Here is a 121,896-nt window from a genome sequence, read left to right as displayed (position 1 = left end):
AAAAACAACTGGAGTCAGATATAAGGGTTAGTGCTGAAAGATCAGAGAAGCAGAGCAGCTACATATTAGTTCTTACCTCTGTGAAATCCTCAGACTGAGCGCTGCCTAAGCTCCTATTTCCTCCTGCCTTATATTCCTTTCTCTGCCCTGCCATATTCTTCCTGTCTCCACCTCCCTCGTGCTGGGATTAAAGGTGTGAGTCACCACTGCCTAGCCAATATGGCTAACTAGTGTGGTTAGCTCTCTACTCTGATCTTCAGGCAAGCTTCATTTGTTAAAGCACAAACAAAATGAATTGGGAACAACTGTTCTACAAAATAGAGCTACTAAAGAATTCCTGTTATTTAAACATACTCTTGGGTGTCAGCAATTTACTGGAATGTGCTGTTTTAATCTCTGATTTCTCTCATACTATTGACAACCAAATTCATGACCTACATAAAAAATAGACAAATAGACAAAACCTCTCAAATTTTGACTGGCAATATGGCTAAGATGGCTTTCCTCCTTCATTGGCCTTCTAATACTATTTCTGTTAGTTAACATAATTGGACCCTATGCCCACCCATCAGATAAACAATTTTAGAATCACTGATGCTTGATAATATTATTAAGACATCCCCTATCAAAGACTTGCCAGGGAAACATAAGTCAAAGGGGGAATTAGGAACCTGCCTGACTCCATTTTGAAAGCAGATGTCATTATGCTATATTGTTAAAAATAAGTTACTTTCTTTCTTTCCTTTTGCCTTTCTTTCTTTCTTTCTTTCTTTCTTTCTTTCTTTTTTATTTTTTTTTGGTTTTTCGAGACAGAGTTTCTCTGTGGTTTTGGAGCCTGTCCTGGAACTAGCTCTTGTAGACCAGGCTGGTCTCGAACTCACAGAGATCCGCCTGCCTCTGCCTCCCGAGTGCTGGGATTAAAGGCGTGCGCCACCACCACCTTTCTTTTTTTTTTGAGAGAGGGTTTCTCTGTGTAGCCTTGGCTGTTTAGCTGTACTGGAACTTACTCTATTAGCCAGACTGGCTTCAAACTTACAGAGATCTGCCTGCCTCTGCCTCTGTGCTGGGATTGAAGGCATGTGTCACCACTGCCCGGCATAAATAAGTTCCTATTTACTGTAAGATCTGAGTTGTTGTTTGACTTTCTTTTCAGGCTTTATTTGGGGTGCCAGCTCCCAATAATGACACAGAGACTTATTATTTAATAATGAAAGGTTGGCCTTAGCTTAGGCTTGATCCCAACTAGCTCTTATAACTTAAATTAACCTGTTTCTATTAATCTTTGTTCTGCTATGTGGATCTTTACCCTCTTCCAGTCTGTATTTCTGACACCAGCTGTGTCTAGATGGCTTCTCCATGGCTAAGTCTGGTCAGTTAGTTGCTGACTCTGTCCTGATTCAAGGTTAACTTTATTAACAGTCTCAGAGTGTCATAGTGTGAACAAATATTCTGCAACACGGAGTCGCTATTTTTAAGTTTGTTTCCTAGAATCTGGCCTCTCCCAATTGTGGTGGTTTGAATGTAATTGGCCCCCATAAGCTCATAGGGAGTGGCACCATTAAGAAGTGTGTGTACCACCATGCCCAATTTCACTTTGAACAGTTTAAACAGAGACAGGAAACTGCAAGTCTGTCCACATGGACAGATGAGAGCTTTAATACTGGAGATTTTCTCTTTTTCTCTCTCTTGTTTTTCCACCATACCTGACTAAATTATTTCTTAAATACACCAATATTATTCTTTTTTAATAGTTGTTACTCAGGTTCATTTTTCCCACGTGGCAGGATTACGCCTTTGTTAATAAGGGCAGACGAGGACTTGATTGTTTTTGTGACTCTGTGCTGCCACCTTTGAGTGTCCTTTAGAATTCTCCTCTGTGCTATGGGGATGAGCCTAATGGCCAACTATAAAGTAATGGCAGTCTCTCTTTGTTATAGGAGTGGAGCCCAACTGAGTCAGTCTTGCTGGATAGACATTAGCATTCATTTTAGCACCTAAATCTCTGCAACAGGCCTGGCTAGTGCGCTATTTATCTATGGGGTATTTTGGACACAGTTCCCTTAATTAAATTTTATTTTGTGTGAGTTAATATCCCCTAAGCAAATATAAATAACCTATAGTACCAATTCTGTCACTTTCATGATGGCAAACCATGTTACTTATATCCCAAAATGGAACATTGCCACATAGTTCCTTTAAGAATACTTATGCATAGATTTTAACTATCAACTGTCAGTGCTAGTAGATTTTGGTTAACATTTTTTACAGGTTTTATAAACTTCAACCATATCCAACAAAATAAACTTATAAATCTTCAAGTACAGAATGTTCACATAAACCAAGTCTAATTTTTTGACTGTTCTGCTTTGCTTTCTTCTCCCTGTCACAAAGTCAGGTGGCTCAGACTGACAGAGGACATAAAGGAAACTTAAATAAGCGTGCCTGGGTCTAGAGAAGGGAGAGCCATAACCCAACTCTAGAGCTAGGTTTCTTAGAAAATAGAACAGCAGAAAACGATTTTAATGTTCACACCAAAAAGACATCTTACCTCCTGCTAACCCAAATCCAGTGACCAGAGAACTCAGAGATAAATTCTGAGCCCCATTCATAAAATCAGGTGTGACCGTGTGGTGCCTGGTGGCTGGCAGAAAGTAAAAATATTGTAACAAACTTACAGACACGGACAGACAACACTTTCCAACAGTGAGCAGAAACAACTTTCATGAGAAACAGACAAAACTTCAGGCAGAACCAGGTGGGCGGGTGACATCTCCCTACATGCCTTAGACAGGAAAATAATGGGTTCACGTTGAACCTCTCCACGTTCCAGACAGGGATCCCACAAACAGAACCTGACTATGACTCACTTGGAGGCCTCTGTGTTTGCTTCCTTCATTTCTCAGCATGTAGTTCACTCCAACAGTCTGTGAAATGAAGGCAGCTCTGGAGCCTGGGAACGTCTGAAGGCATATGCCTCCTGTAGTGGCCTCAGCCTTGGAGTTCTGGAGTCAAGGTTCAGCTTCAGAATCTGTGTGGGTGGTCTGAATCTCACTGGGGCCTCCAGAAAAAGTTACCAATTCAGAATAAGGCCATTACCACAATTTAAAGCCAAATGTGAAGCAAGCTTTAATTAAATAGTGGCCAAGTTGATGGATTCTCTGGACAGCTACATCTTTGGTTTCACAGAAAAATGGCCAACTCAGGGTTTGCAGCAACTTAAGTATTTCTCATTAGGTCCAATTAGGGGCAAGCTTACATCCTGACATATTTCCTGCCTGGGAACCTCCCACCCACATGTGATCAAGCATATCTGGTGCAAACTTGTTTAGAGGAGTGAAAACCTGTGACTTGTTTTCTTCCATAAACATAGCCTTCACCATTTCAGGAACTATCTGTTCTTGGGCAAGGGGCTTGCAGATCAGAGGCATTTTTTTCTTTCATGGATCTCTTAGGCACAGTAATTAAAACTTAAAATGTACCGTTGGCATTCACCCTAGGACTGTTACACAGAGAAATCTTGTCTTGAAAAACGGAGGGAAAAAAAAGCGTCCTTTAGCATAATATACCAATAGAAGTCTTCCAAAAGGGTGTTTAAGAGAATGTAAGGTCTGGGGGGAAATGAACAAGAATCCTTCACTATTTGACCTATATTCCTGACACAAACCTTTTTTCATAATTCAGCATTTGCACTAGGAAGATGGGGATGTTATATGAAAAATGGCTTGGTCTTATGACTTCTTTTACACTTAAAAGACCACCAAGAGTGACTACATTCCTCTGAAGGGTATTGTGAGGCTATGTATTTCATGGCCTTCCTTTAGGATTACTTAAACAATCAAGGTAGTTTAGGTATTTCGTGGCTTCCATCTGCTTTATGGCCTCTCTTACCTGGTCCAAGTTGTCTCCTTGCCCCCCCCCCGCCCCTTATAGACTAGAGTTTTGTATAGCAGTAACTTCTGCAGGGTAAAGGCAAGTTCAGGTCACATTGCTACCCCTACTCAGCCTGGTGAAAAGTTACCTAAATTATTTTTGTGAGCAAGTCAAGTAGAGGAACTGGGCATTCAGGCATATATCGAAAGTTATGACTGAAGCTTTCAGCAAGGTGGCATCCCAGACACTACCGGAAGCTAGGTTAAGGTCTCTCCTAGCCCCCTCATAGTCATATAGTATTACTTACATGTATGACTGTATATGCATGCACGTCACAGCACACATGTGGAAGTCAGAAGACAACTTTCAGAAGTCTGTTCTCTTCTTCTATCGCCCATTCTGGGGACTGATCTTAGGTTGTCAGGCTTGCATGCCAAGTGTTTTTTCCCATGGAAACACCTCATTTCTTAAAATTAGGAGATGGGTGTTTATGACAGAATTAACTATCCCATATTAACTTAATTTGTACCATAGCTCCTGTGGGGACACGGGAGACCATTTAAAATATCTAACCCTTTTTTTTTTCCTTTTTGAGACAGGGTTTCTCTGTTGCAGCCTTGGCTGTCCTGGAACTTGCTCTATAGATCAGGCTGGCTTCAAACTCCGAGGTTCACTTGCCTCTGCCTTCCTGAGTGGTGGGATAAAGGTGTGTGACACCACACCCAGCAACATTTTTTTGAACTCAGCATCTCACTATATAGCCCGAACTGATCTAAAACTCAGAGAGCCTTTGGCCTCCTGAGTGCTAGAATTAAATGCATGCACCACCACACCTAATTGCATCATTTGCTGTGTAAGAGGGGGTTAGATACCCTGGAGCTGGAGTAACAAGTGGTTTTGAGTTGTCTGATACTGGTTCTGGGAGTTGAATTCCAGTCTGCTTACAAAAGCAGCAAGTGTTCTTGACCACCGAGTCATCTTTGCAGCCCAATAGAGGGCAAATGACATCTAAGAGAACGGTTGGATTTCTTCATTTTTCATCAGAAATTCCTCCTTCTAATTGGGTGGTTTGAATAGCAGAGTTAACGTTTTCCAGTTCTTTTAGATTCTTCAGCTTGACTTTGTTTTTGTTTGTATAGTGTATTGTATGTACATGGATGCTTGAATCACATGGAGTGAACAGACAGATCTATCTTGATCATCCTCCATTTTGTGTGTACGACTTTTTGCATGCATCTATGTGTATTATACATGTCTAGTCCCTCAGAGGTCCAAAATACCCTGGAACTGGAGTTATAGATGACTGTGAGCCACCCTGTAGGTGATGTGAACCCAATCCAGGTCTTCTTTAAGAGTGCTCTTTTACTTAGATGCGCCATCTCTCCAGCCCATAAACACATTCTTAGAACACCACCCACCTTTTGTAGTTTTCAGTTTATCATTAGGAACACTTTGGCTGTTAAAACTGGTGTTTATCTTTTTTTTTTTTTGGGTGGGGAAAGACTCTCAAGTTCGGCATCTAGACAGCACCAGTAGGTCAGACAGATAATACTCCAATTTTTATTTTATTTATTTATTTATTTATTCATTCATTCATTCATTCATTCATTCATTCATTTTTTGGTTTTTCAAGACAGGGGTTCTCTGTGTAGCTTTGGGGCCTGTCCTGGAACTCACTCTGTACATCAGGCTGGCCTCAAACTCACCGAGATCTGCTTGCCTCTGTCTCCCGAGTGCTGGGATTAAAGATGTGTCACCGCTGCTTGGCAATACTCCCAATTTTATACAAAGAATCATTCAGAGGCTTTTGATTAACCTCCAATGCTTTATCAAGACTCGGCAATTCAGCAATACCTCACCCCTCCCTTAAGTTTTATGAATAGGTATCTTCTGTACTTTTCAAAGGCCAATCCACAGGCAGCCATTGTACAGTTTTTCCAGCCTGATAAGACTCTTCGCCAGTGCAATAATCCAAATCAGACCAAATCAAACTGAATTAGAAAAAGCCCAGGTCTCATACAGTATATGCACTGTGGGTACAGATTCATTTGCCTCTGGTCTAGAATGATTCAGCTGACATACTAGATGAGTCCTTGGGCTTCAGCTATTATCACAATGTTCAGGAGTGCCTGAATATTAGCCCAAAAGAGGTGCTAGGCAGCTGACATGGAGGCAAACATTTTTAATGTGGGATGAATTATCTTGACATGGGTATTCCTGTTACAATTAAATTGATCAGAAGTAGAATATATATATGTAGATATATCTATACACACGCACACATTGGCGGCACCGTGACAGCTGGGAGAGACCATTCTTTCCAGTTTTCCTCATCTATTCTCCCTGCAGCTGAGCTCGTGGCGGGGGAGCCACTGGCGGATTGTCAGCATTTGCCATTAATTCACATTTGGTTCCAAGCAGGGCAAGATCAGGCTTTTTTGCCTCTAGAAACATGATTTTTTGCATCTGTACTGAGCAGGCTATTTCTTGCAGAACAAGGCTTCTTGGAGGTTTTCTTTCCACTTGTCTTCTGTTTTTCAAAGATGATATATAGGCTCCCTTTCTACTCGCCTTGATTTTTACAGAATCATTCTTGTAATTTTTAAAAGTTTCATTTGTGTGTGTGTGTGCACAGCACAAGCTCGTGCTACAGCATGTATGTGGAGCTCAAAAACCAATAAGGAGGAGTCAGCTGGCTCCACGTGAGTTCAGGAGTCGAGCTCAAGTTGTCAAAATTGGCGCCAAGTGCTTTTATCCACTTCACTGTCTCGCTGGACCCTCTTACAAAATAACTGTTACTGTTACACTGTATAATTTAATGTCTCGTTCACGGAAAATGTTCTCCTGAATTTAAGGCAAACTGAGGTCAAGAAACATCCCAGCAGTTGGAAGGCAGAGGCAGGAGGTTCTTTATATGTTCAAAGCCAGCCTGCTCTACAGACCTGTCCTGTCTTCCAGGACAGCCAGGGCTACACAGAGAAACCCTGTCTTAAAAAAAGGCAAATTTCTTCCTTTTTCTAGTCTTTCATTTTATAAAGAGTTCAGTCCCAAAGGATGCTCCCTGGGCTGAATTGGAGTCGCTCAATGCACAGTAAAAATAGTACTAATTCAGTAACTTATTCTAGCACAAAACCAAAGGGTGGAGTCCAACAATTCTTTATACGTCTCCAAACCGGGTGTCTATCAAATACAGATGGGAAGAGAGCTGGGCATGGTGGTGCACACTGTAATTTCAGCGCTCGGGAGCCTGATGCCAGCCTGGGCGACAGAGCGAGACTGTCTGAAAACAAACCCAGAGAAAATAACAACGAAACACACACCCTCCCCGCAAAAACTCTGCGGCCGCTCGTGTGGTGGCGACTCACCCCACTAGGGAAATGGAAAGGGCATGGAAGGTTCAAGCGCCCCTGCGCCCAAGGTGGGCACTGCCGTCAGGAAGGCGACCCGGCGACGTCCCCAAGGCCAACAACCTCTTGGCAACCACAAGGACACGCCCAAGCTGATTTCCAAGTCCGCCCACTACCTGGAGAAAACTTCCCGAGGAACCTCAGGTAGCCCCTCCCGGCGGCTGCCCGCAAGAACAAAATTATTCCCAGGATCTTGGGCGGGCTCCATTGACGTTACTTCCGGGAAAAGTAACCTTTCTTCGGCGGTTGCAGGGCCGCTGAGCTCTCGCGACATTTGCTCCCGCGAGATGTGCTTGCTCACTCCAGCGATGACATCCTCCTCCTCCCCGTCGCCTTTCGGCAATCTTCGCCAGTCCCAGCCCCGACCAATCTGCACTCAGATAGTATAGATGAGGGTCTCCCCCAGAACTTCGGTCCGCGAGGGGCGTCAGGCGGCAGCGGCGGGGTTCAAGCTGCACGAGGCCGACCGTAGCGGCACTGTGGGTGGACACGGGCTGGCGACTAGCAGTGAGCGTGGGCGGGGCGGGGGTAAGCCGGCCGAGTAGCTGCTCGATTGTTCTGGCCTGGCTATGGCGCCTCTCCTCCCCCCCGCCATGGCTCCCCGTGTCCCTGCTCCGCTCCTCTCAGTGAGTGAAAGTGGCCGCCGCCGCCGCCGGCCCAGCGCCCGCAGCCGCCTCAGCGCCGCCGCCATCTTGGGGTCCCAGGAGCCGCCGAGGGAGCGAGCTAGGAGCGTTCCCGTCCAACGCAGTCACCGTCCCTCGGCCTCAGAGAGCGAACCGCAGCTCCACAGTCGGCGGGGCGACCCCCCCCCTCCGGACCCCGCCCGCACCCCGCCCCCCCTCCGCCGCCGCCGCGGCGGCGGGGCCCCTCGGCCCGAGGTGAGGTTTGAGTAGACGTGGGCGGGTGAACGGAGGGGGTGTAGTGTAGGCCCCTATGCGCCCCTCTCTGCGGGCGACGACTGGGCCGCGTCTTAAAGGGGCCGTCGCCCCCGGCCCTTGGATTTGTTGGGGTTAGTAGAGAGGATGGGTGTGGACACTCCCCATAGGGTTGGGACCTCAGGGACCTGGGGCCTCGGCTTTTTTCTCGTACCTCTGGAGCCCTGGGGTCATGGGTGACCTCAGCTACTCGAGGAAGCCCGTGGAGCACCCACACGTGGGGAGTGTTAGACCAGGTGCACGTGGGACCCGGTGGGGCGGTGTCGGGCTAACACGTGTGTGGGTTTGGAGGTGGGGAGGGGCAGGGCGGAGGCTTGTTGGGCCGGCCTGTGAACCGGGTGAGGGCTCTACCTGTCAATTTAAACGAATGAGATCTGTGGGCTTGATAGTATGAGTATCAGTTTGTGGGGAACGAGCCGCGATACGGGTGAATGGTGCAAGTTGCTGGCTCGTGTTAGGTAGGGACAGGCTAACACGTGCACAGACTTAAGAAATGTGTCTGTGACATCCCCTCTTGACTTTGGAGGCTTTGGATGTGCGGCTAAGCAAGTGTCATCTTATTTTGACAATTCCTTCCTGAGCTTGCTGATGAAAAGTACTACTTCCGTAATCACGGAGGATGGAAGCCCCCTACAGTTTAGAAGTTGGATAGAACCGAAGAAGGCATTTAACTATTTTAGTGAAGAGCCAACTGTGCTCAGGATTCTTTGATTTATGTTTTTGTGCATGTTAGGAATAGGGGAAGGAATTTGGAGGTTGAACTCTAAAACGTCGCTGGTGATGAGCCTAGTTTTTTCAGGTAGTAACTCCTTGATTTACGTTCCTAATTTTCGTTGTGGGACTGATGCTGGTTCCTCCCGCTTCCCTTCCTTCCGGTCTTGTCTGTCCTTTTTTTTTCTTATGTTTGTTTTTGTTTTTGATCCGTGTGGCTTGGATCTTGAGATCTTCCTGCCTCAGCCTCCACGGGACTTAGGTTGTACAACTTCCATACCCCTCCCATAATAATCTTCTTGAGATATGATCGCAGGTTAGGTTAATTAGACACAGTTGAGATATTTGCAATATATGCAGTGTATGTAACTATCACCGCCCTTTAATCGGGTGCTTCAAAAGAAAGGCCTAGGAGCCTCTTAAGTATCACTCCTTGTTTCCTCTTTCCACAGCACAACAATCTGTTTCTGTCTTAGACTTTTTTTTTTCCTTTTTGAGACAGGGTCTTACTATATAGCTCTGGCTGCCCTGCAACTCACAGATACCGGTCTGCCTAAGCCTCCTGTGTGCTGGGGTTAGTGAAGGCATGCAACACTATGCCCAGCAGATTTGCCTATTTTATATAAAGGGATGCTAATGTATGTACCCACTTTTTATTAGCTGCTTTCATGTAATATTTTCAAGGTTCATATATGGTATAGCATGTAAATTTTGCTGCTTTTTTATTGCTGTTAATCTTTTTTTATATGTATATGTGTGTGAGCCTGAGTGTATGTGTATACCCATGTGTGTGCAGGAGCCCATGGAGGTCAATTAGAAGAAAGCATCAGATCCTTTGGAACTGGAGTTACAGGTGGTTGTGAGCCACATATGGGTGCAGGGAACCAAACCTTGGTCCTGTGCAAGAGCTTTAAGCTCCGTAACCTGCTGAGCCCTCTCAACTTTGTGTTCGGGTTGTTTATTTGAGTCGGTCTCACTGTGTAGCCCAGGGTAGTCTTGAACTCACAATCTTCTTGCCTCTGCCTACTGATAAAGGCTTGGACTATCTGGTTTTGTTTTATGCTGGAAATTTCACAAGCTCCATTTTCCTATAAAACAACAATTTGAGATTGTTAAGTTGGCTTCTCTTGGCACTGGCTTCTGCATCATTGTATTTAACAACCTTAGGCTAGCACCTTAAAAAGCAGAACTTGAACTTGCTTTGGACCCAGCGCTGTGATGAATCCAGGATGATGTAGTGTGTAGGTACACGGTGTTGGGGCTGCCTCACCCTCCCTCACAGACCCTGTTGTCTCTCACTGTCATCTCAGCTTGTTCACCTTGATCTGCTTCTGTGCTGTGTAGTTGAGTCTGTGGTAGTCATGCTGTCCTGAGCACAAGCAGAATTTTTCCCTTGTTACCCTTCCCTAAACAGCTGTTCACCTCCTACTTATATGTTACGGTTATACATACCCTACTACGGTGGCTTAAAGTATATGAAAATGTGAATGGGTTATGTTTGGTGTGGGAGAGCGCTGGAACCAGCCCCCAGGATACTGAATACTCACTGTGCAATCATGAGTATTTTGGAACTGCATATAGGACCATGCCTTTGCCACATAGCTCAGGAGTGTAGTAGTTTATACCATTGTGTGCAAATAAGCCTGTGTTTACACGTGACAGCAGAAATAGCTTAAGGTCTCACTTCCCAGAATGTTTCTTTGTCATTATGTGATACCTGTATGTACCTAGTAAAATCTACATATCTTTTAGATTTCGTTTTTCTTTTTTTTTTTGTGGAGGGTGAAACATGGTCTCATACTATTGCAAGCTAGCCTAGCCTTGTTGTGTGGACTGTGGCAGCCTCAAATTTTTAGCAGTCCCAGGAGTGAGCCACCATGGCTGGCTTCTGTCTATATTCTAAAATAAATTTGTTTTTAAGAGATTGAATTCCATTGTTTTAGTTTACTGTGCTCCTTCTTCTACATCGGTGGTTTTCAGCCTTCGTAATACTGCCACCCTTTCATGGGTGACCCCAACCGTAAAACTATTTTCATTGCTTCTTCATAACTGCAGTTTCACTACTATTATGAATCATAATATGAGTATATGTATTTTCCAATGGTCTTTGATGATCCCAAATCACAGATCGAGAACTACTATTCTACATCTTGAAGAATTCAAACCAAGTTTTGTGTGTGTGTGTGTGTATAACTTTGATTTAGTGTGTTTGTGTGCACATGCCACATCACACGTATGGAAGTCATGGAACAATTTGCACAACTTGTGAAGGTCATCCTCACTGCCAATGTGAGTTCCAGAGATCAAACTCAGGTCATCCAGTTTGGAGACAAGTGTCTTCATCCATTTAACCATCTTGCCTGTTCTCAGACTACTTTTTGAACATTTTTTTTTTTAAATAGGGAATGGAATATAACTAGAAAGAATTCTGTGACTGGGCTGTACCTCAGTAGTAGAGTGCATGCTTCGACTTGATCTGATGCACCACCCCCTGCCACAATAGTTGTCATAATAATGACAAAATAATACATGCTTACAATCTATCTATCTATCTATCTATCTATCTATCTATCTATCTATCTATCTATCTATCTATCTATCTATCTATCTATCTATCTATCTGAGCCTGAAGCCAAGAAAATAAAAAACTTTTTAAATGATTTATTTATTCTTATTTAATGTGCATTGGTGTTTTGCCTGCATGTATATCTGTGTGAAGGTGTCAGATCCCCTGGAACTAGAGTTACAAACAGTTGTGGGCTGCCGTGTGGGTGCTGGGAATTGAATCTGGGTCCTCTGGAAGAGCAGTCAGTTCTCTTAACTGCTGAACAATCTCTCCAGTCCTGAGAATTAACTTGAAGTCAGCCTGAGCTACATAGGGAGTTCAGTAAGCACTTATACCCACTGAGCCATCTTTTATCCTGAAGAAAATTGTCGTCCCCCCCGCCCCCACACACAAGGTTTCTCTGTAGCTTTGGTGCCTGTCCTGGAACTAGTTCTTGTATATCAGGCCTTGTACTCACAGAGATCCACCTGCCTCCGCCTCTTGAGTGCTGGGATCAAAGGCGTGCGCCACCACTGCCCAGCTCCGAAGGCAAGATTTAAAGTTGGCTAGTAAGTCTCAGGATTTTGCTGCTAGGATTCAGATGAGAAGAACTTAGGCATTACTATTCAAAACCTGTTGACCAGTTAGTGCTGGGAATGTATGTAGTTTGGAAGGGTGCACAAAACCCTGGGTTTGATCTTCAGCAATCACTGTTCTGGGCATGGTACTACTTGCTGTAAGGTAGCCAGATTGAGTTATTTCCAACCCTGTCTCTAAAATTAAGTAAATGAACTGGGTGTGGTGGCACATCCCTATCATCCAAGCACTTGGGAGGCAGAGGCAGGTAGATGTCTGAGTTTGAGGCCAACTTAGTCTGCAGAGCCAGTCCCAGTATAGCCGGGGCTACACAGAGAAACCCTGTCTCAAAAAAAAAGAGAGAGAGAGAAGTAAATGAATGACTATATGAGCTAGTTAACATGATCAATGCTTTATCTCAATCTTTAGACTTGGTTGGTTTTTAATCTCTGTTTTACAGATGCCAAAATAAAACTCAGTAAAATCAGTTAGCCAGTAAGTGGCAATGTTCTCTTTCATTCCCAGAAATATTTAAAGAGCATTTTTGTTTGTTTGAAGTCAATTTACTTGTAGGCCAGGCTGGCCCTGGAGACTAACCTTGAATTCTTGGTCCTCCTGCCACCACCTCTGAAGAGGTAGGATTACCAACGTGTGCCACCACCCTCAAAACAAACAAAAAAAAGCAGTAAGAACTCACTGAAAACTTTTGGTTTCTTTATAAATACATTTCCATAAACTGGCTGTGGTGGCACACAGCTATAATCCCAGCTCTTGGCAGGTGGAGCGGGAGGAACAGGAATTGAAGGTCATCCTCTACTGAGAACTTGATAGTGTAGTATAGCTAGGGCCTGGTGTTGTATCTAGGTGGTAGAGTGCTTATCTAGCATCCATAAAGTTCTGGATTCAATCCACAGCAACATATAAACTGGGTGTGGTGGTACACACCTGTAATCTCTTCACTTGGGAGGCAGCAGGTGAACTAAAAGTTCAAGGTCATGGTGAGTTCAGGGCCAGCATGCCCCAAAATAAGTAAAAGTTTTTTCACTGGAAGACTTGGGTTTGACAGCTGGGTACAGCAATAAGTACTTGTAATTCCAGCTCCTGGTAAGCTGAAGTAGGTGGGTTGGGCGGGGGTTGCGTAGAGTTGGAGGCTGACTTGGACTACAAAATGAATTCAAGGCCAGTCAGGGTTGCACACTGAAACCTTGTAGAGGTCTCTGGTTCAGATCCCTGTACCCACACGACAGCTCATAGCTGTCTCAGAACTCTAGTTCCAGGGGATCTGACAGCCTCTTCTGGCCTCCACGGCCACCAGTCAGGCATGTGATGCACAGACACATATGCAGGCACCAACATACATGTAAATATAAATCTTAACACAGCAATATTAATTTCAGTACTTGGGAGGTAGTAGGAGGCTCTTCTGTTCCAGGCCATCATTTTTACAGCCAGTTGCGTATTTTCATTTTGATAGCTTGGCTTGGGTTCAGAGTGTGGAGATCTTTTAAATGACGGTATCAAGAATCATCTTGATTAAATTCATTGTGCAAGTTTTACACAAAATTCATCCTGAAAGGGCTTCTGTGGCAGCAGTGGATGTGTGCCTTACTGGTTAAAAGGCAGCTGAATGAGAACTCTGGGATAGATTGATGTTTTATCACTGTAAAAATTGAAAGAAATTTCTACGCTTCGAAAACAAACAAACAAACAAGCAAACCACACAAAGCCGAAACTCAATAACAACAAAACCTGCTGGATAAGATGATGATCCTTATTCCAGGACTGGGGAGGCAGAGGCAGCCTGGTCTATATAGCAAGTTTGGGGCCAGGCAGGATAAGTAAGAAACATTGTCTCAAAAACAAAACAAACAAAAAACAAACATAGGAACAAAACCAACCTTGCAGCAAAATGAAATAGAGAAAGACTTCAGTATGTTCTCATTTACTGAGCAAGTTATTTAACGACTTTGTATATGTGTGACCAAGCCTCATGTTGTAGCCTGTGCGTATTTGCAATCTGAGCATTGCACATTTCCCTCATGAATGCTACTTGGGATTATAAACTGAGATTGCAAATGTATATCACCAAAGGCCAGCCATTATGAACATTTGAGCTTCTAATCTGTAAAATGGGAATTAAATTTCTACTTCTGAAACAAATCATGTGTTCAGTGCTGAGCACATGAGTGAACATTAGTTATTTTGTCTTCATGTAGAAAATAAAGTACGCCAATGGCTGTGCCGGTCAGTTGTGCTCTAGAAGAGAGCTATTGCTTATGTAGGAAGAGGGAACAACTGATACAGCATGGGATTTTCTGAGATATTTAGATCTAGAATGCCTCCCCCTTTCCTCAACGGGATTTCGCTGTATAACAGCCTTGACTGTTCTGGAATTATCTCTGTAGACCAGGCTAGTCTCAGAATCAGAGAACCTCTGCTTCTGCCTTCCCTCCTGAGAGTGCTGGAATTAAAGCCATCTGCCATTACTACCCGGTGAGACAGGGTTTCTTTGTGTAACATTGGCTGCCCTGGAACTAGCTCCATAGACCAAGTTGGCTTTGAACTCGTAGACATCTACCTGCCTCTTCCTAGTGCTGGGATTGAAGTCCTGTGCCACCACTGCCCGCTTTATTTTTTTTTTTATTTCTTTCCCAGATAATATTATTTCCTTTAAAAGAACAAGTGAAGTACCTCCAGTTTTGCATGTGATAGCTCTTCTGCTCAGTAGTTACCGAGTAGAATAAGAATAAAATGTTGATAAATCTTGGAAGTCTATGTGTGGAAACAGAAAATAGATAATAAACATCTGTAGGATTAAAATAAAAGTATAAGCACAGTGATCAGTTTATCCCTAAGAATGTACAGATAGGTTGCCAAAAAGGCCAATAAAAGTAATTTCCTGCCGGGCAGTGGTGGCACACGCTTTTAATCCCACCACTGGGGAGGCAGGTGGATCTCTGTGAGTTTGAGGCTAATCTGGTCTACAAAGTGGGTTCCAGGACAGCCAGGACCTGTTACATGAGAAACCCCGTCTGGGAGAAAAAAGGAATTCCCAAGAAGAGTATGAAAAGAGAAGTAGAGCCCCATGAGATGGCTCAGGAGGTCAAAGTGCTCGCCGTGCAAGTCTGTTAGCTTGAGTTCTAGCTCTAGTCTGCAGTAGAAGGAGAGAACCTACTCCCAAAAGTTCTACTTTCACAACTACGTGTAGATGTGTGCACACACAATAAATAAAATTTAAGGCACACACCTTTAATCCCAGCTCTTGGGAGGCAGAGGCCAATGGAGCTTTGTGAGTTTGAGGCCAGCCTGGTCTACAGAGCATTTCAGGACATGAGTTCAGGTGGAAGGAGAGAACCTGCTTTGAAAGTTGCCCCTTGGCCTTCATACTCTTGCCGTGAGCACAGGAGCATGTACACACACACATGAAATAGATTCCATAAAATTTAAGAAGCTGATAGTCCTTTAAATTTGCTAGAGGAGAAAGTTGCTTAGGCTTAAAAATAGGCCTGATACAGTCTTAGGGATTATAAAGCCAGAGATTTGTTTTGTTTTGGTTTTTTGAGACAGGGTTTTTCTAGCTTTGGAGCTTGTCCTGGAACTTCGCTCTGTAGACCAGGCTGGCCTCTAACTCACAGAGATCCACCTGCCCCTGCCTCCCGAGTGCTGGGATTAAAGGTGTGCGCCATCACCGTCCGGCTAAAGCCAGAGATTTATGATCCAATCCTATTTCAGATCTGGTCAATTAACTACTTATTGATATTTTGTATCTAATGGTTTGTGAAACTGTATTCCATTCACCCAGTATTTACTGTCTGCCTATGAGTATCTTCTGCTTTTCTCAGCAGCAGTTTGTTGAGCACTGCTATACTCAAGGAATACTAATAGTCTGTTGCTAATGTAAGTTAGTCAGTCTAGTTGTATACCTATGCCTCCAGAATGCTGAGGTGACAAGCATGAGCCACTGTGACCAGTGAATGAATGTGTGCAAATAAAGTAAAAAATCAATTTAGGCCATCAAAGGCCCCCATAAAGGACTGCAGATTGATGAGACTCTAGCTGTATAATAAATATATGGAATTGTCTTACTGACAGGAGAGGAGCAGGCTGGAAAGCTGACTCAGTGGGGAAAGTACTTGCTGTGCAGTCATGAGGACCTAAGCTTGGGTCTCCAGCACTTAAGAAAATGTAAGCCAAAAAAGGCATACACACTTAGGAGGCAGAGGCAGGAAGATCTCTGTGAGTTCAAGGCCAGCCTGGTCTACAGAGCTAGCTCCAGGACAGCCAAGGCTACACAAAGAAGCCCTGTCTCGAAAAGCAAAAAGTTGGGTCTAGAGCTGTGCTCTTGAGTGCAGGTGCTGGAGGTGGAGGCAGTTTGATTCTAGAGGCTTGCTGACCTACCAGGCTACTAAATTGGCAAGTTTCAGGTTCAGTGAAAACTTTGTCTATAAAATAGATGGAAGGGCCATTAAAGTGGCTCATTGCATAGAAGCTCTTGTCAATCCAACTTTGATCCATAAACCCATAAAAAAACTGATCTCCACATACCCATGTTACACAGATACCCACACTCACACAGCATGCCCAAACTCACACATACAAAAGATAAAAGATGGAGAGTGATAGAGGAAGGCACTCTGGCCTCTTCATTCACACACTCGTGTGCACACACATTTTCTTAAAGGAGGGGAGAAATGTGCTCATCTAAATAACCTTAAAAAGGAATGAAATACGAAACAACTAAGTGTATATAAACCTATACTCAAACATTTTACTACATTTTGGTTTATTTTTGGTTTGTTCACATGTGTGCCACAGCGTATTGTGGGCGTCAGAGGACAACTCTAAGCATTGGTTCTCTATGTCAATATCTGGATCCTTGCGATTGAACTAAAGCTGTCAGGCGTGGCAGCAGGTGCCTTTACCCATTGACCCATCTTGCAGGTTGTTCTGGGTCACTCATAATTGATAAAGTCATATTCCATATGACTACAGGTTAACAGTTCTGATACTGATGTACATGCATACTACAGGTGGACAGTTAACTAAATGGGTGATTGGAGACAGGTGTCTTATTGTTGAATGGGAATCTTTTCCCTTATCTCCCCACCCCAAGACAGGGTTTCCCTGTGTAGCCCTGGATGTGCTAGAACTTAGTCTGTAAAGGAGGCTGGCCTTGAACTCTGGGATTCACCTGCCCCTGCCTTCTGGGTGCCATGATTAAAGGTGTGTGCCCCCATGCCCAGCTTTGAATGAAAATTTGTAGGTAAGCAAGGAAAGGAGGATTTGAGTATGAACCCAAATTTAGCTTAATATATAAATACAGATTATTTTACTTAGAAACATTAATAAGATACATAGTCTTTCTTGCCAGGTGGTGGTGGAGCTTGACTTTAATCCCAGCACTCAGGAGGCAGAGGCAGGCAGATCTCTGAGTTTGAGATCAGCCTGGTTTTACAGAGTGAGTTCCAGGACAGCCAAGGCTGGTACGCAGGGAAGCCCTGTCTCACAAAAAAACCAACCCCCCCCAAAAAAAACCAACAACAACAAAAAAGACAAAACCCAACCCCACAAACCATACTCTTGTTTTAATATATATATAAAAGAATGTTTTGTTTATATCATGCACACGCTCTCTCACATCCATACTATTAGTTGAGAAAGTTACAGAAGACATTCATGTAGCACACCTAGTGTGTAGATCTTCTTTGTTTCCTGATTTTTTTTGTGTGTCTTTTTTATTTTTCAAGACAGCATTTCTCTGTGTAACAGCCCTAGCTCTCCTGGAACTAGCTCTGTAGACCAGGCTGGGCTCCAACTCACAGAGATCTTCCTGCCTCTGCCCTCCCGGTGCTGGGATTAAAGGCGTGCGCCACCACTGCCTGCCTGTTTTTGTTTTTTAAAGACAGGGTTTCTCTGTATAGCTCTGGCTGCCCTGGAACTCACTCTGTAGACCAGGCTGGTCTTGAACTCAGAGATCCACCTGCCTCTGCCTCCTGAGTGCTGATATTAAAGTTATGTGCCACCACTACCCAGCTATTGCCTAGATCTTTTATCTTCAATAGAAAGAAAAAGGTTTGTGTGGTGTTTTGAATGAGACTGGTCCCCATAGCTTCATTTTCATATTTGAATATTTAGTTCCCAGTTGGTAGACTATTTAGGGAGGATTAGAAGGGTGACCTTGTTTCAGGATGTGTATTACTGGTTGGGCCTTTAAGATTTCAAAAGCTCACTCTAGACCCAGTCTTAATCTCCTTCTGCTCCTGCCTATGGGTCAGATTATAGGTTCTCAGCTACTGCTCTAGCCATATGCTTACTTTCCTCTATGCTCCCTGCTATGATGATCATGGACTAACCTGAAATTGTAAACGCCCAATTAAATGCTTGCTTTTATTAGTTGCTTTGGTCATTGTGTCTCCTTGTAGCAATAGAACAGCAACTAAGACTGCTTGGAGAAATGACTAGTTAGAGAGTTGGCACAGGAAATGTATATAATAAAAGATAAGAGACCCATAGATAAGAAGGGGTAATAGCTATCAACAGTAAGTTGTTCCAGCTTTGGCTATTTTGAACTCTTTCCATTGGTTACTGTGCTCCTTTGATATAAATTTGGACTTGTTGCTGCTGCCCTTTTTAGCTTGTTTTGTTTTTTTCAACAGTGACATTCTTTAATTTTTTTTAAATTAACATTTATTTGTGTGTGGAGTGCATATGTGAAGACAAAAGACAACTGTGGAAGTTGGTTTTTGTCTGCTGAGGATCGAACTCAAACCTCAGGCTTGTGGCAAACTTTTTTTAATCAGCTGAGCCATCTGGCAAGTACTGGGTTTTAGTTTTTTTGTTTTTTGTTTTTTTTTTTGAGGCAGGTTTCCATATACCTTAGCCTAGCCTTTAACTCACTGTGTTGCTGAGTATAGCCTTGAACTTTTTATTTTATTTTATGTACATTGATGTTTTGCCTGCATGTAAGTCTATGTGAAGGTGTCATCCCTTGGAATGGGAATTATGGAATTATAGACAGTTGTGAGCTGCCATGTGGGTGCTGGGAATTGAACCCTGGTCCTTTAGAAGAGCAGCCAGTGCTCGTACCTGCTGAGCCGTCTCTCCAGACCCACCTCTAGAAGAGCAGCGAGTGCTCTTACCTGCTGAGCCGCCTCTCCAGACCCATCCTCTAGAAGAGCAGCCAGTGCTCATACCTGCTGAGCTGTCTCTCCAGACCCATCCTCTAGAAGAGCAGCCAGGGCTCATACCTGCTGAGCCATCTCTCCAGACCCATCCTTTAGAAGAGCAGCCAGTGCTCATACCTGCTGAGCTGTCTCTCCAGACCCATCCTCTAGAAGAGCAGCCAGGGCTCATACCTGCTGAGCCATCTCTCCAGACCCATCCTTTAGAAGAGCAGCCAGTGCTCATACCTGCTGAGCCGTCTCTCCAGACCCACCCTTGCACTTCTTTTTTTTTTCTTTGAGACAGGGTTTCTCTCTGGTTTTGGAGCCTGTCCTGGGACTAGCTCTTATAGACCAGGCTGGCCTCGAACTCACAGAGATCCGCCTGCCTCTGCCTCCCAAGTGCTGGGATTAAAGGCGTGCGCCACCACCGCCCGGCTCACCCTTGGCTTCTGAGTCTCCTTTTTCTACTTTTCAGGTTCTGGGACTACAGGCATACGGTACTGTTCTTAGTTTTATGCAGTGCTGGGGACTGAGTAGAATTTGTATGTGCAAGGCAAACATGTACCTCCTGAGTATCTCAACTGCGATGCTGGTGGTTTTAATGCTATTCCTTTCAGGCATGCCTGATGCTCATGGTTCATTTTGAAGATTCATCCAAATTAAAAAGTACTTGGAAAAGTTATGTCCCTTGTAGATATTTTTCTTGTTATATACTTCTTAAACAATGCAGTGTGCAAATATTTGTGTAGCATTTGTAGTATGTTATGTTAGATAAGTAACTGAGAGATTCACAGTAAACAGGATATATGAGGATCATAAACAGATTATGTGCCATTTTAATGTGAGTTCATCCGTAGCTATGGTTTTTGCAGGGCTTCTAAAATCAATATCCTGTGTACCATTAGGACTGACTATATTTCATTTTGAGAAATAGCATGCAGGTTTCATTAAGGAAGAAAAAGGATTAAGGAAATATAATCACAATATACTTATGGGGTGGCAGTATATTCTTTTCTTTGCCACTTTAGCAATTTTTGGAAGGGATGATCTTTTTTAGCCAAGACTTCCTTCAGTTCACTTTTAAAATGCAGGTATTATTTTTTAATCTCAGTAACATTATGCTCTGAATAGACTTACCTTGTTAAATTGCTAGACTGTTTCCATGTTATAGTGCCCCCTTAGGCTGAGCAAAGTGTTTCTGGCCCTCATGGTTGAGTGCTCTACCTACTTTTTTTTACTAGGGCAAGCTAGTTTTTCTCCTTGTGCTTGCTCCTTAGTTTGGTGTGTGGTACGTAATTATCTCTTCCTAATCAAGTGCTTTGTGACTTTATTTACCAGGATAAGGTAGCCAAATAATTTACAGTTCAAACCTGAATGCTTTGGAAAATGAAGAGAGAAGACATAAATTAGTGAGAGATAGGTGAGCCTAATGGTGGGACGTGTTGTTTTTGCTGTTTTGTAGCAGGGGCTAGAAGTAAAGAACTGGGGCTTTAGAGTCACTGATGAGATCCAAATTCTGTTTAACTTAGCTGTTTTAAACTAAAGTGAAAGTAACTTTCTTTAGTTTTGTTTTTAGAGACAGGTTTCTCTGTAGACTTCGCTGTCCTGGGACTTGATCTGTAGACCAGGCTGGCCTTGAACTCACAGAGCTCTGTCTGCCTCTGCCTCTACCTCTGTATGCCACACTGTCTGGCTGAGAGTAACATTTTTTGTTGTTGTTGGAATGTTTGAGTGTTAGGTTTCCTCTAGCCTCCACTATGACATTGAACTAGCAATATACCCGAGTTTGACCTTGAATTTTTGACCCTCCTTCCTGTACCTCCCTTCACGTGCTTTGCTGGGATTATAGGTATGCACTACTGTGAAATGACAGAATTTGTATTATTATACAGATTTAATGAGCTAGTTTTTTAAAATATTTGTTTATTTATTTATTTATTTATTTATTTATTTATTTATTATGTATACAATATTCTGTCTGTATGCCTGAAGGCCAGATGAGGGTGCCAGATGTCCTTACAGATGGTTGTGAGCCACCATGTGGTTGCTGGGAATTGAACTCAGGACCTTGGGAAGAGCAGGCAGTGCTTTCAACCACTGAGCCATCTCTCCAGCCCCTAATGAGCTAGTTTGTTTTGTTTATTTTAAATTAAGGTGTGTGTGTGTGTGTGTTTGTGTGTGTGTGTGTGTGTGTGTGTGTGTGTGTGTGTATGTCCACATGTATATACACCACATGTGCCATAAGGCGCTTGTGGAGTTACTTACAGACAGTTGTAACTGGTGCTGGAAATTGAACCCAGGTCCTCTGTAAGAGCAGCCAGTGCTCTTAAGTGCTGAGCTGTCTCCAGCCCATTTTATTTTTCAAGTTTTTGATACTGGGTTCTAACCTAGGGCCTCTCACAGGCCGAGAAAGGTCTGTAACTCTGAACTAGCAATGGACCTACTATATAAAAATTCACACAGAAGTAGACTTTTCTAAGTATGTATGTGTGCAATGCACATAAGTAGACTTAACATGGACATGGACTATTATGAGAAGCTGAAGTATAGTCATAGTATAACCAGGATTATATAGAGCCTCAGAACAGTCCTGTCAATGGTAAATTGCTCTGTCAGTGTATTAATAGTTTTTCCATCCTTAGAAATGGCCATGTAAGTCAATATAAACGCTGAAGAGCTCTTCACTTTAAGATTGGAATGGATTTGATGGGATTTTAAGAAGGTATTCCTCCTTGGAGTCTTTCCACTTCTGGGAAGTTTACACTTTTCTTTAATCTGTGACCCCCTTCTTAAAAAGAAAAATGGCTGGGCATTGATTCCTGCTCTAAAGAGGTAGAGGCAGGTGGACCTACTTGAGTTGGAGGAGAGATTTTGTAGCAAATTCTAATAGTATATATACTCCCCTGGCAGTTAGGATACCTCATACATATGAGTGACTATTAGTATAAAAAGAAGGTGATGTAGAAAACATATACTGTGCTCTGCAAGGTCCTCACAAGTCAGCTCCCCATTTGGATACTTGGAATTCATTCTTGTAATTACTAATGGAGGGGAAACAGGGAGTGTACATCTAAGGATTGTTTGAGAAAGTGTTTATAAATTGTATTGCAGTTGATGATAGTGTTTCTACACTTCACCTTTGCACTAGAAGGCAGTGTCTAATAAACTTTCTATAATTTGTTGTGGTCTCCGGGTCTTGTGTTCAAGAGAGCTTGATTTCTGTTTATGGAAGGCAAGGGCAAGGAAGCAGAAGGAGAAGAGGAATAGTCTTTCAATTTTTTTCTTTTTATTTTTTTTACATATCTTCATTCTGCAGCTGTGCAGTCGGAGGTCCTCGTGCATGAAGACAGATTTGTTCTATGGCCTCGGAGTTGGGTGCCGGGGACGATGGCAGCTGCACTGAGCTGGCAAAGCCCCTCTATCTTCAGTACCTGGAGAGGGCCTTGCGGTTGGACCATTTTCTGCGACAAACATCGGCCATCTTCAACAGGAATATCTCTAGGTTTGCTATTTTATCTTAGTGCTTTATTACATTTCTGATTACTGTCTCTTAACATTTAAGGTTAAACTATATATGATTTTTATTTTTAGTATTTTCTTTCTCTTTCAAATAAAACGGTCAACTTTTTCAAGACTATTTGTTTAAGTGTTCATTTATAATAACCTTAATTTAATCAGTTAGTCTTCCTTCAGTCTGTCCGTCCATCCATCCTTTCAGATCCCAGGCGGACCTAGAACTCACAGATCTCTCTGCCTCTACTGCTGGAGCATTAGCTTTAAAGGTGTGTGTACCAGCTTTCCTGACCACTTAGCTCTCTCACACACATAACATACACATATACACGAGTGTGTGTGTGTGTGTGTATATATTTGAGATAGGGTCTCACCTAGCCCACACTGGTCTCAAATGACCTTGAACTCCTGATCCTCCTGACTCCACCAGGTTCTAGGTTTATAGACATGTGCTACCACACTTGGCTCAAAATATGTTTTGTTGGATAATCTTTAATTAGAGACTTATTATTCTCCAATTTTTAGTGATGACAGTGAAGATGGATTGGATGACAGTAATCCCTTATTGCCTGAGTCTGGGGATCCCTTAATACAAGTGAAAGAAGAACCTCCAAATTCATTGCTTGGTGAAACTTCTGGGGCAAGCAATTCTGGATTATTGAACCCATACTCACTGAATGGAGTTCTGCAGTCAGGTCAGTGTGGAGTGGGATTCTTCTGGACCTTGAGTTCTCTTGGGGGCAGTCATCCTTTCATTTTTTTTTTTTTATTCTTTATGTTTCTTTATCCAGAATCAAAATCTGACAAGGGGAATTTATATAACTTCTCTAAGTTGAAGAAAAGCAGAAAGTGGCTAAAGGTAAGAGATAAGACAGAATATTTCCAGTCCAAATAACCTACTAAGATTACAACTGTAAGGGAAGTCACCGGTCCCTTTGGGAATTTTAAATAATTCTATTTAAAAGGTTTTTTAGTTAGCATATGCAAACATTTACGTTAAAAAAAATCTCTAATTGATCTGCTATTTCTTACTTTTGCTATGAGCTCAAAATGATGTAAATCCTTAAATATCACCACCATGTCCTTTAGCAGATGTTTTCAGAGACAGTTTTTTTTATATTGGAATTTGTTTTGTGAAGAGAACTTGGTGAAAAAATTTTAGTAGACTTTTATTAAATATGAAACACTGAGGAAAGAAAAGAAACTGATGAGAAAACTACTCCCTTCGTTGACTCAACTTGTAATTAGGAATGTCAGTTTACTTTTTGTGAATTTTTGAGTAGTTCATCATAATGTCCTGAGTGCATCCATGTGCCAAGTACATATGACGAGTCTCTTGCTCTGTGACATTTACATTCTATGTGAGGAAGGTAGTAAGTAAGAATGCAAACAAGTAAATAACTATAAATTCTTTAAAAGATAGCATTTCAGCAGAATTCTGACTAATCAGAGTGAGCCATGAGAATGTCTAAGGTAAGAGCCATTGATCATATGAGACGTACACAAGAATCTTTCACAAAGAAGCATTTGGTGTTTCTGGAGAAAGAGGCTAGTGTGGCTGGTGCACAGTGAATGGGATAGTGGAAGTGAGATTAGAACCTGCTGTGTTTGGACTGCATTCCGTTGTTAGTGATGCTGCACTTACTCAGGTCACAGTCATAAGCAGTTAGAATGGCATAGTATTTATACCACTACTGGGAATGGCCAGAGTGAACAGAGGGCAGTAATTCTATTTAAGTAAAAAAAAAAAACCTAATTGATCTACGATTCCTTACTTTTGCTATGAGTTCAAAATGATGTAAATCCTTTAATATCACCACCATGTCCTTTAAAACTCAGGTGTATAAAGTCTGACCTACTTTCTATCAGAAAGATTTTAGGAAGTTAGAAATACAGAAACCTTCATACTTAACTATCACATTTTAAAGAACTGAGATATGACTCTGGAGTAATGGTTCAGAATGCTTGTTGCTCTTGCTGAGGACCTGGGTTCTGTCCCAGCATATATATGGTGTTTCACTACCATCTATAACTCAAGTTGCCGGGAATCTGATCCCTTCTGACCTCTGCAGGCACCAAGTATGCATAGAGTTCGTATAAGTGCATGCAGACAAAACACATACACATAAATAAATACATAAAATAGATAAAAATTGAGGTATAAGTCACTGACCATAAAATCTAAGCTTTTAAACTATGAGACTTAGTAACTTTTAATATGTTCACAGACTTCTTGGCAATTACCGTTGTCTAGTTTCAGAACATTTCATCATTATGTGAAGACACTCTTTGCTCATTAGCAGCTATTCCCATCCTCAGTCCCTGCTGGCTGCTAATCTTTTTCTTTCTCTGTTGATTTGCCCATTCTGGGCTTTTGTAGCTAGCTTTTTTTACTTTGTGTAAGAAAACTTTGAAGGTTTATTATGTGGTGGTACATATAGTAATTTATGGTATGTTTTATTACTTTGTTTCTTCTTATGCCTCATCATCTGAATGTACCACATTTTGTTTATCCATTCATGAACTACTGGATATTTGAGTTGTTTCTCCCCTCCTATCACACCTTGTTTTGTCCTTGTTGCCTTAAGTGCTATATTCCTTTTCTTTATTTCTATACCCTAAAATCTTTTGTTTGCCTTGGTATATGCAACATTTACATGATTTATTTTGTTTTCCTTTTTTGTCAGATTGATAAAGAGTAGTGTAAGAATTCGAAATGACTATATTCTGGCTGTTTTGGCCATTGTTCTAGCTTCTGGGAAAAATGATTGGATTGTTTAAGAAATTGCTTCCAGCAAAAGTTATATTCAATTTTCACCCCTTTTCTAGAGCATTCTTTTAAGTGATGAGTCCAGTGAGGCAGATTCTCAGAGTGAAGACAATGATGATGAAGAAGAAGAACTCAATCTCAGCAGAGAAGAACTTCACAACATGCTTCGATTACACAAATATAAGAAACTTCACCAAAATAAATATAGTAAAGATAAGGAGGTGAGAGTTTCAAGAGAACACTCACACCATATTAATTTATATGAAATAATAATTGTTATTAGCTTTATTGTGATAGGATTCACATAACAAAAATTTAGCTATTGAGTGTCTTTGGAATTTACTTAGAGTGTTGTTTCCATCCTCAGTGTCTCAGGTCTATGCCACTTTTCTCACTTTAGAAGGAACCCTTTACCTCTTAGCTTCTGTTCTTCCTTGGTGCCAGGCAGCCACCAGTCTACCTTCTTTTTTGATACCTATTTGAACTTTGTTTGTTTACATACATATATTTTATGTATATTTATATTTATTGAGACTTGCTTAGAAGGGTGACCTTGAACTTCCATCTCCACCTTCCAAGTGGTGGCATGTGGCACTACATACAACTGTGGTGTTTTATTTTTGGTTCATGTTAGAGATTGAATCCAGGGCCTCATACACGCATGTTCTTTGTAAATGTGTCCATTCTAGATGTTTCATACAAATGGAATTAAATCAGATAACATGGTACTTTTTATCCAGCGTCTCACTTGGTGTAATGCTTACAAGGTTTGTTTATATTTGTACCATGTATCACTACCTCATTCATTTTTATTGCCAAATAGTTTTACTTATTTATAGAACATGGTGTTTTTGTTTTTCACTTGATGAGCTAATTTTTCCCATTTTGGGTTCTTTTGTATACTGCTATGAAGGTTTTGTGTGGGTATATTTTTTAATTTCTCTTGGTTATATTCTTAGAATAGGTGTTGTTTGGTCATGTGATAACTATGCTTAACTTTGTAAGATTATTAGTGTTTCTTTACCAATATAATTACTTGTTGATGTTTTCTGTCTGGATAAAACTATATTACTGTGATGATAGTTTCCACTCTACCCCAACCCCAGAACACAGTGTAGGAACTTGCTCTATAGACCATGCTGGCCTTATACTTAGAGATTGGCCTGCCTCTGCTTCCCAAGTGCTGGGATTAAAGGTTTACACCACCACCACCACCACCTGGCTCATGATTTGGGGGTGGGGGGCTTCTTGAGACAGGGTTTCTCTGTGTAGTTTTTAGAACCTAGCCTAGATCTTGCTCTGTAGACCAGAGCAAACTCACAGAAATCCACCTGCCTCTGCCTCCCAAGTGCTGGGCTTAAAGGTGTGCGCCACCACCACCTGGCTGATGATGGTTTTAGTGACAACTATTTGACAACTATTACCAAAACATTGTGATTTTTGCCAAAAATATAGCCTATTGTACATAGTGAACACTAGTGTATTTGGAGACCTAATGATTTTCCAACAATATTAAGGTAATACACATATACCTACAAACCACAAACCTATGTGCATGATAAGCAGTGGAACATCTTAACTTTTTTGTTGTTTTTGTTTTGAGATTGGGTTTCTCTGTGTAGCCCTGGCTATCCTGGAATCTCACTGTAGACCAGGCTGACGTTGTATTCACAGAGATCCTCCTGGCTCTGCCTCCTGAGTATGCCACTACTGCCCAGCAATATCTAACATTTTTTTTATAGTTTTTTTTGAGACGGGGTTTTCTCTGTAGTTTTGGAGCCTGCCCTGGAACTAGCTCTTATAGACCAGGCTGGCCTCGAACTTGCAAAGATCCGCCTGCCTCTGCCTCCTGAGTGCTGGGATTATAGGCATGTGCCACCACCGCCCAGCAATATCTAACAATTTTGATTCTGACACCTGATGCCATAACGTGGTGTACTCCATATTTTCATTCATTTCTCTTTTTCCTTTTTTGAGACAGGTTTCACTCAATAGTCCAAATGGGCCTTGGGAGTCTGCCTCAGCCATAGGTGTTGAGATTACAGTCATGATCTGCTTTGATTTTTTTTTAATTGAAATAAAAAATATATACATAGGATTATAAGTGTACAGTTTGATGCATGTGCACTTAATTTTGACAGTTGACAGAGGGCTTTATTTTAGTCCTCCATGTTCTATCATTTATAATCTCAAAGTGATTCAACAGATCTTAATTTATATGGGAATGAAGATTTGAGAGATAGTTGAAATGAGATGTTTGGAAGCATTTACTACTACATGAATGAAAAAAAATGAGATGAGATCATTCATGTTAATTGTAAAATAATAGGTACTGTCTTTAATAATAAACTCTTGGTGAAAGAGAGGGGAGCTTAAAAGGTGAAAGAGCCGAGATGACAAGTTGGGGACTATTTGTCGAGCCTAACATGGTCACATATGCCTTTAATTTCCAGCACATGCAACCAGCACAGAGGCAGGAGGGTCATCTGCAGGTGTGAGGCCAGTAAGTCTACAAGATGTATTTTAGGCAGCCAGGACTACATTGTGAGACCTTGTTACCATAAACAAAAATAGTTCAAAACCAAGCAAACATTTGTAGCAAATCTAAGGGTAAAATCCTGAATAGTTAATATCAGGAACCTAGTATGTCTGGGGACCTGTTGGTAGTGGAAATATGGCTGATTTCTTAGTGATAAATTTCTGTTGTTTTGTTTTTACATTTCCTTATTTAGTTTGTGTGTGGGCATGTGTATGCCAGAGCACATGTGTGATTGATGTCAGAGGACAGCATCACAGTGTCTTCCACCCTTAGTTTTCCAGGGATTGGGCAAATGCCTTCATCGCTATCATCTTTCCAGCCCTTGATGAATTTCTTTTTCTTTTTTTTCCTTAATGAATTTCTAAAGAGAAACAACTCTTTTTGCTTTGCTTTCATTTTTTGTTGTTATTACTGTATTTTTGCTTTGTTTTCTGTTTTATTTAAGACAGAGTCTTGTGTAGTTCAGGCTGGCCTGGAGTTCCTGATCTCCTTGCCTCTACTTTCCTTTTCTTTTTAAGCCAGTTTTGGAATTACTAGCTTAAAGAGGAATGCCTTTGTATCACATGTGTCTGTGCATAGTGGCACACATTTGCAGGTACAGTGTTGGAATCAGGAGTTCAAAGCTAGGCTGGGCTACCTGAGCTCCTGTTGAAGAAAGTAAAAAATAAAATGTGATAGAAATTCACTTTCCTGAAGGCTTTCCTTCCCAAATTCTTTCCGAGTCTGTCTTATGCATAGCACTTGAACCTGTTTGGCTTCTAAGTTAAAATCTCTTTGATGTACTAATTTCTTATTGGTCTCTGTGGGAAACTATTTAGGAGCTATGATTTCCTCTGGCTTAGCTTTCTTTAATTAAGATGACTTCAAGGCTGTGCAGTGGAATGCAGGCAGGTCCGTCACAGTGTTTGCCTGCTTCAGTTGCAGCAGTACCAGTACTACAGTGCAGGCCTGCTCTCTACATATGACCCTTTCTATGAGCAACAGCGTCATTTACTTGGGCCCAAGAAAAAGAAATTCAAGGAAGACAAGAAGCTTAAAGGTAAGCATTTGTCCCATATTTATTCTTTATTTAATTTCAAAATTGTGTATGGTGCATTTAAATTTTAAATGTAGTAGAAGATTACTTTATCTGAAAAACTGTAGTCTTTTTTTTCTGATTAGTGGCATTAGTAACCTTATTTCACATTTGTTCTATTGTCTTTTCTAGAAGTAGAAAGACTTGAGAGCTGTAGATTTTAAATACATGCCAGTAATCCTAGCACTTGGTGGGTAGAATTGGGAGAGTTGGGAGACCAAAATTGTTGTTGGCTGCATAGAGTCTGGGTCCAGCTGGGGGTACCTGGGACTTTGTGTTGCAACCTCCTCCTTCCCTTCCAACCCAAGAAAGAAAGACTACATCTATAGGTTGTTAGTCAAAGGTTTAGGCAAAATGTTTTCTTTTTTTCTATAAACTCTGCCATTGTTGGGAGTATTCTGGGGTGAGAAAAAGTTGGTTATGCATAGGGAAGTGAGAGGAGTAAGAGAAACGTGGCTTCACCTCCTGATGGGCCTCTGTAGCATTTGCATGTTTGTCGGGAAATGTCTTCTCCTACTGACGTGCAGTTGGACAGCAGGAAGGACATAGGAAGAGAGTTTGAAAGTATCTGTAAGGCAGATTTGTTTCTCTGAAGATAGGAATTCTGCTCAAAGAACATATTTCTAGTCTTCCCCTCTTTTTACCACCCTCCTTTTCTTATCCTCTACTCTCCCAATATAAATTATTTGAGCCATTTATGATTTTTTTTCTCAAAAAAAATTATTGTTCTATTGATGCATTTTTTTTCCTGCTATTTTCTTCAGTTGTCTTGCATTTCAACCAAATGCTGTGACTATCACTTGTGGCTAGTGATGCTTTATAAACCCTCCACAGTGCGGAGTGCAGTAGTCATTTGGCTTCTGAGTTTTAGTCTATTTTTCATGTGAACAGAGGCAATGTCCAGTGTTCTTTTTGATTAGTGAGATCTTCCTCTTGGAGTATTTATTGACTTGACAAAAGGAAGAAACATGCCAGCCTCTGGTAGAATGAAGAGAACTCCTGAGGTGTTTAGAGTGACGACAGTGTTCTTGGTTCTGTGCTGTGGGAGGAGAGAAGTGCAGCCTTGTAAGAAGTTCTTTACTTTACAGCCAAGTTGAAAAAAGTAAAGAAAAAAAGACGAAGAGATGAAGAGCTTTCCTCTGAAGAATCCCCACGTCACCACCATCACCAGACCAAAGTCTTTGCTAAGTTTTCTCATGATGCACCTCCCCCTGGCACCAAGAAGAAACACTTATCCATTGAGCAGCTTAACGCTCGCCGCAGGAAAGTATGGCTCAGCATTGTGAAGAAGGAACTACCAAAGGTAAGTGAGTGAAAGTGAAAGGGAGGGATGGGAGTGAGGTAGCAGGGGCAGGGGGATAGTTTTTTTTTTGGTGTAGGACCAACTTTTGGACATTTTAGTGATGTTTGTGATACTTCTTATAACCCCCAAAAGTAAACAAAGTAAATAAAACTGACAAATATGGGGGCTGGAGAGATGATTCAGTAGTTAAAGGAATTGGCTACTCTTCAGAGGACCTGTGTTCCCAGCAGTCACATGGCAGCTCACTACTGTCTGTAGGTCCAGTTCCAAGGAATCGAACATCCTTTACAGACATACTTGCTAGCAAAATGCAGTGTACATGAAATAAAAACAAAAAATTGTCAAAAAGTTTAAAAAGAACCCACTGACCAATATGTGGGTGAATATTAGTGATGAGAGGAAGAGGGTCAAATGTAACAGGAACAAGTCAAGCAGATGTCTTTACCATGTTATAAATAACACACACACACATATCTAGGGGTGGAGGCTAAGCGTGTGTCTCCATGATTTTACTCAAGGAATATGTAGTAAAAAAAAACATGCATTATGTAAAGCTAAAGACAGAAAGAAGTGTACAGAGCTGGTGAGTGGCTCAGTGAGTAAGGCTCTCACCACCAAGTCTGTCAACCTCAGCTTGATATCTGGAGTAGTAGAAGAGGCCGATTCCTGCACATTGTCCTCTGACCTCCACATGTGCACCTTGGTATGTGTGTTATACGAGCTGCAGGCCTCTTCCCACAGCCCGGCTCCCGGCTGCTTGGCTAGCTTATGCCCCGAAATAACAACAGACAAATTGTATTCTTTTAATCACTGCTTGGCCCATTATATCTAGCCTCTTCTCTGCTAACTCTCGCATCTGGACTAGCCCATTTCTAATAATGTGTGTAGCACCCCAAGGTGCGCTTACCGGGAAGATTCTAGCCTACGTCCATCCTGGGTCGGAGCTTCATCACGTCTGTCCGGGAGAGGGGAGCATGGCGTCTTAGCTCACTTCCTCTTCCTCCCAGCATTCTGTTCTGTTTACTCCACCCACCTATGTTCTAACCCATCAGGGCCAAGCAGTTTCTTTATTAATTAACCAATGACCTTCCTCCATCATATGTGTGTACATGCACAGACACAAATGTTAGATATAGTTTTAAAAAATCTAACCAAAGAGTGGAGTTGACAATGTCATGTGGATAGTGAGCAAATTAACAATTTTAAAATTCCATGTGTATACTATCCTTCAGTAGTCGAAGAAACCATATTACAGATGAGAGCTGCTTTCTCACTGTCAGGGAGTGACGTTATAAATAAGGAAAAGAGAAAACTGTGAAAGCTGACTAGAATTAGAGATTTTTGTATGAATTCATAGACTCACATAGCTAACTGCAGAAGTAGAAGTGATTGTGATTGCATAAAAAAGCTGACAGGAAGAGCCTTCCCTAAGCATTCAAATAAATATCACTAATGTTTTTGTTTTGGTTCTGGGAATTAAAACTTAGGGTCTTATATTAGCTAAGTATAACTGCTCTGTCACTGAACTATATGCCAAAGCTTCTTTTTGTTTGTTGGGGTTTTGTTGTTGTTTGGTTGGTTTTTTGTTTTGTTTTGTTTTTGTGACAGCATTTCTCTGTGTGGTCCTGGAACTTGGTTTGTAGACCAGGCTAGCCTTGAACTCAGAAATCTGCCTGCCTCTGCCTCCTAAGTGCTGGGGTCAAAGACGTGCGCTACCACCTGGCTTCTTGTTTTCTTGACCTCCCTTCCTAGTTGGTTTAGTTTTTTTCTAGAAAGATTCCGTCTGTATAAGCACGGTGCAGTCATGGCATAGGATCTCTGCCAGGCAGGCTGACAATTCTGCTTTGTAGTCCATTGTAACATTTCATCAGTTTTCTCCTGATTCAAGTCAGGATCCAATTTGGGGACTACATGTTGTATTTAGTTGTTAAATCTTTCATCGGAGTTTTTGAACCTTTGTCTTTTGTGACATTGTTGTTTTTGAAGAGGATAGGCCTGGGCCGGTGTTTGTGCATGGGTAGATTTGGGTTAAGCATTTGCGTGACTGTCACAGTAGCAATGTAACATTTCAGGTTACACACACATTTCTGTCCACTGCCGGTAATAATAGTTTTGAATTTGTCTTAACTACTTACTGTTACTACTCATTTGCTTATTTTGGTTTTTCAAAACAGAGTTTCTTTGTGTAACCCTGTCTGTCTTGAAACTTGATTTGTAGACCAGGCTGGCTGGCCTGGAACTCAGAGATCTGCCTGCCTCTGTCTTTCAAGTACTGGCATTAAAGAGGTGTGCCACCACTACCCAGCTAAGTTAACTGGTTTTTCATGTAGCAGTTCCTAAGTTTCTTGAGAGATATTTGCGTGTGCTGTTCTTGATAGGAAAGTTAAGGGAAAATATGATTTAGTGTTTGAGGAAGTTTCAGATGATGCCCTTCTGATGATAAATTAATTTTCAGTAGGAGTAATTGAGATTGTTGGCTTTGAAGAAAAAAATGCAACGTGAGTTAGTAAGAGGAATTTACTGATAAAAGACTGAAAAAGTTTATGAAGTGGAACTACTTTAATACTGGCTTTCTGCCTCTGCGGTGGTGCACGCCTTTAATCCTAGCACTTCGCGGGCAGAAGCAGGTTGATCTCTTAGTTGGAGGTCAGTCTAGTCTATAAAATGAGTTCTAGAAGAGCCAGGACTACATAGAGAAATCCTGTCTCAAACCCCCCCCCAAAAAAAAACCAAATTTGGCTTTCTTTCAGGCATTCAAACCCCTTATTCATCTTGGAAGATGCAGTAGGCAGAGAGCTGCCTCTTCTTTTCCTTAATTAAATGGACATGATTGAAAGTCAAGTTGACTTTACTTTTTTTGAGACATGGTTTTACTATACAGTCCTTGCTGGCCTGGAATTTGCTGTTACCAGGGTGACCTTGAAGTCACAGGATTGATTCATTTACTTCCTAAATGATGAGATTAAAGGCAGGTACCCTGATATCTTGTGAAGCATTATTGTTCAATGGGAGAGGAAGACTTGGAACTGGAGTTGTGGGCTGCTTATTAGCTTTGCCTTGTAATTTTTTTTTATTGAATATGAGGCTTGGGTGATGGCAAAAATCTGAGTAATAGTGGAAGAAGTTTTCTATTGTTGGAGGTAGAGATAGTATGTTCTTTATAATGATTCTTCTATCTCAATGTCCTACTACCTCAGCTTTACAAATTGGCTCTAGAAAGCAACGTGTGTGAATCAGGGTAGAGTTGAGGTTTGCATTTATTACAGTCCCCTAGTCCATTCCTTATAAATCCTTATAAAGTATACAAATTTTATCAAGGGCAAGAGAAATGGCTCAGTGGGTAAATGCTTGCTGCAGTAGTATAAGAACCTGAGATATAGTCCCATGTCAAAAGCAAGCATCATGGCATATGCCTATAATCCTAACATATGAGTGACTGAGACAGGTAGCTTGTTGACAGTCTAGCTGAAACTGTGAGTTCCAGGTTCACTGAGAGACCCTGTCTCAAAAAATACGTAGCAGGATGATAGAGGAAAGCACCCACCATCTACTGCTGGTTTCTATGTACATGTGCAGACATGTGCTCATTCATACACATGCATATGCCATGTATATACAAACTAACGGCAAGGCAGCTGCAACAGTAGCTTCTTCCTGCAGTTTTAATAGTTTCATGTTAGCCAGTGTCTGTGGATGACTTTTGGAAGTAATTTGTCTTGTATGTATTTCATATCTTATTTTTCATTCCTTCAGGAATTAAATAAAGGCTACATACAGTCTTACTAGAAATGAATCTTAAGTATTACTTTCAAATGTTCTAGGCCAACAAGCAGAAGTCTTCAGCTCGAAACCTGTTTCTCACCAATAGCCGAAAGGTAACATTTTCTGTTTTCTATTTTGCCTAGCATGTGTTCTCCTTTGGGTCTATTCTTATTCTTACTGTGTGTTATCTATTGATCAGGAATCAGGTAGCAAATAAGAAAATTTCTAGGTAGTCTCATTCTGTTTAATAAGTAAAATTGCTCTTGGTCATATTTCTGATTCTCTGAACTTTTTGTGTTAAATCAGTCTCTGGTTCTTGGGCAGATCATAGAATCTTTAAGATCTGTCTTTCTATTTAAGCAATGATGGGGCCTGAGAGATGGTTCGGTGGGTAAAAGTACTTGCTGCCAACTCTGGCAGCCTGAGCTCAGTCCCTGGACCATTCATTGGTGGAAGGAAAGAGCTGACTGCCCACAGTTGTCCTGGGAAGGCCACACATGTGCATCAATACACACCCATCACATACACAATAATGTAGCGAAAAAACTGAGAGAAAAATAACAGTTTAATGGAAGAATCAGAAAAAGTAACGTTTTTAGTCTTGATTTCTCTGTACTAGGCTCTCAGCCCTCATCTATAAATAGAGATATGGCAACCCTGACTGCTTTCATAGGGTGTTCATGAATAAAGGATGCATTAGTGCCTCAACGTAAGATATACCATGTGAAAAAAAAGCAGTGATGGCTATTATTATTATTACTATGGTAATAACACTTTGTAACTTCTCAGTAAAATTCAGGTCCTTGCCATTGTTGTATTTCTTTTCCTGGGGATTATGTGAAGAAATATGTTTGAGCACCAAGGACAAGTTGACCATTTAGCTTGATTGGAGTTATTTATAGGTACATGGACAATTTACAGGCAGGACACAATGAAGAGCCACACCCTATGCTTACCCCACCCCTGAATGCTGCCTCGGTAGCCAGCTCAGTAGCTGCTTCTTCCCCAATTCATGTGCTGTCTTGTAATTTCTCCCCACCTTTCACATGGGAACATTAATTAGCAGATCCACTCTTATGAGAGTCTCCAGCCAATAAATACATCAAGGGCCATTTCATGCCCAAATTATAGTGTTCCACATTAGTAAGTATATTTTGTTTCATTTAAAGTGGTAGATGTGAATAGGTTTCTTAATTAGGAGATTTAACCTCAGGGGTCTGGACCTTAGTTATGCTTGAATAATCTTTTCTTTTCTCTTAATTTTTCACTCCCTTCTCTTTTTTCCTTCTTTTGCATTTATAATTTTTATGTTTATGTGTTGTTCGTTAGCAATATATACCTTTTTAAAAGTAAAAACATTTTAAAAGAATTAGACACAGGCTTATATAAAATATTTGATAAATTCTGCTGACTACAAATAATTAATAATGATTAGTTCAGGGGCATTATCTCTTTAGCGGGACTGTAGATATTAAAAAATATGGGGAGCATTAGCTTAAAATCCAGGCCGAACTGTTGCTGGAATTAGGTCCCTGTTATAATAACGGTACTGTTGGCAGCTCGCCCACCAGTGCATGAAGGAGGTGCGTCGAGCTGCCTTGCAAGCACAGAAGAACTGTAAGGAGACTTTGCCCCGTGCTCGCCGCCTAACCAAGGAGATGCTTCTTTACTGGAAGAAGTATGAGAAGGTGGAGAAAGAGCACCGCAAGCGAGCAGAGAAGGAAGCTTTGGAGCAACGGAAGTTGGATGAGGAAATGCGGGAGGTAAGGCAAAAGCAAATTCTAAAATCCTTCTTACTACCAAAGCACTAAGAATTGTGTGTGTTGCTTTGTACCTTTGAGACAGTGCTCTAACATTCTTGGAACTGGCAATGTAAACCACACCGTCCTCAAACTCTCACAAATAGACTTGCCTCTGACTTCTGAATGTCTGGCCCTTTTCTCTGTTTTTCATTTGTTGGGTTTAATTTCTTCATCATTATCATCATCATCAGTCATCACTTTGGTCTTTCTTTTTTTTTTTTTTGGAACCCCGTCGGGGAATCGAACACTTTGGTCTTTCAAGACAGGGTTTCTTTGTGTAGCCCTGGTTGTCCTGGAACTCACACTACTGACCTGGTTCGTCTTGAACTCAGAGATCCCCTGCCTCTGCCTCCCAAGTGCTGGGATCAAAGGCATGCACTAACATCTCCTAGCTTATTTTGATTTCTTAAAAAAAAAATTTCATTTTGTGTTAGTAGGTGTTTTGCCTTCATGGATCTGCACACCACACATATGCATGCTGAGGCCAGAAAAGGGCTTTAGATCCCCTGGAACTGGAATTATAGAATGCATTCATAGAAACAGTGAAAAGTGACCAACCTAATTTTCTGAGACCCATCCATTTTTCCAGCTACCATTTTAAACTTTAGCCACTACTATTTCTAAATGTGATATCTCTCAACTAGTTTAGACTTTGTATATATAGGAATAAATAGGAAATGAGGAATTGTACTGTCATTGATAAAGCAGTTGGAATGAATAGAAGAAAAGTTAGGGTCCAGAAAACATGAGAATCAGAGGATTGGATGATGTTTTCTCAGGTGTGGCTCCTAGTCTTTCTCAGAGTGGAGCTTTGGAGCCTTTTCTGAATCCTTGCTCATGCTTTTCATTTTTCACTCCCTCCCTTTTTCTCTCTCCTCTTCCTTCTTCATATTTATATTTTTTTGTGTGCTTATGTATTTTTCATCAGCGAAAAGTAAAAACCTTTTAAAATAATTATACGCATACTTTTATAAACACTTGATAAATTCTATTGACTACATATAATTAAATGTTTTACTGTTCCCCCCGACACGCACTTTAGGCCAAGAGGCAGCAGCGAAAACTCAACTTCCTAATCACTCAGACAGAGTTGTATGCTCATTTCATGAGTCGAAAACGTGATATGGGTCATGATGGAATCCAGGAAGAAATTCTAAGGAAACTGGAAGATAGTTCTACCCAGAGACAAATTGACATTGGTGGTGGAGTAATGGTTAACATCACCCAGGAAGATTATGGTGAGTCCTGAGTCACGAGGTAGGGAAGCAGATAGCCTGCATTTTTCATATCAAGGTTGCATGTTGCAATTCTTAAAAGTTTTGTTCTGATTCATAGATAATACTGATCAGAAAGGGGAAATTTATTTAGGAGGACGTATGTGTGTTTTTGCAAAGGAACCCTATAAAATAACTTACGAGTTTTCAATAGAGGCTTGGAGAGGTAGAATGTTGTCTAGCCTTCATGAATCCCTGGGTTCAGTACCCGGCACCACATAAACCAGGCATGGCAGTGCAATCATGTGATCTCAGCACTTTGGAGGGTTAGGCAGGAAGATCAGAAGTTTGAGATCATCTTCAGTTCTATAGTAAAAGGATTTTCACAGTATAGTGGTAGAGATCATGTTGACTAGAAATGTGGGAGAAGGGAAGTATCTCAAAGTACCTTGAGTGTTAGCACGTGTACAGATAGATTCAACTGCTTAAGCTGTTTCATTTGAATCTGCACGATTTTTGCTTGTCCTAGTGATTGGTGTCAATTTATAAAAGAAAACACTAGGCTTGAGAGATGTTCGATCTTAACTTGCAGGTGGGTTTTATGTACGGGCTTTCCCTGTTGGAGACCAGGAACATCCACAACTACTTTATACTTCTAGATTCTTTTGATTGTTTGTTTTCTTCTAGCTTTTTCGAGACAGGGACTCACTATATAGCTTTGGCTATCCTTGAACTCACTATGTAGACCAGGCTGGCCTGGAAACTACAGAGATCTGCCTGCCTCTGCCTCTGCTGGGATTGAAGGTGTTCCCCATTAAGCCTGACTCGCTTCAAGGTTCTTATCTCTGGAAAAGACTTTAGACTTTCCCCCTCTTAGTCCTCTGTTAGCCTTGGGATAATATAATGAAGAACTGGGGATCCACTTATGTGTGGCATAAATTGTGTCTTTGAGGGAGATAAAGTGTGGTAATGTACATGTTTTCTCTTTTCAGACAGTAACCATTTCAAAGCCCAGGCCCTGAAGAATGCTGAAAATGCTTATCATATTCACCAAGCTCGAGTAAGTCTTTTAGTGAGAAGGCAGACTGGGCATGGTAACCTTGTGATCCCAGCACTCAGGAGGTAGAGTCAGGTTGATCTTTATGAGTTTGAGGCTAGCTTGTTGTATAACATCAGTTCCACACCAAGCAAGAATACAGAGTGAAACCCTGTCTCAAAAAAAAGGAAAGAATGAAAAGGCCCAGGCAATGCCCCACAGTTTTTCTTTTTCATGTTCTTCCTTCCTTATTTTATTCTTTAGTTCATTGTTTTCAGTTAAACAAATTGGTTAGCACTCATGCCTGGGCCTGGTGTGTGTATGTGTTTCTGTGTGACTCTTGATTACATGTAGGGTAAAGTCTTTCTTTCCTTCAAAAACAGATGGTTACCATTTGGGTACTGATAATTGAACTAGGTCCTCTGAAGAACAGCCAGTACTGTTAACCACTGAGCTGTCCCTCAGTCCCATCTCTGCTTCAGAATAGTACTAATACTTGGGGTGGCAGAATAACAAATACTTAGTTGTATAGAATTTTTATTATTAAAGTTGAAAGGGTTACAGTTAAGCTACAAACTCTGTTTTGTTGTTTTGTCTCCTCTTCAGTAATCTTGGGTTGTTTAATGAAAAAGACTATCACGAGTCTTATGCCTTGAGAAAACCAAGTCACTGGTTTCTTTCACTCAAGTACTAATTTGTTCTTTTATTATTCCTGAGCTAGTCTTTTTTAAAAAAGATTTGTTCTTCCGCTGGGCGGTGGTGGCGCACGCCTTTAATCCCAGCACTCGGGAGGCAGAGGCAGGTGGATCTCTGTGAGTTCGAGACCAGCCTGGTCTACAAGAGCTAGTTCCAGGACAGGCTCCAAAACCACAGAGAAACCCTGTCTCGAAAAACCAAAAAAAAAAAAAAAAACTTAAAAAAGATTTGTTCTTATGTGTATGACTGTTTTGCTTGCATGTATATGTATGTGTGTTGTGTGTGTGTGTGTGCGCGTACTGCGTGCATGCCCGGTGTCCACAGAGGCCAGAAGAGAGTAGCAGGTCTACTGGAACTGGAGTAAGGATGGTTGTAAGCCTCCATGTGGGTTCTGGGAACTGAACCCAGGTCCTCTGCAAAACAGCCAGTCCTCTCTGAGTCATCTCTCCAGCCCTTTAGGACCTAGTGATCTTTTTTTTTTAAATATTTATTTATTTGTTTATTTATTTATTCATTATGTATACAATAATCTGTCTGCATGTATGTCTGCAGGCCAGAAGAGGGCACCAGACCTCATTACAGATGGTTGTGAGCCACCATGTGGTTGCCGGGAATTGAACTCAGGACCTTTGGAAGAGCAGGCAATGCTCTTAACCACTGAGCCATCTCTCCAGCCCCTTAGGGCCTAGTGATCTTTTTAATAGAATTAGTAAGAAACTATATTTGTGTTGAAATAAGTAAAGAAAATGCAGTTTAGTATGCTGCAGCGAGCCTTTTGGTTACTTTGCTGGGGTTAAGAATAGACACAAGTGCTGGGTGTGGTAGTGCACATCTTGAATTCCATAACTCCGAGGCAGAGGTGTAAGGATCTCTGAGTTTGAAGCCAGCCTGGTCTATGTGGTAAGTTCCAGGACAGCCAGTGCTATGTGGAGAGACTCTGTCTCTAAAAGATCAAACAAAAAAAGAATAAATACATACCACCTCACACAATTAACCCAATTAAACTTTGTATTGAAGCATGTTTTGCTTTTTATTTTTTATTTGATATGTTCGTTGTATAAAGTGATAAATTTCATGATATTTTTATTCAAGTATATCTTGAACTTTATCATCATCAGCATACTCTCCTATGCGCTCAATCCCCACATCAAAACTTTAAAAAAGTTGGGTGATTTTGGTGTATAGTTCAAGTCCTAGCTCCGGGAGGGAGAGGCAGGTGGATCTCTGTGAGTTCAAGGCCAGCCTAGCTTGGGCTACAGAGGAAGTTCCAGGACAGCCAGGGCTACACAGAGAAACCTTGTCTCGAAAAACAAAACAACAAACTTTTAACAGAATCTTTGAATTAGCAAGTAACTTAATATAGATTAGTATACTAATAAAAACATTTTAATATAAATGTTTCATTAACTTAGTAAGATATTAGAAAGTTTATTCTATTTTTAGTATAAAATATGTTAATGAATTTTTTTTAATTATTTTTATTTTATGTGCATTGGTGTTTTGCTGTGGGTGTCTGGTTCCATGGATCTGGAGTTGCAGACAGTTGTGAGCTGCATGTGGGTGCTGGGAATTGATCTGGGGTTTTCTGGAAGAGTCGTCAGTGCTCTTAACCCCTCAGCTATTTCTCCAGCTTGTGTTTAAATTTTATTCTTACATTTTCTTGACTTTTTATTTTTCAGACAAGGTCATTTGATGAAGATGCAAAAGAAAGTCGGGCAGCTGCCCTCAGGGCAGCAGACAAGTCTGGCTCTGGGTTTGGGGAGAGTTACAGCCTTGCAAATCCATCCATCCGGGCTGGTGAAGATATTCCACAACCCACTATTTTCAATGGCAAATTGAAAGGTTACCAGCTGAAAGGCATGAACTGGTTAGCCAATCTCTATGAACAGGTAAATTTTAGAAACATGACAAACCTATTTAGTTTTCTTTTGATTAATGTAATTATGAAGTGAATTCACCTTTAGGGTTTTTTGTTTTGTTTGTTTAGATTTACCTGTTTATATTTTGTGTGTATAAATATTTACCTTTATTGTATGTAAGTACAGCACAGGCATGCAGTGCCTATGGAGGTCAAAAGAGGGAATCCAATCCCCTAGAATTGGGTGTGAGCCACGTGGGTGATCGAAACTGAAGTTGAGTCCTCTCCAAGAGCAGCAAGTGCTCTTAAGCACTGAGCCATCTCTCCAGTCCCAAAACTTCAACTTTATGCAATAGTCTGAAGGGTTTCTCTGTTTTTCTGGCTTGGAGATTGTGTTTGTATCCTGTATATAGCATGCCTTAGGTAGTCTTGGTAAGCCTCATTTTTTGCTTGATGTGGGCTAGATTAGGTAAAGACCTGGCCTTAGTATTTTTCTCATATATCATGAGTCACACATATAAATGTAATGTTGGCAAAAGAAACCATTGCAGTACTGATTCAGAGTCTTGGTACTGAGTATCTCCAGTCAATCTTGGTTGATCTGGTCCACCATCTTTGTTAGATCTTTTGGCACTGAATAGAATGAATCCTATGCACTGCGATCAGGTGATGACAGTCTATCTCTCTCTCCGTGTCTCCCAGGGTATTAATGGAATTCTTGCTGATGAAATGGGTCTCGGTAAAACTGTACAGAGCATTGCCCTCTTGGCCCATCTCGCTGAGGTGAGTAGATGGAATTGTCAGTAATCTTCCTCTCCTGAATTTGGGTTCATTTTCTGTCAGCAGTGAGCCACTTAAAAGCAGTGTTATGCTTTGTAGCATATCAAAATAACAGAACTTGTTGCTATACCTGAAGGCTTTTGTAACAGACAGAATGGAATAACATTAGTTCCCAATGGGGCCAGGATGGTGTTTGAGCAAGTATAACTAGAATTCTTGTCTCTCACTTCCTTTTAAGAACTACCAGTGTAGTGGCAAAGACGTTATTGTTAGCTTGCAAGAACTGGTACTGGATTCCCATCTCAACACTGCTCTTTCTAGCAATGTCATAGGCACCCACTTAACCTCTTTTGAAGTGATTTCACTTTAAATCTCTGAGACCTCGTTTTCTACCTTTATTGAATCACAGGTTATATATACCATATAGGAATCTTATAAAAATTAAATGGGAAATGTGTAATAACATACATTGAAAAAGATTAATACTCTTCTAACTAACTAACAGTAATATTATGCTAACATAGTAGAAAATAATAAAAGCTAGTCCGTATGTCATACATGTTTTATGAAAAAAAAATACAGCCTAGAAATCACAAGAGAGTCATTGCTTAGTACTTTATCTCTTTGTGCTCTTATTATACTAATGCTTCTTCTTTTCCATTTTCTTATTTATTTGTGTATTTATTTCGGTTTCTTAAGACTGGGTTTTCCAGTGTAACCCTGTCTGTCTTGGAAATAACTCTGTAGGTCAGGCTGGCCTCAACTAACACTGCTTCTTATTGAATAAGTTTGTGTGGACACTTGGGAGATAGGCACAATTTCTCTTGTTACTATGTTTCCTGTTTTTAAATTTCTCATGTCACTGATTGTTTGGGTTTGAATATCTTCGGTTTTCCTACAGCTGGCTGACCCAGTTTTCTTTTGCAGAGAGAAAACATTTGGGGACCTTTCTTAATAATTTCACCTGCTTCTACACTTAATAATTGGCACCAGGAGTTTACAAGATTTGTTCCTAAATTTAAGGTAAAGAAGCTCTTGTTCTTTAAGATAAGGTTTCTGACTCTTCTTTTGCTGCCTTACTAATTGTTTTTGGTTCTGTTGTTGTAATAAACACTGTGACTAAAGCAGCAAAGGGAGAAAAGGGTTTATTTTAGCTCGCAGCTTATATTCCTTCATTCAAGAAATTCTGAGCAGGAACTCAAGTAGGCAGGAACCTGAAGGCAGGAGCTGAAACAGGCATTGAAAAAGTGCTGCTTGCTCCACATGACTGTCTTGCTCCCCATGACTTATTCAGCTTCCTTTCATGCAGTACCACCTGCCCAGGTGTGGCACCACTCCTGTGGGATGGGACCTCCTACATCAATCAAGACAATGCCTTACAGACTTGCTTACAATCCAACTTTTTTATTTTTTGAAACAGAGTCTCTATATGTAGCCTTGGCTGTAATGGATCTCTCTGTGTAGACCAGGTTGACTTTGAACTCACAGAGATCCACTGCTCCCTGCCTCTGTAATGCTGGGATTAAAGGTGTGTGCTGCCATACCTGGTCTCCTGGCCAATCTTATGGAGCCATTTTTCTCACATGTGGTTCCCTCTTTGCCTCCTGATTGTTAGCATTAAAGGTGTATGCCAGTGCTCCTGGCTCTTTTATTTTTTCTTTTTAAACTGTCATAGCTCTGTGGGTATGTGCAAAGAAATGTGTTGGATCTTCTAGAGCTGGAATTACAGGTGCTTATGAACTGCCTTATTATGTGCTGAGAATCAAACTTAGGAGCCATCTTTTTAGCCCTTTTATGTTTGTTTTGATACAGTCTTATGTGTCACACACTGTCCTCGAACTTGTTATATATCCATTATTTTATAAGTGTATGCCACCATACCAGGTTTATGAAGTGTTGGAATCAGTAACATGCTAGACAGTCCTTCCGAATTGAAATACCGCCCCAGTCCTTTGTATCTGTATTTGTTGGTTTTATATGTTTTATTAATGGTTTTCTTTTGTCTTTTAGAGACAGAGTCATACTCTACCCTCAGTACTTCAGGCTGTCTTTTTAAGTCCCGCTATGTAGTCCAGGCTGGCTTTGAATTTGTGGTAGGCAGTTAGCATGCCCCAGTTCCTAGCTGCTGGGATTATAGGCGTACCTTCACACCTGGCTTATTCTTTTGGTTTTGTTAAGATATGGTCTGGTGTAACTGGACTGACTTTGATCTTGCTGTGTCGCTGTGGATGACTTTGAACTCCTGATCTTCTTGCCTTAACCTCCCAGGTCCTACGAGTGTGAGTCTTTATCCCCAGCTTCCTTATGTTCATTTCTTAGAAATGTGATTTAGGAAAGTAACAAGCTTATAAACCTTTATACTAAATAGGCGAGAAATTCAGTCTAATATAAGTTATTTGTGCCACTTTTTTATATTAATTGATGGTCTGTTAAGATGATAGAAAATATCTATCTTGTTTCAAAGTAGATTTTGACAAATTTTATATTGTATTGTAGTCTATAATAATTCATATTTCTTAATAACTCTAAAGTTAGTCTTGATCCAGCTTGTAATATCTAAAGTAGATAATATGAATATTGATTTAAGTAACTCAGAGAGGAAAAATTGAGATTGACTGAGCCAGGGATGTTGTTCAGTTGGTATAATGCTTGGTTCCTCTAATGAAGCCACAGATTGGATCCACAGCGTTGCATGAAACTGGTGCTGGTGTCCCTGGGCAGTGGTGGCGCACGCCCTTAATCCCAGCACTCGGGAGGCAGAGGCAGGTGGATCTCTGTGAGTTCGAGGTCAGTCTGGTCTACAAGAGCTAGTTCCAGGACAGGTTCCAAAGCTACAGAGAAACCCTGTCTCGAAAAACCAAACTGGTGGTAGTGGTAGCCAAACCAGTGATCTCAGTATATGGGAGGTAGGAGCAGAAGGATTAAAGCAAATCATCCTCAGATATAGAGCCGGGTTTAAGCCAGCATGAAACTGTTTAAGAAAATCAAGAGGTTGTTACAACAGGTTAGTGTGACATAGACGCAGTGTAAATAGGTTTTGTCCTGGACATGGTGGCTCAGACCTCTAATTTCGTGTGAATAATACATGTGAGGCATAGTAGGAAGATCAAGAATTCAAGGCTGGCCTTGGCTGCATAGAGAACTTATGACTAACCTGGGCCACATGAGACCCTTTATCAAAACCCCTCTCCCCAAAGTAAAAAACAAAACTGTGTGGTGTGTGTAATATGGTAGGAATATAGAAAAAATGAGCAAGATTAGTTGTGTTATTTGTAGTTTGAATGGGCGGGTAATGAAATAGCTGTGTTCTGTGTCTAAAGGGATGCATGGACATGAAGTTGCATAGTAATAAGGACTTTTATGGATTATGAATAAACAAATAATATCTCTGATTTGAGTTCTTCATTATTTTGATGGGCTCTGTACATTACTTCAGGGAGAAGGATGGAGATAAGTGACAAATATTTTTCTGTCTTTAGGCTTTGTAAGATAGATGAACATAACTGGGATTTCTTACCACGAGCAGTTTATGGCTATGGTCCTTGCTACTGAATTGATGTAGAAAGTGGGTTTTTTTGTTTTGTTTTGTTTTTTATTTTCAAGACAGGTTTTTTTGTGTGCGTGTGTAACCTTGGCTGTCCTGGAATTAGCTTTGTGGGTAGACCGAGATGACCTCGAACTCACAGAGTTATCTCCCTCCCAAGTACTGGGATCAAAGGTGTGTGCAATTCCACCATCTGGCATGTAAAAAGTGTTTTAAAAGGATATCAGGCCTGGAGAAGATGATTCAGTGGCTAAAAGCACTGGGTGCTCTGCCAGAGAACCCAGAATTGTTTATATGGAAGTTCACAATTGTCTTAAATCCATTCTCATGAGATCTAACACCCTCTTGAGGACTCTGCAGGCACTGCCTGCATGTGGTCCATGGATACATATGCATTAAATACCCACATACAAAATCCAAAATAGAAGATATGAACATGAGATTGACTTGATTGAAATTTTTTCATGAATTGTTGGACATATGAAAAATGGAAATGAGTTTTTGACTTGTCTTCTTTTAAATTTATGGCTAGAGACATATTGAATACAATGTCAAAAAGTCTTTAATTTCTACCCAGACACTGGGGTTTTGTGCAGCTCCTCCTCTGGCCAAGAGATGGCAATGTGGGATTACTTTAAATCTTCATATCTTTCTTTTGCTTTAATATATAGAACTAAGCTTTCATGTGCATATTCAGTTTCCATCTTGTTTGTTTATTGAAATTTGGGGGGAAGATTGCTACAGGGTTCTCTGTAGCCCTGAAACTTGCTCTATAGACCAGGCTGACCTTGAACTCAGACCACTGCTTCCAAGGCTTGCATCACCACTGTCCAACTTGAATTTAATTTTAGCACTAATGTAGGGGTGGTAAAATGGAATCTGTGGGCCATGTATTAAGTGTCCTCTGTTGGGTGTTCGATTCCATTTTTTTGTATTATAAAATACATACCAAAGACAATTATCACATGTACTCACTCATAGGTGGGTTTTAAACCAAAAGCAAAGAAACTTTGCTACAAACCAGCCTACAGACCACAATGCCAGAGAACTTAGACAACAATGAAGACACTAAGAGAGACTTACATAGATCTAATCTATATGACAAGTAGAAGACAAGATCTTCTGAGTAAATTGGGAGCATGAGGACCAAAGGGGAAGAGAGAGGCAGAGAGGGGAACAGAGAAAAATGTAGAGCTCAATAAAAATCGATAAAAGAAAAATACATACCATAAAAATTTACCATTTTACCAAGAGAGTGGTATGTATTTATCCTCTCAGTACTCAGGAGGTTGAGGCAGAAGGATTGCCATAAATTCAAAGCCACTCTGGTCATAGTTTCACATTCCTGGCCAGCCAGGACTACATAGCAAGACTCAGTCTGAAAAAGTCAAACAATCATACAAAAAGTGCCTTGTTCAGGGTAGGTAGGATGGCTCAAGCAGTGGAGGCACTGCTACCAAAATGGAGACCTAAATACAGTCACCAGTACCAGATGGCAGGGGAGAGCACCAAATTCTGCATGTTGTTCTTTGACTTCTGCCTGTGTTCTGTGATACATGAGTATGTACACATGCACATATGCATGTTCACATACATGTTAAATAAGTATAATATTTAAAAGTACAGTCAGTGTTGTGTGGCTATCCCTTTTCTCATCCCTACTCTCTTCACCCTACCCTTAAACTATATGTTCATGGTGAGAAGTAGTGTTGGACACCTTTAATCCCAGCACTCAGGACGCAAAGACAGGTGGATCTCTTGAGTTTGAGGCCAGACTGGTCTACAGAGTGAGTTTTAGGATAGCTAGGGTTACACAGAGAAACCCTGTCTTCAAAAATCAAAAAAGGGGCTGGAGAGATGGCTCAGTGGTTAAGAACATTGCCTGCTCTTCCAATGGTCCTGAGTTCAATTCCCAGCAACCACATAGTGGCTCACAACCATCTGTAATGAGATCTGGCGCCCTCTTCTGGCATGTGGTCATACACGGAGACAGAATATTGTATACATAATAAATAAAATCTTTAAAAAAAAACAAAAAAGGCAGGGTAAACCACCCCAAAACCGTTATGTACATGAAGTAGTAATTCTCTGTTCCCCTTTATCACCAGCCGCTGGAAAACACAACCTCCATTTATTTATTTATTTAGTCTTCATTGGTGTTTTCCCTGTATGTATGTCTGTGTGGGGGTGCCAGAAGCCCAGGGATTGGGGTTACAGACAGATTAGAGCTATTGGGGTCCTGGGAATTGAACCAGGGTCCTCTGGAAGATCAGTCAGTGCGTTTAACCACTGAGCCATGTCTTCAGCCCCCAAATCTGCTTTCTATAGAAAATATTTGCCAAATACTTCATATAACTCAGCCATACAAAATATGCCGTTACATTTTGGCTCTTGCTCATCTGGTGATGGATTTTAGGGTGGTTTTCACTTTTTAGCTGTTCTCAGCCCCAGTGCTGTAAACATTTATGTACACTTTTGTTTGAACATGTGTCTCGTTTTCATTATTTAAGGCATATGCCTGAAACAAATTACTGGGTTATACTATAGTTCTAGTTATTTAGAAACCCATTTTTATGTGACATGTGAGCTAAGATTAGATTGAACAGGGTTAGATTATTGATTAAAAAATACTTGATAATATAGGACATGGAATTCATATATGTATCTTTTGGAAGCCAACCACACTGCTTATGTATTATTTATGAATTTGTTTATACTCTCAAACAGCATAGTTGTTTTGACAGACCATTTGGGCTCAAAGCTTAGAATTATACAAGAATTGCTGGCCCTAGTAGCAGTCATTGTTTTTATTGCCATTTCCCCTTAGATTGTTGAAAACATGTTTACTTCTCTGTTAGATAGAGGTTCTACTCAAGTTTATGCCTAGATTATGTGAAATCCATAGATCCGTGATGTTGACATCTGGAAACTCAGTATATTTGGTGTAGGTGTCTGCAAATGTTTGGTCAGTGGTGACATACACCTTTAATCCCATTACTTGGGAAGCAGAGACAGGTGGATCTCAGTGAATTCAAGGCCAGCCAGGGCTACACAGAGAAACCCTGTCTTCAAAAAGCGAAAGTATGGAAAAGCTCTTACTAGGATGTGGGTGATGGAAATTGAACCTAAGTTCTCCACAATAGTAACAAGTGCTCTTAACCGTGGAACTGTCTCTAGCTCCTCTCCATTTCTTTTGTAAAATCTCTGCTAAGCTTTTTATTCTCAGAGCTGGAACTTTTGGAGAGTATCAGTTCTACAAAACGAAAGCACCACGTGCTGCTAGGCTTTACCACTCTTTCTGCTCCTTGGCTCTGTAATTTTCCGTTGCTTCAGTATCTCTTAATACTTTAAAAAAAGATATATTGTATATGTTTGTCTATTTGGTTAGCAGGAGAATGAATCAAAAATGCCCCTTTTATTAATTTTTTTAGTCATTTAGAATAACCTTATTGATAACGTTTACAGTTTATTCTCCAAGAAAATTATATATATATATACACACACACACACATATATATATTGATCCCTCTTCCAGGTGCTACCATATTGGGGAAATCCTCATGATAGAAAAGTCATCCGGAGATTCTGGAGTCAGGTAACTTCTGTTTTACACAATACACATACTCTGACTCTTTCCCTCCCTTTCTCTCCCCCCCCCCCATTTTTTCTTTTCTCTCAAATCTCTTTAATTTGAGTAAGTCCTCATATATATAAGATCTATAATACATTTCTGGATATGTGGCAAATATATTTTCTTTATATACATTGTTTTTCCTATACAGGCCATCATTTTTTCTTCTAGTCTAGTATGAAAAGAGATGTTTTTTCAATATTTACTTTTTAAAAGTTTTATGTGTACATGTGTGACTATATGTGTACTACATACATGCAGGATCCCAAAGAGGCCAGAAGAGAAGCCATCAGGTCATATGTCCTGGAACTGGAGTTCTAGGTAGTTATAAGTCACTGTGCAAGATGAGCAAGGGTTTTCAGCACTGAGCCATCCCTTCAGTCCCATGCTCCCTTTTCTTTCATGAACTGAATATTTGCTGTTACTTTGATTATAATAAAGAAAATGCTTTAAAACCTCACTGCACATCCTCCAGTCACAGAGATGGAAGAACATCAATTCTTCATTTTGTTTTTTTAATGCACTGTTAATACTTTATTACCTTTTTAAAGACAATATCTCACTATGTGGCCCTAGCTGGCCCAGAACTTGCTATGTAGACCATGCTGACCTCAGAATCAGAGATGTGTCTGTCTCTGCCTCTAAGTGCTGGGATTAAAGGTTGCAGATGTACACCATGCTTCCTTCATTACCTGATTGAGAATTGTAATGTGGACTGGAGAGATGACTCAGGAGGTGCTGAACAATCTTGATAATGTGTGTTCAGTCCCTTGACCCAACAGTGGAAGGAAAGAGCCAACTCTGGAAAATTGTCCTTTGAGCTCAGCATATATATGTGCTTACTCATATTTATGCACACACATACACTAAAAATATTTGTTTGAAAGCTTTTACATATCACTTTTCATATTTCCCCTCTTACATTTGTAGAAGACCTTGTACACTCAGGATGCCCCCTTCCATGTGGTCATCACTAGCTACCAGCTGGTAGTACAGGATGTCAAGTATTTTCAACGGGTCAAGTGGCAATACATGGTACTGGATGAAGCTCAGGCGCTGAAGAGTAGTTCCAGGTAACCTGCCTATTAGAAACTAGCCTTCATGGGTGGGAGTCTACATACAGAATCAGCAAGGCCAGAAATTTTAGGATATAGCATAGTGTGGTCTATGCCTCAGTAGTTTGCCTGACCAGAATGCAGAAATTCTTATTTATATATTTTTCCCTGAGACTCAGATATTATGCTTAGATTATGTAAATTTTTTTCAACCTTAATCTTCTCAGTTAGTTGTGACTTTTGTTGCTAAGGAAAATTCTGTAGGAGAAGGGATCTTGGTCTTTTCTCTGAGGGATTATTTTATATGAGAATTTCAAGCTGCAAGCAGAATATTACTCCAGGGGGATGGGAGGTTCTCTCTCTCTCTCTCTCTCTCTCTTTAAATCACTTTCCCCATCCTTGCATGGTCATTAGACTTCAAAGAGCTTTTTTATTATAAGTTACATAGGTAAAGTGATTCCCAAACTGAAATAGAACAGTGCTTAGCTATATAATTTTACTTGGTGCCATTTAGCATTGGATTTTCTGATTCTCTTGGTGCACCTATAGAACTTTCTCTTAGAGATCCAAGTAACAGACAAGTGGTAAGTCCCAGCCTGTGGAGGGCATTTGTTTATATAGTCTCTGAAGGAGGTCCTGCCTGTGGCCAAGAAGAGTAAAGACTTGAGTTATATCTAGCCCTTCTTCCATTGCTTTGCCAGCTGAGCTGGAAAGGCACAGACTAATACTTTTGACATCCTATGTTTCAGATAAGCGGTTTCTAAGTAGATGGCTTAGGTATTTTTTTTTAATATATACTCAAAAACAACAGGAAACAATAAAGATAGAAAGGTCACCCACTTTACCTTTTGTTTGTTTGTTTGTTTTTTGAGACTGGGTTTCTCTGTGTAACAGTTCTGACTGTCCTGGAACTCGCTCTGTAGACCAGACTGGTCTCAAACTTTCAGAGATCTTCGTGACTCTGCCTCCTAAGTGCTGGGATTAAAGGCCTATGACACCACGGCCCAGCTGGGATTTTTTTTTTCTTTCTAAGCATTAATACCATTGGTATTGTGAGTCTCAGTTCTACTAGGATTTTTATCTTCATCTTTGTTAAGATATATTTTTGTTGTGTGCATGATATAGTATATTATTGTTAAGTACTGTTTGGAAATCATTTTTTAGAACTATTGGATCTTAGGATAATTACAGAAAGACTTATTGCCAACTTGGAATTTGTAACTCATTTTCTTGAACAGTGTTCGTTGGAAGATTCTCTTACAGTTCCAGTGTCGGAATCGGCTTTTGTTAACTGGAACCCCCATTCAGAATACCATGGCAGAGGTAGGCACTAGTCAGCGTCACGGTTTATGTCTTCTTAATACATCTGTACCCATGTTGAACTTCTACTGTTTTTTTACAAATTATCTTCACCATCATACAAGACTTGATTGTAGCTTCCTAACTGTCTGTAGGCACCATTCTTCTTTTCTTACTATTTATCGATTACAGTGTCCCTTTTTGTTTCCTTACTAAATATTACCCATCTTATACAGGTAAATTTTTACTCTAGAATTAAAAGCTAATGATCTCTAACACTGAAGGGCTTGGTTCTTCCTTTAGAATTCATCATAGTTTACATTTTGTAGGCAATACATTGACTCTTAACAACTGCTTTTTTTTTGCCTATGCAAAATGGAAGCAGTCATAAATAGGGGAGAAATGAATGACTGTGGCTATGTTCCCTTAAATTTTTTTTTCATGAAAATACATAGTCAACCAGTTAACCTCACAGGCTGTAATTGTCTGGCTCCTTCTCTAGGGTTATTTACAGTGAGCACACTGCATTCAAAACTGTCAATTGTGGAATCATCTTTAAAACTCATCTATGGCCGGGCAGCTGTGGCGCGTGCCTTTAATCCCAGCACTCGGGAGGCAGAGGCAGGCGGATCTCTGTGGGTTTGAGGCCAGCCTGGTCTACAAGAGCTGTTCCAGGACAGGCTCCAAAACCACAGAGAAACCCTGTCTTGAAAAACAAAATAAACAAACAAGCAAACAAAAAAACCTATCATCTATATCACTACAAAAACTAAGCAATGTTTGTATTATGAACCTTTTAGTTTTTGATTAATTGAAAAAAATCATAACGTGGGGGCTGGAGAGGTGGCTCAGAGGTTAAGAACACTGACTGTTCTTCTAGATGTCCTGAGTTCAATTCCCAACAACCACATGGTGGCTCACAACCATCTGTAATGAGGTCTGGTGCCCTCTTCTGGCCTGCAGGCATAAACACAGACAGAATATTGTATACATAATAAATAAATAAATATTTTTTAAAAAATCATAACGTTTTGTTGCAACACCTAATTGTAATTGAATGGCATCATTGAGCAAGCATTTAGAGTCATTTATTTCTCTGCCTCACGCACATGCATTCGTTTGTTACTTCGCTCTCCAAACTTAATGTAGCGTCACATAGTGTCATTTTATGACACCGTATCTTTTAATATTATTTTTCTTTGTTTCAAGCTCTGGGCTCTGCTACATTTCATTATGCCAACATTATTTGATTCACATGAAGAATTTAATGAATGGTTTTCCAAGGACATTGAAAGTCATGCTGAAAACAAATCTGCTATTGATGAGAGTAAGTACCTTTTCTCGTTTTTGTGAGGAGTTTTAAGACTAACCCAGGTTTCACGCTACAGCCTAGACTGGTCTGGAATTTGCTATGTAGTCTGGCCTCAAACTTAGACATTTCCTGTTTCAGTTTCCTGATTCTGGGATTACAGGTATGAGCCACCACACCTGGCTCTGAACTTTGTTTTCAGTCTATTAGCATGGGCAACTATGTACTTAGAATTAATTTTGTCTTTTAATTTTACTTATTAGTAGGTGGGAGGGTGCATGCCACAGTGAGTTTGTGGAGGTCAGAGGTGACTGTAGAGTGGTTCTCTTCTTTGTTTCCTTTGTATGGGTTCTGAGGTTCAAACTCAGGTCATCAGGTTTGTTTGGCAATCATCTTCACCCACAGAGCCATTTTATGAGCCCCAGGATTTGCTTCTATTGCAAACATTGTATCCTTGTTTATCAATAGTTTTTTACTATTTTCCTAATATTAAAAAATGCCAAGTTGCTTATTATGAAGATGTAACTTGACATCTACTAATTGTAAGAAAAATTCAGTAGGGTCTAGAGAGATGGCTCAGTGTTGAAGAGCACTGACTGCTTTTCCAGGATTCAGGTTTAATTTCCATAACCTGCGTACATGGCAGCTTCCAGCTATATGCAATTCTAGCCACTTGGGATATGACACCTTCTCCTAACCACATTAAGCACTGTGTATGCACATGGTGATTAGACTTGCATACAATAAAATAAATTCTTTAAGTGATTTTTAAAGAGTTGTTAATTTTTTTTTTTATTTCTTTAAAGATACTTTTGGGGAAACACTAGGTCCTAGTTTGCTTTCTGTTGCAGTTTGGGGAGGAAAGTTTTATTTGGGTTACACATCCCAGTCTTAGACCATCATAGAACAGGAGCAGAAGCAGGAAGCTTGAAGCAGGAACTGAAGCAGAGACCGTGGAAGAAAACTGCTTTCTGGATTGCTTCCATGCATTGTTCAGCCTGCTTTTCTGTATTACCCAGGACCATCTGCCCAGGGATGGCATGCCCACAGTTGGCTGGGTCCTCCTGGGGCCGGCCTGGTCTATAGCACCAGTTCCAGGACAGCCAGGGCTACATAGTGAGACCCAGTCTTGGAAGAATAAAAAGCTCAAACACACACTCACAAAGAAAGGAAAAAAAAAGAAACGAAAATGCCTCCCCCCCCCCCCTTCCTTGCCCACAGTCATGTTTGATGGGAAAGAATTCCTCAGTTGACAGCCTCTCTTTGTTGTGTCAAGTTGACAAAAAACAACTAGTACACACTGGGAGCCCTTCTGACTTTCATTAGGTCTTGTGAAGATATTGTTATTGACACAGTTTTCCAGATTACGTTGAAAGTTGTTTCTAATGGAAATAGAGTCTCTGCAACGTGGTTGTTTTTCTACTTTGGAAGTTTGGTTCTTTCAAAAAATCATTGAGCCCAATGGCATTTTGGAGGGTTTGGTGGGAGGAACATGATGTTTATTTTGACTGTCTTAAATCAGTGTACAGTGCTTTATTTGTGGACTTCCTGTTTCAGATCAACTCTCTCGCTTACACATGATCTTGAAACCATTTATGCTGAGAAGAATCAAAAAAGATGTAGAAAATGAATTGTCTGACAAGGTAAGAAATAAAATCTTATTTTTAATGAGTTTGAACCTCAGGTACCAATTTGGGGTTCTTGGCAAGAAATTTCCTTGGTATATATTTAGTTAAAGATAATCAGTTTGATTGAGATCTTTGAATTTGAATGGGATAGAAGACCTAAGCAAGGCAAGTGACATTCTTTTCCTTTTGTTAACACCCATCCCCAAATTGGGTTTGTTTTGTTTTGTTTTGTTTTTATACAGGTTCTTACACTGTAAGCTAGGCTAGTCTGGAACTCATGTAGTACTTCAAACTCTGAACTTCTGCCATACCCTTTTGGTTGCCTGTAGAGATTATATGTGTTAACCATCATGTCTGGTTACACTTTTATCAATAGAGTGTTTGAAACATTACAAAAATAGAATAATGTCATGATCCACTTGTGCCCTTGGTACAGCATCAGTAGTGATCAGCTCGTGGTCATTCCTAACCTTTGGTATATGTTAAAACACAAGTATCACAATTATTTTATTTAAAAATAGTTTCATGCAGGCTGTGATGGCTCAGCAGTTAAGAGCACTGGCTACTCTTGCAGAGGACCTCAGTTCAATTCCCGGCACTCACATGGCAGCTCACAACCGTCTAACTCTCACAGTGAATCTGACGTCTCACAGATTATAGACAGGGAAAACACCAGTGCACATTAAATAAATAGATCTCTTTTTAAAAAATCCATGCATATCTCTCAGTGATTTTATTTTCCTTTATTTTCACTGTACACCAGACTGAGGCTTAAATTGTGCACCACCAAGCCTTGTGGAGTTGGTCTTTTTAAGACGGGTATTATTATCTTTAGGCAACTGCATGAATAATAATAACTGTTAGCCAATTTAGTGATTCGAAGAAGAGATCACATTCCCCTTGATATACCATGTATGTGTTTGGTGTAGACTGAGTAGTCTTTTGACAATCGGTACTCGAAAATATGGATATGGATGTAGGTATTTGGAAGTACGTTTTCGTAGATTACAGTGAAGGGTGGTAAGTGGCGCTGTTAGAAGTGGAAAAGGATTCAGAGAGGACATCTAGTGTGTGTGACAGGAGAGGTGGGGCATGGAAACATTTAAGGTTATACTGGTTTTTTTTTTTACCTGATAGTTACAAATATGAATGTTTTTGTTGATTTTTTTTTCTTTAGATTGAAATTCTGATGTACTGCCAGTTGACTAGCCGACAAAAGCTCTTATATCAGGCACTAAAGAATAAAATTTCCATTGAAGACTTACTGCAGTCTTCTATGGGCTCTACTCAGCAAGCACAGAACACCACCAGCAGCCTCATGAATCTAGTCATGCAGTTCAGGAAGGTAAGGCTTAGGTCATTTGCTTTGTTGTTTTTCTTAACATACTTCAATGGAGAGGGTCCTAGGCTTGATGCCAGATAGGCCTCGAGCTGAAAATGGGAAGGCAATATCCATGAAGTTCAGCAATCAGCAGTGATGTCTGCAAATGACAATGTTGTCCTACCATTTCCCTTCATCTTAGGTGTGTAATCACCCAGAGTTATTTGAACGGCAAGAAACTTGGTCTCCATTTCATATTTCCCTAAAGCCATATGAAATTTCAAAATTTATCTATCGTCATGGACAGATCAGGGTCTTCAACCATTCACGAGATAGGTGAGCAAATACTGATTTCTATTGATGCTGAGTGCTTTTATAATTTGGCTCTATGGCCACATTTATTATTCAGTAGTGCTGGGGATTGACTCCAAGGCCTCATGCTTATTAAGTGGATGATCTACTCTAGAGCTATATCCTTAGTGGAGTAGATAAATTTAGTGTTGAATATGTGAGTTTCCAGTAAAGAGATATTTAACAAATGGTGAACAATATTGAGGGCACTTAGGGTGGGAGTTGGAGTGCTACAAAGGCTTCCATTAGATGGCCTTAAATGCCTTAGCTGTTTCTATTAACTTTCTAATCAGGAATGCATACCTGTGTTCAAATGTGTATTTGCACCAAAAATCAACAGTAAATTTACTTAAATGTACTTAAGTTATGTTAAAATGACTTGAAGTCACACTTACTGTAGAACTGAGTTTATTGGTTTTTAATTAAATTTATTCTCTTGATAAGAGTCTACAGTAATAAATTTGGTAAAGTTGAATTAGTCGTTAAACTAATATGCTAGAGACCAGTTCATTCAGAAAATTGGTGTGTGGTCCATTTTATACCTCTAAGTTAGGATAATTCTGAATTCCAGACTGTTTATTGTACTCTTAAATGGATATCTGTGTGCCAGCAGTTGAGAGCTATGGACATTGTTAAAGCTTTGTTATAAAATATTTACCACCGTGACCTAATTAAACTAAAATTGAAGGTTTTTTGTTTTTTTGTTTTTTAACAGATTTGAGCAAGAGAAAAGGACCAGAGTTGTACTTTTTGTTTAGGCTAGAATTGATAGTCCGTGAAGTGAGGAGAGATTTACATTAGTGTAACAGTTTTGTATTTTCTGACATTTGTGTCTCGAGTTGTGTAGTCATATGATAAGAAACTTCTTACATGTAGAAATAGTCTTAAATTTTGATTTTCCCTGATTTGGAGCTTCCAGTTTAGTTAACTTCTCAGTGTTTGTACTTCCCTTCAGATTTATTTTAATTACTTGTTTCGCAGGTGGTTAAAGGTTCTACTTTCTCCATTTGCACCAGACTATATCCAGCAGTCTCTCTTCCACAGAAAAGGTAGGAGTTTTGATCATTGGAAGAAGAGTGGGGGTTTTACCAGAATGTTCTTTGTTTTGCTTGTGACTGTAGTGGTTTTGGCTTTTATTTTCTAATGTCTTAATAAATTGGTAAATTAGTGGCCAGAAAGGTAGTTATACTATGTAGCATTTGCCACACTAGTGTGAGGACTAGAGTTTAGATCCCTAGAAGCCAGGTAAATGCTAGATAGGTGTGGTAGCCCTGCTGTAATCCTAGCATACAGATGGGAGAGACAGGATCCCTAAAGCAACTAGTCGAATCATTGAGTACCGTGTTCAGCCAGAGACCTTGTCTCAGTAAATAGAAAGGGACCAAGAAAGATGCCAGCGTTTGCCCACACCCACATGACCTTGTCTACACACATTTACATACAGTTCACAAACAAATGAAAGGCAAAAAAAAAAATTTACCAGTTAGTCGTCTTCATCTATAATTTTTGTAATTTTTATTTTATTTTATTGGTTTTTCAAGACAGCTTTTCTATATAGCTCTGACTGTCCTGGAACTCACTACGTAGAAGAGGCAGCCTTTATCTCAGTAATCAGCCTGCCTCTGCCTTCTGTGTGTTGTTGATCAGAGGCATGTGTCATTATGCAGGCCTAGTTTCTATCATTTGTAGACAGAGCAGGAAGCAATACAAAATATTCATAGTGACTTCTGTCTACATTTTGTTTGTTTGCTTGGTTTGTTTTTCTAGACAGGGTTTCTCTGAGTCTTGGAACTAGTTCTTGTATGCCAGGCTGGCCTTGAACTCATAGAGATCCACCTGCCTCTGCCTCCTAAGTGCTGGGATTAAAGGCGTTTGTTACCATCACCCAACTTTCTGTCTACAGTTTATATCTACCTATCTCTTAGGAATTCTTCATCCTTAAAGCCAGGTTCAGCATCTCACCCCTATAATCTCAGTACTCAGGAGACCAAATCCATGAATCTGAAGCTCGTCTGGCCTACTATGAGAACTTCTTCCAAAGAAAGAAAGAAAGAGTTGGGCTGGGCATGGTAGAGTTCTTGCCTAACATACACCAGGCCCTTGGTTCAATCCTTAGCACCTAATAAACAAGGCTTGGTGGCACATACCTATAAGCTCTTCTTTCAGGAGGAGTCAGAAAGATCAGAAGTTCAAAGTCATCCTTGAATATATACCAAGTTTGAAACAACTCTGGGCTACATGAGAGCTTGTCTTAAAACAAAGAGTTTCTTCCGCTTGAAATTTGACATTAATGCTTTTATTAATGAGAATTCCATTCTTCCTTCTTATCCTAAGCTGCTTGACCTTGAACATTGTCCAAAATATTAAGATGAACCTTTCTCTTTTGTCCTTTCCTTTTTGTTCATATCATAGAAATTAACCAAAGGCCAAAACCCCCAAAGTTGGCTGATGAGCCATCTTCACTCTGTCTCGTATGTGCTGCACTTCACAGTGCGGCTTCTGTCTGTGCCTGTAGTATACAAATAATGACACCCTGGCTAGATCAGAATCTTCACAATGTGGTTTTAGGAACTAAACAGGTCAGCAGGCTAAGTTGAATATTGTCTTTTGGTTTGCTATCGGGCTTAGCATTGTTCTTTGATTTTCCAGGTATTAATGAAGGAAGCTGTTTTTCTTTCCTTCGATTTATTGATGTCTCGCCAGCAGAAATGGCAAACCTCATGCTTCAGGGACTTTTGGCCAGGTGAGAAGTTTGCTTACTGTTTGATAGAAGAGCAACTGGGAATAGGCAGGCACAAAAGTGCAATACTGTGACATTAAATATTTAATATTACACCTTGAGCCTCTATTTTTTTCCCCTATCAATAATTTTTTTATGAGCTAGGAATGGTGATAGTACATGCCTGTAATCCCAGCACGTGGCTGGCTGAAGCAGGGGGATCAGGTGTTGGAAGCAGCCTGTGTTATATGAAACCTTCTCCCATCTTCTAGCAAAAAAGAAATATTACACTTTTTTCTGTTTTCTTTTTCTTTCATATATATGTGTGTGTGTGTTCATATAGTTATGCTTACTATTACTTAAAGCATTCTGGGAAATTTAGCTTTGTGTTTTTATTCTTTGTAAAATGGTTTTTACTGATTTATATTATGTTTTTTTTATTGTATTTAATTTTTTTTATGTTCATTGGTGTTTTGCCTGCGTGTATGCCTGTGTGAGAGTGGGTCTGAAGTTACAGATAGGTGTGAACTGCCATGTGGTTACTAGGAACTGAACCCAGGTCCTGGAACAGCAGCCAGTGCTTCTAACTGCTGAGCCATCTCTCTAGCCCCTTTTATGTTGTTTTTAATGTAATAGAGAAATTAGAAATGACTATCTTCCTGATAAGATGATTTTTTTATGGTAAGAGTTTTTTAAGTAGAGATAAATGTTTCTGAGTATTTTTCGTATTTCTTTGCTTTTTATTATAGCTATATAGAGCATTTTACTTTAAAAAAGCAAATCATGTCAAGGAATCTATAGAGCAAAAGTATGCAATGGCTTTATCTGAAGGTAAGAAAGAATCGCTTCCAAATGCTCAAGATTTACAAACGGTGTGTGATAATGAGATAGGTCCTCATTGTGAACTACCAAATTTCATAGGAACATTGAGTAAGCACATCTCTGTGGTTTGTTTCAGGTGGTTAGCTCTTTTCCTGTCTCTGAAAGCCTCCTACAGGCTCCATCAGCTGCGTTCTTGGGGAGATCCAGACAGGGAGAGCCATCAGAGATATCTGAGAAATAAGGATTTTCTTCTTGGAGTCGATTTTCCACTTTCCTTCCCTAACCTTTGCAGCTGCCCTTTGTTAAAGGTAAGCCGTTATCTGCATAAGTTGTCTACTTAGTACCTTCAGCTTCCTTTTCTTTGCATTAGTAAAATTAATGTTAAATGGTGTCCTCAAGAACCCTAATGCTTACCCAGGCAGTGGTGGCTGTAGAGGTAAAGGCTGGCAGATCTCTACAGGAGGAGTTCCAGGACAACCTTGTCTCTGAAAACAAAGAGCAAACAAACAAGAACCCCAGTGTTTTGAGGGGTTTGTACAATGTATTGAGTTACACTTATATTGTGTGTTTATTTTTCATGTGTAAATGTTTCATATATAACTTTGTTGTGGTGAAGAGCTGCTTGGCTTTTGCTCTCTTTTAATTTTTCCTTTATGCTTTATTTTATGTATATGGGAATTTTGCCTACATGTACATCTGTGCAGTGTGGGAGGCTGAGACAAAAGGATTATAAGTTCAGAGCTCCAAATAAAAAGTAAAAACAGGCCTGTTTTAGTGGCGTACTAATGAGAACTTTTGGGTTCAGTCGCAAGACCCTCTTCAGTGTTCAGATTGGATACTACAGCAAGTGAAAGGGGTTTTTTCCTAGGGTATTTGAGGGGAACAAATGAGCTCTCCCATTCCATGCTTTTTCGAATCAGTCTCTCTATTGTTTTGCTTTTATTCTAATTCTCCTGTCCTAATTTTTAATTTCTCCTGGCTTCTTCTTTCTGGCCTCAAAACGTTTTTCTTACAGGAGCCTTATAGCAATAAAAAAAAAAATTTTTTTTAAGAGTTACCTCTTTAGTCTGAAGCATATTCCTAGGGTAAGCGATAGGGAGCTGAGCCATTGCCATGGTAACACAAGGTTCCAAGGTTACAGGAGTAAGACTGACCAGACTAGGGGGTGGGGGAGGCGAGACGCATACTGCCCAGTGACAGACTTTGAGACATAGGTCTGTTGGCAGACTGACAAGAAAGAAGAATTGGCATGCCTTCTTTTTTGGGTGCTTTGTGTTGCAACTGGGCATCTGTGACTCTGACTGTGTATAGCTATAGTTTTAAACTTATGGTCTATTTACAAAAAGTCTTTATTGTAGCGTGAGACTTCCTCTGAGGTGGAAGTGAGCTAATTGTGTGCAGTTAGTCTGACGGAAAAGGAACAAAGCAGAACTTTAAGTGTCTACAGTCATTGTGGGACAGATACATCTAGTATGAAATATGTCCTAATATATTTTCTATGTATCAAATGAAAGTCATCTTCCTGACATTCCACAGATATATGCCCATAAGATTGAGGTGAAATCGTTAGATTACATATACACATCACATGGAAATGGCATGGTAATGATGAGATATCATAGCTGTTATTGCTCAAGTGAAATTACAGATGAAAGAAAAAGTTTGCATAGTCAGTGACCCACAGACCCTGTCTGTCAGGTTTCCTCCATCTGAGAATTCTCTGGTGGGTTGACATCTGAATTATCAATTGCAAGTAGCTGTAATTGCATCATGGCCCACAATAGCCTTTTATAAACGCTCCTGAGAGCATACCATTTGCCCAGTTTTCTTTTTGCGTAGGAATTACTTGTTTGTGTTCCAGGTATAACGGTTAATAAAAATGTATGAAGCACATTCTATCTGAGGGTTTTAAAATTTGGTCATGACTGGCAAGAATGTGCTAGCTGTTCATGATGGCGCATGTCAATAATCCCAATACTTTGCATGCAAATAGAGACAGAAATTCAAGTTTGTCCTTTGCTACATAGTTAATGAGGCCAGCCTGTGCAACTTAAGACCCTTTCTCAACAAAGAAAAAAAAGTTATAAAAGTGTCTGATAAATATATACGTATATAGCAAAATTTTCATGTCCAAACTCATTATACCTTTATATATAGTTTGCCTTTATTTCCTTTTTGTCATCTTCTCCCACTCCACTTGCTCCCTTTTTTTCCATTTTCTTCAGATATATTTGTGAGGCAGATCCAGATTCAGTGGAGATGTTGTAACACAGGGCCAGCTGTTGGCCCAGTAGAAAAGGTACTTGCCACAAACCACTGGGAACCTGAGTTTAATCCAAAGAACCTGAGTGTAATCTGCAGGATACACATGATGGAAAGGAAGAACTAAGTCCAGCTAGTTGTCCAATACTCACACAGAAAAATAACATTTAATTGCAAAAAACAAGATGGAGGACCAGTTGTGGAGTGTCAGGCTCTGGCATATACACATTCACACATATATACCAATAGATAGATAGGTAAATAGACAGACACACACACATATGCACCAAACATGCAGATAGGTAGGTAGGTAGGTAGGTAGGTAGGTAGGTAGGTAGGTAGGTAGATAAAAAAATAATAGAATAGTACTTTCTTGGCCTCTGTAAGTCAGAATTCAGATACATATTCAATGTAGGTAAAAATGAGTTTTCCTGTTAGACTTGGTGGGGAGAAGCAGAGGAAGAAACTTCCCACTGTCCATATTTAGTCATACCTATTGGAAAAATGGAAAAACAAAAAGGTTGGCTTCAACTATCAACTGTGCGTTCTGAGATTACTTCCCCAAATCTGTTTATTAGGTAGTGATATGTACTGAGAGTATAAATCTTGTACATCGGGGTCTTAAAAAAAATCTTTTGCTTAAAGATTAAACTTAGAGCTATAGGAAATAATTGTTTTGAGGTAAAACCTTTTTTAAAGCTATATCCAGTTGAAGACCTTGTCAGAAATGATGACTTTCAGAATGCAAGAATCATTATTAACTTTTGTTAATTTTGTCCTTGTGAACAGATATCATAGTAATCTACTTAGCCATAGTATATGTTCAAAGTTTGTTTTGTTTTTGTTTGAAACTAGGTTTCTCTGTATAGCCTTGACTTGTGTGCTGTCATACTCCTGAATGAACCGTGCTTTGGTGTGGAGGCTATAGTGGCACTGAGGCCTGCTATTTCAGAATATCCCATATTATAATATCCATTGGAGGATTGGGAACTAAAAGCTTAGCAAGACTGGAAAGCTTGTTAGGATATGTTTTTTAATATCACCTTCCAATGCCTTCACTTCCTTCCTTACCTTAAAATGTATAGGTTTGAGAATAGTTGATGACTGTAGCTTCTAATTTTTGTATGTGCTTTCACACCTGAATTTAAAATACTTTCCCCCTTAATCCAGGGGAAAACCTGAGTAGGTTTTATCTTAACCAAAGCCCTTAACTGGAAGAATATGGCAGAAAGGTTCATGTGAAAGAGACCCTTGACAATTAGGCAGGGAAAGTCCACAAGCCAAGGAATGAAGACAACCTCATAAAATACTTTTTTTTCTTTTTCTTATTTGGTTTTTCAAGACAAAGTTTCTCTGTGTTACAGCTTTGGCTGTCCTACAATTCACTTTGTGTACCAGGCTGTCCTCACACAGAGGACACAGAGATCTGCCTGCCTCTGCCTCCCGAGTTCTAGAATTAAAGGCATGCACCACCACTGCCCAGCCAGTTTTTTGATATAATAAAGAAATTTTTCTTTGGAATGGAACCCAGGACCTTATTTGTGGTAGGCAAGCACTCAAACTTTGCACTTTAGTCCCTGATACTGTAAGTGAAGAATTTACATTATTTTGAAATGTAGTTCAGGTTAGCCTAGAATTATGTAGCCAAGAATAGTATGACACTGCCTCAAAAAGAACCAGCTTTGCTTGAATTACACAACACCATTAGCACCTGCTTCTACAGTGTCTTAAGGGGAAATTTAGAAGAAACTAGCCTTAATCATTGTGGTTTGAGTTTGCATCCATAGTCATAAAAACCAACTATCCACCTAGCACAAATGTCTCTTGTGGAAGTGGAATTAGAAATGTTACTTGGTTTTGTATACTAAGAAAACCACAGTTTGAAATTAACATGGGCCTCAACCATACACTACATATTTGGTTCTGATTAATGTTTATTTAGAATTAATAGTATTGGCCCGGAAAAAAGTTTATTAATTTGAATATTCAACATGTGACGTGTTTTCTGCTTTGCTTCATTAACACCTATTTTTGTTTTGTTTTGTTTTAAGTCTCTTGTTTTCAGCAGCCACTGTAAAGCAGTGAGTGGCTACTCCGACCAGGTCGTCCATCAACGGAGATCAGCTACCTCCTCACTTCGTTGCTGCCTGCTCACTGAGCTGCCATCTTTTTTATGTGTGGCCAGTCCACGAGTAAGTCCTACAGGAGGGAAGAAATAAAATGGATAATGCTGTTTAAAAAAAAAAAAAAAAAGAACTATTACTTGGGGTAGTTGTTCGGTTCTTGAAAAACTTACCAGTCCTGGTTTGTTAAAAGAAGGGAGCTGGCTGGCATGGCTATCTATTTGTGATCCCAGGACATTGCGGGGCGGGGGGCGGGGAGGCCACAGGGACATGGGACACACTTATGGGTTCAAGGCAAAACTGAATTACATAGTAGACCTATTTCAAAAGAAAATTTAAAATCATGGAGAGCATCCATGATTCTGTCCTTGAAATGTATAGAATTTAGAGTTAAGGTGTGTTGGGTGGTGGTTGCTACTTTTGATTAAGTCAGAGGCTATAAACTGTAATAGAACAAACCCATCTGTCAGAAAGATCAGCATCCAATAGCAGGGCCAGGAGAAAAGGAAGCCGTTTGTCACCTGCTTTGAGTTTGTTTTAAGGTTGTCATAGGATGGTGGCTCAGTAGAAGAATTCAGCTGACCTTATCTTGGTTTCCCAGTCCGGCATTTTCTCACTTCCTTAGTGGCCTTGCTGGGACTGTGGCTCCCAGGTGTGCTCCATCTGCACAGTGGCTCTGTGTATCTATCACTCACCGTTCAGGAATTAAGCTTTTCGTTCCCAGGGGCCATGGTAGGGGTGTGGTATTTCTGTTGTTGTTTCAGTTTTGAGCACATCTCTTTATCTTCCCATGCCCTGTTTATTCAAACAGTACTTTCAGGATTGCTGACCAACAGCTCTGAGAGGCTTCCTTTGGTTCTCTAGATTGGGCACTCCTGCCTCCCTCTTCCATTTCCTTTCTTTTCCCCATTGATCATGGCTGGACAACAACATTTCTCCCTATTCCGTGAAGAAGTATGTGAAGGGAGAAAGGCAGAATAACGATGTGACCAGACTTAAGTGTTTAGAGAAGAGAACACCTTTCTGTTTGCCCAGCATGCTGTTTTCTTTTGCTCCTGGGATAACTGAGTTAGCTAAGGAGCTCTTTCCCTTTTATCTTGTTCCTCCACTCATCCCAAATGTTCTGTCTTAACAGTTCTTCCAAAAAAGAAATTTATGTCTTTGCTGGAAGCATTTGTCTACCACTCTTTATCAGTTTGCATACTTTATTAAATGTACCAAAAGAGAATCTGACAAAGTCCTGAGTCCCATGGGCTGCCGCCCACCTAGATTTCTGTCTGGTCCTGTGCTATGTGACCTTAATTCCCATCCATTCTCAACTCTGTTTGCTGTATGTTTATGGAAGAAGTACTTGGAATCTGCATGTACCTGTTACTCCAGAGCAATCTTAGAACCTAAGTTGTTGAGGGAAATGTATTTTGTATAGAAGTATCTAAAGCTGGGAACTGTGGGAACAGCCTGCAGGCTTCACTGTTGCACGGTTGATTTCATTCTCTTTTAACCTGATCTCTGTACCAAGATCCTAAGAGAGGAAGCTTAGGTTTCTGGGAGAGGAATGCCAAAACTATTCCTAGCCAATAGAAGCCACTAAATCATTATGTATGTAAAATTGTCTTTATGCACTTAAGAAATATTTGTTAGCTCTCAAGACTCCCAAAATCTTTATGACTAACTTTACTTAAAAGGTCTTCCCAAAATTAGAAATTTAAACCAACAAAAATATAAAAAACAATCCTGGCCTGAAGCTTAGTGGCTTCTATCCCTATCATTCTAACATTTGGTTGGTTAAGGCAAGAGAGTTGTGAGTTCAAGTCAAGCCTTGTTTCACAAGGAAAGGAGGAGAGAAAAAGCAAAGAAAATAGTGTTTTTACTGGGCTAACCAAAGTCTGAACTGCCATGTTTATCTAATAGCGCTCTTCCTCTAAAGAATATTGAAATGTTGCTTGCAGGAAATTGTAATAGCTATAAATCTGTGGTGGTTATCAGGGAATAGTAGAAAACTGACCACCCTCTTTTGCTCCGTAGTCTCTTTCCTCATATTTGCAGAGCTTTCTCATAACATTTACTGAACCTGAAAATAGTAATTAGACCATGATTTTGAGGACATGAGGCTTCTGGCTGTATCTGAATAATTTATACACATATAATTAGCTTCGCCTTTCATATCAGTCTTGGGACTGATAAAGTGATATTTCATAAGATGCCTTCCATTCTACTTACTGATCTTAAACATTTGGTGAGGAAAGAGAAATTGATTTCCTTGGAGCCTTGACTGGCCTACCACTTCTAGAAGTCATTTCCCTGCTGTGTTGGGGTAGCTGCCACTAAGGAAGGAGCTGTTTGTCAGTAGCTGAGAAATAGTTCTACAAGGTTTAGTAGAGTAAATAAGATCCTGGGCATTCATCATACCAAAACCCAGAAATGTTTGGAGCAGTCACGCTCCCATAGCCAGAGCAGGAACACACATGTCAGGAAGGACGCCCTAAGTGCTTGACAAAGCAGCTCCTCAAACTACAGTAATTTAGGGTGTTAATGAAGCAGAGCATGGGATTAGCATGTGGGACTTGCAAGGGATACACCTTTTGACATTGTGATATGATGCTATCATGTACAAAAGAGTTGGGTTTTATTTCTAGCTATCCGTGAATGCTCCTGGCTGCAAGCACAGGTTGAATATGCTTGGACTAGACGCAGGATGCATTTCCATTGTGGGGAGGGAAGAATGGTATGTCATGCCTCATTGCTGCTATTTCTACACCATCAGGTTTTGTGGAGTGAGTACAAGCTGTCTAGAATGGAGCTAATTTATAAACAGGATTTATTCTAAGTAGAAGTGAACTCTTTTGCTCTTTTGGACCTCAGAAGTATACTGTCTCACATGTATTCTCTAATTCCATCTATATCTTGAAAAACTTAAAAAAAAATCATGTCTTGGATTCAGTTTCCTGCACCACATGGTGACTCATAACTGATCACTGTAGTTCCAAGGATTCTGACACCCTCTAGACCTCCATGGATATTAGGCACACACATTGTGCATATGCATACATGTTGAAAGTTTATAACTGGAAACATTTTGGTTTTTAAAGGAATGCCTAGGTATGAGTCCTTAGCAGGAGAACATTCTGCCTGTGTCACTGATCTTTCATTGTCCTTCATTCTAAGCATCTAGTTTCTGACTTTCTGTCTTGAGATTATGACACAAAGTCTTGATTCCAGTCTGAGTTCTGTTTTGTACTAGAAAATAAGGGGAAATTAGAGGATTTGTCTCTAAGTGTAGAATATTCAAAATTAGTCTCCTCCAAGGTCCAAATCAGGAGCAGGAGAGGGAGCACAAGCAAGGAACTCAGGACCGCAAGGGGTTCACCCACACACTGAGACAATGGGGATGTTCTACTGGGAACTCACCAAGGCTAGCTGGCCTGGGTCTGGAAAAGTCTGGGATAAAACCGGACTCTCTGAACATAGCGGACAATGAGGACTGCTGAGAACTCAAGAACAATGGCAGTGGGTTTCTGATCCTACTGCACGCACTGGCTTTGTGGGAGCCTAGGCAGTTTGGATGCTCAACAGGAATTTCAAGATGACCTGGGAACACAAATAACAGTGGTGTACCCTAGAGGTCTCTTTGTAGAATGAGTACAGCATGGTGTGTGTGTGTGTGTGTGTGTGTGCAAGTGAACACTGTGGAGGCCAGAGATCAGCCTTGCCTGTCTTTCTTTACAGAGCGTCCTCCTTGTTCTGTTGAGAGAATCTTTCATTGGTTGTTGCAGGACTTGCTATTCCAGCTAGGCCAATTAGCCAGAGATTCCCCCTCCTCTAGATATGCATCTGTCATCTGCTCCTGTCGAGGTTCTTCAGCATTTCCAGACTTGAGGATCCAGCTCCAAAGGGAGATTCACATGAAAATAAGCAGTCAGTAGCAAAACAGATTTCCTAAGTACTTGTTTTCCAGGAAGTAGTAGAACTGCCTAACTAGGTACAGTAAATGCTCTGTGTTCTGATCTCTCCCACAGCTTGGCTCTTCAGACACTCTTTACTCTTTATACCAACTTTCTCCCCATCTCTGTCTACTTTAAGCTCTGTCTGTGTAATTTACTGCTTATAGTGAATGGGCTTTTACGATTTTCATCATCTTGGACTTGGTGGTCACCTCAGCCTTTCCTTTTTAACAGAAGCTATGTTCAGCAGTCTTTCTATGAAAAAGGATGAACCTGTGTTTCTAAGTTGGCACAGTGCCCTTTCTCCATTGGTCAGGCCCAATTTAGTTTCATTAGGTTGTACTATATGATGACATAAGAGTTTTGTGCAATCTCTGTCTTAGCCAGGAAATGCATCCGCTCCTTCCTGGTGATTGCTTCTCTCTATTCTTTATGTTCCATAGTCCTTCTCCAGCGTGGCTTGAAAGAAGGCTTCCCTTCTTTTCCATTAGGGAGTTGTCCAAGAGAAGTATTGATAAAGTTTTGCCACGAAAACGTTACCAGATAGCTTCAGGTATAGCCAGGTAGTGGTGGCGCATGCCTTTAATCCCAGCACTCAGGAGGCAGAGGCAGGTAGATCTCTGTGAGTTTCAGGACAGCCAGGGCTACACAGTGAGACCCTGTCTCAAAAAACAAAGATAGCATCAGTTATGTCAAACCAATACTGTAGTTCTTTGATCATGTCTGTCCATCTCCGACTTCCTTCCTGGCATCAGCATTGTGATGTGGCTCATAGTTCTTTGTCAAGGACAACATCTAGTAGTGAGTGTGAGCGGTGAATGTGTATTGAGACTAGAGTGCTGTCACATTAGCATCCTAGTCTAGCTGCACGCTCCAGTTTCTTTTTGTATCTTGTGATTATAGGCTTGTGTTATTAAGATTACTGTTTTATCCAGAGAAATGCTCCGAGTCAATTCTTGGCATTGTCTTATTTTATTAGTTGAGGAAATTTAAAGCTAGCAGCCTGAGATTATCCTCATTGCTCTGATTTCAGAGTTCTGGGCCTAGGGATGAAGCTCAGTAGAGCTCAGTATTGGTAGAGTGCTTGCTTAGTATTCACAAGCCTGAAATTTGCCTATCCCACACTAGGTAGTGAAGGTAATAGGATCAGTTGTTCAAGGTCATCCTTGACTTCTTGACAATTTGGAGGCTGTCCTGGGCTACATGAGATCCTGTCTCAGAAGCAAAGAAAAGGAAAGAAAGAAAGGAAGGAAGGAAGGTTGAAGTTCCCTCAAGACTTGATGTGTATGAAAAAATGCAGAAGTATTTGATCATCTGTGAATTTTGCCCTGCAGGTCACCGCAGTGCCGTTGGATTCTTACTGTAATGACAGAAGTGCAGAGTATGAGAGACGAGTTCTGAAGGAAGGAGGGAGTCTTGCTGCCAAGCAGTGTTTGTTGAATGGGGCTCCTGAGCTTGCTACAGATTGGCTAAATCGCAGGTCGCAGTTCTTCCCTGAGCCAGCTGGAGGGCTGTGGAGCATCAGGCCCCAGAATGGCTGGTCTTTCATCAGAATTCCAGGTAAGTTTTCTGCTCCCTTGGGCATGTTCCCAGTTATGGCAAGAGAAGAATGGAGGAAAAGGCCCATGTGATAATTTCCAGTGTTTGGTATTCAGAGTACGTGAGGTTTCTCTCTCTCTCTCTCCTTCCACCTGTTATTTATAGGTAAAATACAAGTAACTTGTGTCTTGGGTGGAAAGCTGGGAAGATAAATGTTTTCTAGATTTGTTCTTGAGCACTCTCCTTTGATAATGAAGTAATACCACTTTTTTTTTAAGGGGTGGAGGCTAGGGTGCTCATGGGTAGAGTGCTTATCTAGCACCAAGGCCAGGCTCCACCCAACCTCAGAGCCCCCCTCCTTAATGGCGCATGTACACACACACAGTTTAGGGAAGGCCTCAGATCGAGTGAGTGCAGTTGTCTTGTGCCGTTGCCAGTGGAATGAATGAGAATGTCGTCACTCCCAGCGAGCCTAGTTTAAGTAGCACAAACAGTGTCCTGCACAAGGCCTAGAGATCTAAATGATAACAAGAGGAAAAACAGTATGTTTTGTGCCAAAACACTAGCAGATTCCCAGACCCCCTGGTGTCAAGGTCCAGGGTTGAAAGGAAACTAGGTTTTCATCTTTGCTTTAGTGAGGCTGCACTTGAGGAAGTTGCACACAGAGAGTCCACAGACTGATGCACTTTCCACCTGCTGCAGAGTGTAGCTCAGAGCTACCATGTTAGCTTGATTGTACAGATTCTTTGACATCTTGATTGTATTCTTGTTGAAATTTAACGGAAGCATACTAGGACTGCTCTCAAGGGGAGCATCTGCTGTAAGTGACAGCTGGATTCCTATGTAGAGATCTGCTTTTTGTTTCTTGTCTGACAGCTTTGTGTCATCCTATTGATAGCCCTTTAGAGTGCTTTGACTGTGTGTGAAATCTGTATTGCATATTGCATATGGAAAGTTAAGGGGAAAATCCAGGAGTAAAGCAGGACAGAATGGATACCACAGACATACAGGTAGGGAAGAAGCAAGATATACCATATTTCTTTCTCCTTCATTCTGGTGCTTTAGTTCCCAGTATAGGAGTAGAAGGCTTATTGCTGGCGCTGTGGGAATCTCTTGTGGCTTTTCCTGTTCTTTGAAAGAAAAATGGACCTTGTTTAAATAGCAGGAAGTGTCTGAGTTCTTTTCGCATCGATAAAAAGCACCAGCCTCACTGGCTGTTTACTGTGAGAACCGACAAGCTCCTCACTGACCCCATTGTGCTCTGTGGAGTAGCTGGGGCGGGGTAGGGCTGGGGAGGGTATCATTTGAACCTCTCTGTGTTTTATCTCTTTCTTCTATACTTTAACATTTTTTTGTTTCCCTGGGAAAGGTGGAGTCGTTTGCGTTCTTTGAAAGACTGACCAAAATTTCCTGAGTTTTATACCTTGATGGCTTCTGCAGGCTTCAGCCTTTCAGAGGTCTTCTTTCCTTGGAGAAGAGAGATATTTATAGTCTTTCTGTCCTGTCCTTGTCCTAAGCTGTGGAGAGTAGAACTTGTATTTAAATGTAAATACTATAGGATTGCTGGAAAGATGATGAGAGAGGATAGATAGGTCTGGTTGTTCCAGTATTATTTGAGGTCCTATTTTTAAGAATGGTTTGGGACTGGGTTTGACTAGACAGAATCTGCTTGATTCCTTGCAAATTAGTCTTCTGGCTCTGTTCCCCACTTAGCCACAGATCATGTTTTTGTACAGCATACTTTAGTTGCTCTTAAAAATTGAGTGATGTATGTCAGTCCCCAAAAATACCAGTGCATGCCGGGCAGTGGTGGCGCACACCTTTAATCCCAGCTTTCGGGATGCAGAGGCAGGTGGGTCTCTGTGAGTTCGAGGCCAGCCTGGTCTACAAACACTAGTTCCAGGACAGGCTCCAAAGCTACAGAGTAACCCTGTCTCAAAAAGAAAGATACCAGTGTACTAAGGCCAAATGCTAGACATTGATTTGATCTGTCTAGCACACTCACTTGAGAACTCAGAAATATTTTTGTTTGCTTAAGTGTTTTATCCTCTTGGTTTAAGTCCGTTTCTTTGGGGACTTTGCTTTCAAAATAATTCGAACAGGTCCATTGGTCTAAGGATGTAGCTCACTGATAAACCTCTTACGTTGCATGTATGAACCCTATGTTTGACCCCCAACACAACAAAAACAAAGACAACCCAGTTCTAGTACTCCTTCCTCCACCTCCCTCAACTACACAGTGGCAAACTGGCAGCACTTGCTGCTTCTGTGCATTTGAGTTCATCTTTGTGTGTGTGTGTGTCTTTACCTCTGCACTTTTCTAATCCTAACACCAGTTCATTCTAGTTAGCAAACTAAAGAAACTCTGGAAAGTGGGAAAGTGTGAAGACTACTTAATCATGGTTTTGAAGTCAATAGGGGACTAGAGATAGCTCCCAGCTTAAGAGAATTCACTGCTCCTACAGAGGACCCAGGTTTAGTTCCCAGCACCCACATGGTGGCTTACAAAGTCCAAATCATCAGTTTTTTAAATTTCTGATGCTCTCTTCTGGCCTTTGTGGGTACCGGGGCACATACATGGTATACATATATACATGCAGGCAAATATTCTTACTGTCTTAGGCTAACTATTGTGATGAAACACCACGACAAAAGTAACTTGGGAGGACAGGGTTTATTGGCTTATGCTTCCACAATACTGTTCATCATTTGAAGAAGTCAGAATAGGAACTAAAGCAGGGAAGGAATCTAGAGACTGGAGTTAATGCAGAGGCCATGGAAAGGTGCTGCTTACTGGCTTGTTCAGCCTACTTTTTTTTATAGAACCCAGTACCACCAGCCCAGGAATTTCACCATCCACAATAGGCTGGCCACCACTAATTATAAAAATGCCTTACAGCCAGATCTTATAGAGGCATTTTCTCAACTGAAGTTCTCTGCTTTCCTGTAACTCTTGCTTGTGTTAAGTTGGCATAAAACCAACCAGCACATATACATAGAAGTAAACAAATCTTTTATTACAGAGTCAGTTGGTGCTTCTCAGAGTCTAGACACCAGACAGATTTGTGTGTGCTCTGCTGGTAATGTGTTCTGAAGGGAGAGAGGACATAGCAGGCTGTGAAAATAGGAAAGCTTAGCTAGCCCACTCCCATTCAGTTACTGAAAATTGTATGGCTTAAAAAAAAAAAAGCTATCAAAATAAGGAGACTACTGACAATCCAGTAAAGAAGGGATTATGAGGAGAAGTGAATTTCTTGGATTATTCAGAAAACGTTGCTGTCTGATCAGACTTGGAATTCCCACTGGCCTCCTTGTCTGGTGCCTGGGAGAAAGCTCAGCACTCATTCCTGTCCTGCTGCAGTCATTTGATTGTGCTGGAAAGGAGACAGCAAAGAGAAGAGCATTTCAGTAATCTAAACAGGAGCAAACAAAGAGGCTGAACAAAGGTGTGGAGCACAGGGGAGGGGAGGGGAGGGCAGTGTGTCCTGGCAGCATTCCGAAGGTGGGAAAAGGGTGCAGTGCAGAGGAGTAAACATCCAGGACCCATAGCTTTGTAGCAAAAACAGAGCAGCTGGTGATTTGTTATGGTGCTGTCAGCACATCCGTTCTTGTTCAGTGTAGACAATAATTGTGTACTTGGCAAATAGTGGCAAGAATGACAGTTGAGAATTCTTGGACTACTGTCAGTACTTGGTCTTTGCAGTTCTGAAGAAAGAGCATGGTTCAACCCTGGAAGCTAAGGATAGACATTTTGACTTTTGGGAGGTAGTTGCCAGTGTAAAGTTCTCTATATTGTTTCTCTTCTTTTTGATGTGTGTTTCCCCAGCCACTTCCATATACACTCTTATGCAACCCCTCAAGCCTCCTCTCTTCCTCTCTTAATCAACAATTGTTGAGGGCATGTTTATGAATGGTCTGCAAACAGGAAACGCTCCTTCCTGGAATATGATGTGAGTGGATGGTATTCAATGGGTGCCATGAAAACCTGTGAGTTCAGTGTGCTTAGTATGGGAAGAAGAAAGAGAAACCCAAGTTAGTGAGTGAAAGCATTTCACAGAAGCCTAAAGTCTGCTATCTCTGAAAACCTGGGAGTAGGGCTCATTGAAAGAGCATATGACCCTGGAATTGATAGCTGGTTATTAGAGAGTGTCAAGGGTGGACATATTCATTTGCATTTTTTGGTGTTTACATTATCGGCAGACATCTGCCCTTGTCTATTCTCATGCTTTTAGGACATAATCTCTGTCTTAGCTACTGTTTTGTGATAAATGCAACTTATAAAAGAAAGCATTTAAGTGGGGGCTTACAGTTTTAGATGGTGAGTCCATGATCCACCTGGGAGGAAACATGGCAACAGGAAGACAGACATACTGCTGGAACAGTACTTGAGAGTCTACGTCTTACCTGCAAGTTGGAATCAGAGAGGGAAGGGACAGCTTGATGTGGCCTTTGGAAACTTCAGACCCCACCCCCTCCTCCAACAAGGTCACACCTGCTAATCTCCCAAACAGTTCTACTGACACAGAACCAAGCCTTCATCTAAGTTTCATTCAAACCAGCATAAGCACCGAATTAGAAGCAACAAATTTCTAGAGTAAACCAAAGGAGTAGGGATTTGAGGTTACTTACAGCACACAATATACTTGCCACTGGTAGATAGCCTTGTGTACTTAGAATGTGGACTAAACACCTAATTGGCACTGTCACCTGAGAAGCTGTCTTCAGCTCTTTCCTGGTCAGGATTTAGCAGGGTTTTCCATTCTACCTCTCGAGCACTTTCCAGTTCTCATGAAAACAAGCATCCTGATTGCAGAAACTTTGACCGTATACAGCTTTGCAGTGGGTGATTTGTTGCTTCAATTAAATAGTTTCCTCCCCCACCCTTTTTTTCTTCCCAGGCAAGGAGAGCCTCATCACAGACAGTGGAAAGCTGTATGCTCTTGATATCCTGTTGACTCGACTCAAGTCTCAAGGACATAGAGTCCTTATCTACTCTCAGATGACCAGGATGATAGACCTGCTGGAGGTAGGAGAAGGAATCTTGGGGACCTAGGAGTCCTTGACATTTAATTTGGATAGGAAGCTGATGTCCCTATCGTATCAGCCATAATTACTGGGAACACCCAAACCCTTCTTTGTGGTTTACATTCTGTAGAAAGAGCAAAGTGCCCCATCCCCCAGTAATTGGAGGACTTCTGTTCTCTTCCCTTAGCCAATGAAATACAAGAGATGAAATTCTACAATTTTAAAGCAAATCCAGTCTGGGAAGTCTGATTTCTGTATAGAAGTCAAGATTGGGGATTCAGTTTTTTGTTTTTGTTTCTTTATGTTAAAAACCCGGGGAACAGCTATTGAACAGATTAAATTTGATGCATCTTGACTATATGTTGCAGACATTGGAATGGGGTCTGAGAATTAGGATATTTAAAATTTCCTGAGGTAATATTACTGTACAGCCATGGTTTACCACTGGGTTAGCCGTGAAAGACAACTGTGTCTCGTTACTTACAGGGTTAAGTTCTATTTTATTTTTTCTGAATGATGACTTATTTATGGACAAGGAGACCATAAACATAGAAAGAAAAGAACAAGAGCAAATAGTCACAAACCACCAAAGTTAAGTCTTACAGGAAAGTTAGGAAAGGCTAAGGTATCTGGTGATCAGAACTGTGTAAATGGCTCACATTTTTCCTTGGGTTTAATATATGAAAAGCTGTATATTCTAGCCTGCTACTTCAAGGAGTAGTATTGAAAAAAAGTTGTCCCTATTCAAGAATAAGGGGATCAGGAACATGGCAGTACAAAAGGAATGAAGATAGCAAAAGGGAAGGTTGGGCCAGTGAGATGACTCAGTTCATAAGACACTTACCACCAAGCCTGATGACAAGTTCAGTTCCCACAACCCATGTGGTTGAGAGATTCGGTTCCTACAGATTGTCCTCTGACCTCTGTGCATCTATGCATGCATATATATTCATACACACACAAATAATAAAATTATTTTAAAAAGGAGCTGAACGTTTTGGGTTCTTTGGACGCCAAAGTTGGCTTGAGAGATTTTGCAGAGTGTGATTATCCATTTTGTGGGCAGACTCCTTTTAATAATTTGGCAATTTGTTTTTAGCAAGAGATGTAATATGCAACATCTGGGGTCAATTTTGTCTAGATCTTAGATTTCATGCAGTGCTTAGATTTGTGGTAGTTTTAACATGATGAATTTCCTGATTTGTTCCATGACATCACCTAGTTATAAATGATGGGAAAGTCCTAACAAGTTTGAGCATAAGAGAAGTGATTAAGCCACTGTTGTCAGTGTTCTCTTTTGATTAGTTGGCCTTTGCCCCAGTTTCCCATTTCCTCACATGCAGCTCGGAAAGTAGGACTGGGGCTTTATTTATGCTAGGTCAGTGATAGCCTCAGCCGTGATTGGCCGTTAAATCTTAAATACTATAAGGCTCTAATAGCGGCAGTTCAACTAAAAGAACTCTGCTCAGACCAAGTGTTACCGGTAGCCAAAACAAACCAGTCCTACAGTGAGGCTCTTCTTGGTTCTTGTGTACTTGCCTCGTCCTGAGGATTTGGGGAAAGCACAGGTGAAGCAGTGATTAAGAATTACAAAGAGAAAGGCCGGAGAGATGACTCAGCTGAAGAGCACTGTCAGCTCTTCTAGAGGACGCAGGTTCAATTCCAAACACCTACATGGCAGCTCACAACTGTCTCTGACTCTAGGCCCAAAGGATCCAATACCCTCTCTGTCCTGCACCAGCACCCCACAAATAAAATTCACACATATATATACAGGCAAAACCTCCAGACACATAAATTTTTTTAATTACTGAAAGAACAATATACAATGGGCTTAGTAAAGGTGACAAAAATTTTTCTTTTTCTATTGCTATATCAGAATTATATAGCATCTTAAAAGTTGATTCAGAGAAGTTCCAAGGATCATGAGAGAACAACCTCAAAGTTAGCTGTGACAGACAAAGAAGAATATGCTTGATTAATCTTTTATGGCCCTGAGTTTTGGAGAAGATTTAGTGGGTTATACTTACCAACAAAACAGCTGAGAACTTTAAAATGCAGGTGGAGAATTATAAATTAAGAAAAAGCAGATTTACAACCTGAGTTTCACAGCTGAGCCATTTTCTGCACTCCACAAAACTCTTCTCCTGCCATCTTTTTTTTTGCGGGGGGGAAAGATGCCCATTTCTTTGATATTTTCATAGTTACAAAGAGCTTTTAATTTTCATAGACAACTTACATTATGTCTGGGTTTTCTCTTTAGAGATTCATTCCTGTTACATAGGCAACAGAGTCTGAATTTAAAAGAAATACACCACTCAATTTTCAGTGCAATGTAAAAAAAAGTACTTGTGGGGCTGGAGAGATGCTCAGATGTTAAGAGCATTGCCTGCTCTTCCAAAGGTCCTGAGTTCAATTCCCAGCAACCATATGGTGGCTCACAATCATCTGTAATGGGGTCTGGTGCCTTCTTCGGGCCTGCAGACACACATGGAAGGAATGCTGTATACATAATAAATAAATAAATATTTAAAAAATAAATTGATTTAAAAAAAAGTACTTATAGCAAGTCGGTCAACTCTTGACTATATGGCATAATTAATAAGACAAAGCTAATATTTAAAACAGTAGAATATAGAATAAAATCCAGATAAGCCATAGCTAATTGTGACATCTGAGACCACTGGGTTCTGTAACTTGCCCAGGCAAGCCATCCAAGTACAGTGCCTTACTAGAGAAGGATTCATCTTAAACAGAGACTGTCATCTGAGCACTGGCTTTTTTAAAACTCCAGATTACCTTTGGGAACTGTGATTCTGAATGTACTAGGAAGCAGGCATGTTCTTAACTGTCCCCACAGAATGAAAGCAAATTTGATTCACCATCAGCTGGATTTTTATACGTCCTCAGAGTGGTAGGGGCAGTGTTTTAGCTTGTAGCCTCATTGTTTAAAATCTGTGTGGGGCCTGGGGATATGACTCTGACTTCTATGGGTAAAAAGTATATGCTGTACAAGCATGAGGACCTGAGTTTAAATTCCTAGCGCCCGTATAAAAAGTGACAATCCGTGTGGACAGATAGGCATGGGTACACTCTTGCGTGTGCACCCCTCTACCACCAGATCTCTGTTGGGAGAGGGGTAGCTGAGACAGAAGGATGTCTGGGGCTTGCTAGCTGCCAGCCTAGCTCCAGGTTCAGTAAGAGACCCTACCAAGGGAATAAACTAAATAGTATAGGGCAGGACACATGATGTGCTCCATCGCCCACTGCACACACATGAGTGGATCCATACACGCATGTTCATGGGAAGCACACATATAAAATCTATAAATAAATACATTTATTTTCATGGCATTTGTGAGCAAGGCATTATGCTAAGCAGCAATGTGCCTAGTGGAGTAGACTTTGTATACACAAATAACTGCCAAGTGAATACTGATCCTAATGCCAAAATGAATCATTAGCAAAACTAAGGATAGCTAGAGGAAATGCGCTTATTTGTGCAGAAGGTTACATAGAGTGTAATAGCTGAACTGAACTTAAATCGGACTTTAAACATCAGGAAGAAAGGAAATTCAAAACCAAAGAAACCTGATTTTAAAAGGCAATGATATGAAAGTGTAGGCTTGGGGAGGTAGTCCACTGTGACTGGAAAATACAGTATAGGAGAAAAGAAAGACAAGGCTTATGTTGAACCCCGTGAGAATCTTATGAAAGAATCTGCTCTGAGGTGATCTGTATTTTATAAGGGAAATAGGAAATAGAGCCATCATCATTCATTCTCTTGGTGCAGTATGCTTAGGCTACAGAGAAACTGTAACAGACGTTGAGAGGAGTCTGACTTTTTCCTGGTGATATACCCCAAAGATGAAGTAATTCCCAAAAAAAAAAAAAAAATTATGCCATATCTAGGAGTTTTTGATTCAACACTTAACCTTTCTCTTGCTTTGCTTTAGCAAAGTGAAATTGAGTTAAAATGAACAGCAAAGGCAATTTTGAAATAAACCTTAGGATGGATGGGGCCCTGTCCCATTTCCCTTATCCTCCTAGTAGCGAGTATCCCTTTCACCTGGGAAGCAATAGAAGAGGGAATATCGAACCAATCTGTGTGAGTCTGAATTCTAGCCATAGGTCTCTTTGTAAACTTTATTGAACACCCACTGTAATAACTATAATAGCACCTATCCTAAAGGCCATCCTGAGGATTAGATGAGCTGAACCAGGTAAATTACATAAAACACTGACTGTGCTTAGTGGTGGCTCAGGAAATCCCAGCCATCAGCAGCACACTGCTGCTTCTGCAAGGGTCTCCTGGTACCTTGATATTGTGCTACTATGTATCTCTATATCTGTTTTCACCTGTGGATTTGGGGTATACATTAGTTTCATCTTTGAAACTTTACTTAAGGTATAGTTAATAAATAGAAATCATATTTAAGGTAGTGTGTTTTTATATTTCTTCTACTTTTGTCTTCTTTGGTTCTGTGTGTATATATGTATATGTACATACATATTCTCTATAACAAATACATATAATGTCTATATGCACACATACATCAAAATCATATGTGTGTATTTGTTAGGGAGCAGTCAAATTTCTTTAATATACTTGACAATCCTGAATGTGTATATAATGTATCTTGGTCTAATTCACCATCAACTCCTTCCCCTCTCCAGCATGACCTGCTCCCCATGCACTCTCTTTCTGTGATAACCTTCGGAGTTAGTGCTGCTACTGGACTGTTGGCTTGGTCTTGTGCAGGTAGCCGGCAGTGCCTTCTGAATACACTGGACATATCATGCCCAAAAGGCAGCATTTCAGCCCTCCTCCCCATCTCCTAGCTCTTACTTCTTTCTGCTTCCTTTTCTATGATGTTGTCCGAACCTTGGCAGGGTAGAGGTGAGTTGATACCGATGTCCCATTTAGAACCAAGCATACTATAGTCACTTATTCTCATGCCTTTATCAGTTGTGAATTGCTGCATTAACTGTTACAAAAAGAAGTTTGTCTGGCCAAGGTTGAGAGTGGTATTAATCTATAGTTAAAATGTAAGTATTTAGAAGACAATTTGAGAACATGTCCTTTAGCAAAATAACAGTTGTAGGTTCCTTGATAGGGCAAAAACCTCCAGAACAATGGACTCTTAACCAGGTTTATAATACCAGGCATGGATTACCTCCTGTGGATCAGTCTTGGTTACCAATCAGAACCTTGGTTGTCATCATACTGTTTTTGTACCAATAGGCATCTTTCCTAGCAGGCCAGTATTGTAGCATTCAGGGTTCACGTCTGGATAGTATAATTGATGGCTTTTCTCTGCCAGTGGTCTGTATAGCATTTCCTGGCACTATGAAAAGCTAACCAACAAAGAAGAGGTTTTCAGATCAGTCCCAGCTTAATTTCTCCATGTCCTGCAGCCAAAGTGTGCTGTGTCTTCAGTAGCAGAGTCTTACTATGTATTTATTGTGTGCAATGGCAAATAGCCTTCCTTGTTTGGGTGACTTCTGGAACTTCCCTGAACAGTAAAATCTGTAGGGCAGAGCCCTCGCATGGCACTGAGGTTGAATAATTAGCTTATAAAATAATAGATTTTCATAAGGTTTTGGGGGGGGGGGTTAGAGGTTTTTTTTTTTAGATAGATTGATTGATTGATTGCGTATACAACATTCCTTCCATGTATGCTTGCATGCCAGAAGAGGGCACCAGATCTCATTCTAGACGGCTGTGAGCCACCATGTGGTTGCTGGGAATTGAACTCAGGACCTCTGGAAGAGCAGTCAGTGCTCTTAACCTCTGAGCCACCTCTCCAGCCCATCATAAGGATTTTTCGTCTTTGGATTAATCTACTGCATTCTTCCTCTCCTCTTATTCTATTTCCACTTAAATATTTGACCCTCTCCTTGTACTTTCATAGAATATGTGTTCTATTGCTAGAGAGATGGCTCAGTGGTTATGAGTACTGGCTGCTCTTCCAGAGGATCTGGGATCAATTTCCAGCACCCACATGGCAGCTCACGACTGTCTGTGACTCCATTTGCAGGAAAACTGACGCCCTTACACAGATAGTCATGCATGTCAAACACCAATGAATAGTAAAAAAAATATTTTTAAATAATATGCCCTCCTATTCCCCCCACCATTCTCATGGGCCTTTCTAGCTTGTTGACCTCTTCAAGCATTCAAAATTAAACATACATCACTTGACACTGTTTCTAGTTTCATCCATTTTCCTGCAAATCTTTAAAAAAAATCATTTTTCTAACTGGATGGTGGTACATGCCTTTAATCCCAGCACTCGGGAGGCAGAGGCAAACAGATCTCTGAGTTTGAGGCAGCCTGGTCTACAAAGTTCCAGGGCAGCCAGAACTGTTAACATAGAAAAACTCCAAAAATACTCATTTTTCTTTACTGCAGAATAAAATTCCATTGTGTTTGTGTGCCACATTTTTATTACCCGTTCATGCTGGTATACATCTCACCTAATTCCATTTACTAGCTGTTGTGAATAGAGCAATATTGAACATGGGTGTGGAAGTAATTTCCGTAATTGATATACCACTTTGCACTGATACAGTGCAGTAGATAGTAGATAAGTGTTCCCCCTTTCTTGATACATTCCAGCATTTGGCGTCATTTGTGTCGCTGTCTCTCTTGATCTCTCTGTGTATCCTTGACTGTTGTGCAACTCTCTGTGTAATACTGGCTGGCCTCAAACTCACAGAAATCTACCTGCCTCTGTTTCCTGAGTGCTGGGATTAAAGATCTATGCCATCAAGTAGGTGTCATTTATATTCTTGATAATAACCATTATTCCTCTGGTGAGATGGAGTTTCAAAGTAATTTTACTTTACATTTCCCTAGCGGCTAATGATGTTGAACAATTTTTAAATTGTTTGCTGGCCATTTATAGTTCTTTTTTTTGATTTTTCAAGACAGGGTTTCTGGGGCTGGAAAGATGGCTCAGAGGTTAAGAACACTGACTGTTCTTCCAGAGGTCCTGAGTTCAATTCCCAGCAACCACATAGTGGCTTACAGCTAGCTATGAGATCTGATGCCCTCTTCTGGCATGTAGGCAGACATAGAAACTAACACTGTATACAGGATAGATAGATAGATAGATAGATAGATAGATAGATAGATAGATAGATAGATAGATAGATAGATAGATAGATAGATAGAATAAACAGCTAGCTATAATGAGGTCTGATGCCCTCTTCTGGCATGTAGGCAGACATGGAAACTAACACTTTATGCATAATAAATAAACAAACAAAGAAATATTAAAAAAAAAAAAGACAGGGTTTCTGTATAGCCTTGGCTGTCTGGAACTTATTCTGTAGACCAGGCTGGCCTCAAACTCAACAGAGATCTGCCTATGTCTGTCTCCCTAATGCTGGGATTAAAGGCTTGCACTGCCACCACTAACTACAATTCTTACTTTGAGAACTCTAGTTCCATGCCGCCCCTCTTTTTTAATAGAATTATTCCTTTTATTAGTGTTGAGTTTTTTGGGGTTTTTTTTTGAGTTCTTTCTATATTCTACACACTAATCCTGTCTGGTACACACTGGCAGAGAATTTTTTTCACCTATTCTGTAGGCTGTCTCGTAACTCAGGGAACATTTTTTTTCTATACAGCAGCTTCTTGATTTCACGTGATTTTTAATTATCAGCCTTATTTATAGTCTGAGTGGTTAGTGTTCTATTTAGAAATTACTTGCCTGTGCCTTTATCTCAAAGTGTGTCCCTATGTTTTCTTATGCAATTTCAGAGTTTCAGCTGTAATATTGAGGCCCTTGATCTATTTGGAGTTGAGTTTTGTGCAGAATGAAAAGATAAGGACTTGCTTTCGTTCGTTTGTCTACATGTAGATAGCCAGTTTTCTCAGCAGTTTTCTCCAATGTTTTTTTTTTTTGTATTTTTGTCAAAAATCAGGCATCTATAGTTGTATAGCCTTGGCACTCAATCTTCTCTTCTATTCCCTTGATCTGTGAGTCAGTTTTTATGCCAGTACTATGCTGCTTTCAATGCAATGGCTCTGTACTGTGACTTGACATTAGGTCTGATAATAGCTCCAACAGTATTTATTTTGCTCAAGATGCTTTGGATATCTAGAATCTCTTGAGCTTCCATATGAAATTTAGCGTTTCTTTTTCTTGTGAAGAATGCCACTGGAATTTTGATGGAAATTGTATTAAATTTGTAGATTGCCTATTTTAGACAGCATTGTTCACAGTATTTATTGCTTTCTTCCCATCCATGAGCATGGAAGGTCTTTCCATCTTCTAATGTCTTCCTAGGAGTATTTAAATTTTTCATTACACACGTTGGAAAGATGGAGAACCCAAGTTCAGTTCCCAACACTCACATCAGGCAGCTCAAAGTCACCTGTCTTCAGCTGTAGGGGATCTGATGCCCTTCTGACTCTGAGGGCACTCCCTCAGAGTCATGTGTGTGTGTGCACATATGCGTACATGCACACAAATGCAGGCACTGCACAAATAAAATAAATTAATTTTTTCTTTGTAAATGTGTTCCATATTGATTAAGTTTATTTTGGGACTGTTTTTTGTTTGTTTGCTTGTTTTACGTTATTGTGAAAAGAATTGTTTTTCTATTTTTCCCCTTTTTATTTTATATATATTGGGTGTGTACAGTATGTGGATGTAGTACCTGAGCAGGCCAGAAGAGGGCATCAGGTCTCCTTGGAACTGGACTTACAGTAGGTAGCTGTAAGCTGCCTTGTGGGTGCTGGAAATCAAACCTTTGGAGGAGCTGTTAAGTGCTCTTAACTGCTGCACCATCTCTCTACCCCCCTCCCTGGTTTCCTTTTTAGGTTGTCATTTGTACATAGGAAGGCTAATGATATTTATGTGTTAACTTGGTATCCTGCCACTTTGCTGAAAACGCTTATCTGTTGATTGTTTTTTGATGCAGTCTTTATGTTATCTTATAGTATAGAATCTTATCGTCTGCAGTCAGGGGTACTTTGCCACCTTCTTTTCCTGTTTGTATGCTTTGTGTTTGCTTCTCTTACTGCTCAGACGAACACTTCCAGCACTATATGGAATACATGTGAAGAAAGTGGGCTCTCTTATCTTGTTCCTGATTTTAATGGAATTCTTTGAGGTTTTCCCCCCATTTAAGGTTAGCTGTAGTTTTGTTATATATAGCATTTATTATGTTGAGTTGTTTCTTCTGTTTCAAGTTTCTTCGGGGCTTTTAACATGAAGTGATGTTGGATTTTGTCAAAAGCCTTTTACATTCATTTATATTTTATTTTATGTATAAGAATGTTTTGTCAGCCGGGCCGTAGTGGCACACGCCTTTAATCCCAGCACTCGGGAGGCAGAGGCAAGCGAATCTCTGTGAGTTTGACAAGAGATAGTTCCAGGTCTACAAGAGCTAGTTCCAGGACAGGCTCAAGAAGCTACAGAGGAACTCTGTCTCAAAACACCAAAAAAAAAAAAAAAAATGAATGTTTTGTCTACATTTATGTATGTGTTCTATATGCATGCCTAGTGTCGGGGAAGTCAGAGAAGGGCTTTGGATCCCCCTGAATCTGGAGTTAAAGATGGTTGTGAGCCACCATGTGGGTACTGGGAGTCAAACCTGGGCCTCTCCAGAGCAACAAGTGTTTTTAGCTGCTGAGCCAGCACCCTAAGAATCTTTTCTGTACCTCTCAAGGTAAGAGTGTAATTTCTGTCCCTTGAGTCCATTTATCTGTCACATTTATTGGTTTTCAAGTATCAAACCATGTCTGTATCTCTGGAAGAAACCCAACTTGGTCATGGTGAATGATATTTTTTTTGATGTGTTTTTAAATTCAGTTTGCTAGTATTTTGTTGAATTTTTTTTATTCTAAGTTCAAGGAAATTGGTCTATAATTTTTTATTATTTTTCTTGTATCAGGGTAATATTAGCTTTATAAAAAAGAAGTTTTGTAATGTCCCTTTCCTATTTTATGAAATAGTTTGAGATGCACTGGTTTTAGTTCTTTGGAGCTGTGGTATAATTCACCAGTAAATCCATTGTACCAAAAATACTTATTTACTGCTTCAATCTCGTTGCTTATTATAGAAGGTTTTGTTTTGTGGTGGTATTGTTGTTGTTGTTTTGGGGTTTTAGAGACAGGGGTCCAGCCCTGGCTGTCCTGGACCTAACTCTGTAGACAGCAGCTTCTATCGCATAGAGATCTGCCTGCTTTTCCCTCCCAAGTTCTGGGATTAAAGGCATGGGCCCTAACCGCTGGGCTTCTTTCTTTTGGTTAGTTTAGCTGAGGGTTTGTCAGTTGTATCTTTTCAAAGAACCAATTGATTCTTTGTAGTTTTTTCCCATTTTATTAATTTCTAGTCTTAATGATTTCTTTCTGTCTACTGATCTGGGATTTGCTCTTCTTTTTCCAGGGCCCTAAGGTACATCGTTAACTTATCTCTTTGAGAACTCTCTGATTTCTTAATGTAAGCACTTAAAGCTATAAACTTTTCTCCTAGGACTACTTGTATTAAATCTGTGTTTTCATGTGGCCTTCATTTCCATCTGATTCTAAGAACTTTTTATTTCCTTTGTAAAAGGAAATAACTGGCTTCTCATTTTCAAATTGGATCTTAAATATTTTCATTTTTATGTGTATGTAGCACTAGGGGATATGTGCACTGAGTGAAGTTGCCCAGTTGCCAGAGGAAAGTGTCAGATCCCTTAGGACAGGAATTATAGGCCCTCATTGTGAACCTCTCCATATAGGAGCTGGGAACCAAACTCAGGTCTTCTGCATGAGCAGTAAGTACTCTCACCTGAGACATCTCTCCAGCTCCATTATTTTTATCTTCAAAGAACTTTCTCAGTCTTCATTGGTTTGTTTAATCTCCTTGAGTTTGTATATTCACTAGGATTTAATTTGCTATCAACTTGTAGTCTTACTCCATTATAATGACTTTTCCCATGAAGTAACTTTCTCTAAAATAGATCATATATTTGGACACAAAGTAAGTATCACAAAACAAAGGAAAACTGAAATATTTTTTGTATAGTATGTGATTACAAAAAATATTTCAGTTTTCCTTTGTTTTGTGATACTTACTTTGTGTCCAAATATATGATCTATTTTAGAGAAAGTTACTTCATGGGAAAAGTCATTATTGCCACAGGAAACCAGTATAAATATTTGTAGTATGTAGGATTTACTGGCCTTTTGGTTTTGGTTGGTGGTGATGGCTGGTGTTGTTGTTATTTTTTGTATCAGGGATTGAAATAGTCACTTAACTGTAGCCCTAGTTTTCTTTCAGTTTTTTATTATAAAACATAGTCTCATTGAGCATCTGAGGTCTTATACTACACCAGCTCTAGCCTTCCAAGTAACTGGGATTACAGAGCTGTTCCACAAGGTCTGGCTGACTAGTCTTTTTTAGTAGGGAAAAATTATGTTGGAACCTATGTATAGTTGTACCTTAGCTATGATTATTAATTATTTATTCTAAGACTCCCCAGAACCCGAGACATACACACTGTTTTTTCTCTACATGCCTTAGATAGTTTATCAAGTAAGAATTTATTAGTAGCCAATAATAAAGTAAAATGTAATATAGTATATCAGAGTTAATTAATTAAAAATTAGTAATCAGCCTGGTATGCAGAAGCCTTTAATCCTAGCACTCAGAGGCAGAGGCAGGTAGATCTCTTTACGCTAAGGGGCATTCTGGTCTATAAAAAGTTCAGGGTTATATATATAGTAATATCTGATCTCAAAAAAAATTTCTGGCAGGTGCATGCTTTTAATCCCAGCATTTGGGTGGCAAAGCCAGGTGGATACAGTGTGTTCTAGCCTGGTATACAGAGTTCCAGGGCAGCCAGGACTGTTAGACAAAGAAACCCTGCCGGGGGGGGGGCACTTTATTAATGAGTTGTTTCTTGTTTTCTATTTCATATTTTCAAACGTCAGCTTTACTGTAGGTAGATTGAAGTAAGGGAAGTGAGACCACAAGCTGAAGGACTACTGTTACTTTTTGCTGAGTGTTCATGTCTGTGCCTTCCTTCCTGCCTCAGGTCTCATGTTGCCCAGGCTGGTCTTGAATTTGCTATGTAGCTGAGGTGGTTCTTTTTTGTTTGGTTGGTTTTTGTTTTTTTCAAGACAGGGTTTCTCTAGTTTTTGGAGCCCTGGAACTCACTCTTGTAGACCAGGTTAGCCTTGAACTCACAGAGCTCCCTGGGCCTCTGCCTCCTGAATGTTGGGATTAAAGGTGTGTACCACCATACCCAACACTGATGTGGTTCTTAAAACTCCTGATCCTTTGTCTCCGCCTCCCAAGGACTGGGAATACAAGCCTGTACCACCTTATCTGGCCAATGTCTGTCTGTTTATAAATAGGCTTCCCTGTTGAGATTTGAACATGAACTTTTCTACAGTGAACTTTTCGTAGTGTGGTCTTGGTTAACCAAAGGGAAAATAAGCATGAATTTGATCTTCTCTAAGGAACCACAACTTTGGGACAAGGAAAACATTCTTCCAGTTGGGTCTCTTAAAATCTTCTCTCTATTCTTAAAAATGTGATTCCTCTCACAGGTGATGTGAAGAACATACTCAGCTTAGGAAAATTACTTTGTCATCTGTTTTGCTCTGATACTGAGACTATAAATTCAAGAACAAATCCTCAGGGATTTGTCAAGGGTGGGGCCAAGGGACACTGGTATAAATATTAATTATGGAAAGGAAACTGGTTCTGTTCACAGCTATGAAAAAATACATATGGGAAGTAGAAAAAAACAAGATCTCCTGAGTAAATTGTGAGCATGGGGTGAGGGTTGAAGGAGGAGGGGAGAGGCAGGAGGGGAGCAGAGAAAAATGTAGAGTTCAATAAAAAAAAATCAATAAAAAAAAAGAAAACTGTTATGCTCTGAAATAATGAGCTAATGGTATAGAATGAAATGTTTACTGGAATTTGTTTTAAAATATTCAAATATATTATTTATTAAGTTATACAGTGTTAGGTTAGCTGGAGCTTTCTTATGAGTTCTTCTCAAAGAACAAAGCAAAATTTTATTCAACTATATTTGGGAATGTGTTGGTGTGTGTGTTATTGAGAAAAGTCTTACTATCATATTCACCGTGTAGACCAAACCGACTTGAATTCATTGAGATTTCCCTTGCTCTACTGCCACACTCAGCTGTTTTCATTGCTGAGAATGATTTGACAGGGACCAATTGCTGACACCAAAAATTACTTGAAGAGATACTGTCCTAAACTTGAGGACCTCTACTCTGAATAACCTTGGACACTTCAGTGTCTTTTCAAAAATTATTTCAGGATAAGTAACTACAAATCAGAGTTGGAAAAAAAGAAAAGAAAAAAATACATGCTTAGTGACTGAAAAGCTGTGTTTGTTTGGGGGAGGTTGTTTTTATAAAGCCTACAGAAATCTGCAGTGGATTAGTTTCTAAATTGAGGTTGCAGGTTGATTTTGAATTTCATAAAGTAGCAATAAACTCACCTGCTACCTTTTTACAGTCATTCCCACCCATTCTGTATATAATGAGTTGAGTACATTTTATTATATCTGGATACAGTGGACAAAGCTTGAGAATTAGAATGCAGTGATTGGCATCAGACTTACTGTGTTCCTTTGTCCTGGTTGACAGGAATATATGGTTTACAGGAAGCATACCTACATGAGGCTGGATGGTTCATCTAAGATCTCAGAGAGACGAGACATGGTTGCTGATTTTCAGACCAGGTAACATTTAATGGGAATTATAGAAATTCTTTTGATTTTTCCCTCTAGTGCTTTAAATGATGTCTTGTTTGTGTTTGGAAAAGCCTCTCCGCAGGCGCATTAAGAATTCGAATCAGACCAGATTGAACCAAATTAAAATGCCCGTGTTTAATAAATGTTGTACTCCCAGGTGGCCAGGAGAGCATGGGGGGAGGTGGACAAACCCAACAACCACGTGTTTCTTTCTCCATGGCAAGCCTAAATAGCCTGTGGGAGTGGTCCTGACCCTCCCCAGGGGAGGGGTCATCGCTTGGCAGGCTGTCCAGGCCAGGTGCTTCCAGTCAGTTTGTTTCCAGCCAGTGCATCTTAGATTATTAAGCAGTCAATAGCTTGCCTACCTTTTGTGTATGTATTACACATTGTTCCTGTATGTGTTTGTGAAGGTCAGAGATCAACATTACATGACCTCCTCATCAGTTTGCTCTCCAACAACTCCCTGAACCTGGAGGTTACTGCTGTACACAGTAGCTAGATAGCGGGATCTAGGTATCCTCCTGTCTCCATCTCTCTGTGTGCACCACCACAGCACCTAGTGCCTACTATTCGCAGAGTTTGCTAAGTCTGCTTAGAGTGATTCAGATCAAAGAAAGAATGTGAATATTAATATGAAACATGATATGGCTATGTAACCTTGACAGGCTAGAACTGGCTTTGTAGACCAGGCTGGCCTGGAGTTGCTGGCCTTTGTCTCTTCCTGAATACTAACTAGGATTACAGGCATGGATTACCACACACAGCCATTTTTTTTCTCACGTCAGTACCTACTATTTTAGAAAGTAAAGGTCTATCTTTTTTTGTTTTGTTTTTTGAGACAGGATTTTTCTGTTGCTTTGTAGTGTGTTCTAGAGCTCACTGAGTAGGTGAGGCTAGCCTCAAACTCAAAAATCTGCCTTTCTCTGCTTCCCAAGTGCTAGGATTAAAGGCATGTGTCATCACTGCCTGGCTTCCTTTTTTTTTTTTTAAGGTTGAAAATAGAGGCAGGATTACAAGTAGTTTATGCTGACCTTACCTCTTGATATCCCGTCTCCATCTCTGGAGTTCTGGAACTACAGTCATTGTTACTTACAGCAATATAAAGATTTCTGAAGCCGGGAGGTGGTGGCGCACGCCTTTAATCCCAGCACTCGGGAGGCAGAGGCAGGTGGATCTCTGTGAGTTTGAGGCCAGCCTGGTCTACAAGAGCTAGTTCCAGGACAGGATCCAAAACTACAAAAGAAACCCTGTCTCGAAAAACAAAAAAACAAAACAAAAATTCTGAATATGAATGACGACCCCCAAAGAAAAGGATATCAATGTCTATGAAAAAAATGTTAGGCTAAAGGCATAGCTCAGTGATAGAGTGCTCACTTAGCATTTGCAAGACAAGTGCCAACTGTAAATGGAGACTATACTTTTGTTTCCTGGCCACCCAGACCCAAATAATTACACAAAAACTATTAATTACAACACTGTTTGGCCAAGCTCAGGCATATTCCTAACTAGCTCTTATATCTTAACCCATTTCTATTATAGTCTGTGTATCACCACGAGGCTGTGGCTCCTTGGACAGCTACATGACATCTTCCTGACTCTGCTTTCTTTCTTCCTCTGTCTCTGTTTGGATTTCCCTGCCTTGCTATATTCTGCCATGCTATAGGCCAAAGAAGTTACTTTATTAACCAATGGTAACAAAACATATCCACAGCATACAAAAGGGGAATTCCACATCAGCCAACAGTGGCTCTATCTCAGAGTTTTCTTAGAGCTGATTTTGAATTTGTGTTTGTGTTCCATTTCCTATAAGCTTTCTGGTATTACAGATACAGAACAATGTGACAAATTGCAGTGGAGTTCAGTCTGTCCTCTTTGTAGCTCTTAGCTGCTAATGAGCCTGTGAACTTTCAACTACAACATGTTACATTTGGGGGATTTGCAAGAACCGTTCATGTCCTATGTGCTGCTTCTCAATGTGCTAAGCAGGGTCTGGCTCTCCTCAGAGAAAAAGCCGTGTTTTTCTGCAGATAGGTCTGTTAAACCCATTGATAGCATTCTTCCTTACATTCAGAGAACTGAGAAATGTGGTAGAGGGAGGGGCTGGAGATGGCACCGTGGTTAAGAGACTGGCTACTCTTCCAAGGATTGGGTTCAGTTCCCATCCCCCACACAGTGGCTCACTACAGCCTATAATTCCAGTTTCAAGGAATCTGACACTCTTCTGGCCTCTTGGGCACTACACACAGACTTACATACAGGCTAAACATGTTTTTTTTTTTGTTTATTTATTTGTTTTTCTGTTTTTCGGGACTGGGTTTCTCTGTATAACAGCCCTGGTATCCTGGAACTCATTATGTAGACCAGGCTGGCCTCAAACTCAGAGATCTGCCTGCCTCTGCCTCCTGAGTGCTGGATTAAAGTGTGCGCCACCACCGCCCGGCTCATCACATCCAGCTTAAGGCTAATCACATTTTTAAAAAATGAAAAAAAATTAAGAGAAATAATTAAGACCTTACAATATGAATAAGAATGCTTCTGACTTTCTGGTATTTAGTTACATGTCCAGTTAGTATTTATCTTTTTAATTCCTGAGGAGAAAATTAAGCACCTAGCTATTTATGTTTATTCATTTCTTTTATTTCAGTTTTGTTTATTTATTGTTCTACTTTGTTTGCTTTCTTGAGACAGGTCTCATATAGCTCATGTCTTTGAATGGCTTGTTCTCTTGTTTCATTTGAGGCAGGGTCTCTACCTGTAGCCTAAATTAGAATGAGATTTGTAACATTTGACATCTGGTGACTGAGTTTACAGCTATTATAGCTGATCAAATTCCAAGAGTAGAAGAGGTAGAAAGAGGCCATAAACTTGTAGGCCATAAGTCAATGCCAGGCATCTTTAATTTTTAATTTTTGTTTGTTTGTTTGTTTATGCGATAGGGTCTCTCGTTGAGCCAGGAGCTCGCTCTTGGTACTCGTTAAGCCCTGGGATCTACCTGTTTCTGTCCTGGGAGTACAGAGGTGTGTCACTGCCTCCTTGTCCTCATTCTAACTCAGTAGGCACTTATACATTAAGCTGTCTCTACAGCCATTTCTTTCAGTGTTAAGGTTTTTGTTTTGGTTTGGTTTGGTTTCTGTTTTGTTTTTGTTTTGTTTTGTTTTTTTAAGATCTTGATATGCAGCCCAGGCTGGCCCAGAACTCACAGTAATCCTCCTGCCTTAGCCTTCTAAGTGCTGAAATTATGGGCATGAAGGATCATATTCAGCTCATCTCCTAATTAACTTAGTAAGAATAGTTCATTAAGCAGGTCCAGGAGTGCCAGTAGTTGTAGAACTCTCCTGTAGGGGCTGAAGATGGCTCAGCCTGTTAAGAGCTCTTACTGTTTTTGCAGAGGATCTAGGCGTGATTTCCAGCACTCACATGGTGGCTTACAGCTAGCTATCCTTAACACCATCCTGTTCCAGGACACCCAGTGCTCTCTTCTGGCCTCTAAGGACAGCAGACATACACATAGTACACTATCAAGTTTCCCACATAAGATGTTCTAATAGGTCTGAGTGGCATCTTAAAATTGAGAAAAAAAACAAGTGTTTTTCAAAACAAAAGACATGCTTTGCCAAATATTTTCATTATTAGTGAAAAGACATCAAAAGAAAAAAATGTAGTTTCAACTCAAGCCCTGTGGCTCAAAGGTCAGCCAGAGTAAACAAGAACTCCTATAAAAAGCCATTTACATTCCCTTCATACAAGGCTTATTTATGAGGGATCCTTCCAGGAAAAAGTCTGGCTGAGACTAAAGACTGTTTGGCCAGGATGTCCTGGCAGCGTTCAGAACATGTGACCAGTATGTGATCCTAGGAGCCATTCACAAGGTCCTTCCTCTGTGATGAGTTGGCCTTTGCTTCCTTTCCTTCTATCCCCGGACCTTTACAAGATGGATCCCCCCCCCCCCCCGCAGGTATCTGAGCAGTCATGGTAACCTTTTGGGAAGCATGGGGGAAGTGACTGTAGCATGGGCTCTGTTGGTTGTTCTCTTCGGGGTGAGAGTGTTGCGATGCTGCAGCGTCCTCTTACATTCGGCTGCTTGTTCAGTCATTGAAGAAGCTTCGCTCCCATCCTTTCATGCTCAGTACTGCTCAGGCATTTTGGTGCAAGGGGGACTTAGTAGGATGTTAAAAAAGAGTGAGATTGAGGCCAAGGTGTGCCTGTGCAGTGTGGGGTTTCCTGTGTTCCTTATAGACACTGTACCCTACTCCACCAGGCAAAGAGCTTGCCAGTTGGCGAACCCTGAATGTGACTTCTCTGCAGCCCCTAGAGGGTAGTCAGACTGCACTGTTGCCTTCTAGGAGTTTGTCTTATCTAATCAGAACTCTTAAAACATTAGCTTGTATTAACATCCCTAAATATATTAAGTAAAACAGAACTTCTCAGTAGCTGTAGATATTTTGTTTATAATAATCTGACATATAGTCTAGAATAGAAACTCCTTTGATAATTACAGCACAAGATTTGTGTAATCCTTATTTTCTATGATTAAATTACATTAATTACAGCCAGACTTCGGCTTTATTAAATATGTCTCACCAGAAGTTGTATTTTCAGTACAGAACAGAAGTGTTTTCACTCTGGCACGGTAGTGAGCACCTACAGTTTCAGCCAGCCAGGTCTAAAGCCAGCCAGGACTCCAGAGCACGACATGGTCAAGATTTTTTTTTCTGCAGCTGTAGATCTAAGTTTTTGTGTTAATTTATTTTAGTTATATTACTTCTCTGTGTGTGTGTTGTGTTTCCTTTTTATGTTTACTGCATCTGTGTGTGATTTCTGCAACCCTCCAGAACCTATGAGCAGTGTGTAATCTCCTTCTTTTCTTAGTCTTCCCAGCTGCCTTCTGCCTTCCAGGCACATACCTAGTTACTCTCCCTGAAGTCCACCTGGTGTTCATATGCTAGGCTTCTTCAGGAATTACACGCTGAAAGCCCTTGGCATTTGGTAGATATCACACAGGTTTTTCACTAGCATAATTCTTTTTAATAGATTGTTAGAATCGTTCTGGAAAGTAACCTGATATGAGAACATGGAAATGAAAGATTATCTTAGGCTACGCTTAGGATTTCTGGAGAAACTAGGCTGCAGTTAAACACCTGTTTGTTTATAAAGTAAATCTTAGCGTGAAAGCCCTCATGATCTGGCTTGGACCTTTTTTATTTGACAAATAATTTGTTGCCTAATAAGTGAGGTAGCATCTGCTGCTTTGTAATTTTTTCTTCAAAAGGACTTAGAATGTAAAAGGAAATCAAATTGTATCTACTTGTTTCTTTGTGAGTACTGAGTTGGCCTTTTCTAAAAGTGCATACATCCTAAATGTCTTCCCTAGGTTAGTCCTAAGTCAACTTAGTTCACAGAAGTCATGACCAGACCTGAATTTCTGGGGTGTACTTATTATTCTGAGTTACGTCATCTTAAAGTTGGTGTTGTAAGCGTCAGTGGATAACAGCACTCATTCGCCAAACCTAACGTAACGGCCAGAATCCCAATCCTGTAAACTGTCCTCTGACCTCCACTTATTTGATGTGGCACACATGAGCTTATGTGTGCGTGCTCGCTCATTTGGTCGCGTGTGTGTGCAATCTCTTCCCCCTTTCTCTCATACACACTTAGAGAATAAGCTTTCAAACTATTACGATTATGTTCTGATTTATTTGCCTTTGCGTGATCTAGCCAGTTAAAATTGGGGACTAATGGCATGGCTCATGGCTAAAAACGTTCCTGACAAGCAGGCCTGGTCACCTGAGTTGGTTCTGTTTCCTGGAACCTAGGGTGGAATGAGAGAACTGACTTCTGAAAGCTATCTTTTGACCTCCACACGCACATGCATGTGGCACACGCACATGTCATACATGCACACTCTCTCCATTGATAGTATTAAGTAATTTTTAAATAGGGTATCGGTTCCAGCACTGAAGAGACAGAGGAAGAGAACTCTCTGTAAGTTTGAGAACAGCATGGTCTACATAGTTTCAGGACAGCTAGGACTACATAGAGAGACCTTGTCTCAAAAAAAATTAAAAAATAGGGCCAGTAGGAGGCTGGGAAATTGTTCAGTCAATAAAGTGTTTTCTATTTAAGCATGAGAACCTAAGTTCAGACCCTGGTATGAAAGTGCTTGTTGATAATCCCAGTGCTGGGAAACCAGGGATCATAGGATCCAAGCTGCTTGCTATCCAGATAGCCTAAACTATCCATGAACTTCAGGTTTACTGAGAAAGCCTATTTCACAAAATATGGAGGAAAAAAAGATAGAAGACACCAATGTGAACTCTGACCTCCAAATGTAGGCACATGTATATATACAAATACATAAACAGAAACAAACCACAAGAAAGAAGGCAAACCAGTGTATGTGTAATGTGGTGTAGCCAGGGGTCTCTTCTATAGTGACAAATTTCTGTTATATCTGCTTCATGTTTGTACTTTTATTAGTTATCAGTCAGATATTAGTGTGGCAGCAAAAACTTATGTTCAAATTGGAAGATAGCATCCATGATTTGAATTTTAGAGGGAGAACACCTTTGCACAGAAAGCATCTGTCAGGTGATGTAGTCTCCAGCACTCTTTGTAGCCCTAGATTCTGCTTTTAGAAATTCCTGTCTATTTCCACATTGCATTATTATTCCTTTTTCTTCTAACATGTTCTTCCCCCCTTTTCTTTAGGAATGACATCTTTGTGTTTCTATTAAGCACACGAGCTGGAGGACTGGGTATCAATCTCACGGCCGCAGATACTGTAAGTGATGCAAGAGAGCATGCTGCATCAGGCATGCAGGGCTCTCCTATACATACTTCATTCACAAGCATTTTAACTTTTCTCTTTTTTTTTCCTATCCATTCTCTTTGAATGCTTTCTTTACACATTAATTCAGTAGACGATTAATGAATTGCTTACTGTGTGTCAGGTACTTTGCTGACTTTTGGGGACATAGCAGTGAAAATAAACAGAGTGTGGGGGTGACCGAGCAATCCAGATAGATTTGTTTGAGGAACTGTAACTAAATAAATCAGAACAATTGCTTTGTGACTAAAACATGTGGTTTTATTACTGGGAAAGGTAATGCTTTTGTACTGTGAACTTCAGGAGCTGTTTAGATAGCAACGACCATTATAATTAAAAAAAATAAACTAAGCCAGACAGTGGTGGTGCACGGCCTTAATACCCAGTGCTTGGAAGGGAAATGCAGATGGATCTCTGCATTCGAGGCCAGCCTGGTCTATAGAGTTAGTTCCAGGACAACCAAGATTACACAGAGAAACCCTATCTTGAAACCTGCTCCCATAAAATAATAAGGTAAAATAAATTATACTCTAGCAAATTTTCCATCCTTTCAAATGCCTAGTCTCCTGGTATGACAGCTTCAGCCTCTGAAAGAAGAGAACTTCCCTGTGAATCTCAGCATTATTCTATAGATTGAAATGTATCGATACTAGTAACATTTAGATTGAAAACTGTATAAGTAGGAAACGTTTTATAAAAGTATAACTCTAAAAGTGGCACTTGATGTAGTCTCTGAAATATGTGCATTTGGAACGTGCATGTTCGTGAGATTGTGGAGAAATGAGGGGCAAGATGGTGAAGTGGTGTGGGGCAGCTGAAATTAGGTTTGTGTCTCGGTCTCCACTCCTAAGTTAGGCCCACTCTTTCTCTTTAATAACCTTAGTGTCCTCAAACGGTGTGTCCTAGAGAATGAAAATAAAATTCTGTGGGAGTGCTAATTATCAACCAGAAGATTCAAACTTGCCTTGCTTGCTCCCAAGTGGGATGGGGCATGAGGGCCTGAGGACTGTTGGCATTGCTGTGTAGAGTACACCAACCAGGCTGACTATGGTGATGTGTGTTGTCCATGTGGTTACTCTGTGGTTGTTCACATTTGTCCTGTTACGTGACGGAAATTTGCCCTTGTCCTTGTTTTCCTTGGTCTTTTTTTGTTAAGGTGCCATATAGTACCAACAGTAACACATTCCTCACTTTTTCCTAGCTGATCTTTCGAGTACATCACAGTCCCTAGCCATATACCGCTTGTTCCAAGTCCATTCTTGGCTCTGCTGACACTCTAGTACAGTTTGTTTGAAACCTTCTTTACTTAATGTGCTACTTAAAGTTCCTATCCATGACTTATAAGCATCTTCACTTGGAGCCTGTATCTGCCCTGCCCGCCTGATTGCCAGATCCCTTCCCCTCTGAGAAGTGGATAAATTTTAGAGTACCCATTACTGTTAAAAATTGTTACCTGAGACTAGATCGTCATGTTCTGAGCTACCCTTTCCACCTAGTAAACTTCTGATTATATTTCAAATTCCTCTTCCAATATCACATTCCTTCCTAGTCCTTTCCCTTTACTCAATCATGTTATCTTGTAAGTAATTATTATACATGCTAGGTTTAACCTACCTCATCAGTAGAAAGGAAGCCTTTTTTATATCTGAGTCCATTCAGTCATTTAACAAATGATTAGTGTATCAGGCACTGGGCCTGGCACTGTTGTGGGCACTAAGAATTCAACATTCAATAAAATGAAATTAATTTTTCTCCTAGTAATTATATTGCTAGTTGTGGTTGTTGATACAATATAAACAACAAGTTTATAAACAAGTTGATTAAAAAATACAACAGTGAAAGTGGGAGAAGGACCCAGGTTGCTGTTTTGTGTGGGATGTTAAAGCCTCTCTCATGGGTGACATGTAAGCCAAGATCTGAAGAGAGTGGGAAAGTAAGCCAAGAGTTAGTCTGGCAAAAAGAAAAGACTTAAGGCAGAGGAGGTAAGTGTGGGGCCCTGGACTAAGAACCTGGTTGTCAGGATCAAGCAGCAGCAAGGAGTAGAGAGTAAGTAGAACAGAACTGTGGAGGAGGGGGTCAGAGTGTGCCATACAAGCACGTCATGCATGCTTGATGGGTCACGGCGAGATTCTGGTCGAAGAGTACAAGAATTTGAACAGAGGGTTAGCATGTTCAATTAGCATTGAAAGAGGATAGCTTGGGTGTTTTATTTTGGACGCGATTTCACTATATTGTTGAGACTAGTGTCAAACTAGGGCTCAAATGGTTCCCCTTTGCCTCAGCCTCCCAGAGTGCTGGAACTACAGTCAGGTAAGTGGCTCAGCTTGGGTTTTAAGCATGTCCTTCTGACTTGGAGAGTAGGGTGGGAGGGAACATACAGAACACCATAGTGGGAAAGATAGAAGTGGGGCAAACAGGAGTCTCAGCCTTCAGGTGACAGTGCGCAGAAGAAAGGCTACACCTGGAGACATATTTTGGAATCATCACGTTCTGGGTGATATTTAAGACCATGATGCTAGATGAGATCCCTGCAGAAGTTCAGCATAATTAACTTTTTAAAAATGTATTCCTGGGCTGGAGAAATGGCACCAGGCATGCAGGTGGTACAGGGACACACGTACATACAAGACATTAATACACTTAAATAAATCTAAAAAATGTTTTAAGAAAGCATATATTCCTTTCTTAGCTTGACTATTTTCAGTTTGGTCTGTGACAGGGCTACTCAACCCTTTGATTCTTATTAGTAGTGTTCATTTTATCTGCTACCACAAAGTTGCAAAAAGTCCACATAGGACTTTTTTTTTTCTTTTTTCTTTTTTTTTGGATTTTCGAGACAGGGTTTCTCCTTAGCTTTTTGGTCCCTGTCCTGGAACTAGCTCTTGTAGACCAGGCTGGCCTTGAACTCACAGAGATCCGCCTGCCTTTTAAGTTATTAACTTGGCACCAAGTTTGTAGTCATTATAATAAGTAAATAACATAATAAGCTTTTTTTTAATAAAGTAAAAGTAAATAGAGTAACATAAAGTAGTGGAACATTTGACACCATTTAAGAAACCAATGCATCTCTTCTGGTTTGATGAGGAAGTTGAATGAGTTCCTGGGCTACTCATCAGGTATTTCGTTTCTAATTTATTTGATCATATATGGTGTGCCTCATTGAGAAGTGATTGCAAGCATGTGTATGTAAACACTGGGAACTATCTAGACTACTTGGTTAGTGAAAATATGGTTTTAGCAGATGATCTTTACCATGTTCTTTGCATATCTCTCTATGGATTAAGGATATCTTTATGTTTGACTCTGCTTAGGGGGCCATTGTTATAATAAACTGCCCAGATTTATTTTTCTCTCTTTCTGACTTGTTTCAGGTGTTTACATGTGTGGGGGGGGGGGCTTTTTATCTCTTAGTAGTAACATGATATGCCCTATGCCCAATGGACTTAGCTTTTAGTTCTCCCAGGCGACTGGACTAATGTGTTCTCTTAGAAAAAGCCCCAGTCCCACTTTCAGTTGTTAGCCTAAATTCTCTGACTCCTGTGGAGTTTTCCCTGTTCCCTATTTCACTCCCTCATTCCTTGGCCTATATAATCCAATCCGAAAGCACCATGCCAACTCTCACCATGCTCCCCCATGCCTGTTTGGGATTTATTTCACCTTAGTCATTGCTGAGCCGCACATTCTGCATCACAGTCTTTCATCATCCTAGCTAAGTCATCTCTAGTCCTTTAATTGTTACTTGTTTGTCTCTAGACTGTCTCGCTGAGCACCAGAAACCTGAAATATGGGTGTCATCTGTGTCTCACTTGAGCACTCAGTTCTGCACCCCGCCCCGCCCCCCAGCACACCCACCAGGTCACATGGTGATCCCAGTGTTCATCTATCTTGTGTTTCATTCTTTTCTCTCTTATTCTTGCTTTAACCTATTAATTTATATATGTGCTTTACTGTTTTTCCTGTGATTTTTTTTTCTTTTCTAAACAGTATTCTGTCTTACTCTCTTCTCTTTCCAAATGCATCTTTTATTTTCTTAAGCTTTAGTTTTCTGTTTATGAGCCCAGAAGAGCCCAAGTTGAATCGGGGTTTGCTTGTCACTGAGATGTCTAGGGAAAATGCAAATGCTAAATTAAGGCAATCTTATGATTCATGGTGTAGGCTTGTCTGCTGTGAAGTCATGTTGGACCACTGCCAGGCTTTAACATTTCAAGATACTCTTTTCACTTGCGATTTTATCACGTGTGTGTGTGTGTGTGTGTCATTTTTACATGTTAGATAATCCGAATGTTGAAATAGTTTATTTTGTATATGGGTGTTTTGATTGTATGTGTGTCTATGCACCACTTGTGCTGGTATCATAAGAGGGTGTCAAATTCCCTGGAACTAGAATTATAGAAGGTTGTGAGCTGTTGTTTGCTGTGGGCTCTGGGAATTGAACCCATGTCCTTTGGGAGAGCGTCTTTTACAGCTGAGCCATCTGGCCCCATCTAAGTCTCCTTTTTATTAAATCTATATTTCCTTAGTTTGCTCTTCCTGAAAATATTTTTAATAATTTATTTGTATTTTTGTACAAATTTTGCTGCATGTATATCTGTGTAAGGGTGTCAGATCCCCTAGAACAGGAGTTATAGACTGTTGTGAACTCTTCATGTGGGTTCTGGGAATTGAACCCAAGACCTGGAAGAACAGCCAATGCTCTTAACCCCTGAGCCATCTCTCCAGCCCCTTCTCCCTGGAAATTTTAAATGGCTTTTCTAAGATAGATATCATAGTGTATGCTTTGGAGGCAGAGGCAAAGGATCTTTTAAAGTTCAAAACTAGTCTTGTCTACATAGTGAATTCTAGGCCTACCAGGCTATATAGGAAGACCGTGTCTCAAAATAAAGAAATAAAGGAACTGAGGATGTAGGTACCTGGTAGAGTATTTGCCTGACTGCTAGCATATAAGGAAGTTTGATCCTCTGTATTATGTTAGATAGATGGAAAGGGGGAGGGGGTTAGTGGATGTATAGATAGGTAGATTTTCTAAAAATCTTTAGGTTCAGTTTAAAATTCTAGTACGTCTTCTGGTAAGTTTGTATTCCACTACAATGTGGCAGACATTATGTATTTCCACATCATGTCTATAGACATTAATTGCATTAGCCAACATTTTGTATTTTCTTCCCCTAAGGATTAACCTATGCCAAAATTGAGGAATAATACTTCATATAAAAGCAAAACCAGGGGGCTGGAGAGGTGGCTCAGAGGTTAAGAGCACTGACTGCTCTTCCAGAGGTCCTGAGTTCAATTCCCAGCAACCACATGGTGGCTCACAACCATCTGTAATGAGATCTGGTGCCCTCTAGTAGCCTATCGGACATATGTAGGCAGAATACTATGTACATAATAAATAAATAAATCTTTAAAAAAAAAAAAAAAAAAAAAGCAAAACCAGACAGGTGTGGTGACATGCATCTTTAATCCCATTTCATGGAAGACAGAGACAGTGAGGGGATCACATGAGTATTCAGTGAACCTCAAGGCTGTTCTAGACTACATAGAAAGACCTTGTCTGAAAAAAATAAAATGAAATATCAAAACAAAAAGGACATCATACAATAGAGTCAGTGAAGTGTTTAAGTAATACATCCAAAAGCATTAAAATGCTGATGCCATAGCCAGGCATAGTAGTGTACACCTATAATCCTAGCATCACTGTAAGCCAAGGGTAGCCTTGTCTATGTGGTGACATACCAAAAATTAAAAGCAGGAAGTTGGAGAGATGGCTCAGTGATTAAGAGCATGTGCTGTTCTTCTAGAGGATCCTGATTCTATTCTCAGCCCCTATATGACAGCTCATAGCCATCTGTAACCTTGTTTCCAGGAGATCCAGCACTCGGTACACAAATAAATTGCTTATAATAATATTTCACAATTGGGAAGTAGACGCCAAAGGATCAGTATTCAAGGTCAACCTTAGCTACGTAGCAAGTTCTAGGCTAGTGTGAGTTCCATGAGATGGGGTCTCATAGATCCCCAAACCAAAGAAACAGAATTGTGCAACAGGAAAGGCAACACGGAGCAAGAGTCCTTAAAATCGTGTTACAGGAGGCCTTGCAGATGCTGCTGCCTGGTTGTCATCTGCTCTTGACCATGCTCAGCCCCATTGTATTCTTCGGCATCACCGACAATGGTGAGCCTCAGAATACAGTTCCTTTGAACTAGAGCTGATCATTTATTTACTCCTTGTAGAAATTTGACTTGAGATTGATACTGGATAAGCAGCTGTTTGCAGATGAAGTAACAGGTTGATAACAGAAAACTTTATTGATGAACTCCATTGAAGATTCGGTTCTACGGATTCCCACTTTCACAGAATTATCCAGATTCCATGAGCCAGGGTGGTGACTTCATACTGTATAATGGCATTGCAGCAAGTCCATACATGGGGGAAAATTTGAAAGTGAGGTAGTCCTGGCATCTTGTCCATGATAAGTGCTGGTCCAGACATGAACAATTCCCTCCCTTTCATATGCACTGCTGAGGCTGAATGATTGGATAGTAAGCCTGTGGTCCTTAGGAAGGAGAGAGCCAGGTAGTGGTGACACATGCCTTTAACTCCAGCACCCAAGAGACAGAGGTGGGTGGATCTCAGGATGGTAGAGGCCAGTTTTGTCTACACAGTGAGTTTCAGGACAAGTAGAGCTACATAATAGACCTTGACTCAAAGAGTAAAAATTTAAAAAAAAAATGACTTAGGATTGAGTTTTAGGGTCACCTGATTTTATTGGTTGTTTTTTTTTAATATTTATTTATTTATTATGTATACAATATTCTGTCTGTGTGTATGCCCGAAGGCCAGAAGAGGGCAAATGACCTCATTACAGATGGTTGTGAGCCACCATGTGGTTGCTGGGAATTGAACTCAGGACCTTTGGAAGAGCAGGCAATGCTCTTAACCACTGAGCCATCTCTCCAGCCCTATTGGTTGTTTTTTTGTACTGCAGACTAGAAGTAGCTTTGGGGGACCCCTTTAAATATTTCATTTTAGGATTCGTGGAATAAGAAGTGATGTTGATGGGAACTGAGGAAAGCTAGAACTCATACGAGTCTCTTTGCAGGGAATCCTGTAGTGGCATTTCATTGGTTTGGGGTTGGGGGGGGTGTTGTTTGTTTGTTTTTCGAGACAGGGTTTCTCTGTCGCTTTGGAGCCTGTCCTGGAACTTTATCTGTTGACCAGGCTGGCCTGGAACTCACAGAGATCCGCCTGCCTCTGCCCAAGTGCTGGGATTAAGGGCGTATGCCACTACCACCCAACAATATTAACTGTATTATTGAGTTTTTATGTGTTTAAGAGAGTTTATTGCTGTTTTGTCCAGCGTAGTCTTTTTATTTAATTGATATTTATTGAGCTCTACATTTTTCTATGCTCCTCTCCCTATCTCTCCCCTCCCCACTTCAATCCTTTTTCTTCTTTTTACTTCCCATGTAGATTATGTAAGTCTCTCTTAGTGTCTACATTCCAACCTAGTCTTAAACTCATAAGCTCAAGTGATCCTTCCATGTAAGCTTCCCAAGTATCAGGGACTACAGGCACAAACCAGCAGTCCTTCTGCCTTATACCCCCCCCTTTAATTATTTTATTTTTAATCGTGTGTGTGTGTGTGTACACGCCCATGAAAACTAGAGATGTCAGATGACCTAGAACTGGAGCTCTATTAGCCTCCTGTTGAGTACTAGGAATAAAACCCAGGAACTCATCCTCTTAATCACTGAGCCATCTCTCCAGGCGATACTTCCATCTTTTCAATAAGCTGTGGACAGACCAGGAGCGTGCCTGTTTTTCCAAGAGCAACAAACATACAGCTTGGTCTTCTAAGGACTTACTTTCTTATCATTACATAGATGATTGAAAAAAAAAAAAAAAAAAACCTCTGACCTGGCTAGCATCAGTGTTTACAGACAGATGAGTGACTGTACTGCTCTCAGAATTTCTGTCCTGCACCCAGAGTACATCAGTCTTTGTTGTATTCTCTTCTGGCCTCTATGCAGGTGATTTTCTACGATAGTGACTGGAACCCCACTGTAGACCAACAGGCCATGGATAGGGCCCACCGCTTGGGACAAACAAAGCAGGTCACTGTGTACCGGCTGATCTGTAAAGGCACAATCGAGGAGCGCATTCTGCAGAGAGCCAAGGAAAAGAGTGAGGTAAGTAAGCAGGAAGGGAGGGATCACACTGCAAGGGTAGAAGCCAGCCACAGTAGCTGGATTGAGACTGTTTAAGAGTCTTGTCTTTCATTAGTCACGGTAAGCATCAGAACCCTTATACAGGCTGCTTGTGTGTGCACCGACACCACAGAGGGCCTGTGTATGACAGAGTTGGCCTCAGTTTGCCTCCTCTTGCCTGTGTGCCAGAATAGTGATACGTTTTGAGTTATTTTTAGCTGACTATTAATAATCCCAAGCCAAAAAATAAAATCAACAATTGTCCTTTTTTAAAAAAAATTACTTAAATTTATTTTATGTGCATTGGTGTGAAGGTATCATATCCCCTGGAACTGGAGTTACAGATGGTTGTGAGCTGCCATGTGGGTGCTGAGAATTGAAACTAGGTCCTCTGGAAGAGCAGCCAGTGCTCTTAGCTGAGCCTTCTCTCCAGCCTCTTTTTTGGGGACAAATGTTGTGGAGGAATCAGCCAAGTGAACAAGAAATAGTAAAGCCAATACCTCCCGTGGGAGTTGGTTCAGTGGGGTGATTCTGGATGTTTGCTGTATGGGAGTGAATACCTGGAGATGACATTTTAATCCACTTTGTGTAGATTCAGCGAATGGTGATTTCTGGCGGGAACTTCAAACCAGATACCTTGAAACCCAAAGAGGTGGTTAGCCTTCTTCTAGATGATGAGGAGCTGGAGAAGAAACGTACGTACTCTGGCAGCTCGTATTCTGTCCTCCCCAGACCCACTGAAGAGATGAGCACTGTGTTTACCAAGGCCAAAATTTATTTTTATTTTAAATTATGTGTACGGTTTATATTTATGAATTTAAATACATGTGTGTGTGTGCGCGTGCATGCACATGCCATTGCACGTGTGTGTTAGGATATTGTGGTCACCTTCCACTCTATGGGTTCTAGGTTCAAATTCAGGTTTGACAACAGGTTTCTTTGTCTGGTGAGCCTTCTCACTGGCCCAGAGAAACATTTTATATAGAGAATTTCAACAGCAAGCTGCTCTAACCATAAAGACCTTTCACCTAGAGTTTCTAGATTTTGAGACTATTCAATTTTAGATTTGTCCCGTAAGTTCCTATGAGCACTTCCACAACCCCACATCTAAAAATATAAGCTCTTATTGTTTGTTTGTTTAGACAGGGTTTTTCTCTATATCCCTGGCTGTCCTGGAACTCTCTTTGTAGACCAGTTTGGTCTCAAACTCAGAGATCTGCTTGCCCCAGGGATCTCATTTCTGCCTCCCAAGTGCTGAATTAAAGACCTGCAGCAATACCAGTGTTTTTCTTAAACCACACAGAATTATACCTTAGGAACCACTAGAGGATATGTTCCTAAGTTTCACAAGGCTCTTCAGTCTTTTTATGTTTCCTTGGTAGTGAGACTACGACAGGAGGAGAAACGGCAGCAGGAAGAGACCAACCGAGTGAAAGAACGAAAACGCAAGCGGGAGAAATATGCAGAGAAGGTATCTCCAGACTGGGGTTGGATAGGGACTGACAGGGCCTGGAATAAGTTTCAGAAGTACAAAAAAGGCCACGTGTGTGCATGCATATTTGTACATACATGGTAAACCGTGGTCTGCACATGGAAATCAGAGAACTTGTGAGAGTTGGTTTTCTTCCTTCATCATGTGGGTTCTGAGGATTAGTATCAGATCCTCCAGATTGGCGAACAAGTGCATCTGTCTGCTGAGCCAGCTCACTAACCCCATCTGTGTGAACGTTTCTTTGGTGAGGTAAAAGACAGCAAATGCAGTGCTGGCTGTGCTCCTTTTCACAGACCCTAGTGTTGGCCACAGTTGGACTGGGACCCGTCTGTCAGTGATAACTGTGATAGCTAAGGTGATGTTACTAGCTTTTATGGAACTTCGTTTTTATTTTTTGAGATGGAGTATTTCTACATAGCCCTGACTGGCCTGGGACTCACTGTGGAGACCAGGTTGGCTGAAACTCACAAAAATCCTCCTGGGGTTAAAGGCTTGTGTTACTTCTTTCATAGAATCTTTTGAAAGGACTGGCCCAGCACGATAACACCCACCTTTAATCCCAGCTCTTGGGAGACAGAGGTAGGCAGAGTGTCTCTGAGTTCCAGGCCAGCCATAGCCACACAGAGAGACTGACTCCGAAATAAAAGGCTGCGGCTCGATCCCTTTGGTCATAGGCCTTTGGTAGTCAGCAGCCTAGAGCTGCTGTATTATTGCCCCTTTTAATGAAGAGTCAGTTTCAGCCTGGGGACACTTCGTACTTGTTTCTTTTATAGAGTTGGAAAATCAAAAAAATGAAAGATAATGTCCTCCTGGCCAGAACTGCCATCTCTGCCCCTTCCCAGGCAGGCTTTTTCCTCACTGTTCTCATATCTAATCCATTATTGCCACTACTTAAAATAAAAATACCTTTAACATTCAGGGGGCGTTGGCTTAGTGTTAGAGCACTTGGGTATCATCCCTGTGCCTTTAAAAAGGGTGTGAATGAAGAAGGGAGGACAGACAACCTGTCACAGAATAAAAGGTGGCTTTCACAATAGGGCATTAGAGAAACCAGCAATTCTTTTGTGTGTGTGTATTCATGTGCACATGCCACACTCTGGGTGGGACTGTCAGAGGACAGCTTTGTGGAGTTGGTTCTCTCCTTCTGCCTTTATGTGGATTCTGGGGTTTGAGAGGCTTCAGAGGCAATCACCTCTACCTACTGAGCCATCTTTCCTGTTGTAGATTAACAATTTAGATCAGATGTCGTTTTGCTCTGAGTGTAGAATAGAAAGTACCCAATGACAGCATGAACTACACAGTGTTGCACACTCTTCACCCTGTAATAGATGTAGACAACATGACTCCAGAAAAGGACCCAATAACCTGAGTTTGCTCTCAGGAGCCCATGTGGTGGAAGGGAAGAACCAGTTGCCACAAGTTGTCCTCTGACGTCCACATGAATGCAGTACATGCGCATCCACACATAAATAAGTAATAAATGAATGAGTAGATAAGCCAGCCCAGTAGAGGGTGTGGAGAGACACGGTATACTTTCCTTTTCCTCCGTGAGTTCTTCCTTTAAGATACGGTGATTTAGGGCTTGAGATGTGACTCTTTGCTGGAGTACTTGCCTAAAAGGTGAGAGACCTTGCTTCAATCCTCAGAATACACATAACCTATACACACAGAAAAGAAACTGAGACAAAATGGTGATGCTTTCAAGAAGATGGAGGAAGTTTGAGGCCAGTCTGAGTTGTAGACCAAGAGCCTGTCTCAAGCCAGTGCAGTGGTGTGTGCCTGTAGTCCCAGCACTTGGATGACTGAGATAGGATGATGAGATCAGACCAGGAGACATAACAAGTAACAGGCTGTCTGGAGCCAATAGCAAGACTCTGCCTGTAATCATTTTATTTCCTAATCTCACTTTTCCCTTTGAGCTAAATGTTCATGTATTTTATGTATTTTCTGACTTGTATTCCCAGAAGAAAAAGGAAGATGAATTGGATGGGAAAAGGAGAAAAGAGGGTGTGAACCTCGTGATCCCATTTGTTCCTTCTGCTGATAACTCCAACCTCTCTGCTGATGGCGATGACTCCTTCATAAGTGTAGACTCGGCCATGCCCAGCCCTTTCAGTGAGGTGAGGCTCCTTCTGAATGTCTTAATCACAGCAGTGGGCTGCATCCTGACCTTGCAGCAGGGACATGATGCTAAGCCGCTGGGTACTGTTCACTTCCAGCCTTGTGGGAGAGGATGGCATAAGGACAGACTGGTTCTCAGAACCCAAGGCAGGAGTCAGGAGAGAGAAATACATGCATGTCCCCTAAGCTTGTCACTTGAGCATGAGGGCTGTAGCCAGTGAGACTATTATCTCAACCTTTTTGCTTCTAGATCTCAATCAGCAGTGAGCTGCACACTGGCTCCATTCCCCCTGATGAAAGTAGCAGTGACATGTTGGTTATTGTGGATGACCCAGCTTCCTCAGCTCCTCAGTCTCGAGCCACCAATTCTCCCGCTTCCATAACAGGCTCTGTCTCTGACACTGTGAATGGTAAGTGACTCTGCCATCTCATCAGCCCAGCCTGCTCCACTACTTTTCTTCTTTAATAACATTTTTGTTTTGTTTTTTTAGACAGGGTCTCTCACATAGCTCTAGCACTCACTATGTAGGCCACGCTGGCCTTAAATTCATAAGAGCTCTGCATGCCCTGACTCCCAAATCCTGGGATTAAAGGCATGCCTCACCACATCGACACATTTTGGTTTTATTTGAGACAGGGTTTCTCCTTAGCTTTGGAGCCTGTCCTTGAGCTAGCTCTTGTAGACTAGGCTGACCTCGAACTCACAGAGATCCACCTGCCTCTGCCTCCCGAGTGCTGGGATTAAAGGCGTGTGCCACCACCATCTGGTAGGCACATTTTTATTTATTGTGTGTATGCACACATGTGGAGGCCAAAGGACAGGTTATGAGAGTTGGTTCTCTCTTCCACCACTCTGGTCCATCAAGCTTAGTATCCAGTCGCCATCTTACGAACCCAGATACAGAAATTTTATTTCTTCCAAGAGTAAAGTGGAACAAAAGATTTTATTTAAGTGTGTGTGTGTGTGTGTGTGTGTGTTTGCGCGCACGCATCCGTGTTCCAGTGTGGAATGTGAGAGCATACATAGGTGTAGATGCATGTGGAAGTCAAAGGCTGACAGCGGGTATCTTTCCTGATTGTGTGTAGAAGACATAGTTTGGATTTACCTGTGTCTGCCCTCCCCATCCCCAGTACACATGCTGCCACACTTTTATAGATACTAGAGATCCAAACTCAGGTCTCAAAGACTGCACGGCAGACCTTTAGCAGTGGAAAAATCTCCCAAACCCCTGTTTTTGCTAGTTGTTTAATTAAGTTAGCTGTGGGGGCATTTCTTTTCTGTTGATAAGGCCTAGTGTTATTGTTGTTTCTTGAGGAACCTGGATTTTAAAGCCTGAAACAATAGGACTGAACATAATGGTGTAAGGAGGATAAGGTGGGAAGATCTTGAAGAGAAGGCCAGTCTCAGCTACGTAGTGAGACTCTGTCTGAAAATTTAAATTAAAAAAACAAAAGCAACCTTAGAAGTAGGGCTGGCTATGTGTTTTCGTGGTAGAGTGTGTGTATAGTATACCCAAGGCCTAGATTCAATACCCAGGAAAAAATGTAAGAAATAGAGGCCCAAGGCAGAAACACTTTAATTTCCCACAGCAAGTCGTTGGGTACAATAATAAGAAAATAACCATGGCGGAAGCCACTCCTTAGAAGGAAAGACAGTTTGAAGAGCATAGCTGTGTTAAAAGACAATCCCAGATGTCCTCAGATATCAGCCAGCCAGGCACCGTATCCTGTGCCTGTAGTCCCAGAACTCAGGAGACTAAGATTGGGCAGCCTGAGCAACATTAGGAAATCTTGTCTCAAACAAAACAGAATACCTTGAGAGCCAGCATTAGCATTCCCTGTCAAGGGAATATTTGTTAAAGTTTTAAGAGATTTATTTTTTTCCTTCTTGGCTATTTGTTTCCACAGGAATTTCCATTCAGGAAGTGCCAGCTGCAGGACGTGGTCACTCAGCTCGAAGCCGAGGCCGCCCCAAGGGTTCAGGAAGCACAGCCAAAGGAGCAGGGAAAGGCCGAAGCCGCAAGTCCACAGCAGGCAGTGCTGCTGCAATGGCAGGAGCCAAAGCAGGGGCTGCAGCAGCTTCTGCAGCTGCTTATGCCGCATACGGGTACAACGTGTCTAAAGGTGAGGAGGCCAGGATGGCTGCAGACAGCAATCAAAGACTGTCCAAGAATCTGTTTAGCATCCTACAAGGTAGAGTGTGCAGGATACTGCAGGCCAAAATCCCGGAGCCCAGCTTCAAACTGAGCAGTTCTGACTCGCCCCTTGCCCTCTTGCCTTGATAAATTGTTGTCTTTGGAAGAGAAGTAACCATGGCCAGAGTGAGCCGAATTGGGGGCCACACTTAAAACATTCCATTTTCCTGACTTTTCTTTTTTTAACTCTAGGTTTGTTTGTTTGTTTTTCTGAGACATTTATTTTTAGTAATCCAAACAAGGATAGTTAACATGCATGCAGCAAACACCTGGTGCACATAGGATAAAGCAATGGAGCACATAGATCCTGCCCTTGAGTCTTAACAAGCCAGCAGAGGAGCATTTGGTGGATGGCTTATAAATAGTATCAGGCAATATACAGATAAGTACACAGAGGCCAGCTTCCTGTGGTTACAGATCAGAGGGAGAGGAGCCATGGACCACTGTAAAGATTGTGGGCTGTCATTCAGAATAGCAGGAGGATGGGAGTGAGAAAGAATTTGGGCAAACATAAGAGTTGGCAGCCACCCTGGCATGTTGAGGTTCACTGAGCGTAACCAGCCAGGTTGTGCTGAGGAGGAGCAATGAAAGTCAGGGTTGGAAAGACCGACATGGCAAGAGCCGATGGGAAAGAGCTTAGCAGCTGTGTGAGAAGGGCTGATGGCAGCTGTGGTGGAGACAGAAAGGGTGACTGCAGTCAGAATGTGCAGGCTGTCCATTCACAGCGCTGCCTCCACGCCCTGTGCAAAGCCTGACCTCAGCTATGGTGGCACACATCCATTGTCTCAGCACCCAGAGGCGAGTTCTAAACGAGCCAGAGCTACATAGTGACACCCTGCTGTAAACAAAAATGTCGTGTGGGCTTAGTGTAACTCATAGTTTTTTGTGGGGAACTTGTTAGATTTTAAGGTAGAGTCGCGTGTACCTAAAACTGACCTTGTTCTCAGTGATACAGACCGTAGTGACCTTGAACTTCTGATGTCTCAGGATGGTTACAGCAGAGAAAGGCACACTTGTATAGAAAGTGCTTGGCCTGTTGTGAGTGCTCAGTAAAAGTTGATTCACCTCCTTTCTCCCACTGCAGGAGCCTCAGCATTCACTTATTGGTTTACTAAGAAAATAAGTACAGTAGCTTATGCTGCTTTGGTTAATCAAAGATGGTACGGCAGGGCTAATCCATGGCTGGGGCAATGTAAGACACAGCAGAAGCAGGAGGGACACTGGAGGTAGACTAAGGAGATAGACTGGCCCAGAAACGTCTTCAGGGCTGCTAAGTGGGAGTGAAAAATGAGAAAGAAGTGAACTATACCACTGTGGGTGAGCAGGTAATACAGAAGAAACATAACTAGGCATAGTGGTGCACGCCTGTAGTTCCCTGCTTGGGAGGTACGGGCAGGGGAATCAAGAGTTTGAAGTTATTCTCTGCTACATACTAAGTTTGACAAGACCAGCTCAGGCTACTGAAAAAAAGAAAAGCAACTAGAACAAACATAGTAGACAATGTTGAGGTGTGAGAAGTAGGTATGTTTGTACATACTAGACACTGTTGAGGTATAGAAGTAGGTGTTTGTCTCCTATTTGGGCAGGAAAAGTTTATTGCTGTCCAAGGACAGTCACCAAAAATGAGAGGTTAACCCAGGTCCTTGACATGACAGAGCTTGGAAAGCAGAGGTAGCCTTGGCTAGTGCTAGGGAATTGACTGGGTATAGACACAAGATAGGCTGGATCACCTTATATGCCCTGGCCAGACGTGTTGGAGAGTACAGTAGACGCCCCTGAAATAAATAAGACACACACCTCTAATCCCAGTACTCAGGAGGCAGAAACAGGTGGTTCTCTGAGTTCCAGGACAGCCAGGATTGTTACCCTTTCTTGAAAAACAAAGGTGGCTAAACTAAGGTGCTTTCCAGAAGAAGACAAGAAAACATTAGTGCTTCGTGAGTTAGAGCTCTCGTCCTTCAACCAGGCCTTCCACACTGGACACATGGCCTCTCCTCTGGGTGAGGGTAATGCAGGTAGAGTTGAGTGTGCCAACATCTCTTAACAATCCAGCCATCATGCCAGGCAGTGGTGGCGCACACCTTTAATTCCAGCACTCGGGAGACAGATGCAGGTGGATCCCTGTGAATTTGAGGCCACCTTGTCTATAGAGCAAGTTCCAGAACAGGCTACAAAGCTATACAGAAACCCTGTCTTAAAAAAACAAAGAAACCAGCCATCTTACAGAAAGGCAATAACAGGAAAAACCCAGCAAATAACCTCAAAGATGTCGGCAACCAGCAGCAGAGAGGGGTTCCCACCCCTTCCCTCCAGCCCACACTTAGACCAGTCCTGCAGACTGCCAGGGCAGATCACAGACAATTGCCACTAAGGGTCATTGTGATTTTCTCCGTCCCCACAGGAATCTCCGCAAGCAGTCCTCTGCAGACATCCATTGTCCGACCTACTGGCCTTGCGGACTTTGGACCTTCAAGCGCCTCTTCTCCCTTAAGTTCCCCTTTGAACAAAGGAAATAATATTCCTGGGACTCCTAAGAGCCTCCACATGACCAGCAGCCTAGCCTCAGACTCGTTGATCCGGAAACAGGGCAAAGGCACCAACCCTGCTGGAGGACGGTAACCATCTCTGCCCTCTAGCTTCCCTCAACCAAACCAGGGGCTACAGTCCCAGGCCACAGGCGGTCTTTGGATGGTTACCCAGTGTGGCATCTTGCATCCTCTTTGGAGAGTGGAAAAGACCAGTTACAGCAGAAGAGGACAGGCAGGTGGTCAGTGTGAGCACTTTGATCACCTAGTTCCAAAGGAGTGTCCTGGGTTCGGCCCCACAGCATCCCAGATGAACTCTGCGGCCGAGTCTTAACCTCTTTCTGGGGGGGGGCCTGGCATAGACCCCTTTTAGATGCTCAGGCACACTGTCTCCAGCCCCATCCCACTCCAGCTCTGGCCATGCCCCTCATGAAGGCTCCACCGGTGCTGTGAAGAGCCTTCCATAGTGGAGACCTCTCTAAAGGTTATGATTTCTTACAGGGCTAGAAAGGGAGGAAATGGTTCCCTGGTACCCACAGCCTTGAGCTCTCCTGGGTCTCTAAACTCTGTTGCCACAGTGTCGTCACTGAAGCGTGCAACAAATGCCAGAGAAGGTGGTTGCTATACAGATGATAGCGGCTGGAGGAAGCAGACCCACAGGCAGTTTTCCTAGATTCTTCCACTGTCCAACATGTTCACACCAGGGAAGCATTAGGTCCCACCAGCAACAGTAGCAGCAGCCCCCCCTCAAGGGGCTTCCCAGAAGCCAGTCAAGAGACCAGGAACCACCTCAATCAGCAGGACACCCTCACCGCCCTCCTGCAGATGCCCCTTTGTCCGTCCTGAATGCACAGTCTCCCTGGCTTTGCCCGCCAGCCCCCTGCTTGGCTGTATGCACTGTCTGTATTGCACTGAGAAAGAAGGGACAGCAGGAGTGAGTGAGATGGGGAGGGAGCAAGCTCAGCACCAACCCTCCCAGCCCCGCCCCACTTGCCTGAGCTTGCTGCCCTCTGAGAGGGGAAAGGGGCGACTGGGAGGGCTTTCCACCTGATGTCCCTGGTGGAAACAGGTGCTTCTGGGCGGGCTAGCCTCTAATTTGCACACCTGAAAATCGCGGAATTGAGTTTAGATAGAATGATTTTTTTAAACTTTTTTTTTTTTGGAGTAGGTGTAGGGGAAATCATTTAATTTAAATCATAAAGATTCCCCTACCCAAACCCTGACTCCTGTGTACAGATGCTCTTTAGAGGGGATCAGAAAAATGCCAAGCCTTTTTCTCTTTGAATGTGCTGTCTATTTTTATAGCTGAACATGTACATATGTATAAAGAGAGACACATCTTTCTTTTACTAACTGGATTTAAAAAAATCTTAAATAAAATGGAGTGAGATAATTTTATGTAAATTAAAGTGTCTGTGGTCTTTGCAGCTGCCTTTCTAGAACCCAAAGTAGCTCCACCCTTGGAGATTTGACAGGGTCAGAAGAATGCAGATCTACTCCGATCAAAGGGATAAGGTAGTGGGACACTACCTGTGTGTTTGCTCAAGAGCAATGTTGAACTCGGGGCTTTGCCTCCACCCATCAGAGTAGGCTTGACCAAGTGCCTGGCATGCAGTGTCGACCCTGGAGATGTGGGTTCCTCGCGATTCAGGACCTAACTGGACAGTGTGACCCAGCCTGGACCAGGCAGAGTTAGACAGTAGTAATCTGAATATTAACAGTATCCCAAAGTTTGGTACTTGTAAGAATTGTGAAAGAAAACAGTAAAATGAGTTCCTGGGGACTCCAGAGTCTATGTTTTTGACAGCTGACTGGTCAGTTGAGAAAAGGGCACTAGCCGCCTGCCTGTGGCAGCCACTGTTTCTGCGGCCGAGCCTACAACACTGAAATGTTCTTGCATCACCTTTGAGCGGGACTCATGCCGTTCCTGGTGACTTGAGCATGGCCTCCCTAGCCTTGGCTCACCCCATGAACTTGATGCAGACAGACAGACTGGCTGCCGGCTAGCTGCTGTTCCAGTCCTGAAGACTTCATTTTCCAGCAGCACGGCTGATGGCCCGGGTCCTGTTTTCTTGCTGGGGAACGTGACCAAGGCCTCATACAGAGTACATTGGCATAAGTTCCCCAGTGAACCGTCCCCTGCTCCATCCCTGCTGGGGCTGCTGTGACCTAGCGAGTCAGCTCACCCAGTTTGCATCTCCACAAAGCCTCCTGCTCTTGCCAAGATCGACAGTGGCTGTCTCTGGGGACCCGACGGCTGAGCTCCTTGAGCAGCTTCTCTCACACACAAACGCTGTAGTATTCCTTGTGTGCTGGCGCAGTCACTGCAGGCAGACCTAACATGCCATGATCTCCTTTCCAGGTTAGAGGATTGGGGTCCTCCATAAAAGGCTTTGAACACAAGTGTCTCATACCCCACCTATCCACTTTGAAAACATGTCTATTTTATGTGTAAAAGAAAACATCCTAGCTCTCTAGGGGCAGTTTTATCCTTAAAATACAAACAAAAAAATGGCTGGAGAGAGTTCCAGATGGGCCAAAGGTGAATTCGTCAGCCAGTCCAGGAGCCCAGTCCAAGATAAAGGCATGAGCTGCATCAGCAGAGCAGCCCTGTTGACCATGTCCCCTCAGCACAGGAGTCAGGCATGAAGGCCAATGTAGGTGGGTTTTCAGATCACGGGTCTGAATGTGCAGCCTTGGAAACCAGGGCTGTGCTAGACCTGTTTTGACAGGCTCCATGCCTGGGGCTTTATTGGAAGCTTCCTGGGCTGGCTTGTGCCTGGGAGGTTGGGCTGGGCACACACAGTATGTGGGCCCTGCAGACTGAGCAGTGAACTGTGTATTTTGGTCTTCATGGGTGTGCCCATCCATAAACCTCGCGTGCACTCCACACCACACCATCTGGCCCTGAGAAGCCAAGCTCGTTGGTTCCCTTGAGTGTACAGTCGGGAACTTAGACTAGAGTCTTAGGATCAGGGGAGTTTTACAGCTGTTGGGATCAGCCCGGCCTACTCAGGCCACATGAACCCTTCCACTGTGCTTCTAATGCCAGGGAAGGATTCTGCCCCAGAGGTCAGCTATTGAGTAGAAAAAGCAACTGAAACCTGAGTCATCCCTTCAGGATATAATTCTTAATTACACTATGAATCATTTGGGGATCTCTTTTTTTCTTCTTCTTCCTGGTTTTGGTTTTGGTTTTTTGAAACAGGACCTTAGTTAACTCAAGTCTGCCTCAAACTCATTATATAGAGGAGGCTGGCCTTTGAACTCCTGGTCTTCCTGTCTCTAGCTTCTAAGTGCACCACCATGCCAGCCTACTTTGGGATCTTAAAATGTAGATTCTGCTTCAGGAAAGTGCCCTAAGTCTAACTTTCCAACAAGACCCCAAATGTTGGTGTGTGTCGCCCCACCCGGCTTTGCTGTTAAACTGTTTCTTCCATGACAGTCCTCTCTGGGTTCTACCTGTGCCATGCATTATTGAGTGTCTGCGGCCTCTCCCCAAATGCAGCCTGTCTGATTGCTGTCATTTCCAGGGTCATCCCTGTAGTCCTAGCATGGTAAAGCCTGTTACTGTGACCACCAGACTCCTTCAGGGTCAGCTTTCTTAACTGACACCTGATTCTTCCTTGTGGGCATGGAGAAATGTGGCTTCTCGCCCATCCTCCTCTGGGACCCCTCCAGGGTGATGCAACCCTGCCGTGCAAGTAGCAGTCACGTCTTCCCAGTCCAGCCATCTTCATGTTGCACGTTCACGTTACTTAGAAGAGGCTAGGTAGAGAAAGTAGGGCCTCTGACTGTGCCGCTTCCTGCTAGGAAGAAATGATGGGAGCAAAGGAAAGCCTTCGAAGATGGAGTAGCAGGAACTTGGTATGTTTCAGCCCTTGATTGCCGAGGTGGGTGTGACAGACAAACCGCCCCAGGACCAGGCTTTGTAGGCAACAGCTCAAGCTGCAGTCCCCAGAACTGAGTGTCAGAAGAAGTGAAAGGAAAGAGAAGGAAGAAGGGGACATGGTAGAGGCCACTTCCTGTTGGTTGAGGAGCCTTGAGGATGCTGGGTAACTTGCTTAGCATCAAGCTCCTGGCCCCTTCCTGTGACTCTTTCTTCCTGGCCTTAGCTAGTTTCTGTTCTTCAAAGCTGAGAGCACCCACTTGATCCCGTTTCCCCTTCCCGGTGGCAAGCTGGGTATACTCCTGCTTCTGGCTGCTGCCACGGTGAGCATCTGACTGCTAGATTTGGGGTGTTGTTAATGGTGATGATTTGTTTGGATTTAGTTTTTGTTTTGAGACAAGATCTTCTAAGTAGCCCAGGCCACTTCCAAACTCATGGTCCTCCTGCTTCAGCATCCCAAGTACCTACAGATTAAAAGCCTGTGCTACCACACTGTGCTCAGGGGTTTCTTGCTTGTCAAAATGAAGACAGCAGGCAAAACAATCTAGAATAGGGCAGGTTAACCTTAGAAAGGAAAGCAGGTCCATGACTGGCTGCAGAGACAAGGGCCAGCCAGAGTGAAGGGCTTGAGACAGAAAGGATGGCAATGACCCTTCGTGCCGTGTCCTCTCAGACTGAGTGAGGCGGGCTTCTTTACAGCCTGAGCAATGGCCACCAGTGTGAAGACACAGCTGAGTGACCCCAACAGTGGAATGTGAGGAAGCTCATCCACCATGTCTGTCCTGGAGTATGTCTTTAGGCTTGGCAGGTTGGAAGGGAGGCAGTGTGAGCTCCCATTGCTGGAAGTGTATGGCGTTGAGTCTGACAAGTAGAGGTACGCCTTAGGGAAGCAGAGGTTGGTGTCACACATGGACGCATTGGGTAGGGTGGGAAGGAGGCCTTTTCCCATTGCAGAAAGGCAACTAAGGAGGCCTCCGAGAACATACCAGGGGTCTGTGGGGATGGCTCGCTGTTCTCTTAGCTGGAGAGCCTTGGGGGCGGGGTGCAGAGAAGAGACAAGGCTTGATGATATAGCAGAAGGGGCAGCAGGTCCTAGGTGAACTCTCCAGTTCCAGAGGCTCTGGAGAATCTCAGTGTAAACAGCCTGGAGCTGCTCTCATGCAAAGGTTCCCAGATTAGCATCTTGAGACCTAAACGACTGAGAAGTGAGGGATGCAAGAAAAAACGTGGGATAAAAGTGCGCTGGGAATCACCCAAGAGAATAGGTTGTTCAGGTGAAGTCTTGGACTATGGTGGAAGACTTTAGACTTTGGACTGCTACAACAGGAGCATTGTGTGAGAGCTGGTGATTGAAAATTAGTAGCACCTTGGGATCTAATAATTATAGGTTCAAGTCCCTTAAGGATGGGAAGAGGTGGGCAAGGGAGTATTGGTCCAGGCACACAAGAAGTGGAGTCCTGTAGTTTAAAGGTACAGTAGAGTTAGGGAGAAGGTACCCCACAACCAAAGATTAACCATGGTTGAGGACTATGTACATACAAGTACATACAAGTAATGGACTAGGTAGGGCACCTTTATATATTTATATGTGTGACAATAATAAAGAAAAAGGCCATGGTATCCAGAGGAACATGGGACTGGAGGAAGAAAGGAAAAAGGAGAACATGGTGGAATTATATTTCAGTTTTGAAATAAAAATGCAGGGCAGTGGTGGCGCACGCCTTTAATCCCAGCACTCAGGAGGCAGAAGCAAGCAGATCTCTGTGAGTTCAAGACCAACCTGGTCTACAGAGTGAGTTCCAGGACAGCCTGGTTTACATAGTGAAACTATGTCTAGAGAAACCAAAAAATTAAAAATTAACTAATGAACAAGGATTGACAATGAACAGAAAGTGTAAGATCTTCCTGGGAAAGGACAGAGTAGAAGAGGAAGGAAGTTACTTCCTTTGTGACAGAAGATAATAGAGACATGGAATTCCTCCAAAATGCTCCATCTCATGAAAGGCAGGGAACAATGGGGAATGACCAGGAAGGAATGGGAAAGGCTTGCCCAAGATGGCTGGAGAAATAACAGTGGAGCAGCCTGTGCAGGTTAGGTAGACGTGTCCTACCCATAACAGGGTGAAGTTCAGCAAATTCAGGCAAAACTGAGTAATTCACTCACATACAGATTAACAAAGGAGTAATCTGAGCCTGGACAGTTGGCTCTGTGTCTAAGAGCACCGGCTGCTCTTCCATAGGACCTGTATTCAGTTCCCAGCACCCACTTAGCAGCTCACAACTCTCTGAAACTCCAGTTTCAGGGGCTCTGGCTCCCCCTTCTGGCCGCCAAAGGCACCAGAAATGCATATTCTACACAGATGTACACAGACAGAATATTGTATACATAATAAATAAGTAAATATTTTTAAAAAATCAGGTGACAAGTGTCACTCGATTCAAGTAGAGCAAGAAGGACAAGACCCTAGATAAATTATTACAGTTCTGGAAACCAAACTACTTTAGTGTGCTATTTTGGATAGAAATGGCCCACATATACTCATGTGTTTGAATGCCTGGTCCACAGGGAGAGGCACTGTTAGGAGGCGTGACCTTGTTGGGGGAAGTGTGCCACTGTGGAGCCAGGCTCTGAGGTCTCACATGCTCAAGCGAGGCCTCATGTAGCAGTCTCCTCCCAGCTTCTCCACGATCGCGTCTTCCTGCATGCCAGCATGCGCCTTGCCATGAAGATGATGGATTTGTCTTAGTTAGGGTTTCTTCTGCTGTGAAGAGACACCATGACCATGGCAACCCTTTATAAGGCTTTCATGGCTTACATTTTCAGAGGTTTATTTGGCCCATTATCATCACGGTGTGACATGGTGCTGGGGAAGGAGCTGAGGGTCCTACATTTTGACCTGCAGGCAACAGGAAGTAAACTGAGACACCAGGTAGGATACCTCAAAGCCTCACCCCAATTCCTCCAACAAGGCCACACCTCTTAATAGTGCCACTTCCTTTGAGGGCCATTTCCTTTCAGATCACAACAGGAATAAACCTCTGAAACTGTAAGCCAGCTGCAGTTAAATGTTTTCCTTTGTAAGAGTTGCCATGGTTGCCGGGCGGTGGTGGCACAGGCCTTTAATCCCAGCACTCGGGAGGCAGAGGCAGGCAGATCTCTGTGAGTTCGAGACCAGCCTGGTCTACAAGAGCTAGTTCCAGGACAGGCTCCAAAACCACAGAGAAACCCTATCTCGAAAAAAAAAAAAAAAAAAGTTGCCATGGTTATGGTGTCTCTTCACAGCAATAGAAACCCTAACTAAGACATTTAGGAACAATCAAAATGGAGGGGCTTCACAGAATGGCATGGACAGGGCTAACAGCCCTCACCTTCCAATTGCTGGATTGCAGAAGTGTGCTACCCGACTTCACACACACACACACACACACACACACACACACACACACACACACACCTTTTATTTTTTTAAAACATTTATTTATTTATTTATTTATTTATTATGTATACAATAGTCTGTCTCTGTGTATGCCTGCAGGCCAGAAGAGGGTACCAGACCCCATTACAGATGATTGTGAGCCACCATGTGGTTGCTGGGACTTGAACTCAGGACCTTTGGAAGAGCAGGCAATGCTCTTAACCTTTGAGCCATCTCTCCAGCCCCCACACACACCTTTTTAAAAAAGGAAGGATAGGGGCTGGAGAGATGGCTCAGTGGTTAAGAGCACTGACTGTTCTTCCAGAGGACCTGGGTTCAATTCCCAGCACCCACATGGCAGCTCACAACTGTCTGAAGATCCAGTTGTAGGGGATCTGACACCTTCACACCAATGCACATAAAGTTAAATAAACCATAAATATATATATATATTAAAAAAAGGAAGGATTTTTTTCTTACAGTTTTATGTGTATGAGTATGTCACATTTGCCTAGTGCCTTCATAGGCCAGAAGAGGGTGCTAGATCCCCTGGAACTAGAGTTAGTGACAGTTGTGAGTTGCCATATGGGTGCTGGGAACCAATCAGCCACGGGCCTGGGATATGGCTCAGTTAGTTAGTGAAGTGCTTGCCTAGCATGCATGAAACCCTGGAGTTCATCCCTAGCTCCACATAAAACTAGGTGTGGTCGGCAACAAGCGATAATTCCAGTACTTGGGGAGTGGAAGCAGGAGGATCAGAAATTCCAGCTTCATAGTAAAATCAAGAACCAGGCTGAGTTACATGGGGCCCCTTCCTCAAAAATAAAGTAACAGGGCCAAAGAGGTGACTCAGCCATTAAGAGTACTGGTTGCTCTTACAGAGGACCTGAATTCAATTCCCAGCACCCCCATGGTCATTCACAACTGTCTGTGATTCCACGTCCGGAGGAACTGATAACCCTCTTCTGGCCTCCATGGGTACTGTACACACATGATACATAGGCTTCCCTACAGGTAGAACACCATACACACAAAATAAAAACAATAAGTAGATCTTTAAATAATACACTCACACACATAAAATAAAAATAAATATTTTTAAAAGTAAAATGTCATCTCAAATTAAGAAATACTATTCATAAACAAACACAAGAACAAAGGGAGATGAAGCCTTCTGCTCTCCCCAGCTGGACAGTTAGAGTTCCTGCCCTTTCATCTTCTGACTCTGTCCAAGATGAAACTCTCCACACGGACTCAGCCAGCCACTCCAGATGGGACCAAGACTGGCTGTTTGCTCCCTGGGGACAACAGGGTTCTGGGGTCAGAACAAGACCCAGAAGAATGAGCAGTATGGTCCCTGGTCTGTGTGGCTTTTAGGAGCTGGCTGTGTGGTCCCAGAAGATATATTTAGCTGCATCAGATGCTGCTGACTGCGTAGTGACCCACAACTGTGCTGTTGATAAACAAGTCAGCAGCCTTGGGCTGCAGCCAGCCCTCCCCTTTGCCTGGGGTTGGGAGTGAGGAGTGGAGAAAGGTCAGGGCCTGGGAAGCCCAGAAAACACTTCAGCCCTGTTCCCTGCTGCCTCCCACTCTGCCTTTTCCCACCACCCAAGTCAAAACTAGCTGCCCTGCTGAGTGGGTTGACTCACTCACTCATGAAGCGTCTGTCCCATTCAACTCTTAGCCACAGCCAAGATAAGCCAGGCTCTGAGCTAGACACCAAGGATACAGTAACAAATTGGGAGACACGGCTCTTGCTCTCATGGTGTGTCACTCTAGTGGAAGGGATCATAGAGCTGGTGACACGAAAGCGGTCAGCATCTACACAGCGGTTTAAAGTGCAGGGAGTGCTTCCCCCTGGTTATCTCATTCCAGAACCTGGAGCAGCCATGCTTAGCTGTCTTATTTTGCTGATGAGGACATTGCAGCCCAGAGTGAGGGGGCTATTGTCTTGGTTTTTTCTTTTCTTTTCATTTTTGTTTGTTTACTTTTTTAAAACATTGTTTCATAAGAGGCCCAGCTGATCTAGAACTTGCTATGTAGTCCAGACTGGCCTTGAATTTTGAATTCGTGGCAATCCTCCTGCCTCAGCCTCCTGACTGTTGGAATAACAGGTGTGCATGGACACACCCAGCCAAGACCTACAGCTGGTAAATGGAGCCCTACTTTGATGTGGGATGACTTTCTGTATATGTGTTACTTTTATTGGTTGATGAATAAAACTGTTTCGGCCAATGGCTTAGCAGCAGACGGGTATTCTGAACAGAGATATAGAGAGAGAGTAGGTAGAGTCCAGCAGATTCCAGCCAGCCAGCTGCTAAGGAAACAAGACGTGGAAAATGAGTTAAGGCCATGGCCATGTGAAAATACATAGACTAACAGAAATGGGTTCATTTAAGATGTAAGAGCTAGCTAAGAATATGCCTGAGCCACCAGCCAAACAGTGTTATAATTAATAGAGTGTCTGTGTGATTATTTAGGTCTGCAGCTGGGAGACAAAAGTGCAGTCTTCTGTCTACACTGGTTGTTTTTTTTTTTTTAATATTTATTTTCTTAGGGGAGTTTATTGGTTAACTGGTTTTAGAAAACAGAGTTTCACTTATAGCCCAGGCTGGCTTCAAACTCACTATCTTCCATCCTTAGCCTCTTAAGTGCAGGAGCCATTATGCTCCCCACTCTTCCCCCTCCCTCTTACCCATCCTCATTCTATTGAGCTGGGTCTCTCTGTGTTGCCCAGGCTGTCTCGTATTCCTTCCTATCTCAGCCTCCTCAATGACAAGAACTAAAGCCATTGTCCACTGCACCCAGTTAGAGCCCTTGTCTTTCTGGGACAGGTTTTTGTCCCACTTTTCAGTTTACATTTGAGATGCCCAGAGAGAAAAGGTGCTTTGTCAAAGACACACAGCTTAGCTGGGTGGTAGTGGCGCACGTCTTTAATCCCAGCACTCAGGAGACAGAAGCAGGCAGATCTCTGTGAGTTTGAGGCCATCCTGGTCTACAGAGCAATTTTCAGGATAGCCAGGACTACACAGTGTTGTAGGAGGTCCTTCTGTATTTGTGTTGCTTTCATTGGTTAAATAAAGAAACTGATAGGGTAGTACTTAGATAGGCGGGAAGACAGAACTGAATGCTGGGAGGAGGAAGGCAGACAGGGAGAGCCGCCATGAAGTCGCCAGATCAGAGACGCTGAATCTTTCCTGGAAAGCCATGACCTCATGGTGATACACAGATTAACAGAAATGGGTTAGATCAGGATGTGAGAGTTGGCCAAGAAGAGGCTAGATATAGTGGGCCAGGCAGTAATTTAATTAATACAATTTCTTTGTGGTTATTTCAGGGGTTAAGCTAGCCAGGTGGCCG

General features: G+C 41.5%; 1 protein-coding gene across 1 annotated transcript; it reads left to right on the top strand.

The window, feature by feature from the left end:
* The first annotated feature begins 8,017 nt into the window (after positions 1 to 8,017).
* On the top strand, positions 8,018 to 112,629 carry Ino80 (INO80 complex ATPase subunit). Its single transcript, XM_075961821.1, has 36 exons — positions 8,018 to 8,155; positions 22,524 to 22,709; positions 23,246 to 23,415; positions 23,512 to 23,579; positions 25,550 to 25,711; positions 28,948 to 29,068; positions 30,193 to 30,407; positions 34,229 to 34,282; positions 35,729 to 35,932; positions 37,014 to 37,209; positions 38,178 to 38,245; positions 40,597 to 40,806; positions 41,478 to 41,558; positions 42,483 to 42,578; positions 48,635 to 48,694; positions 49,661 to 49,803; positions 51,024 to 51,108; positions 52,294 to 52,411; positions 53,951 to 54,036; positions 55,199 to 55,366; positions 55,545 to 55,678; positions 56,675 to 56,742; positions 58,343 to 58,436; positions 59,371 to 59,542; positions 63,548 to 63,688; positions 68,895 to 69,120; positions 73,998 to 74,125; positions 87,758 to 87,852; positions 94,573 to 94,645; positions 102,722 to 102,880; positions 103,491 to 103,593; positions 104,281 to 104,369; positions 106,355 to 106,510; positions 106,762 to 106,921; positions 108,420 to 108,635; positions 111,108 to 112,629. Exons 2-36 carry the CDS (start codon positions 22,567 to 22,569, stop codon positions 111,323 to 111,325), a joined length of 4,680 nt encoding a protein of 1,559 aa, XP_075817936.1. The 5' UTR covers positions 8,018 to 8,155; positions 22,524 to 22,566; the 3' UTR covers positions 111,326 to 112,629.
* The last annotated feature ends 9,267 nt before the right edge of the window (positions 112,630 to 121,896 follow it).

The sequence above is a fragment of the Microtus pennsylvanicus genome, chromosome 2 (assembly GCF_037038515.1).
Source record: "Microtus pennsylvanicus isolate mMicPen1 chromosome 2, mMicPen1.hap1, whole genome shotgun sequence".
NCBI lineage: Eukaryota > Metazoa > Chordata > Mammalia > Rodentia > Cricetidae > Microtus > Microtus pennsylvanicus.
This window is presented reverse-complemented; position numbering and strand designations above follow the sequence as displayed.

Bases quoted from the DNA above. Each gene is read 5' to 3' on its own strand.
- Ino80 (XM_075961821.1), top strand. From the start codon at position 22,567: ATGGCCTCGGAGTTGGGTGCCGGGGACGATGGCAGCTGCACTGAGCTG. The intron at 23,416-23,511 runs GTCAGTGTGGAG...TTCTTTATCCAG, and splicing joins GAATGGAGTTCTGCAGTCAG to AATCAAAATCTGACAAGGGG. The intron at 59,543-63,547 runs GTAAGCCGTTAT...TTTTGTTTTAAG, and splicing joins GCAGCTGCCCTTTGTTAAAG to TCTCTTGTTTTCAGCAGCCA.